The following is a 144,179-nucleotide window of genomic DNA, read 5'->3' as shown; positions in this document are numbered from 1 at the left end:
TCATTCTCATACATTATTGATAATTTATTTCATCTCTGGGGAAAATAGCCCAATGCCTGCAGGCCATTCGATTTTTAAAGAGTAAGAATGGGTAGGGAAAGGCTATCCAGAGTGTTAAATACTTCTGCTAACAGCCCGGATATGAATGGCTTTGCATGTTAAAATGTTTTTACTTATTTATTTAACCTTTTATTTAACTACGCAAGTCAGTTAAGAACAAATTCTTATTTAAAATGACGGCCTACCTAAAATGGCATGTTTTATGTATAAAAACTAATTTTCCATCTCAATAACCAGAGCAAGTTGAACAACCTCGAAAACCAAATGTGTCTTCAAAGTGAATGTCCACCAACTAACTTTGTCTTGTAAGAAGTGGTGTGGCAAATATAGTCGGACCCAGGATCTGCTTTGATGGCAAGACGTGAGTGGAGAGAGTGAGGTTCTGAGGACAGGTCCATTTTGAACTGGGCACACATCTCAATTTAACTGATGTGTCTGTGCAAGAGTTGAATCAAACACACAGGCTGCAGATGGCAGTAGAAACTCAATTTGTGTCATTGTCGCCCAGTTTGTTGTACTGAGATCCTAGAGCTAGGGCTAACTACAAATTAAGAGAAAGTATAATTCTGTATAAATGTCTGTGCCCTAACGGTCTTAATTACCTGACTTTCCTCATCTCTCATTCTGCATGACCCTTGATCTGAAAATGAATAAAACAATCTAAAGAAATTCATGATCAAGGTCAATTACCCATCCAGGAAGGGAGTAGAAGAGGGTAAATATACTATTCCAAAGTATTGAGACATAGCCAGGGAATGTATGAAATAGTGTGTCATAGTGTAATATGACACCCTTTAATCTTTATAGCATCATGAGTGGCATTTACAACAACAGTTCAGCCCAACTCAACAACGTTGAGTTGGGCTGAATATTATCCTTCTGAATGGTGAGTTGCATTAGAGAAGCCCTACTGTGTAATAACAACATTTACTGTTAAGGCACTATGCCAACTTTTAAGTATTTTAGTAAGTACATTCAAATATCTATTGTCTTCCAACGTGAAAGTGGGGAGTTTGAAAAGATTGGTTCCTTCAACATGTATTCTGAAAATAAGTGCCTCTGCCCTGTGTGAAAAAAATAAGCTTGAAATTTGCTGATTCACAAGTGAAATAGCTGTGTTCAGTTGTTGAGCTTAATTTTTTCACATGTGAGGACAATAACATGTTTTCACTTAACGTGAATTGCAGTTTCACATTTGAAAGTTGCGGTTTCACATTGTAAAAACATTCACATGTGAAAATCTAACTTTCGCATGTGGAATTGCAAGTTTTCACAAATTTTCACAATCACATTTGAAAATCCCACGTGATGTTTCACATTACAAAACTCCACATGTGAAAATCCAATTTGCAGTTTCACATGTTAAAAAACTCCACATGTGAAAATCTCACTTATACGGTGCATTCGGAAGCTATTCAGACCCCTTGACTTTTTCCACATTTTGTGACGTTACAGCCTTTTTCTAAAGGGGATTAAATAGTTTTTCCTCCATCATCAATCTTCACACAATAGTCCATAATGACAAGGCAAAAACATTTTTTTTGCAAAAATGTTGCACTTTTATTGAAAATAAAAAATGTAATACCACATTTACATAGGTATTCAGACCCTTTACTCGGTACTTTGTTGAAGCACATTTTGCAGCGAATACAGCTACCCAAGTCTTCTTGGGTATGACACTACACCTGTATTTGGGGAGTTTCTCCCATTCTTCTCTGCAGATCCTCTCAAGTTCTTTCAGGTTGGATGGGGAGCATCGCTGCACAGCTATTTTCAGGTTTCTCCATTGATGTTCGATCGGGTTCAAATCCGTGCTCTGGCTGGGCCACTCAAGGACATTCAGAGACTTGTCCCAAAGCCATTCCTGTGTTGTCTTCGCTGTGTGCTTAGGGTCGTTGTCCTGTTGGTAGGAGAAACATCCCCCCCAGTCTGAGGTCCTGAGAGCTCTGAAGCAGGTTGTCATCAAGGATCTCTCAGTACTTTGCTCTGTTTATCTTTCCCTCAACCCTGACTAGTCTCCCAGTAACTGCCGCTGAAAAACATCACCACAGCATGATGCCACCACCATGCTTCAACCTTGGGATGGTGCAAGGTTTCCTCCTGACAGGATGCTTGGCATTCAGGCCAAAGAGTTTCATCTTTGTTTCATCAGACCAGAGAATCTTGTTTTTCATGATCTGAGAATCCTTCAGGTGCCTTTTAGCAAACTCCAAGTGGGCTGTCATGTACCTTTTACTGAAGAATGGCTTCCATCTGTCCAATCTACCATAAAAGCCTGATTGGTGGAGTGCTGCAGAGATGGTTGTCCTTCTGGAAGGTTTTCCCATCTCTACAGAGGAACTCTGGAGTACGATTGCTCATCACATGTAAAAATAACATTTGCAGTTTCACATGTTCGAAAACAACACGTGAAACTTTTTTTTTACGTAATTAAAAACCATAGGATTTTTTCAGGTGATATTTTTGTAAGGGTGGTATCTGCATGCAAAACAAGAATGCAACATGATAGATAACTTCAATTGAACTTCCTGGTACTATTTCCATGCACACCAAAGAGACCACTGTGTAATATTTAGGTAATTAACATTTCACATTCTCAAGCAATTCTCAAGTACCTGGTAAATAGTGGACTGTAAAACACAGTATAAAAAACATGTTTGGTGTATTTCCTGTGGTCTCCTTAGATCATCCAGCTACAAAGTAAGTTGTCAATAAAAAGAAGCTGAATTGACATAACTGATCCCAGCCCTGTATGGTAGCTCCAACTCTAGGTCGGGATAGAGACTAATGAAACTTTTCTGACTAGCATGCCATTAAAAACCCGACTAGCCAAAATCGTAAACTGTTTGATGCCATCTCTCAGGATGACCGACACAATCAGGGAGACGTTTGTCAGTATGGGGAGCACTGGGGCGAAGTCACTGGAGACCAGAGATGGCTGGGTCTTTTTTTGGAGCAGGTTACATGAATGGACAAAGCCCCTTGAAAAATTACAGTAAGCATGTACTTTTCAATAAAGGTTGTAGAATATCAAATAATGTGTGCACTTTGCTTCAAGGAATCATACATGTTCTTCTTTGTGTTTGTTTGTTTTTGTATTCCTGCATATACTGTAGGCAGTGAAGCACAACGTTGAGACAAATGTATATGATGGCTGGCCAGGGGTGGTGGAGATGGGAGGCTGCATCCTGAGGAAGAGCAGAGAGAGGGGAATAAGATGGCTACACGGAAGAGTTCCTTTACAGAGCTGTCCTTATTATTCAATTTGTAAAACATTAGCTTTAGTCAAAAAGTCTTGGCGGCTACAAAAGGCGAAAAAAAACACGTGACATTTTTACCCGGACTCGGAGCAATAGTCGTGGAATAAGCCTCCAAGAAACAGCTACCTTCAGAAAAAGCTAGCACCATTTGCCAGGGGCAAGAGGACCCATCCCTTCCCGGGGCCAAACAACTGCCAACCGTCCTCAGAGAGAATAAAGTAGATGGCGCGTGTCAAACGTCTGATTTATGACCCTATGTCTGGATGTCGCGTACATGCCCAAATATGGGCATCCGATCAGGACATCCTGGCGGAAAGGTGTCACATGGTTATGCCAATATAAGTGCATCCTGTTCCTGTTGTCACGTGTTAGAGTGTGTGTTATTTTATGGCTATATTGCATCTATTCCTTTGAAGTTGTCATGATGATTGATGTGTAGGGACCTCGTTGAACTGGGGGGGATGTGTTTGAACATTTCAAAGAGAATGGCCCCACAGCCACCCTATTTTATTGCCCTTAGGGTTGTTGTCTATGAAGCAGGAATGTCCGGGGGGATTGTGTTGGTGGCAGACACATTATAAATAAGGCCCAGAAAAACACATGCGACCCCAGAACACTAGATTTTAAAAATAAAACCCAGAACATTAAACAGAAAAATATGTCTCGTAGGCCAATTCTCGGGGTGCTATGCGTCTCCTGTCCTGAACCTAATGATAAAAGCATCGAGGACATTTTGTATGTTGCCCCTGAATGTTTTAAAGGAGTTTTGGATACGAGTGATGGACATATGGCTTACATATTCCAACCTGAGGATTCAACTGTGAAGGTTTGCACAGACGGCGGTCCCAAACCCCTTTATCATGCAAGAGTTTTTCTCCTGCACTGCGTATGAGAGAATGGCTTAAGATAAGGCTAGCGCTCTGTCAAATTGAACAGGCCCTGAGTGGTACAACCCTGCCAGGCTATGCATTGGAAGCTTGTGTGCGGGCGCAGTGATTTGAAAGCTATAAGGATCTCTTCAATGGCGTATAGCCCCGACTCCAAAGTGACAATTTTAGCATATGAACCATTTGATAGTACCAATGCAACGAAGTCTGTCAGTTCATATGTATTTTCCAAAGCCTGCAAGGATGTAAACTTTTTATGCCAGTGTTTAGCTTTAGATGGATTGATTACCCTATAGGCCCTATAGCCTAATCTAGGTTTACTAACGTAACCCCTTTTATGTCAAGTAAGAAAATTAGCCATGTAAAACCTGTTATCTTGTCTGTAGAACAAATTGACTAGTTGGCAGACAAAGTGATCAGATACTGTGAATTTATATTTGGCCTATTTTTTTGTCTGTTGTTGTATTTATCATTGTCACATAGGCCTTCATCATTTATCACCATTTATAGCCTTTCGATTAAGACACATCTACAGACCTAACGAGAGGCTCAGTGTGTCAATTATCTCCATGCCGCCTAACAAGTCCCCAGGCCCAGACCGATTTCCCAGAGAGTTTTACGAAGCTTTTTGGCCCCAGATAAGCCGTATTTTCATTCCAATGGTGGATGAATTTTGCAAAAACGGAGCTCTCCCAGACTCAGCCCGAGTTACATTGTTGCTCAAAAAATACAAGAGCCCTCTATCCTGATCGTCCTTTCTGCCCATAAACTTGTTGGATTTTGACAAAAAAATGATTACCAGATTGAACACTTTTCTTCCCAAAATAATAAAAGGGGACCAAACTGGATTTATTAGAAACAAGTACTCTTCTGATAACATTCACTGTTTTTTTCCATATTATAGATCAAGTAAACGCACAGAAGATCCCTGTCCTGCTGGCTTCACTGGATGCTGAGAAGGCGTTCGACAGTATAGAGTAGAGATTTCTGTTCTCAGTCTTAGAAAAGTTCAATATGGGCCCAAACTGAATCCAGTAGTACGTTAGAATGCTTTCCCTGGGACACTTGCCCGATTTGTGGCAGCTGCTCCGAGTGGCCAAGTTCTCAGACATGGACTACACCCAGAACCTGGGACTGTATTTCAAATGCAGCTCTAGCAGATCCTGAGAAGGTCAAACTAAAGAGGTGAGAAGCAGAAAATACCATTATAAACAGTTATAAACTCCCACACACACTCACACACCTAGGCATGGTCCGTCCAGCCCTGTGATTTCCAGCTCCTGGTAGTAGCCAGGGGGATGACTGGAGACATAGCGACAGTGACAACCCTGGCTGGAGCTTCTGTCCCACGGTGTGCTTTCTCCCTGGGTTCCTGCACTGTCAGGTCCAATTAGCATAATCCCCCCCTACTGTCCTTAAGTCTGCTAAGAGTGGGGAGTCATCCAGCAACAGGTGACTACAGTACATACACTCCTCTCTCTCTCTCACACACACACACACACACACACACACACACACACACACACACACACACACACACACACACACACACACACACACACACACACACACACACACACACACACACACACACACACACACACACACACACACACACACACACACACTACCCAGCCGTCTCATTCTTACTCTCCCTCTCTTTATACAATCTAACTGATAGCATGACCTTGCAATAGTTGAGGTTTGATTTGTGGAGTTATGGATCCCTCCTCAACCAGCCAGGACAGCCAGTCTTGAAGAGCACCTTGTGAACTAGCCTTGTCTGGAGTACAGTACAGCACCCCTGTCTGTTGTTGTCAGCGTGCCAGAGGGAAGGCTGGGAGGCCCCTCTTCTCTACCATTCATCTGCTCCCTCCCTGGAGCAGGCAGGCAGGGTGGACAGAGCAGAGCAGAGCTGAGGGAGAGCCTGGAGCCTGACCCTGCCTGGAGGAGTAGAGGGACGTAGGTGAGGGAGTGGTGAGGGGGACCCAAAAGAGCCACATCTGGCCAGGCATACAGACCTCCAAATGCAGGAGCATGGGGGCATGTTATTCAAAGAAAGTAAGTCGGCTTCCTCTTCTAAGACGGGCTGGAGTTGCTGTTCAACACTTAATATGTCTTACTATACTGCCTCAATACATCTTGTTTTTGCAGACAATCTCTTTAATGGCTTAGAAGAGACAGAAATACCTGTGTCTGTTTGCTATAATACCATGTTCATTATAGTAACTGTGGACTTTACAGACTAACAAATTAATTGAATCACTTGGCTGAACATCACACAGAACATAAGCAACTTTTACTAGTCAGCCTTCAGCTGTTTGAATGGCAGGATTAGCAACCTTGACCTTTCCATTGTTTACCGTCACACATCCATGGTTCATGCTCTACAACATCCGCAGAGGACGACCCTGCCTCACACAGGAAGCGGCGCAGGTCCTAATCCAGGCACTTGTCATCTCCCGTCTGGATTACTGCAACTCGCTGTTGGCTGGGCTCCCTGCCTGTGCCATTAAACCCCTACAACTCATCCAGAACGCCGCAGCCCATCTGGTGTTCAACCTTCCCAAGTTCTCTCACGTCACCCCGCTCCTCCGCTCTCTCCACTGGCTTCCAGTTGAAGCTCGCATCCGCTACAAGACCATGGTGCTTGCCTACGGAGCTGTGAGGGGAACGGCACCTCAGTACCTCCACCCAAACAAGGGCACTGCGTCCATCCACCTCTGGCCTGCTCGCCTCCCTACCACTGAGGAAGTACAGTTCCCGCTCAGCCCAGTCAAAACTGTTCGCTGCTCTGGCCCCCCAATGGTGGAACAAACTCCCTCACGACGCCAGGACAGCAGAGTCAATCACCACCTTCCGGAGACGCCTGAAACCCCACCTCTTTAAGGAATACCTAGGATAGGATAAGTAATCCTTCTCACCCCCCCCTCCCCTTAAGATTTATATGCACTATTGTAAAGTGACTGTTCCACTGGATGTCATAAGGTGAATGCACCAATTTGTAAGTCGCTCTGGATAAGAGCGTCTGCTAAATGACTTAAATGTAATGTAAATGTAATCCATGCATGAATGTAACTGTGGATAATGCTGGGCATGAAGGCATGCATAGAGAATATAAATTCCACAAATACTCCAGAGGTTGCTGATTAACTAAGGAACTTCATTGTTGGCCATTGAGCAAGCGACCATGTCCAATAGAGTATGCATAGGGCTGCATTCACAAACATTTGAACTATGGGATGGGACGCGCCTGTTTGAGGGTGTGTATCAGGTTGTGTTTACCATGGAGCCAGTGGATGACAGCTGACAGCTGGGGTTCCCAGAGGGTTACTAGAGCATTATGGGATGCATGTGTCCTCTCATCACCCTAGGGGCCTGTGTCATATCTAAGGGGAATTTATGACCGAGTCAGATTAATAGGCGTATGTCTGACTGTAATTCACACAGTATCTATTTATGTGCTATGGTGAAGCCAGCCTGGAGTCAACATGTGTTCATGTGAAAGAACAGGGAAATGAAAAGTGCAAAAGTTAGGAAGTTTGTCATAAGAGAAACACATTACAATATAACCTATATCAGACACCTGCAGTCTGTTGCAGATTTTTCTGCATAGCTATGTTTACCATACCATTGTCACCAAGTAAGGAGAAAATACAAACAATAGTCATACAAATAGTCTTATACTGATGAAATACAACCATCATAGGACTAGAATATTTACTCCATAACGTTCACGGATCTCAACACAGTGTGACTGTATCTTCAGCTATCTCTTCCCATCTTTACAAATGAAATGACTCAACCTTGCCCAATATCACCAGCATTTTAACTGCATAGTCCCAATCCGAATTACCCCCATGGGTGTTTGGGTGTTATGGCCCAAATGCAGCAAGAATTTTTGTAAAACAACGTTAGAAGTGAGGCATTAAGAAATATACTCACTCTGTATTATGTGCCTCTTTACAGAAGCTAAGGGGGCATTATAATGAGGAAATTATGCTCTAATTCATTTCTAAAGCAATGTTCCTTATTATTAACGGGTTACATAACAGATTACACTTCAGTAGACAACCAGCTGTAACATGATTGGTTCAGTCTAACCCGTTTGTTTTGATCTCTCCCAATTCTTTCTCATTGGATGGCTAGGGATTTTTTGACATTATTTTGACAGGGAGTCAATGCTGAGACCAAGTTCTCTTTTCCAGATGAGGCCTGTATAGCAACACAATACACATCTAAATTCAATGAACACATTAAAGTAACATTCATATACACATTAAAATACATGTTATAATACACAGCAATACACAAAAGGCAGAACACCATCTTAACAAATTATGTTAGTTCCTCTAACAACCGTCTGAAATGTACCAATTCCTCCAATTTTAAAGTGTACTATAGATCATTCCACACGTAAGGTGCAAAAAAACTTAAAGCAGATATACCCAACTCACTGGTGATTGAAGGCTCTCTTACAGGGTATATAGTGCCTTCAGAAAGTATTAATATCACTTGACATATTCTACTTTTTGCTGTTACAGCCTTAATTCAAAATGTATTCACTTTATTTTTTTCTCACCCATCTAAACACAATACCCCATAATAACAAAGTGAAAACATGTTTTTAGAAATGTTAGCTAATTTATTGTTAAATTGGTTTTTGATCATTGCTAGACAACCATTTTCAAGTATTGCCATAGTTTTAGAAGTAGGTTTAAGTCAAAACTGTAACTCGGTCACTCAGGAACATTTTTGGAAAGCAACTACAGTTTAGATGTGGCCTTGGGTTTTAGGTTATTGTCTTGCTAAAAGGTGTATTCATCTCCCAATTTCTGGTGGAATGCAGACTGGACCAGGTTTTCCTCCAGGATTTTGCCTGTGCTTAGCTTCGTAACATTTATTTTTTATTCTGAAAAACTCCCCAATCCTTGATAATTACAAGCATACCCATAACATGATGCTGCCACCACTATGTTTGAAAATATGGAGACTGGTACTTAGTAATGTATTGGATTGGATTTGCCCCAAACATAAGATTTTGTATTCTGGACAAAAAGTGATTTGCTTTGCCACATTTTTTGCAGTATTACTTTAGTGTCTTGTTGCAAACAGGATGCATGTTTTAGAATATTTGTTATTCTGTACAGGCTTCCTTATTTTCACTCTGTCAATTAGGTTAGTATTGTGTAGTAACTACAATGTTGTTGATTCATCCTCAGTTTTCTCCTATCAGAGCCATTCAAATCTGTAACTGATTTCACCATTGTCCTCATGGTGAAATCCCTGAACAGTTTCCTTCCTCTCTGGCAACTAAGTTAGGAAGGACACCTGTATCTTTATAGTGACTGGGTGTAAATATACACCATACTGTCACGTTCTGACCATAGTTCTGTTATTTTATCTTTGTTTTAGTATGGTCAGGGCGTGAGTTGGGTGGGCAGTCTGTTTGTTTTTCTATGTTGGTTTTTGAGTTTGGCCTAGTATGGTTCTCAATCAGAGGCAGCTGTCAATTGTTGTCCCTAATTGAGAATCATACTTAGGTAGCCTGGGTTTCAGTTTTGGGTTGTGGGTGTTTGTCTTCGTGTCAGTGTTTGTCGCCATACTGGACTGTTTCGTTCATTTCACTTTTATTGTTTTTTATTTCGTAGTGTTCAGTTTATGTTTTAAAATAAACATTATGGATACTTACCACGCTGCGTTTTGGTCCTCCGATCCTTCTCGCTTCTCCTCCTCAGAAGAGGAGGACGAGGTTCGTTACACATACAAAGTGTAATTAATAACTTCACCATGCTCAAAGGGATATTCGATGTCTTATTTTTAAAATGTTACCCATCTACCAATAGGTGCCCTTCTTTGTGAGGCATTGAAAAACCTCCCTGGTCCTTGTGGTTGAATCTGTGTTTGAAATTCACAGCTTGACTGAGGAAACTTACAGATAATTGTATGTTGGGGGTACAGAGATGAGGTAGTCATAAAAAAATGTATGTTTGACACTATTATGCACAGAGTGAGTCCATGCAACTTATTTATGCTTGTCATAACAAAGGGGTTGAATACTTGTTGATTCAAGACATTTCAGCATTTACTTTTTAATTCATTTGTAAAACTTTAGAAAAACATAATTCCACTTTGACATTATGGGGTATTGTGTTTAGGCCATTTCATCACTTGTAAATTCAGACTGTAACCCAACAAAAGTCATGGGGTGTGAATACTTTCTGAAGGCACTGTAGATTGTTAAAACTGAATCAGGTTGACCTTACTAAACCCATATTAATCATAGAGGGGAAGAGATGCATGTAACACCAGGGTCTTTTATTTGACTGCAACCATGATGAGACAGAGCATGGATATGGCTCTCAGTTTCTTCACTGATAGTACTGCATTTTCCCTACTGCTATCTGGGACATCGAGTAGAGTTAAATCTGTCTTGTGCCAAAAATCCACTGAGGCAGATTAAGGCAATCAGAGAAAATCCCTGTCCACATTACCCAATGGACAGACTAAAAATACTGGCTACCTCTTTAGAAAGAATTTAACTGCAAAGTAACTGGCGTTATGGACTCAGGCATGCAGAGAAACTACAGTATTAGTGCTATATTTTTTTCACAGGTCTAAAGTTACCCTAAAGCTTGCCATTTGTATTGCACAGTAATGTACACTGCTGGTCCCATGTTTCATGACCTTAAATAAAAGATCCCCAAATTATTCCTATAAGCACAAAAAAACGTATTTCTCTCAAATTTTGAGCACAAAAGTGTTACCATGCTGGGGAATCTAAAATGTGCAGTTTTTTCCAACAACACAATGCCGCAGATGTCTCGGGTTTTGAGGGAGTGTGCAATTCGCATGCTGACTGCAGGAATGTCCACCAGAGCTGTCGCAGGAGAATATAATGTTTATTTCTCTACCATCTCTATCATAAGAATTTGGCAGCACATCAAAGCTGCCTTACAACCGCAGACCATGTGTATGGCGTCGTGTGGGCAATGTCAAAGTTGTGAACAGAGTGCCTCATGGTAATGGTGGGGTTATGGTACGGACAATAAACACATTTTATCGATGGCAATTTGAATTCACAGAGATACCGTGAAGAGATCCTGAGGCACATTGCCATGCCATTCATCCACCGCCATCACCTCATGTTTCAGTGTGATCATGCATGTCCCCATGTCGCAAGGATCTGTACACCATTCCTGGAAGCTGAAAATGTCCCAGTTATTCCATGGCCTGCATACTCACCAGACATTTCACCCATTAAGAATGTTTGGGATGCTCTGGATCAACATGTACGACAGCGTGTTCCAGGTCCTGCCAATATCCAGAAACTTCTCACAGCCATGGAAGAGGAGTGGGACAACATTCCATAGGCCACAATCAACAGCCTGATCAACTGTCGCGCTGCATGAGGCAATTGGTAGCCACAACAGATACTGACTGGTTTTCTGATCCACTTCACTACCTTTTTTTAAAGGTATCAGTGACCAACAGATGCAAATCTGTATTCCCAGTCATGTGAAATCCAAAGATTAGGGCCTAATTTATTTATTTCAATTGACTGATTTCCTTATATGAACTGGAACTCCGAAAAATCTTTGAAATTTTTGCATGTTGCATTTATATTTTTGTTCAGTGTATTTTATAGAACAGCTATAACGGATTTCTTCCATTGACGGAGAGGCAGACCAAAGCGCAGCGTGGTTGTTTTGATTCATGTTTTAATAAATCACTTCAAATGAACAAACTAACAAAAACAAGAAACGTCCAAACCATCTCAATCTGGTGCAAAACACTGAGACAGGAACAATCACCCACAAACACACAGTGAAACCCAGGATACCTAAGTATGATTCTCAATCAGAGACAACTAATGACACCTGCCTCTGATTGAGAACCATGCTAGGCCGAAACATAGAAATACCCCAAAACATAGAAAAACAAACATAGACTGCCCACCCAACTCACACCCTGACCATACTAAATGATGACAAAACAAAGGAAATAAAGGTCAGAACGTGACAACAGCACTGTAATAATTCTGCTGAGCAACCATTCATCTGTTACCTACAAACCAAAATATTTGTAGGTATTTCTTACATAATTGTTTAATTAGACTTTCAGACATAAGACCCGACCCATGCAGAAATTTGGAATGCTTTTTTATTAAACTGCCTGGCTCATTGATGGGGTTCTTTTAGTCACTATTGTCTGTGGCCACAGACAGTGTCTAAATGAGGGAAGGAAGAGAAAGATGGTGGAGGAAGGTGAGAGTTGATGGGTAGTAGCCTACAGGTCTGTCCTCAAAGTTCTGGGTCATGGCTAATTAGGTGCTAAGAGTGTTTAAAAAGGGAAAGCATTCTTAATCCCCAAACAGTTTACAGTCAATTAAACATCTATTCATTTAATTGAAATGTCAGGGAAACAACTTTGATTCAAGCAGTGTGTGTCCAGTGGGAATGCACAATGGAATTGGAGTACACTGGGACACTAAAGAAAACATTAACAACCTATTTTGAAATGTATTCAATACTCTTTTTGTTATTTTCTATAGGTACCATTTGATCAGTTGTGGAGCTTTGAGTAAGCAGTCGCAACATTCTCCTTGAGAGTTTTTGGGAGTAAATCAAGGCATTGTTGAGGTGAGGTACGGTAGGTGCGAAAGTATTCACCCCCTTGGCATTATTCCTATTTTGTTGCCTTACAACCTGGAATTAAAATTAAAATATTTTTTGGGGGGGTGTATCATTTGATTTACACAAGATGCCTACCACTTTGAAGATGCAAAATATTTTGTATTGTGGAACAAATAAGACAAAATAACAGAAAACCTGAGCGTGCATAAGACCCCCAGGTGTACAGCAATCTTTAAATCATACCACAGGTTCTCAATTGGATTGAGGTCTGGGATTTGACTAGGCCATTCTAAGACATTTAAATGTTTCCCCTTAAACCACTCAAGTGTTGCTTTTAGTAGTATGCTTGGGGTCACTGTCCTGCTGGAAGGCGAACCTCCATCCCATTCTCAAATATATGGAAGACTGAATCCGGTTTCCCTCAAGAATTTCCCTTTACTTAGCACCATCCATCACTCCTTTAATTCTGACCAGTTTCCCAGTCCCTGCCAATGAATAACATCTCGATGAAAAACATCTCCCACAGCATAATGCTGAACCACCATGCTTCACTGTGGGGATGTCTTTCTCGGGGTGATGAGAGGTGTTAGGTTTGCGCCAGTCATAGCCTTTTCCTTGAAGGCTGTTACGTTCCCCAGTTTATGTGTTGTAGTTTGTATGTTTGCATGTGTTTATTTCAGGAAATGGCTTCCTGAAATCCCTCAAGCAGCTGATTGGTCGACTCCAGGGCTAATTGGAGAGCTGACCCCGCCCCCTCGTCAAGACAGCTGTCTCCAATTACCCATTCAATCTGAAGCTATATAAAAGCCAGTGTTCTGTTCAGGAGAGAGAGATTTTGCTGGAGGTAGATTTGCTGGGAGGTCATTGCAGCGATTTTTCTGGGAGTTCATTGCTGAGAGTTGGTATGTTTTGCGAGTTTGTTGCTCAGATAGAGCTTATTTGATGTCCTTTGTTTCTTAGTTTGTTTGTGAAATTGTTTAATATTCTGTTTCATTTGTTCCCAGGGGGGAAGGAGAAGGCACCTAGGGAGTGCTTAGGCAAGAGGCCTGCAGGCATACATATACCCGTAGCATATTCGCTGTCTAGGCACACTGTAAGACCTGGGCGGACCACCCCCTGTATTTTGGTTAGGGCACCAGGTGGTGCTAAATTAGGTAAGTAGTGGGTAGGCAGGTAAGATGGGAGAGGGGGGGCTTTGAGATTTACTTTCTTTGCTTTGGTTCCGTCCAGCCCCTTTTCCCCATATTACCGTGTGAAGGAATAAAGTCCTTGTAAACGGTACCACATTCTGCCTGTTGTCATTCTTACTTGCATCTACAGTCCATACCTTTTTCTCTTCACGGAGAGTTTAGTTGTAGCAGGGTGTTGCGTTCCCTCTTCATAGAGGCGTGCGTAACAATGGCCAAAAACCTACAATTTAGTCTCATCTGACCAGAGTACATTCTTCCATATGTTTGGGAAGTCTCCCACATGCCTTTTGGCGAATATCAAATATTTGCTTATTTTTTACTTCAAGTAATGGCTTTTTTCTGGCCACTCTTCCATAAAACCCTGCTCTGTGGAGTGTACAGCTTAAATTGGTCCTATGGACAGATACTCCAATCTCCGCTGTGGAGCTTTGCAGCTCGTTCGGGGTTATCTTTGGTCTCTTTGTTGAATCTCTGATTAATTCCCTCCTTGTCACGTCTGCTCCCACTCTTCCCTCCCCCTGGCGCTTGAGGACGCCAGGTTGCCCTGCATCACACACTCCTGCCATCCATCACGCACTGCCTTCCCTCGTCACACACATCAGCGTTATTGGACTCACCTGGACTCACTTATCACCTGTTTATTTCCTCTCCTATATTTGTCAGTTCCCCAGCTCTGTTCCCCACTGTTGCATTGATTGTTTTTTTGTTTTCTGTATGCTGACGCTATTCCTGTCTCGTTATATGTCTGTTATTTATTAAATGTTACTCCCCATACCTGCTTCGTCTCTCCAGCGTCAATACATGTGACACTCCTTGCCTGGTCTGTGAGTTTTGGTGGGCGGCCCCCTCTTGGCAGGTTTGTTGTGGTGCCATATTCTTTACATTTTTGAATAAGGGATTTAATGGTGCTCTGTGGGATATTCAAAGTTTCTGATATTTTTTTATAACCCAACCCTGATCTACACTTCTCCACAACTTTGTCCCTGGCCTGTTTGGGGAGTTCCTTGGTCTTCATGGTGCTGCGTGCTTGGTGTTGCCCCTTGCTTAGTGGTGTTGCAGACTCTGGGGCCTTTCAGAACAGGTGTAAATATACTGAGATCTGAGATCATGTGACACTTCGATTGCACACAGGTGGACTTTATTTAACTAATTATGTAACTTCTGAAGGTAATTGGTTGCACCAGATCTTATTTAGGGGCTTCATAACAAAGGGAGTGAATACATATGCATGCACCACTTTTCCATAATATTTTTTGAAACAAATTCTTTTTTTCATTTCACTTCACCAATTGACTATTTTGTGTATGTCAATTACATGAAATACAAATAAAAATCAATTTAAATTACAGGTTGTAATGCAACAAAATAGGAAAAATTCCAAGTGGGATGAATACTTTTGCAAGGCACTGTAGGCATGAAGGTTTTTAAACAAATGTTCCCATTCATGGTTAAGGTTGTATATGTTGGCTCAATCAGAAATTACCTTTACAAGCTGCAATGCCTATAGCCCATGATAGGATAGAATCCTGGCATAATTTAGGAAAAATTTTTTGGGGAATAATGCGAAGGGGGATTAGTACTTTTACAAGACACTATCTGTAATGATATGGCTGTAGTGAGAGGGTGAGGGTAGGGTATCTTGGGTAGATGGCTACATTGAAATAGGAAACATCCATTAGCTATGTTTGTTGACGATTTGTGGGCCCCTATGCCAACCAGATATACTGCTTACTTATTAAACACACAGAGGTGGTAATGATAGGACTTCTGCCTAAAACCGACTGACAATAAACTTAATCTGTAATGTAATGGTTTACTGCAACGCCCTAATGTCCAAGATGCTCCAAAGACCAAGCTCTGGGCAGGACAAATTCCATGCCTGAAAACCAAGTCACATGTTTAAAACTGTGAGACAGAAGACTAGCACTTGCTATTTAAACTGAACACAGGTCAAAAAGGCCACTCAATATTAAGGTTAATTAAAGAGGAAGCCACATACTAACCTTTCCCTGACCCTCTGCAAATGCTTACTTATAGGCCCCTACCAGAGGGCAATGCATAATTCCTGTCATAGAGCAGAAATTGTTTAGGTTCCTTGTTTAGGTCCCAACTCTGAAGAATGACGCAGGGTGCTAATACTTATTCACAAATTGAGGGTTGGAACGTTGTGGTGATTTCCACATGGAGTGGAGAAATAACAACGAGTAGGGCATTGACAGCTATCAGTGTAGCTAGCTAGCATATCTAACAAGCTAATGCTATCCGTTTCTGTTTTTTTTACGACACCATTTTCAAAGGATTAGCTACCTGACTAGGCTATCACACATGGAAAAATACTATAGTGCATACTATGTTAGGAATATTATAGTTCACTGTAGTGTTTTGCAGACTGAAGTATGGTATACTGTAGTATTTACTATAGTTTTTTTGCACTGTGGTGTACTGTAGTATTTACTGTAGTGTTTTGTTATTATCTTTAATATATACGTGGGGGGCTTTCTCCTTGAGAAAACCTACTGGAGTTACAGACATATTCACAGATAAGACAAACCTGACCTCTCCCCTCTCTGGGCCCCAAGTAACTTCTTCCCACATAAGTAAGCATACTTATGAACATTGATAAAACATCTTATTTATCAATATTACCAAAATAATTCTGATTCTGCCACAACAGTAGGTAGGTAGGTATAAAGGAAGGACTGGGGTCTGTACATTCAGCACTTCAGCTGTCTTCCATAACCGTAGGGAACACTATATATGGCCTATACTTGGCATGTAGGTTTCTTACTTATGGGTGGCACATATTAGGATATGGGGGACAGGAATGGGTAGGGTATATGCTAATTAAATACTGTAGTATTTACTATATTTAAAAAATATGTTTTTGTGGACTGTAGTGTTTTTGTGGACATTTATGAAATATTTTGTGTGGATAATACTTTAGTATTTCCTATAGTGTTCTACAGTATACTACACAATTCTATACCAAGTACTACACATGATCGAGGGATAGCCTACTACAGTTTGTAGTATTGTATTCTACTTAAGTGATAATGCCCGAGAAGCGGGTGTTTGGAGGACATCTTGGCACGGATGTTGGTCAAACCGTGCAAATATATCCTCCAAACACCGGTTTCTCGGGCATTATCACAATGGGTTACCAACATATTCAAATAATGATTTCTATATTTACATTTTTTTAACATTTTGATTAATTTATTAATATTATTTAATATTATTTAATCCTTCCACAAGATATAGTCCTTAAACAAATCTAGGGTTGCTACCCAAGCCGGCTGGTCGTTTGTTCTATTGGTTCAGTTGCCAGAGACGCGACCCAGTTATTTAGTCTTTTTGTTCTGTATCTATGGACGTTCAGTCGTTCGTTCTAAATGTACCATTGCCATACTGGCTAGCAACGTTCTCATCCATTGCTTGCTAGCAAGCCAACGACAGCTAACTTACAGTCAGGTCAAATAGTGCAGCCAGAATATCAAAAGTAGCTGCATTGTTTAAGCTGTTTTCTAGTGACATTCATTTGGATACATCCATAACAATGTGCTAATGAGGCACCTGGCATAGAAAATGTGCTCTCTCGTCAGGACGCTGTTGTTCAGGGGAGCTAGCCAACAACACAGCTCACACAATCAATTCAAACTGAAGCTGAAAAGACAACAAACTAGCTGCACCGTTTAGTTTTACCTTCTTCAATTTACATTTTCACTTTGTATATATTCATAAAAATGAGGCCAGCTGTTCCATGATTTCGACTGGCTGAGAAACGTTGCCTGCCTGTCTGTCTCTACCCGACTCCTGACATGTTCCTTACTATGGGACAGCTGGAGATCGAATTTGAATATTGAAACAATGTTGCAAAGACAGAGAGCAAGGTTTATACAAATCCCTGCTGTGGAAAACTAAATGTTAGTCTAAAATAAATGTGTGATTGTAACGGTTTTCATGTGGTGAAGGAGAGTCGGACCAAACTGCAGCGTGTAGATTGTGATCCATGTTTAATAAACAACGTAGACACGAATAAACACAAACACTACAAAACAATAAACGTAACGAAAACCGAAACAGCCTATACTTTGTTTAAACTAACACAGAACAAGGACATCAGGACACTAAGGACAATCACCCACAACACAACCAAAGAATATGGCTGCCTAAATATGGTTCCCAATCAGAGACAACGATAAACACCTGCCTCTGATTGAGAACCACTTCAGACAGCCATAGACTTACCTAGAACACCCCACTAAGCTACAATCCCACTACATACATACCACATACAAAAACCCATGTCACACCCTGGCCTGACCGAATAAATGAAGATAAACACAAAATACTTCGACCAGGGCGTGACAGATCCCCCCCTAATGTGCGGACTCCCGAACGCACCTCAAAACAATAGGGAGGGTCCGGGTGGGCGTCTATCCATGGTGGCGGCTCCGACGCGGGACGTGGCCTCCACTCAAACACTGTCTTAGTCCCTTCTCCTCGCGTCCTTGGATAGTCCACCTTCGCCGCCGACCATGGCCTAGTAGTCCTCACCCAGAACCCCACTGGACTGAGGAGCAGATCGGGACTGAGGGGCAGCTCGGGACTGAGGTAGCTCGGGACTGAGGGGAAGCTCAGGAGTGAAAGGAAGCTCAGGAGTGAAAGGAAGCTCAGGAGTGAAAGTAAGCTCAGGAGTGAGAGGAAGCTCAGGAGTGAGAGGAAGCTCAGGAGTGAGAGGAAGCTCAGGCAGGTAGATAGATCTACCAGATCCTGGCTGGCTGGTGGTCTCAGCAGATTCTGGCTGACTGGCAGATCCTGGCTGACTGGCAGATCCTGGCTGACTGGCGGATCGGATCCTGGCCGACTGGCAGATCCTGGCCGTCTGGCAATTCTGGCAGATCTGGAAGAGTCTGGTTGACTGGCAGATCTGGAAGATTCTAGTTGACTGGCAGATCTGGAAGATTCTAGTTGACTGGCAGATCTGGAAGATTCTGGTTGACTGGCAGATGTGGAAGATTCTGGTTGACTGGCAGATCTGGAAGAGTCTGGTTGACTGGCAGATCTGGAAGAACTGGCTGCTCCATGCTGACTGGCGGCTCTGACTGCTCCACGCTGACTGGTGGCTCTGGCGGCTCCGTGCAGATTGGCAGCTCCTTGCAGACTGGCAGCTCCTTGCAGACTGGCAGCTCCTTGCAGACTGGCAGCTCTGGCTGCTTCATGCAGACTGACAGCTCCTTGCAGACTGACAGCTCCTTGCAGACTGGCAGCTCCTTGCAGACTGGCAGCTCCTTGCAAACTGGCAGCTCCTTGCAGACTGGCAGCTCCTTGCAGACTGACAGCTCTGGCTGCTTCATGCAGACTGACAGCTCTGACTGCTCCATACAGGCTGGCAGCACCTTGCAGACAGGCAGGTCCTTGCAGACTGGCAGCTCTGGCTGCTTCATGCAGACTGACATCTACTTACAGACTGACAGCTCCTTGCAGACTGGCAGCTCCTTGCAGACTGGCTGCTCCTTGCAGACTGGCAGCTCTGGCTGCTTCATGCAGACTGACAGCTCTGACTGCTCCATGCAAACTGACAGATCTGGCTGCTCCATGCAGACTGACAGCTCTGGCTGCTCCATGCTGACTGGCAGCTCTGACTGCTCCACGCTGACTGGCGGCTCTGGCGGCTCCGTGCAGATTGGCAGCTCCTTGCAGACTGGCAGCTCCTTGCAGACTGGCATCTCTGGCTGCTTCATGCAGACTGACATCTCCTTGCAGACTGACAGCTCCTTGCAGACTGGCAGCTCTGGCTGCTTCATGCAGACTGACATCTCCTTACAGACTGACAGCTCCTTGCAGACTGGCAGCTCCTTGCAGACTGGCAGCTCCTTGCAGACTGACAGCTCTGGCTGCTTCATGCAGACTGACAGCTCTGACTGCTCCATGCAGACTGACAGCTCTGGCTGCTCCATGCTGACTGGCGGCTCTGACTGCTCCACGCTGACTGGCGGCTCTGGCGGCTCCGTGCAGATTGGCAGATCCTTGCAGACTGGCAGCTCCTTGCAGACTGGCAGCTCCTTGCAGACTGGCAGCTCCTTGCAGACTGGCAGCTCTGGCTGCTTCATGCAGACTGACATCTCCTTACAGACTGACAGCTCCTTGCAGACTGACAGCTCCTTGCAGACTGGCAGCTCCTTGCAGACTGGCAGCTCCTTGCAGTCTGGAAGCTCCTTGCAAATTGGCAGCTCTGGCTGCTTCATGCAGACTGACAGCTCTGACTGCTCCATGCAGGCTGTCAGCACCTTGCAGACTGGCAGCTCCTTGCAGACTGGCAGGTCTTGCTGACATCTCCTTACAGACTGACAGCTCCTTGCAGACTGGCAGCTCCTTGCAGACTGGCAGATCCTTGCAGACTGGCAGCTCCTTGCAGACTGACAGCTCTGGCTGCTTCATGCAGACTGACAGCTCTGACTGCTCCATGCAGACTGACAGCTCTGGCTGCTCCATGCAGGCTGGCAGCACCTTGCAGACTGGAAGCTCCTTGCAGACTGACAGCTCTGGCTGCTTCATGCAGACTGACATCTCCTTACAGACTGACAGCTCCTTGCAGACTGGCAGCTCCTTGCAGAGAGACTGCAGCGTGAAGATTGCGATCCAAGTTTAATAAACAACGTAGACACGAATAAACACAAACACTACAAAACAATAAACGTAACGAAAACCGAATCAGCCTATACTTTTTGTAAACTAACACAGAACAAGGACATCAGGACACTAAGGACAATCACCCACAACACAACCAAAGAATATGGCTGCCTAAATATGAGAACCACTTCAGACAGCCATAGACTTACCTAGAACACCCCACTAAGCTACAATCCCACTACATACATAGCACATACAAAAACCCATGTCACACTTTGGCATGACCAAATAAATGAAGATAAACACAAAATACTTTGACCAGGGCGTGACAGTGATAATGTCTAGATTTATTTTATTGTGGATATAAAGTTTATACATTTCCTGGCTAGGCTGATGAGACAGTGGATTGCACAGTCAGATGGAACAGAGTAAATAGGAATTTTAAAGTCATAAATTTAGCCGGTGGTAACTTGTGGAATAGACACCGTCTGGAATGCAGTTTTAACCAATCAGCATTAAAGATTAGAACCAGCCACTGTATAAAGTATACTACAGTTTACTCTAGAGTTCTATAGTAAGTATTGTAGTATTTTGTATGTGGGATAGCTGGTTTTGGAGCAGGATTTGTCATATGCATTTAGGGAAAACATCGCCACAGATGGATGGGGAAACCAGCATCTATTGTTATCTCCAATGTTGTGTCATCTTACATATTGCGGATGCAAATATGCCATAGAAATAGAAGGTATAAGATGAAGCTCAGGTAATATGCATAGCCTAACTACTGAACGGTTTGGACTAGAGACATGTTTTTCTACGTTGTAATTGACACAGAGCAACCTTTGGTAGGCTGCTGGCAGGATATTCGGCTGCACTACGGCAATGCTACACTGGACTCGCTAAATGTACAGTAGCCCTTAGGGTGCTAAGCAACTAACAGGTCCAGAACAAATGTTAAGTCAGCCAGTGCTCATACCATGATTCTCACAGCGAGGGGAAATGAAATGATAGGCTCAATGACTTTGCTCATGATGCACGCCGCAAATTACATGTAGTAACAACACTGTGAGCTCATCGGACATGAAATGAAACACCAATACAAATGTAACAACAGCAAAACAAAACAGAAAACAAGTTTGTGGAATCTTCTTTCGCGGATGCCTTTCCATTATAGGATACACACTTGTGGATTCTAGCTGAACCAATCAAAGGACTGGGCATCGTCTTTCAACAACAACAAAAATGAAGTGAATTCCGCTCCTGTCTGTGTTTAAAGGTTCCTTACGTATCAACAGGTGCTTGGGGAGGATCCTTCACCCTTTGTGATACAGCAGGGGGGGAAGACACATGAGAAAGCATGTGTGTTCAAATCTCTTTAGGGCATCTACAGGACGCAGCCCCCTTGATGGTTTGCACATAGTGTTGAGCAGGGGCACAACTTTCACTGGGTTTCACAACTTTCACTGGATACTAAATGGATTGCCACATATTTACATACAGATTAATACAAATTGTCCTGAGACCACGTTGCAGACACAGCTTGCCCTGGCAGTATCCGTAATACTTCATTAAACAGGAGGAATTCAGGATCAGTCTCAGTGAGTACAGAGACGTCTGTGAATAATGGGTTTAAATATGCCCAAAACAGCAGTTTGTGTCCTGTGAATTTCTATATAAGGCCATGTGGAAAATAAAATTATACATTAGTATACACTTGCCAAAAGTGAATGAGGAGCGATATGGATGTCTGGATCTGTTGTTATTATTAAGGTTCACTGAATGTTTAAAAGGGAGGATTGACCATTGCTCTCTGGGCAATGACATTTAGGATGACGCCTTTGATGCATTTTGAGCTGTAACAATCCCAGGGCCTCCAATCCACCAATCGCCAGTCACTCCCTCAACCATGAAGCCAGTGTAATGCTGTATTTAAACAAAAAAGATACACTCCAAGCAGGAGAGAACACTTATCACAGGGCGAGAAAACAGAGAGAACCATAATGTTGCTTCATTCCCATATCTGAGAAGAACTCGGCTGGACGGAATGTGCTGTAGCTGTGTCTTTCTATTACATATTTTAAAGCTCCTATAGCTTCACGTAACCTACGCTCCTATGATTACATACTTCTTCAATAAACTATCATGACTATTATTGTTATCAAGAAAACGGACACCATCCATGTTGTGTAATAAACTAAATTGTACTCTATAATATGTTATGGAAACAGTACTGCAATTATGACAGTGCTGCTGATTAAAAAATATTTCACATGTAAACATTACAATGGAGGTTTGTCCTTGAGAACATTTCAGTCATTCTAGAATTCAAAAAATGCACCAACAGCAGCAGAGAGAGAGGTTTACACAATAATGTCTGTATCATGGCAATAATGATAGGATATCAAAACAAAACTCCAATCCTAAATCCACTTGAGCCCAACCCTGCTGGACAGCCAATCAATACCAAGCTGGCAAAGCAGAAAACCCAGACAACAGGCCTGGTGTCTCACCTGTGTGCACACATTTGGATCCCAGGCCATGCCAGGCTGACGCTGGTGTCAGTGCAGCCTATGATGGAACTACAACCTGCCCTATGTCGTCCGTCCTTGTGTGACATGCTGTCAGACATCTGTCCCTGTTGCTGGCATGTGACCTACAGTCGCCCAGCTGCAGATCCATATGACCAGATGGTGTTTGTGTTTACCTGCATGCTCCTGTCCTCATTCAACTCTTCTGGCTCCACCATATAGGACATTATTTTATTTCTATTTTATTTCACCTTTATTTAACCAGGTAGGCCAGTTGAGAACAAGTTCTCATTTACAACTGCGACCTGGCAGTTATACTTAAAATACTATACCATCCAACAGTTAAAATCCCTCAGATATCGGTTTATTCACCAAAGCTGCAACATGGACCTGAAATGGTACTGTAGCTGTAATGAGAGTAGAGGGCCTCACTTGGACTAGCTCTGAAGGTGCTGCTATCACAATCAGTTGTGGAAGATATATACTGAAAGTACAAAACATTAAGAACACCTTCCTACTATTAAGCTAGCCCTCAGAACAGCCTATATTTGTCAGGGAATGGACTCTACAAGGTGTTCCACAGGGATGCTGGCCCCTGTTGACTCCAATGCTTCCCACAGTTGTGTCAATTTGGCTGGATGACCTCTGGGTGGTGGACCATTCTTGATACACACAGGAAACTGTTGAGCGTGAAAAACCCAGCATCATTGCAGTTCTTGACACAAACCGGTGTGCCTGGTACCTACAACCAAACCCCGTTCAAAGGAACTTAAATCTTTTGTCTTACCCACTCACCCACTGAAAGGCACATATACACAGTCCATGTCTCAATTGGGATCATATCTTTCACCTGGATTCACTTGGTCAGTCTGTCATGGAAAGAGGTGTTCTTAATGTTTTGTACACTCAGTGTACAGTAGATGTGTTTCTCCACTAGGGGGCAGAATCAGTAGTCTCAACAGAGTTCAATCTGATAATGCATAAATCTGAATTTGTATGACCATTGCATGTTGTGTAGAGTTGCTGTTGTTATTGATGTTGTTGCTGTTGTTGTTGCTATGTGTGTGCGCACATACATGTGTGCGTTAATGTGGGTGTATGTTACAGCTCAGTTAAGGAAAGTGAACACTTTGCAGTTTAAAATTGTCTTTAAAAATGTTGTTCTGCCTGAGTACATTAGTTTTCCTTCCTTTGATGACTTGTGGTGTAGAATCGCCTTACTGGGACCCCAGATAGGGGGCGGTGAGAGTAACACTAATGTACTGCCCCTGAGCACTGATCTAGGATCAGGTTCATGGAGTGGTTTTTATATTTGTTTACTTTCAGTAAACAAAAAAACTGTCTATTCAGGATCCTGACTTACCAAGGAACTAGCTCAACTTCTCCAAGTCCTCAAGGGAGTCGACAGTGGGTTAACAGCAACACTGACTGTGTCACTACCCATTATCAAGGGGCAATGCTGAATCAACATTACAGGTTTTAAATATGCACACTCTCTTGGGTAGTTCCCTCTGTCTCTTCCAATGAACTAGTCCTGAATACCTCTGACAATCTCTCTGTTTTTACTGCTCTTTCATCGTATCTAGAAAGCAATGCGTTGAGGAACTCCATATGACTCAGGAGGATCATGTAGGGTACTGTACTGAGGCAATGTGTCAGCCACAAGACTTGATTGTGTAAGATATAGATATTTATATACATGTTTTAAATGGCCAATGATGACACTGCGTCCTTTCAATGTTGAAATATGTAGTAATACTATTCAAAGGGTATAATGCAAACATAATTATAACGTTGTGTAATTATCATGATATACTCACATTGTGGGTGTGGACGTGTTTAACAAAAACACAACAAACAAACATTTCACCAACTAGGGATATTTTGTTAGTCCCAACAAGGTCAAATGCTATTTCTAGGGGGTTTAGGGTTAAGGTTCGATTTAGTGTTAGGGTTAGAATTAGGTTTAGGGTTAGGAGCTAGGGTTAGTTTAAGGGTTAGGGTTAGGGTTAGGGTTAGGTTTAGGTTTAGATTTTCGGGTTAAGGTTAGGGTTAAGGGTAAGGGAAAATAGGATTTCAAATGGAACTGAATTGTGTGTCCCCACAGGTTAGTTATACAAGACTGTGTGCGTGTGTGTAACTGAATGCATAACACTGATCTCTAATGGGGCGGCAGCGTAGCCTAGTGGTTAGAGTGTTGGAAGGTTGTGAGTTCAAACCCCCGAGCTGACAAGGTACAAATCTGTCGTTCTGCCCCTGAACAGGCAGTTAACCCACTGTTCCCAGGCCGTCATTGAAAGTAAGAATGTGTTCTTAACTGACTTGCCTGGTAAAATAAATAAAATAAAAAATGGGCCAGGTAACCAGTCCTGCTCCTGGCGATATCAACCAGGCAATATCAAGGTTAGGGTTAGGGTTAAGGTGGTTGGAAGGTGCTATGGTTGTGTACTTCCTAGCAACCCTGCTCTCCCGTCCGGAGCCTCTGCTACCAGCCTGTGTCGTCTGGGTAACCTGAGCACCCTAAGGTGTGAAACCAGAGCACCAGATCACCGGACCAGGGTCCAAATCGATTTGACAAAAAAAGTCCAACCTCTTTGTCTCAAACTTCATTATGGGGTAGAGGCATAGAGGCACTTTCTCAGGATGCTTAATAAAACCTGAGAAAAATCAAACAGGACTCTGAATGGAAAGGTCAAATGACCACTGGTGGTAAGGAGACACTGGGCCAGGGCAATACACAACATAATATTCTGAACCCAGGTCAGCCAGCCTGTAGGCATATAGTAGGATGCTTTATAAACACCGTGTTTCCCGCTATCTATTGCTGTTCACTGGACCCTATGATTACTTGGCTACATAGCTGATGCCTGCTGGACTGTTCATTAATCACGGTACTCCATTTTGTTTATTTTGTTTATCTGTCGGCCCCAGCCTCAAACTCAGGCCACGTGTGTAGTTAACTGACCCTCTCTGTCCATTCATCGACATTTTACCTGTTGTTGTCTTAAGCTGATTAGTTGCTGTCTTACCCGTTGTTGACTAAGCTGGCTCTCCAAATCAACACCTGTGATTACTTTATGCCTCGCTTTATGTCTCTCTCTAATGTCAATATGCCTTGTGTACTGTTGTTTAGGGTAGTTATCATTGTTTTATTTTACTGCAGTGTCCCTAGTCCCACTCAACATGCCTCAGATAGCTCTTTTTTCCCACCTCCCACACATGCGGTGACCTCACCTAGTATAACTAGTGCCTCCAGAGATGCAACCTCTCTTATCATCACTCAATGCCTGGGTTTTCTTCCACTGTACCCGCACCCTACCATACCCTTGTCTGTACATTATGCCCTGAATCTATCCTACCACACTCAGAAATCTTCTCCTTCTATTCTCTGTCCCCAACGCACTAGACAACTAGTTTTGATAGCCTTCATCCTACTCTTTCTCTGTTCCTCGGGTGATGTAGAGGTTAATCCAGGCCCTGAGTGTCCCCAGGTGCTCTCTTTTGTTGACTTCTGTAACTGTAAAAGCCTTAGTTTCATTGCATGTTAACATCAGAAGCCTCCTCCCTAAGTTTGTTTTACTCACTGCTTTGTTCTACTCACTCCGCCAACCATGATGTCCTTGCCGTGTCTGAATCCTGGCTTAGGAAGGCTACCAAAAATTCTGAGATTTCCAACATTTTCCGTCAAGATAGAACTGCCAAAGGGGGGTGAGTTGCAATCTACTGCAGAGATAGCCTGCAAAGTTCTGTCATACTTTCCAGGGCTATGCCCAAACAGTGCTTCTAATTTTTTTTATGAATCTCTGCAGAAATAAGTCTCTCACTGTTGCCGCCTGATATAGACCCCCCTCAGCTCCAAGCTGTGCCCTGGACACCATATGTGAATTGATTGCCCCCCACCTATCTTCAGAGTTCGTTTTGTTAGGTGACCTAAACTGGGATATGATTAACACCCCGGCCGTCTTACAATCTAAGCTAGATGCCCTCAATCTCAAAAAAATGATCAAGGAACCCACCAGGTACAACCCCAAATCCGTAAGCATGGGCACCCTCATAGATATTTTCCTGACCAACATGCCCTCCAAATACACCTCTCCTATTTTCATTCAGGATCTCAGCAATCACTGCCTCATTGCCTGCATCCGTAATGGGTCCGCGGTCACCCCTCATCACTGTCAAATGCTCCTTAAAACACTTCTGCGAGCAGGTCTTTCTAATCGACCTGGCCCAAGTATCCTGGAAGGATATTGACCTCATCCCATCAGTAGAGGATGCCTGGATGTTCTTTAAAAGTAATTTTCTCAACATGTTAAGTAAGCTTGCCCCTTGCAAAAAACGTAGAACTAAGAACAGATATAGCTCTTGGTTCACTCCAGACCCTTGACCAGCACAAAAACATCCTGTGGCATACTGCACTAGCATCGAATAGTCCCTGCGATATGTAACTTTTCAGGGAAGTCAGGAACCAATACACACAGTCAGTTAGGAAAGCAAAGGCTATTTTTTCAAACAGAAATTAGCATCCTGTACTCCAAAGGTTTTTGGGACACTGTAAAGAACACAGAGAATAAGAGCACCTCCTCCCAGCACTGAGGCTAGGTAGCACTGTCACTACCGATAAATCGAGAATTTCTCCGCACCCCCCACAGCTACTTGCCCAAGCCTCCCCAGCTTCCCCTCTCCCAAATGCAGACAACAGATGTTTTGTAAGAGCTGCAAATCCTGGACCCATACAAATGTATTTACCTTTATTTAACTAGGCAAGTCAGTTAAGAACAAATTCTTATTTTCAATGACGGCCTAGTGGTTTAACTGCATGTTCAGGGGCAGAATGACAGATTTGTACCTTGTCAGCTCAAGGGGTTTGAACTTGCAACCTTCCGGTTACTAGTCCAACGCTCTGACCACTAGGCTACACTGCCGCCCCGCTGGGCTTGACAATCTGGACCCTCTCTTTCTAAAATTATCCGCCGCCAATGTTGCATCCCCTATTACTAGTCTGTTCAACCTCTCTTTCATATCGTCCGATATTCCTAAAGATTGGAAAGCTGTCGCGGTCATCCCCCTCTTCAAAGGGGGAGACACTCTAGACCCAAACTGCTACATACCTATATCTATCCTACTCTGTCATTCTAAGTCAAGATAAACAGAACACTGACCATCTCGAATCCCACCGTACCTTCTCCACTATACAATCTGGTTTCAGAGCTGGTCATGGGTGCACCTCAGCCACGCTCAAGGTCCTAAACAATAGCATAACCACCATTGATAAGAGACATTACTGTGCAGCCGTATTCATTGACCTGGCCAAGGCTTTCGACTCTGTCAATCACTGTATTCTTATCGGCAGACTCAACAGCCTTGGTTTCTCAAATGACTGCCTCGCCTTGTTCACCAACTACTTATCAGATGGAGTTCAGTGTGTCAAATCGGAGGGCCTGTTGTCCGGACCTCTGGCAGTCTCTATAGGGGTACCACAGGGTTCAATTCTCGGGCCGACTCTTTTCTCTGTATATACCAATGATGTCGATCTTGCTGCGGGTGATTCCTTGATCCACCTCTATGCAGACGATACCATTCTGTATGCATCTGGCCCTTCTTTGGACACTGTGTTAACAAACCTCCAAACGAGCTTCAATGCCATACAACACTCCTTCCTTGGCCTCCAACTGCTCTTAAACGCTAGTAAAACTAAATACATGCTTTTCAACCAATCGCTGCCCGCACCCGCCCGCCCGACGAGCATCACTTCTCTGGACGGTTCTGGCTTAGAATATGTGGACAACTACAAATACCTTGATGTCTGGCTAGACTGTAAACTCTCCTTCCAGACTCACATTAAGCATCTCCAATCCAAGCCTCCTTCACTCACACTGCCAACATACTTTTGTAAAACTGACTATCCTACCGATCCTCGACTTGTCATTTACAAAATAGCCTCCAACACTCTACTCAGCAAACTGGATGCACTCTATCACAGTGCCGTTCATTTTGTCACCAAAGCCCCATATACCACCCACCACTGCGACCTGTATGCTCTCGTCGGCTGGCCCTCGCTACATATTTGTCGCCAGACCCACCGGCTCCAGGTCATCTATAAGTCTTTGCTCGGTAAAGCTCCGCCATATCTCAGCTCACCGGTCTCCATAATGACACCCACCCGTAGCACGCACTCCAGTAGGTATATCTCACTGGTCATCCTCAAAGCCAACACTTCATTTGGCCGCCTTTCCTTCCAGTTCTCTGCTGCCAATGACTGAAACGAATTGCAAAAATCGCTGAAGTTGGAGACTTATATCTCCCTCACTAACTTTAAGCATCAACTATATGAGCAGCTTACCGATCGCTGCAGCTGTACACAGCCCATCTGTAAATAGCCCATCCATCTACCTACCTCATCCCCATATTGTTTTCATTTACTTTTTTGCTATTTTGCACACCAGTATTTATACTTGCACATCATCATCTGCACATCTATCACTCCAGTTTTAAATGGCTAATTTGTAATTACTTCGCTACTATGGCCTATTTATTGCCTTACCTCCTTACGCCATTTGCACACACCGTATATAGATTTGTATATAGATTTTTCTATTGTGTTATTGACTGTACTTTTGTTTATCCCATGTATAACTCTGTTTTGTTGTTTTTTGTTGCACTGCTTTGCTTTATCTGGCCAGGTCGCAGTTGTAAATTAGAACTTGTTCTCAACTGGCCTACCTGGTTAAATAAAGGTGATTTTTTTTTTTTAGTAGGGACTATGTCCAGTGCTTACAAAAGGGATTTGGCCCAGGAATCCTCTACTGTAACTGGGATTTCTGGAAAACGTGGTAATTTTGGGAAAGGTACCAGAATTTTGCAACCCTAGGACTGAGACAGACCTGTTATAGGACAGGTTGAGCCTGCTTGGATTTGATTGTCCACTTATAGAGGCAAGGCATGAACCTCGATACACTCCTGGGGCAGAAAAATTAAGAGGATAAAGTTATGGACACTCATAAGCACTGGAGATCAATACAGAGCTTACTGTTCGTTATTCGAACAGTATGAGTTGACTCATCATTGACAGAGGGGCTTATACAGTGTGTGGCTGTAACTATAGAGGGATTTTATTCTACACTAAGCTCATTTAAAACTCGACTCTATTGTTATTGGCACAGGCTTTTCTTCTTATACCTTCTTAGAGAGCCCCCTGGTAATTGTAATACTGCTTAGAGCAACTCTGTTGTACTTCAAAGCAATGAGAGAAAGCATTAATATAAAGAGCAATGTATTGCAAAAAAGTGAATATTTTTTATTATAACTATTCAATTTTACAAAAATGTATTCCATTTACCATGAAAAAAAACTTGAGACATTATCATGACTGAAGCCTTTACTTTGTTCACGTCACAACAAAAATGTGTATCATAGTACTTGATACAATCAACAGATATTATGTATTTTCCATGTGAGAACATGTATTATTTATAATTTGTCATATTCACAGAACATTTTAGAGTTGGGAGTATATGAGGAACACCCTGTCCCAATACAGTGACAACGGCAGATTTAGGAGAAACCTCAAAACCTACATCCCCCAACTCTCCATTTCCATGCAAGACACGGAATTCACCCCATACCCCACCAGTGGATTAACAGAAATATACCCACCCCAGTAATGCCAGGATGTGGGTTGGTGGGGGGACTCAAGACAGTAAGGGCCTTGTCACCACACCAAGCCTGAGAAGGCCTCACCTAGCAACCGTAGACGGCAACACAATAACCTTTCACACAGCCGACAGGACGTCCAAAAGGCCCTTTTGAACGGAGCTCAGCTCACCCCTGTGAAGAGGCTGTGCTGCAATGCTTCATTATGGACAAGCAGGCCTCTGGAGCCCTGCCAGAGGGAGGGAGGGAGGGAGGGGGGAGGGAGGAGGGGGGAGGGAGGGAGGGAGGGAGGGAGGGAGGGAGGGAGGGAGGGAGGGAGGGAGGGAGGGAGGGAGGGGGAGGGAGGGAGGGAGGGAGGGAGGGAGGGAGGGAGGGAGGGAGGTGGGGAGGAGAAAGATGAAGCAGTTACAGAATGGAGTAGAGGTATGGGGAAGAACAGGGATAAAAGGTGAGGAGGATGAAGGAGAAAGATGAAGAGAGGAATGGATAGGAGTAAAATGAGTAAGAGGAGTAGAAGTGAGAGGGATGGAGGAGGATGGGAGGGGAGAGAGGGACAAGACACCAATGGAGGAGTGTTTCAGTTCTGTTGTCACTGTGCCAGTGGCCTTCAACTGTTTATAGTCCCCAGACCGGTAATGTCCATTTAAAATCAATGAGGAGAGACACTAATGACGTCACAAGCATGGTGGGCGGATATGATCAAAATGTATCGATGTATCGTCTGAACTGATCTCTGCCCCCCTCCCCCCTCTCTCTGCAGAAGGCGTACAACATCAACCAACAGCAGCAGCGTGTGAAAACCGGAAAGCACCAGAATGGTACAGGTACGCCTGGCCTTCTAAGTGTGATGAAACAATAACAGGCCTGGGAAGTAAAGCCACGCACCTCGGAGTTACCATCCTGTGTTATCAGCCTTTCCATGTACATAGAAGAGTAATGGACCTGGCCCTCCACTCACCTGTCTTCCACACACTTGGCACATTTGACTGTTTTACTGGTCTGGTTACAGTGTTTGTGTTATGCATGAAAACATGTTTTTAAAGGGTCCAAATCATCCAGCAAGAACCTTAAGGGTCTTATAAGAGTCTTACAATTCAGGACCTGTGCTAACATGATAAACTCTGATTGCGTCGATTTTGTGGAATAAAATGGACTATGTGGTACTCGACAGAGACTTAAGAGTCCAACTTTAAGTCAACATGTCTTGAAGAGTTTTCTTCAGAGTGCTAAAGAGAGCTTTAAAAAAAATCCCAATCCCATGTCTCACTTTGTTGAAAAACTAAGGATATGTTTAATGAAAAGCAATATTTATAACTGTAACAAATAAGTCAGTGAACAACTTGTCACCCAGTTATCTTTTCCATAGTGGTAAGTAAACCCTCTCTTTGTCAGGAGAAAAATATCACAGTGATACTGATAACCCTATGGGTGATGGCAGGCTAGCTCATCATCTCTATGTAGCCTAGCTAATGCTGTATACATTATACATCCCCTTAAAGCAGAGGCATTGGAAAATGTGTGTGGAGATGAACAGCCCTGTGTGCTCTTCCACAGTACAGCCAGCCTGTCTACTGTACTACACTCTGCTGAGTATGAAAGCACCCAGATGATTTATGGTTAATATGAACATTGGGCCAGAGAGCTTAAACTCTCTGCTAATCCTACGAGCTATAGACCATTGAGGATCAGAGAGAGGGGAGAGATGGAGAGAGACAGTGGGGGATAAGGAACTAGAGAGAGGGGGTAGTGAAAGAGAAAGAGAGAAAATAGTGAGAAATAATTTAAAAGAGAGAGAGTAGGGGAGAGGGAAATGGATCATGAGTGGATAGAGGAAAAGTGAGAGAAGATTAAAAAATGTGTAAGAGAGAGCATGAGAAAGAGAGCGTGAGAGGGGGAGAGAGAATATCTAACAGCATGTTAGAGAGGGAAGGGAGAGGCAAAAGAGAGAGTAATAATATTAGAGGGAGAGCGAGAGAGCACAGAGTGGAGGGAAGGAGAGCGAGAGAGCACAGAGTGGAGGGAAGGAGAGCGGGAGGGGCGGGACAGTGGAATGCCCAGGGTCATGTGACTGTTTACTCTAGCCTGGGCACAGAAGTTTAAAGGAGTGCTGCACCAGCCCTGCCTCTGACGGGCTTCTACACAGAGACATTTAGGTTTCAGAGACAGGACACACAGAGACACCCGGACAGAGAGAGAGAGACAGACACAGAGAGAGGCATGGCACAGAGAGTCACCCACAGCCACAGCCTGTTCCCTCCTGGCCAGTCTGGGAGGCCCAGGGACGTGATGGTCAAGTCAGGTAAGACCCATGCAGAGACTCCACTCTGTCACTATGGCAGAACAGCAGAGCTGACACAGAGGAATCAGCAAAAGACAGATTTTGCAGGACAGTGTTTTATATGTTATAGACTTTATTTAGGGGAAAGGGACATTGTGCAAGTACAGAGAAGGTAGTGAGATCTGTACAGCATGTTGATAATACAACATGGTTTCGCAAGGACAGTGGGATGTATTATTGAGGTTAGCTGGTGGGAACTTTGTAGATACTGTATAGATGTTGTTGTCGGTTTCTATTTATGAGGGAGAACGTGTTTCAGACAAATCTAAGAGGGTTCATTGGCAGTGCCTGGAACAGACAAACAGAGCGAAATATACTCGAAGTTGTGACGCAAAAAGCATGAGATCAGTTTCACAGAAAATCAGTTGTGGACAGTTAGCTTATATCTATGACTGATGCAATGGCACAGCAGGACAGATTGTCATGTTAACCGACAGCATAGCAATTATAATCACCTAATCACCTAATTTGATTATTTTCTAATCCATAATCCTTGAATAAAGTGTTTTTTTTAATGTAAAAAATCTACTTTATTTAACCAGGTAGGCCAGTTTAGAACAAGATTAAGCAAACCAGTGCGACAAAAACAACAGCACAGAGTTACACATAAACAAACGTACAGTCAATAACTCTATGTACAGTGTGTGCAAGTGTAGACGATTAGGGAGGTAAGGCAACAAAAGGTCATTGAGGCAAAATAATTACAATTTAGCATTAACACTGGAGTGATAGATGTGCAGATGATGATGTGCAAGTAGAGATACTGGGGTGCAACAGAGAAAAAAATAAATGACAATATGGGGATGAGGTAGTTGGGTGGGCTATTTACAGATGGGCTGCGTAAAGGTGCAATGATCGGTAAGCTGCTCTGACAGCTGATGCTTAGTTAGTGAGGGAGAGTCTCTAGTTTCAGTGATTTTTGCAGCAGAGAACTGGAAGGAAAGGTGGCCAAATGAGGAATTGGCTTTGGGGATGATGTTTATTTCAGATAGATTCATTTGGATAATGTCCGAGCAGAATTTTCATGTTTGTACCCTTGAGAGTCTTGGGACATTAACATGTGCTCTGTGCAGAAAAGCCTCACATCCTCTGTCTGTCAATTGGACAGTGCTGGCCTCCTAAGTGCACTTTAAACTGATCAATGGTTGTTCTGTTGTCATATATTGCTCAAACTGTATGAGACTTCCACCTTTCGCAACCTATTTTTCTGTGATTTCCCTTGCAGTATCTGGATGTGTTGTTTATTTAAGTAGAATAAAACTGGGTTCACCTCTGTGGTGTAATGGCAGAGTTGTGATCAAGTCAAATAAACTGTACTGCCTGGCGGGCATGTTATCAGAGGGTGTGTGACCGACTGCCCTGCATGAGTATGGCAACAGTAACATACTCTACTTAAACATACACACCATGTACCTTATTCAAGCAGAATGTGTCTACCGTTTTATCTGTATCACTAATTTATCTAGTGACCCTGAGTGAATAATTTGCTTAATTCAACTCTACAGTCACAATTCTAAGTAGCGTACTATATGATTCTGACGGCCTGTCTGGTTAGGCATAACATCCGTCATCCTTGGCTGCTGCTGATACGAGGTTAGACCCCTGCCTTTTTTAATGATAATGACTTCATGGAGCCTCAGTCTGAATTTCATGGTGTGTCATCAATCTGTATTCACAGTGTATTCTGGGAAAACAACTCTCCCACCCTGCCCCGTGGGAGCCTGCGTTGCCACGACGACAACCAGTGTTCTGTTTGTATACAATCTGAGAACTCTTTCGTCTGATTTTTCCTCCCAAGATGTGTAGCGTCAGAACTAATAAATTCCCTACCCAAGCCATTTGCATGCACTTCCTAGAATACCAGGGAAGTAAATCTCACTGAAAAACATTAGAATGTGCCTTGGTTGAAAGTCATAAGGAAATAATTGATTGACAGGCCAACATATTTCACCTTTATTTCCTAAAGATATGTATAACCAAACAATGTGTAGCCTGCTTTCACTACAATAACCACTTACTCAGGATAACATAACTTAGTGGCAATAAAAAGCATTTAAAAGAACAAACAGCGACTCAAACTACATTGCGATAAAATGGTTTGCTGTAGAATGTGGGAGGATGGGGACTGAAAGGGCTCATGTTTCTCTAGCAACTGTAGCCTGAGCCTGCTCTCCTGCCACAGACACCAAGAGGAAAGTAGTATTTCCCATGCTCTTCGAGGGTTTTCAGAGAACCCTCTAAACGCATTGTCCCAATGCAACTGGATGATGGACTCAGGGCACAGAGGTACAATTAACTTACCCAGGGTGCATTGAGATGACATCTAGCTTGGTCTAAATGTCAAATCAATACAACCACAGTCAGGATTATATGATTGAAGAACTACTGAATTCACCCACGTGTCCGTCTCCCACGTGACACTCTGCATCTCGCTCTTGATCTATTGAGAGTCGTGTCTATTTTACACACACACACACACACACACACACACACACACACACACACACACACACACACACACACACACACACACACACACACACACACACACACACACACACACACACACACACACACACACACACACACACACACACACACACACACACACACACACACACAATACATACACAGTACACCCATAGAGAGCACATTCCTCTCACTGTATGAGTGGTTGTGTAGAGATGTGTAGAGATCCAGCAGAGAATTGGAGTACAGTAAGCTTCTTTAGAAATCGCTACTGCTTTAGAAACAGCCAGAGGTGGGACCAAGTCATTATAACTCGAGTCACAAGGTCTGAGTCTCAAGTTGAGTCCCAGGTAGTGAAGGTAGGAAACAACACCTCCACTTTGCTGAATCTCAACACAGGAGCCCCACAATGGTGCGTGCCCTGCCCCCTCCTGTACTCCCTGTTCACCCATGACTGCGTGGCCATGCATGCCTCCAACTCAATTATCAAGTTTGCAGACGACACATTGTCGTGATCAGGCCTACCACTGTTGGGTCATTGGCAAACTTAATGATGGTGTCGGAGTTGTGTTTGGCCATGCAGTCATGGGTGAACAGGGAGTACACGAGGTGACTGATCACACACCCCTGAGGGGCCCCCATGTTAAGGATCAGCATGGCAGATGTATTGTTACCTACCCTTACCACCTGGCAGTGGCCCGTCAGGAAGTCCAGGATCCAGTTGCAGAGGGAGGTGTTTAGTCCCGGGGTCCTTAGCTTAGTTATGAGTTTTGAGGGAATAATGGTGTTGAACGCTGACCTGTAGACAATGAAGAGCATTATCACATAGGTGTTCCTTTTGTCCAGGTGGAAAAGGTTCATGTGGAGTGCAATAGAGATTGCGTCATCTGTGGATCTGTTTTGGTTGTATGCAAATTGGAGTGGGTCTAGGGTTTGGGGATAATGGTGTTGATGCGAGCCATGACCAGCCTTTCAAAGCACTTCATGACTACATACGTTAGTGCTACGGATCGATAGTCATTTAGGCAGGCTACCTTGGTGTCCTTTGGCTCAGGGACTATGGTGGTCTGCTTGAAACATGTTGGTATTAAAGACTCATTCGGGGACAGGTTGAAAATGTCAGTGAAGACACTTGCCAGTTGGTCAGCACATGCTCAGAGTACACGTCCTGGTAATCTACCTAGCACTGTGGCTTTGTGAATGTTGACCTGTTTAAAGGTCTTACTCACATTGGCTACAGAGAACATAATCACACAGTCGTCTGGAACAGCTGGTGCTCTCATGCATGTTTCAGCGTTGCATGACTCGAAGCACGCATAAATGTCCTTTAGCTTGTCTGGTAGGCTCGTGCCACTAGGCAGCTCACTGTGCATCCCCTTTGTAGTCCGTAAAAGTTTGCAACCCCTGCCACATTCGATGAGCGTCGGAGCCGGTGTAGTAGGATTCAATCTTAGTCCTGTATTGACGTTTTGCCTGTTTGATGGTTCGTTGGAGGGATTCCTTATAAGCGTCCAGGTTAGAGTCTCGCACCTTGAAAGCGGCAGCTCTACCCTTTAGCTCAGTGTGGATGTTGCTTGTTATCCATGGCTTCTGGTTGGGGTATGTACGTATGGTCACTGTGGGGACGGCGTCATCAATGCATTTATTGATGAAGCCTGTGACTGATGTGGTGTACTCCTAAATGTCATCGGAAAAATCTGTGCTTGCAAAACAGTCCTGTAGCTTAGCATCTGCGTCATCTGACCACTTACGTATTGAGCGAGACACTGGTACTTCCTGCTTTAGTGTTTGCTAGTAAGCAGGAATCAGGAGGATAGTGTCATGTTTTGTCATTGATTATCATGTCTTGTCCCTGTGCTTCCCCTTCTATTCGTTTCCCTCTGCTGGTCTTATTAGGTTCTTTCCCTCTTTCTATCCCTCTCTCTCCCCCTCCCTCTCTCACTCTCTCGCTCTCTCTTCTCTCTATCGTTCCGTTCCTGCTCCCAGCTGTTCCTATTCCCCTAATCAATCATTTAGTCTTCCCACACCTGTTCCCGATCCTTTTCCCTGATTAGAGTCCCTATTTCTCTCCTTGTTTTCCGTTCCTGCCCTGTCGGATCCTTGTCTATATTCACCGTGCTGTGTCTATGTTTTGCCCTGTCGTGTAGTGTTTCCCTCAGATGCTGAGTGGTGAGCAGGTGTCTGAGTCTGCTAGGTTCAAGTGCCTTCCCGAGGCAACCTGCAGTTCTTGATCAAGTCTCCAGTCTGTTCTCGTCTTTACGAGTAGTATTATGCCTTTTGTTTTGTTAAGTATCTTTACTGGATTAAAAACTCTGTTTTCGCCAAGTCGCTTTTGGGTCCTCATTCACCTGCATAACAGATAGAGTGATGGTAAAAAATAATTGGCAAATGGAGGGCAAGGGAGAGCTTTGTACGTGTCTCTGTGTGTGGAGTTAAGGTGGACTAGAGTTTCTTTTCCTCTGGTTGCACAAAAATATAGATGAAAACAATCTTGGTAAATAGTATGGTCTACAGCTTATCATGAGATACTCATGTGAACAAAACCTCAAGACTTCATTAATATTTGATATTGTGCACAAGCTGTTATTGACAAATAGACACAGACGCCACCCTTCGTCTTACCGGAGGCAGCTGTTCTATCTTGCCAATGCATGGAAAATCCTACCACACTGTCGTCGTTCAGCGACGACTCTGTGAAAAATAAGATATTACAGTTTTTAATGTCCTGTTGGTAGGATAGTCTTGATCGGAGCTCATCCAGTTTATTATCCAATGATTGCACGTTGGATAATAGGACTGATGGTAGAGGCGGGTTACACACTCACCGTCGGATTCTTACAAGGCCTCCCGACCTACGACCCCTATATCTCTGTCTCTTCTTCATGGGGATTTGGGTCTTGTCCGGTGTCTGAAGTAAATCCTTTGCGTCTGACTCGTTAAAGAAATAATCTTTGTACCAGTATGAGGTGAGTAATTAGATATCCAGAATCTCTTTTTGGTCATATGAGACAGTGGCAGAAACATTATGTACAAAATGAGTTACGAATAACGCGAAGAGACACAAACAATAGCACAATTGGTTAGGTGTAACGTCGGACCGAAATGCAGCGTGGTGGTTACTCATGATCTTTAATGAAGGATCGCGATACATGAAATAACTATTACAAAATACAAAACAACAAACGGAACGAGAAATCTAATTACAGCCTATCTGGTGAACACTACACAGAGACAGGAACAATCACCCACGAAATACACAGTGAAACCCAGGCTACCTAAATACGGTTCCCCATCAGAGACAACAAGAATCACCTGACTCTGATTGAGAACCGCCTCAGGCAGCCAAGCCTATACTAGACACACCCCTAATCAACCACAATCCCAATGGCTACAAAAACCCCAATAAGACAATACAATAACCCCATGTCACACCCTGGCCTGAACAAATAGTTAAAGAAAACACAAAATACTAAGACCAAGGCGTGACATTAGGAGCCCATAAAACGGCAGCCATCTCCTCTGGTGCCATTATATCAATTACAACCAATAAACTGGTTCTACAATGTAAAAGGTCATTTAAAGATCCTTTGTTACATTGGTACGTTCATCTTAATCAGACTTAATGATTATTAATGATACTTCATACGTACATGGAACAATCATTTTCTCTTAGTCAACATTCTGACTGCAAAGCGTGGAGTGCAGGCCACATAGCCTATTTCTATACCCACAGAGGTGCACGCGCTCCTATTACGCACAAACATGAATGACAAGCGACATAGGACACAGACACACGGAACTCCGATATTACCCGGAAAATATGAACAAAGGAAACCATACATTGAGTTAAATAAACATAACTTCTACATGAGTCTTGTGAACGTTCATGTGCACAATAAACGTTATGCCCACTCAGTGGGTAAGAAATGGTTGGCTAAATTCAAATGTATTGTTGGTCTATCAAACATGAAACATAAATGTCTACGTGTTGCACTGCAAGGCACAGGGATGGAATGTTGAAACGCTATAAATTATTGTAGTATTAGATGGAATATAGATTTATCACATAGGGCCAATGCAAACGTGTGAAAGCAAGAACACACATTTCAACAAGAGAAAAATAGCACTCCCCATTGGCGCGAGTTTGGAGTGCGCAAGTGAAGAGCCATGCCTATGATGCGTCTTCTCCACAGTAATAATTCATTTTAAACAAATTCCAAATGCAAACTTCATAAGTACAAAAAAAAATTATAATACCAGTAGGCCTATATTAGTAATTGTTGCCACATTGCTGATGAGGTTGTAAACTAAAAAGTTAATTTTCTTGAATACCAAACCGTTTTTGGAGCTGCAAATGTATTTATTACGGGACTAGCCAATCTGTTGCAGGTTTTTTGCAAGGGTGATGCTGCGGCTTCTGTCTCTGGCTGGATGCAGAGTAATCCAACTAGACTCTGTGCCACAAAATGAGTGACAAAACATTACAAAACCTGGCCAGATAAGTTCAAGTCATCAGTCTCAAGTCAATGTTGAGTACTGAGTCTTGAGGCTCTGAGTCCAAGTAAAGTCTAATGTTATTTTATTTTTCATTTGTGACTTTTGTGACTCTGGAAACCGTTCCCTCCATTTACCACCAAGGCTCACTATAGAAGGCATCTGTGATTACAGCGAGTTTGCATTGCTAGACCAGCACTCATAAAAAACAATGACTCTGGTTTTCTCTCTCTGTATGTCTCTATTTTTATTAATTTCCATGTATACCTCCCTCCTTTCCTGTGTTGCTCACTTACTTTCTATGAATTTGTTTATCCCATCTCTCTCCCTACTGTACTTCCCTCTCACTCAGCTCTTTGTGTACTGCTCTCTTTCTTTTGTTTACTATATCTCTCATATTCTCTTTCTCTCTATTGCTTTTTCTCTTTCTATTACTTTCTATCTTTCCCTCTCGGTGAATTGCATTTTACTTGTGCTCTCCCTCTCATCTCTGTAGACTGACAGGCCCACACTGTTCAGTGACTAATAATGCCTTTATAATCCTCAGACAAACTGGACCGCCTAAGTCATATACTTCTGCTGTTGTTCCTTACAAGTTCCTGCAGGTTACTGCACTGTACACATGCATCGGTTGTCTTCGTCGTCTGACGATGAGTATGAAATATCAGACCAACGTGCAGCGTGGTATCTGTTCATGATGTTTATTACTGAACACTGAAATACAAAATAACAATGTGAAAAAACGAAACAGCTCTGTCAGGTGCAAAACACACTAAACAGAAAATAATCACCCACAAAACACAGGTGGGAAAAGGCTACCGAAGTATGATTCTCAATCAGAGACAACGAACGACACCTGCCTCTGATTGAGAACCATACTATGCCAAACACGTATAAAATATAACATAGAAAAAAGAACATAGACAACCCAATCACCCAACATCAGTGACCGACCTCGCTAATGTTCAAACATCTAGTGGAAAGCCTTCCCAGAAGAGTGGAGGCTGATATAGCAGCAAAGGGGGTCCAACTAAATATTAATGCCTATGATTTTGGAATGAGATGTTCGACAAGCAGGTGATCACATACTTTTGGTAATTGAGTGTATCTGTGTAACAATGGAACCAACATTCTATGAATGATTCTATAACTTCCATTGAGAGCACTGGAGAGTGACTAAATCCCATGCACTTCCCATGTCACTTAGGTTTGAGTTTTAGTCACCCCACCTTTATGAAGTCATTAAAAATAAAATAAAAAGTCAAAGCTCTGTGAACCTGGCATTCCCTCTGGGGTTTGCTTGTGTGTACAGTCGTGACCAAAAGGTTTGAGAATGACACAAATATTAATTTCCACAAAGTTGGCTGTTTCAGTGTCTTTAGATATTTTTGTCAGATGTTACTATGGAATACTGAAGTATAATTACAAGCATTTCATAAGATTCAAAGGCTTTTATTGACAATTACATGAAGTTGATGCAAAGAGTCAATATTTGCAGTGTTGACCATTTTTTTTCAAGACCTCTGCAATCTGCCCTGGCATGCTGTAAATTAACTTCTGTGGCAACCCATTCTTGGATAATCAATGCTTGGAGTTTGTCAGAATTGGTGGGTTTTTGTTTGTCCACCCGCCTTGAGGATTGACCACAAGTTCTCAATGGGATTAACTTTTTATGGCTTCAGGGGCAGTATTGAGTAGGTTGGATGAAAGGTGCCCATATTAAACGGCCTGCTTCTCAGTCATAGTTGCTAATATTTGCATATTATTATTAGTATTGGATAGAAAACACTCTGAAGTTTCTAAAACTGTTTGAATTATGTCTGTGAGTATAACAGAACTCATATAGCAGGCATGAGGTGTCAGATTTTCAACCAAGGTCTCATTGAAATTACAGCGAGATATGGATGAGTTTTCATTTCCTACGCCTTCCACTAGATGTCAGTAGTCAATAGAACTTTGTCTGATGACTCTAATGTGAAGGGGGGTCAATTGACACAGGAAATAGTCACCACAGCCATGACAGGACCAAGCTTTCACCAGGTGCGTTCACATGGGAAGGATTTGCATTCAACCGCTCATCTGAAGTAATTCTAATTCTCCTGTTGGAACGTTATTCAAAATATATGGAAACAACATTCTGAAGATTGATTCAGTACATTGTTTGACATGTTTCTACTGACTGTTACGGAACTTTTGGACATTTTGTCACGTTATAGTGGACGCGCTTTGTGACTTTGGAATTGTTTACCAAACGCGCTAACTAAAGTAGCTAATTGTACATAAATAACGGACATTTTCGAACAAATCAAGCATTTATTGTGGACCTGGGATTTCTAGGACTGCATTCTGATGAAGTTCATCAAACGTAATGAAAGATTTATCATGTATTTTCTGGTTTCTGTTGTCTCCAACATGGAGGCTAATTTGGCTACTGTTCTGAGCGCTGTCTCAGATTATTGCATGTGTTGCTTTTTCCGTAAACTTTTTTTGAAATCTGACACAGCGGTTGCATTAATGGTGATGATAAAACAAGTTATACACATGGAATTATAGATATACCTATAATTCCATGTGTATAACTTGTTTTATCATCACCATTTATGATGAGTATTTCTGTTGAAACGATGTGGCTATGCAAAATCACTTGATGTTTTTGGAACTAGTGAATCTAACGCGCCAATGTAAACTCAGATGTTTTGATATAAATATGAACTTTATCAAACAACACATGCATGTATTGTGTAACATGACGTCCTATGAGTGTCATCTGATGAAGATAAATCAAGGTTCATGATTAATTTTATCTTTATTTATGCTTTTTGTGAATTCTATAGTTTGCTGGGAAATGGCTGTGCTTATTGTGGTTGGGTGGAAACCTAACATAATCATTTGTAGTGCTTTCGCAGAAAAGCCTATTTGAAATCGGACACCTGGGTTGGATTAACAACGAGAATAGCTTTAATTAAAATGATATAAGACACGTATGTTTTAGGAATTGTAATTACGAGATTTCTGTGGTTTGAATTTGGCGCCCTCTATTTTCACTGGTAGTTGTCATATCGATCCCAATATCGGGATTGCAGCCATAACAAGTGAAGGTCTGGGGGGTTTCCTGGCCATGGACCCAAAATAGCGATGTTTTGTTCCCTGAGTCATTTAGTTATCACTTTTGCCTTATGGAAAGGTGCTCCATCATGCTGGAAAAGGCATTGTTCATCACCAAACTATTCCTGGAGGGTTGGGAGAAGTTGCTCTCTGGGGATGTGTTGGTACCATTCTTTATTCATGGCTGTGTTCTTAGGTAAAATTGTGACTGAGCCCACTGCCTTGGCTGAGAAGCAACCCCAAACATGAATGGTCTCAGGATGCCTTACTGTTGGCATGACACAGGACTGATGGTAGCGCTCACCTTGTCTTCTCCGGACAAGCTTTTTCCTGATGCCCCAAACAATCGGAAAGGGGATTCATCAGAGAAAATGACTTTACCGCAGTCCTCAGCAGTCCAATCCCTGTACCTTTTGCAGAATATCAGTCTGTCCCTGATGTTTTTCCTTGAGAGAAGTGGCTTCTTTGCTGCCCTTCTTGACACCAGGCCATCCTCCAAAGTCTTTGCCTCACTGTGCGTGCAGATGCACTCACACCTGCCTGCTGCCATTCCTGAGCAAGCTCTGTACTAGTGGTGCCCCGATCCTGCAGCTGAATCAACTTTAGGAGACGGTCCTGGCGCTTGCTGGACTTTCTTGAGCTCCCTGAAGCCTTCTTCACAACAATTGAACCGCTCTCCTTGAAGTTCTTGATGATCCGATAAATGGTTGATTTACGTGCAATCTTACTGGCAGCAATATCCTTGATTGTGAAGCCCTTTTTACGAAAAGCAATGATGACGGCACGTGTTTCCTTGCAGGCAACCATGGTTGACAGAGGAAGAACAATGATTCCAAGTACCGCCCTCCTTTTGAAGCTTCCAGTCTGTTATTCGAACTCAATCAACATGACAGACTGATCTCCAGCCTTGTCCTCGACAACACTCACACCTGTGTTAACGAGAGAATCACTGACATGATGTCAGCGGGTCCTTTTGTGGCAGGGCTGAATTGCAATGGAAATATATTCCGGAGGGATTCAGTTCATTTGCAAGGCAAATAGGGACTTTGAAATTAATTGCAATTCATCTGATCACTCTTCATAACATTCTGGAGAATATGCAAATTGCCACCATACAAACTGAGGCAGCAGACTTTGTGAAAATTAATATTTGTGTCATTCCCAAAACTTTTGGCCGCGACTGTTTGTTTAACAGTTAGCGAAGAGGGTGTAAACTAGCATTTCGGCATCTCAACCCACAGCTCCAAAGAGCCCAAACAGAGCCAAGTGCCTTGCGGATCACCTGCCGTTGCTCAGCTGTTGCTAATGTGTGCCAATCAGCAGGAATATTTTCCCATCTCCTGTTCTGTGGATGCAGCGGCTATTGCCGCTTTATGGGAATGTGGAACCTATGGCCACCTTCCTGTTTCCCTCGCTCAAGCCTCAATTGCTAGTATGTGATTACCCTGTTTCCCTTCGCAATCACTAACGCTGGTATCTTTCTCTGTTTATTCATCCTGTCCCACCCTCTCTTCTACTCTCTGTCCTACAGCATCGGCCTATGCGAACCTGCAGTGGGAGCAGCAGCCCAGGCAGGATGGGAGCCACCCACCTCAGGACTACCCTCACAGGGACCAGCCCCCAGTGGCTGGCTACATCCCCCAGCCCAATTACATGGAGGTAGATCATGATCTCATCAAGCCCAAAAAGCTCCTTAATCCAATAAAAGCCTCCAAAAGCCACCAGGACCTCCAACGAGAGCTGCTAATGAGCCAGAAAAGGTACAACTCCTACCCAACAGAGTCCCATACAAAATATTGTATGAGACAGCTGATTGAGGTTATTATCCAGCAATCTAGCTATCAGTGTTTTCCAGCTCTTCTGTGTCTACATCTGTGTGTACACACAGGTCAACCTGACAAGGCATTCAGCATCCTTAGCCAAGCCCTCTGTAATGTTTTGCATCACTAATACTAATTTTGGATGAGATGTATTTTCCTACAGTAATGCCCCATTACAGATCCATATGATGACATTAAAGACACATACCCATATCAAGTCATTACAAAAATAAAGAGATCAGGATTACTCATAATCACTATATGTACCTAAACATGTACGGATTTACATAAAAGGAGAAGTACATTCTAAAACATAGACATCATTAGTCACGAAAGGTCAGATGACAACTGATCTTAATATTACAATGGTGTAATCCCACTTCTCAATTATATAAGCCAAAGGTACTTTATTGTAACAACATAACAAACAGAAAGGATTGGATTTAAAAAAGGGTCATAATGATTGAAACAAAGTGTTACAGCATAGGCAACATTCCCATTTCCCCTTTCTCCCTCTCCTGACTAGAACCCCATAAACTGCCCCTCCAAAATGATTTCTGAAAGGGGTCTTGGAGATCCACTCACAACATATGCTGGTAACTACACTTAAAAGTTCCCCCCAAAAATTGTTCCCAGGTGGCAGGATATTTTCAACATGCCAGGTTGGGTACACTCTTATAAAAATGGGTTCCAAAGGGGTTATTCAGAAAACCCTTTTTGTTTCAAGGTAGAAGCCGTTTTGCTACCTATAAACGAAAATGGTTTTTCAAAGGGTTCTCCTATGGGGACAGTTGAATAACCCTTTAAGGTTCTAGATAGTACCTTTTTTTCTAAAAGAGTTTGGGGGAGATGGGTGTTAATCTCCCCCACCCACTATTTAAAGGGTCTCAAATAGGAATTCTAAATGACTACAGAGAATCAGCTGTGTTTGGATCTTGGGATGAAAAAAATGAAACGATTTTTGCTTGAAAAACAAAAAAAGCGACAATAGTTCTGTTTGTTCATCTTGAGATGCCGTAGCCAGTATACACTTCCTCAGAATAGTCAGAATGAATTAAAAAATAACTAAAGAAATCTGTCAATAATTTAGACGTTATTGCAGAGGAGATCATAGTTGCGCAATTTTACATTAAGATGTTTGTTGCAGTAATTCTCTAGTGAAATTTGCATAAAAGGAGTTGTCTATCATTGTATGACAACAAACACTTCATTGAAGAATCCCTAATGTTGACCGATGACCGACGAAGGGGCAAGGACAATTTTTGTGTGCACGAACAGCCCAAAAAAACCTTGCCAAAGACCAAAACGGACAAAAACGTCTTAAAATGTTGTCATAATATGCACGAACTTGCCTTAAGGCATATAAAATAGCGACAAACCAAACAGAGCAGTATTTTCTCTCCATTGAAACCTGTCGTCTGTCTCTCTCTTTCTCTCAACATTCAGATCTTTTTAATTAGCAGGCAAATTAGAAGCCAGTTGTTGCTAGGTGACAACCCCTCAAGACACTGTCCCAATCACTGAGTTGTTTGGAACTGGGCAAATCCCCATGGCTCAAGCACTCCAACCATCCTTTCGGGGACAGTGGGAACTCAAGCCTTTAACTTCTTATGGCTGCAGGGGCAGTATTGAGTAGCTTGGATGAAAGGTGTCCAGAGGTACCCAGAGTAAACGGCCTGCTCCTCAGTCCCAGTTACTAATATATGCATATTATTATTGGTAGTGGATAGAAAACACTCTGGCGTTTCTAAAACTGTTTGAATGATGTCTGTGAGTATACCAGAACTCATATTGCAGGCAAAAACCTGAGAAGAAATCCAAACAGGAAGTGGGAAATCTGAGGTCGGTCGATTTTCAACCCAGCCCCTGTTGAATACACAGTGGGATATTGGTTATGTTGCACTTCCTAAGGCTTCCACTAGATGTCAACTGTCTTTAGAAACTTGAATGAGGCTTCTACTGTGATATGGAGCCGGATGGGAGCTGTTTGAGTCAGTGGTCTGGCAGAGAGCCAGGTCCTGGTCACACGCATTTCACATGATAGCAGGTGATGTGCATTCCATTGCATTTCTACAGACAATGGGATTCTCCAGTTGGAACATTATTGAAGATTTATGATAACAATACCCTAAAGATTGACTCTATACTAAGTTTGACAAGTTTCTTCAACCTGTAATATAACTTTTGAAGCTTTCGTCCGACGTTCGGCTGGACCTGCACAACCTTTTGGATTTGTGTACTAAACACGCTAACAAAAGTAGCTACTTGGACATAAATGATGGGCATTATCGAACAAAACAAACATTTATTGTGGAACTAGGATTCCTGGGAGTGCATTCTGATGAAGACCATCAAACGTAAGGGAATATTTCTAATGTTATTTCTGATTTCTATTGACTCCAACATGGTGGATCATTTTTTTTCTGAGCACCGTCTCAGATTATTGCATGGTTTGCTTTTCCGTAAAGTTTCTTTGAAATCTGACACAGCGGTTGCATTGAGAGGTATATCTATATTTCCATGTCTAACAATTGTATTTATCGACATTTATAATGAGTATTTCTGTAAAATGATGTGGCTCTCTGCAATATCACCGGATGTTTTTGGAACTAGTGAACGTAATGCACCAATGTATACTGAGATTTGTTTTATATAAATATGAACTTAATCAAACAAAACATACATGTATTGTGTAACATTAAGTCCTATGAGTGTCATCTGATGAAGATCATCAAAGGTTATTGATTAATTTTATCTCTATTTGTACTTTTTGTGACTCCTCTCTTTGGCTGGAAAAATGGCTGAATTTTTCTGTGAGTTGGTGGTGACCTAACATAATCGTTTGTGGTGCTTTCGCTGTAAAGACTTTTTGAAATCGGACACTGTGATTACCTTTAAAACGGTATAAGATACATGAATGTTTGAGGAATTTTAATTATGAAAGTCCTGTTGTTTTCAATTTGGCGCCCTGCACTTTCACTGGCTGTTGTCATATCAATCCCGTTAACGGGATTGCAGCCCTAAGTTTTTAAGAGAGCGTGCAAGAGGGCCTTTTATGCCCCTCCAGCCCTGCTGTTTTCTAGTGTTCCTCTTGTTTGTTTCATTATGCAGTTGGATTTGTATTTATAGTCATGGTATTCAGTGATCATAAACATGAATCCAAACCTTTTCCAACATGCAAGAAGAATACAATTATATAATATAATACAAATATAATATATAATGGCCTGGAAACCCCATTCCCAGGAAGATAGAATGCAGTACATAACAGTGACATACCTCCCCTATCTGCTCTTCTCTTTCTGTAATCAATCTACAGTATGTTAATTAATTTTCATGGTGTATCTGAACTTGATTACACTGTAGGTAGTCTGTTAATCAAGCAGGTGCTAAATAGGTTAGAATAACAACATCATCATACAGGAGAGCCAGACCAATCGTTTATAGCCCACTAGTCTAGTAATACATAATTCACTCGAAAGGAAATCTGTTAAAAAAGGACATGCATGTCTCACCTGCAGCCTCTATTCTAGTAATATGACCATTATTAAATATGTCCACTGTCCAGTGTTGATATGACAGAGAGAGGAAAAACCAGTACACTAAACATGGAGTGTTCTTAGAGTGAGAAATTGGAAGAATATAAAAACATAGAAATGAATTGATAAATGTAGCAGGAATAACATACAGTATTCCATATATGTGCTTGGGGCTATGTAAGGTTATCTTTCACTGAGCCTGCTTTGGTGCTTCTGTCAATGTTCATCTAGAACAAACAGACACCACATCGAGGGACCCATTTGGCCGTGATCAGCAGATTATTATATTTCCCTTGAGATGCACACAAATGCATTAGCGTCTGCTTTTCTACAGGCAGGCAGGCAGGCAGATACTCAGAGGTAAGCTGGCATGGCACCATACTTTCAATTAAGCATTTATCTGCAGGGCTTGGGTTGGCACTGCTACTGGTGCTAAGAGGGGTATGGCTGTGAGAGTCAAAGCCCAGAAGAGGCAATCTGTGTTGGGCACCATGACAGAGAGAGCCCTAACAACGCTGGGAGATAAGCCACACCACAGAGGTGGGGGTGCAGGAATTAGGTCATCAAACTGAACAGTCTCTCTTTCTAACTGATTGGTCTCCACTCTCTTTTCTCTGATTGCTTTTTCTCTCCTCCTCTCATTCGCTCTCTCGCTGTAGATAAGGCTTTTTATATCATTGAGTGGCATTGATGGCTGGGAGATCTGAGGGGGCGGATAGAAGAGAAAAGAGGGACTAAAAAGCATTGACAACAACACACAGAGAGAAAAAACATGTTTGGGTTCAAATGTCACTCCAGTTCACAATGCTGCGTAGCTAGGAAGGAAACAGGAGCCTATCTATGGATTTCTAAGCAGTGAGGAGGTATAGAGGAGTCAGTGGTCCCAGGGTCATGAGTATAGACAACAGAAACCAGAAAGTAATATAGTGGGCTCAGATATCAGCCCTTTTAATGTGCTATGCTTGTCCTGTGGTTGGCCAGCGAACTATACCTTCCATAGATTTCTTGGGGAAAATAGATTGTAGTCAATACTAGTAGTGTGTTCATTTCATAAACAGGCTGCTGCTTTACACAGCAGTCTAGTAGTGTGTGCATGAGAGTGTGCATGTGCGTGTGTGCGTTTAGACACTACTGCACTGTTGGAGCTAGCATTTCGCTACGCCCGCAATAACATCTGCTAAATATGTGTATGTGACCAATAAAATGTGATTTGATTTTTATTTGTTTTGTGTGCAGAGAAGCGGGTGAATGCTGATGAACACAGAATCACTCTATTTTAATCACCTCCATGTTTGTTTGTGTACACCTCTCTGACTTATTCGATGAGCACAGACAAAATTAATGAAAACACTAATCACACCTCCCATAGCAGCCCTCCCTCTATCTGCCACGTAATACAAACCTGTGACTGCACCTCCCTAAGGAAGAAGAAGGCACTACATTGATTTAATTAGCCGTCTCACAGAGGAGAGCTGAGAGGAGGATTGCCAAGAGTCCCACTGTTTTGATTTACATCTGGTTGAGTTGTCAACTAACATGAGTTAAAAGTGAAACCAACCAAAATGTCACCATGTCATTGGATTTAGGTTCAAAGCTAAATCCACCTAAAAGTTGGATTTAGGTGGATTTTTGCAAATTCAATACGTTTTTCACATTGATTCAACGTAATCACGTATTTTGGGGTGAAATGACGTGGACACAACATGGATTCAACCAGTTTTTGCCCAGTGGAGAGTTCAATACCTATCTTATCCTGAGTGTAATAGCTTGTCACTCTGAAGTTAGCTGATGTGAGATATTGAGGGTAGAGATTGAATGTATTCTTTATCAGTTTTAGAGGCCACGTGCAGTGATTGAGTAAATTCAAAGCATATTAACAATTGAGAAGGATGTTTTTTTGCCATCCTGATAGAATAAAGGTCCCACAAAGACTCCTGTTGGCTTTTTCTATCTAATTTGAAAAGAGGCTGCCAATCTAAATGGATTGGCATCACCATAGAGATTCAGAGACACACACAAAAACACAGCTCGTGGATCACCTGTCCCTAGTCCCTAGGAAATTTTGATTTAGGCTACTTCTACACAATTGTTGTTTCCTAAACTGCAACTTAATCCTTTCACATTTGGTTGTATCAATGGGTGAGGACAGGATATCAGATGACAGAACGAAATCAGAACTTAGCATTTGGCATGATAAGAGTGACCTCTGCTGGAGACAAGATGAAAACATTGAAGTTAAATTCAAATGCATATGACCTTAGTAAATACCTTCTGTCCCGCCGGCTCATAGGGGTGGCGTTGTTGGTGTGGAGTCTAAGCCGGAGCTGCAGCGAGTGTTAGAGGCCAGGAAGAGGGAAAAAGTGATAAAGCAGAGGAAGGAAGAAGATGAGGCCAGAAAGAAGATCTCTCCTCTGGAACAAGAGCTCCTCAAGAGGAAGGATAAGCTAGAAGTGGTAGGAATCATCAATCGGTCAATACAATTATATTGCTATAGAACATTTTACAAAGGCATCAGTCACAAATTGATTGAATAAACTCCCTTTTGTTTCTGATACAGTTGGAGAAGGAGCAGGAAAAACAAGAGGAGACAGTGAAAGCCCCAGAGTTTGTCAAGGTCAAGGAGAACTTGAGACGCACGTCCTTTCACAGTAATGGAGAGAAAGAGGTGTAGAGACCAACCGGTCCAGGTATACAATTTAGTTGGAATCTGCTGGAGTTTGCACGCATGTGTGTGTTATACGTGTGAATGGACAAAGAACTGCTGTGATGTGCTCCTCTGACTGCACAACTCAGACAACAGCAAGGAACTTCTACCTGTTACAAGGACTGGTCGACAAGCCATGACACAATGCCTTCACTATCCTCCTCAGAGCAGAGACACAGAGAGCGACAGAGAAGGACGGTTGACTCTGCATTGGGCTACTGTTACAGTCAGTAACATAGGCCAAACTATAGCTGTGACATCTCAATCCAGAGTAACTGGCATGAGTGTGAGGGTCAAAGAGGGGAGCAGCTATTCACTAGTGGATATAGTGTTCCGTATTGCAACGACTCTAGAAATAAAGCCAAAGTGGGTGTTCTTCTACAGTGTCACAGCAGTGGCTTCTTTTCATTTTAAGCTGTGTATATCCAAGAGTCATTCTCTAGGATACAGTATAAAAAGCACACTGTACCTGCACATACAATCAATAATAGTGTTAACAGGAAACAATCCAATTAACTTAATGGCACATTCAAAATCTTCTCATGCAATTTAAGGTCACGCATCTCAATGTGAATTCTCTCACGGAGAAAGTTCCTATCCCTAACAGTGCCTTCCTAGTTGCATGTCATCATCCAAAAGTTCAAAACAAGAAAAGCTATCATTATGAAACTGTATACTATCAATCATTTAATGCCACCTGGGCATCATATAGAGTACTGTATGTAGGTGAATGTGAGTGTTGGTGTGATTTTGAAGAGACACGAGGCACAGATATTTATATTACCTCCAACCCCATCTCACCTTTTTTTTCGGGAACATTTACATGTTTTGGAAAGTGATATTTATGTTTTGTGCTAAAGGTGTGAAACAATTCTCACATTTGTAATTCTATCACAGCTATTTTTAAATAGTATTATGTAGCGATACACAATTAAATGCAATCAGTTGAATAATTTTATTTAAAAAACGGCACTTTAGAAAATTAAATGATGTATCTGAATATGTATTTGATCAAATATGTATCAGTCATTTTTTAAATAATGTCTTCTTAAAATCCAATGATTAAGTTTGAATTTGTTTTTAACCTGATTGCGTGTATTTGTATTTTTGTGTTTTTTTACACCACATATTGTTCTCTGCCTTTACTGACTCCTGAACCACTTACAATGTTTAATGGTATAAAACTGTACATTATATAAACATGAAGACATTACTTCTCGTTTATTTTTCAGTCTCTTCATTGCATAAAAGTATGACTCTATTAATGTATGATTATTTCAACAGCTTTAATAAAAGCAATATGATTGTTATGAATAACAATAAAAGATTGAATTACTACATATCTGAGAAGGGAGGTACAAAGGGCTTAAGTAAGATTGCTTTTCTTTCTAAGAAAATAAATAAAGGACAAACACTGCATTGATAGTAGCACTGTGACCATTCATTTGGATGGAGAATGTCTAGACTCATTGGTAGTTTATTGAATGCTGTTGAAGAAGAGAGTAATATTTGGTGAGCTACATTAGAGAGACAAACACACCACTGATCCAGCCTTCTACCATCATGGCTGAAAGTTCTAGAAAACAAAGTTCCATCAGTAAGTTCGCAACAGTGTATCGAGTTTAGTGTCCTTATTGGGTCAATTTAGGCAGAGCCAGGAAGCTGTCTCTTGTGCCAAACAACCAGAACACAGGGCACTCACTACAGTGTCACTTCCCATGAAATGTTACAAACCAGAAAGTAAGATGCTGAGCAACATCGTCAAGGCTGGAATTCTGGACCGGTGACACCTGAACAGGTAAACAAGCCAAAGCCTGGGAGAGAGTGAGTGGCAACTCTGCTAAGCCTTCATTAAGATAGGAAGATTGTGGCAGTACAGAGTACATTGTCACTGAAATTCTAAAGATGTGTCTGTCTGTGACATTTTTGTATCGGTTTGAGCCCTCAATGTAATATCCCAACTTTGACCAAACATGCAAATTCTCCAAGGTATCCAATGGAATGGTTTCATGAGAGTAGGATTTTTGCCCTGAGAGAATAGTGAAATGCACGAGAGAATGATTCAGAATCAGTCCCTGACCTAAGAATACTTGATGGCTATGAGTAATACAGACAGAATATCTCGTTTGAAAATTATTTTTATGGTGATTTTTAAAATTATGCTAATTATATTTCCGCGGGGGTGAGGACATCGACTCTAGGCGTTTTGCTAAGCATTGCGGGACACCATTAGACATAGTCCCCTGTGCCCTCACTAAATTCTTTGGCCCCATAATTATGGGGGTAGAGTAATGCGACACTCTGCATCACAAGAAGACTCTTTGTCCTCAAACCACTATCACCCTCCTGTGTGCTTAATCCTAAAGAATCTTCAGGATCCGATTTGTAGTGCTCCGCTACACAAGAGCCAAATTGTTTCAATGTTGCCTTGGTGAACCTGAACTGAAGGGTAGAGCGAATGGAACACCTATAATGAAAGTGCCCACATTCAGTCCTGACTCCTGAGTAAGAGCTGAGTAATAGAATTTGCTATTCTTAACAAAGTGACTAAATACAGCAGTGGAAGTATCCTATTTTAGATTATACTATAGAAACTGATAACTACCGATAAGTTCAGACAGATAAGCAATTTCTACTTTTTAAATAGAACACAAAAGAAATATGTTACTTACAACTAGTCTGTGTCATAACTGTTGTAGAGATGAGGGATTTATGTGATACACACCATGTTACATTTATATCTGCTCTTCAGTTTGATTAGTGCAGTGATGTGTGATTGTTTATATATTTGTCCTTATTGAACAAGCTCATTTGACCTGAAATTAAGCTGCTCGTGGCGCATCCATAAGTAAATGCTTAGAAATAGAGCACCCTCTTTGGCCTTGTTCCACCTGTCTAGATTCTACACAGACACACACATACACATGCTCACACACACACACACGATGAACGATGTTGTTGAGGTGCTTGGTGCACGACGCCCCCCCCCCCCCCCCCCCCGGGCGTGGTGTTTTCTCAGGTAACATACAAAGAGCGAGGGCTTTTAGGGGCATTGTACTTTGCTTGTTGAGAGGCAATGAGGCTGTGTATGGATATTGCTGTGCCACTGCTGGCTATGGTGCACATGACCTACATCTGTGAAGCAGGTAAGAATCCATATATTATCTGTATTATAAGTATCTTTAATACTGGAACTGGAAACAGCTCAGTTGCAGGTGTTTCAAGAACAAATAATGGAATTTGTCATTTAATTGCCACATGAGGGTTTCAAAGCACCTTATAATGGCTATACAAGTAAGTTATTTGTAACATCTGTCTCTCTGTAAGACTCAGAGCTGGTGATCAATATCAAAGTGATGGTGTTGCAAGGACAAAAGATAAAAAAATATGAGTCAATATAAAAATTGACTCATATTTGATTTGATATTATTTGACTTGGTTCTATCACTATTTTCACCATTGTCATCCGGTACAACATTTGACGTTGATATTTGAGTTACTTAGGACATTATTCCTACGGACATTAAGTACTGTGTGTTGGTGCAAATATTCCTCTGTGGGTTTTTTATTGTTTTTGTAGCTCTGCTGAGGAAATCCACAGCGGCTGACTTCCTAAGACCAGTAAGAGAGAAGCGTGCTGCAGAGTGTTTCCCTGCAGGCTGCAGTATGGAGGACAGTGATGCTGAGGAGCTACTGGAGGCCAACTCACACTACGTGAGTTCAGGCTGGCAGACACACTGGAGTATAGACAGTAAATATGGGTCACCCAATAGTATAGTCTTACTCAAATTCACGCTACAGTGTTCCTCCTTTTAGGATGGCTCAATCAAAGCTAGAACTGATTAAATCTGTTTCAGCTAACTGGGTCTCTACTGAAATGTTTTATTTTATCAATATATGGGCCACAGACTGAGAAACACGGCTCTGTAAGTTGATCCTCCAGGGCAGTGGGGCATCTACCACTACTGCACTCTAACATACAAGAGAAGAAAGACAAGTCAGGACATTGACCCTGACATCTGTTTCATTTGCACCAACTTTAAATATCACATTTCTAGTATGAGAACTGTTACTCGACCTGAACTTGAACAACTCTGACTAACTCACCAACAGACAGAAATAATATGCAGTACTTTATATTTTGTAAAACCATAAAGCCATCTATGTGTAACGCAATTTGTGAGGATTACATAACTTTCTGAATTCGCAGAAGGTCAGTCCGAAGATGCTGTTGAATGGTGGCACTGGGGCAGGGGTGAACTCGGTAAGTTCCAAATTTCCACGTTTTTTTTATGGAAAACAAGGTGCACACAGTCCATAATATTTAGTTTTCTGGTTCTTGTTTTCAGAGTCCTGGTAGTGAGGCTACGGTGGAGGAAGGCTCAGGGATGTAGCCCTGGGATGTACTGTAGCATCATCAGGCCAACGCCAGGAGAGCTGCAGCAGACAGACAGGAGATGCATGGGTCTTATCTATAACGAATAACAAAATGCAAGGCCAAATATTCCACTTTATTAATCATTATCTTTTGGGATGGGTGGAATTATAAAAACTTTAAATAATGGAAATATAGAATTCCAAGGTCTTTGTGAAAGATGGATTTATTATAATATTGTTATTGTCTCTGCTTTGTCAAACCATTTGTTTTATGATTTGGGAGTCTACTAAGATTTGTTTCACAGTACTTCTTGATTTTTAACAAAGAACGGCTAACACTTGTTATATTAGTTAAAGAATCATGTAATTGCCTACCTTCATATTGGTGCTTCGTAAGAATGGTGGTCAGTACCTCATTTATTTTGCAAGTTATCTTTGTAGAATCATAGATCTTAAACTGCATAAGTACAGCTCTTTATAAGTCATGAATTGTCCAAAGGAAATATTACCCACTTTGACAGTTAAGAATGGTAAAACTTGAACTATGAGAAGTAATTGAAGTTGATATACTAAATTATATTATGTGGAGCAATGGAAAATATTTGTATAATATTTTGACAATGTACTTTTTGAAGATTTGCAAACAAAATGCTTTTACCATTTACAACTAATTTTACAATATTTCATTGTAATGTGCCTACTCCCAAGTCGAAAATTATAGGGAATTATCCCTGATCTGTATCACCTGTATTTAAATATCCAACTTACTGATTTAGAAATATATAGGCAGGCCTACTTTAGAAATGTCTGTGTAAATATCTCAATAAATGCATATTTTAATCAATTGATGTTCGATAACTTTTGTATATGTGGTGTCCATGACATTACCAACATAGATTGGGGAAATGAAAATATGTGCTATTAAGTGTGAGGCAATATTATTTCACATGAAGAGATCAATGGAAACAGCTATGTAAGCCTGTGAAGAGGTAACATAAACAGATATCTGCCATATAGAATGAACCATCTGTACACCTGGGAAGACAAAAGGGTATTTTTGACAAATGTGTAAATCTGAACTGTCTGTGTATATCAAGACTCTGCTTCCCTCCTCAGGTAAAATATGAAACCTCAGGCAAAAAATGAAACCATGCTTAGAAACATGACTCAGAAAGGAACATCACATATTACTGATTAGATAGAATAACTATCCAAAACAATACATGCATGTAATCTTCATTCCATGCATGTAAGAGATCACTCGTTCACAGTGGAAATTCCTTTTCCTACCAGGAGAGAGAAACTGCATGTGAATCTAATTCTATCTGCACCTGTCCATTGTCCTCCCCAGCTCTAGCAACTCAGTGAAAGCATGTTGACAAGGGGTGGCTGGGCTGGTCCATACAAGGCTATCAGGGAGAACTACAGTATGGACACCAGACACCGTGTTCTGACACTGTTCCTACCTGTCCCTGGTGAGATGTTGTTAGGAGAAGCCAGGCAGGGAAGTATGGAGGTCTGTCAGCTATACCGTGGGAGAAGAAACGCTCCAGCGAGTCGGAAAATTGATCATGTCGAGAGCTGGGCTTGGGAAAGGAATGGGAGAGGGGGTGTAAGAATGGAGGTCTGAGAAAAACGGAACACCAGAAAAACCAACAGGACAGACAAAGGGTACTTTGATTTTCTAGAATGTAAACTGCTGGAGCTACTGTTAGCCCTCTGCTTTAGTGAGTTAGTGTATTCATCCTTGTAAATAAGAATTTGTTCTTAACTGACTTCCCTAGTTAAATAAAGGTTAAATAAAAATAAAAATCCCATAAGTTAGATAGTAATAAGGACCGGAGCACATAAAACGACGTTGTACATTTGTTTTTTAAGTAATCTTATTGTCATGCAGGATCTTTTCATGCTCAATGTCATAAAGCAAAAGTAAATTTTATTTTGATATGGCTCCAGAAAAACCAATGGATCAATGTGACTGAGTGGGTTCAAACCAAGGTCTCCTTTGCACCACAAACATTGGGCTCGTTTGAGTGGTAATGCTGAATCAACCGACTGCAGACGAGAGTCGAAGAGTAATGTCGGGGAGGTGCATTTGCAACAGGAAAAATGCATCATGGCAGTTTGCAGTTGTTTATAAAAGTGTTTTCTTTTTCATGTTGAAACCCCCATATTACACACTCACAAACTGTTAATATATGTGTGTGTATTGTACTTTGAATTCAATTGGTGAGCGAGCTTCACATATCACATTCAGTTGTACATTGAAGTCTACACAAAGCTGGTTCCCGTTTCCGTCAAGTCTTTGGTCAAGCTCGCGTGAGTAAAACAAAAACACCCTATATAGAGCCTTCCACAATGCAGGCGCTGGCTGCAGGAGGAAGTTAATGATGAGCAACAGCAGAAAACTGCAGTCAACTGCAGACAAGTTTACGTTGTTGTCATGTAGACGACACAAGATGGACAATAGTTTTGGAAGGTGGTGACCGACTTTGTGTCAGACTGCTGAGCAAAAGTCTAGGGCCAAGATTCAATCAGATCACGCGCTGTCGGCGGTGGAACTGCATTGGATTTCTGTTAATGTGACTCCGTGCAGCAAATGGCAATGTCTGCTTTAGGTGTAATGCCGGGAGCCACTTGTGGATTTGACAGCTCTAATGCAGTTCCACCTCTGACACCACCAAAACAACTGCTATTCGGATGTTGGCTAAAGCGGATCTGATAGAATCTAGCCCTAGCCCTAACTGTGGGTGTGTTCAAGTGGTAAGCCTAACAAAGCTGACTGTAGACGAAGGTCAGTGAGTGAAGTCGGGGGGTGTTGCATCTGTGATCAACATAGCTGCTATTGTTTACATACATGTTTATTTTTCTTCTAAATAAACTTTTCTATACTCACATATCACACACTCACAAACTGAAAACATAACGTGTAAACAATTAATTGGTCAGATCTCTCTCAAATGTCACTTTCATTTGTAGCTTTAGAATCGCAGCGAAGTTGGATCATGTTTCAGTCACGTCTTTGGCCAAGTTCGGGTGGGTCAAACAAAAACACCCTAATCATTGGTTGACAAACAATGCCTCCCACAATTCAGGTGATGGCTGCATGGTGCAGGTGGTGAAAAGCAACTAAAGCGACTTTAAGGTGAATTCAACAAAAACAGCATGATTTTTGTAAAGTTCACGCAGTCGACATATAGTCAAAAGTCAGACAATACGTTTACCCATAATGCAACACACTTTGAAAGGCAGTGATCAACATCTTGACAAAAGTGATCCACTCCAAAGTGCCCTGTCTGAAAACCATACAACATGCTTGGTTGCCAGTAGCTAGGTTTCCATCCAATTGGAAATATTCTCAAATATATTCTAAAATAATATGCGCTTCTTCCACCAGAGATGTGTTTCACCCCAAAAAATTGCAGACCAGACAATATATCATCGCTTAGATCCAAACTTACTTTGATATGATGGTTATTGTCAAATAAATGTTTAGTTGTCACATGCGCCAAATACAACAGGTATAGATAGACCTTATTGTGAAATACTTACTCAGCCCTTAACCAACAATACAGAAATGTAAGTAAGAAATATTTGCTAAATACACCAAAGGAAAAATAGTAACATAATTAAATAACAATAACGAGGCTATATACACTGCTCAAAAAAATAATGGGAACACTAAAATAACACATCCTAGATCTGAACGAATGAAATATTCTTATGAAATACTTTTTTCTTTACATAGTTGAATGTGCTGACAACAAAATAACACAAAAATTATCAATGGAAATCAAATGTATCAACCCATGGAGGTCTGGATTTGGAGTCACACTCAAAATGAAAGTGGAAAACCACACACAAGGCTGATCCAACTTTGATGTAATGTCCTTAAAACAAGTCAAAATGAGGCTCAGTAGTGTGTGTGTGGCCTCCACGTGCCTGTATGACCTCCCTACAACGCCTGGGCATGCTCCTGATGAGGTGGCGGATGGTCTCCTGAGGGATCTCCTCCCAGACCTGGACTAAAGCATTCGCCAACTCCTGGCAGCCCAATATACCATTTTGTTTTTATATGCCAGCTGATTCATGATTTTGACTGGCTGAGAAAAGCTGCCTGCCTCTCTCTTGTCACGACTCCCGACCCCTACACGTTGGAGATCGAATTTGAATATTGAAACAATGCTGCAAATGTTGGAAGAGAGCAAGGTTTATACAAATCTCCGCTGTTGAAAATTAAATGTTAGTCTAAAAGAAATGTGAAATAATGTCTACATGCTTTTTATAGTGGAGATCAAGTTTGTAACTTCCCTGCCTGTGATGATGAGACAGTGGATTGCGCAGACAGATGGAACAGGATAAATAGGCATTTTAATGTCATCGATTTAGCCGGTGGTAAACTTGTGGAATGGACACTGGCTGGAATACACTTTTAACCAATCAGCATTCAGAATTAGACCCACCTGTTGTATAAGTACGCTCTAGATAACAAGTAAACAGCCTAACCAGCTGTGCTAGGGTAAGTAAAATGGTCAGAGAGCATCCTGCCGGGCTATATTACCGCCAGGTATGGCAACTGCACCACGCTCAAGCGCAGGGCTTTCCAGAGGGTTGTGGTGTCTGCACAACGCATCACAGGGGGCAAACTACCTACCCTCCAGGACACCTACAGCACCCAATGTCACAGGAAAGCCAAAAAGATCATCAAGGACAACAACCACCCGAGCCACTGCCTGTTCACCCTGCTGACATTCAGAAGGCGCGGTCAGTACAGGTGCATCAAAGCTGGGACCGAGAGACTGAAAAACAGCTTCTATCTCAAGGCCATCAGACTGTTAAACAGCCATCACCAGCACAGAGAGGCTGCTGCCTCTGTACAGACTTGAAATTATTGGCCACTTTAATAAATGGAAAACTAGTAACTTTAATAATGCCACTTTAATAATGTTTACATATCTTGCATTATTCATCTCATATGTATATACTGTATTCTAATCTATCTTTTGCATCTTAGCACATGCCGCTCTAACATTGCTCATCTATATATTTATATTTATATATTCTTATTCCATTCCTTTACTTAGATTTGTGTGTATTAGGTATTTCTTGTGGAATTGTTAGATATTACTTGTTAGATATTGCTGTACTGTCGGAACGAGAAGCACAAGCATTTCACTACACTCGCAAAAACATTTGCTAACCATCTGTATGTGACCAATAAAACTTTCTTTTATTTGAGGTGTTCTCTCATTTGTGTCTAGAAGTAGTTAGCAAGCGAGACAACTTTAGCCAGTTAGCTTGGGTGCTTGACTACCTTTGTGAAAGACGCTCGGATCAACCCTACTCCTCAGCCAGCATGTCCCATGTCAATAGTGTAGAATTCGCTCTGAAATTACAAACAGACCATCTGACAAAGGTCTGAATTTATTTACGACCCAGAGTGCCCTGTGACACACTGGAATCAATTTCTGAACGCACCCTTGGTTATCAATTAAATGTATTTGGCATCAATCAAATGGGAGGGCAGGCAAGCTCCCATTAAGATGTTAAAATGTAGGTTGGGACAAACATGCATTGGCAGGCAAGCTGCAGAAGGACAAGCAGGCAGGCCATTATTCCCCATCATTTGTTGCAACCTTGTCTAAGAGCATTTTATAATATTCTCGACGTTTATCGGAGACACTCCATTTTGTCATGTTTGTCATTTATTATCATGTCTTGTCCCTGTGCTCCCCATTCTGTTCGTTTCCCTCTGCTGGTCTTATTTGGTTCTTTCCCTCCTTCTATCCCTCTCTCTCGCCCTCCCTCTCTCACTCTCTCGCTCTCTCTTCTCTCTATCGTTCCGTTCCTGCTCCCAGCTGTTCCTATTCCCCTAATCATCATTTAGTCTTCCCACACCTGTTCCCGATCCTTTCCCCTGATTAGAGTCCCTATTTATTCCTTTGTGTTCCGTTCCTGTCCCGTCGGTTCCTTGTTTAGTATTCACCATGCTGTGATTGCTTTCGCCCTGTCCTGTCGTGTTTTTGCTGTGATTGTGTATCGCCCTGTCCTGTCGTGTTTTTGCCTTCATCAGATGCTGCGTATGAGCAGGTGTCTCTGTCAAGGACGGCCTGCGCCCCCGGAAGCAACCTGCAGTCTGTACTTCTCTTGTTATTCCCTCTACAGACTGAGGAGAGGATTTCTGTTATTCCCTGTTTGGACTTAAATAAACTCTGTTTCTGTTAAGTCGCCAGGGTCCTCCTATCACCTGCATGACAGAAGGAACCGGGAGGAATGGACCCAGCGACTTCAGGACGAATTCGTTACACTGACATACTAGCCAAGATCCAAGGAGCCATGAAAATCAAAAAGAAATAGTCTCAGACACGAGCAGGAATTGTCTGCTGCTCGCCATGCCGTGGAGAACCTGGCCGCTCAGGTTTCCGACCTCTCTGGACAGTTCCAGAGTCACGTCTCGTGCCACCTGTTACTTCCTGGCCTGCCGAGCCTCCAGAACCTAGGGTTAATAACCCACCTTGCTACTCCGGGCAGCCCACTGAGTGCCGCTCCTTTCTCACGCAGTGTGAGATTGTGTTCTCTCTCCAACCCAACACATACTCTAGAGAGAGAGCTCGGGGTTTTACGTCATTTAACTTACTGGCCGGGCTCGAGAATGGGGCACAGCTATCTGGGAGGCAAGGGCTGATTGCTCTAACAAGTTCCAGAACTTTAAAGAGGAGATGATTGGTTTTTGACCGTTCAGTTTTTGGTAGGGAGGCTTCTAGGGCCCTCTTCCTTATGCCAAGGTGAACGGTCCATAACGGATTATTCTATTGAGTTTCGCACTCTTGCTGCCTCTAGTGAGTGGAACGAGCCGGCGCTGCTCGCTCGTTTTCTGGAGGGACTCCACGCAGTGGTTAAGGATGAGATTCTCTCCCGGGAGGTTCCTTCAGATGTGGACTCTTTGATTGCTCTCGCCATCCGCATAGAACGACGGGTAGATCTTCGTCACCGGGCTCGTGGAAGAGAGCTCGCATCAACGGTGTTTCCCTGCTCCGCATCGCAACCATCTCCCTCCTCTGGCTTTGAGACTGAGCCCATGCAGCTGGGAGGGATTCGCATCTCGACTAAGGAGAGGGAACGGAGGATCAAACCGCCTGTCATCTCTATTGCGGAGTTGCTGGACATTTTGTTAATTCATGTCCAGTAAGAGGCCAGAGGCCATCAGTAAGCGGAGGGCTACTGGTGAGCGCTACTACTCAGGTCTCTTCATCTAGATCTTGTACTACTATGTCGGTCCATCTACGCTGGACCGGTTGGGTGCTACATGCAGTGCCTTGATTGACTCTGGGGCTGAGGGTTGTTTCATGGACGAAGCATGGGTTCGGCACGAACATAACATTCCTTTCAGACCGTCTAGACAAGCCTACGCCCATGTTTGCCTTAGATGGTAGTCATCTTCCCAGTATCAAATTTGAGACACTACCTTTAACTCTCACAGTATCTGGTAACCACAGTGAGACTATTTCTTTTTTGATTTTCCGTTCACCGTTTACACCTGTTGTTTTGGGTCATCCCTGGCTAGTATGTCATAATCCTTCTATTAATTGGTCTAGTAATTCTATCCTATCCTGGAACGTTTCTTGTCATGTGAAGTGTTTAATGTCTGCCATCCCTCCCGTTTCTTCTGTCCCTACTTCTCAGGAGGAACCTGGCATTTGACAGGAGTGCCGGAGGAATATCATGATCTGCGCACGGTCTTCAGTCGGTCCCGAGCCAACTCCCTTCCTCCTCACCGGTCGTATGATTGTAGTATTGATCTCCTTCCGGGGACCACTCCTCCTCGAGGTAGACTATACTCTAATCTGTCGGCTCGGGAACGTGGGAAGGCTCTGAGGATTATTTGTCTGTGTCTCTTGACGCCGGTACCATAGTGCCTTCTTCTTCTCCGGAGAGGGGAGGGGTTCTTTTTGTTAAGAAGAAGGACGGAACTCTAAGACCAGCAGTGGATTATCGATGGGCTGAATGACATAACGGTTAAGAATGATCAAACATGACACCCTTATGTCATCAGCCTCGAGATTCTGCAGGGAGCCAGGTGCTTTACTAAGTTGGACCTTCAAACGCTTACCATCTTGTGCGCATCAGAGAGGGGGACGAGTTGGAAATCATGTTTAACAGTCCGTTAGGGCATTTTGAGTACCGGGTTCTGCAAAAACACCCTAATCATTGGTCTGACAAACAATGCGCCAGCTGTTTTTCAGGCATTAGTTAATGATGTTCTGAGAGACATGCTGAACATTTTTGTTTTTGTCTATCTTGACGATATCCTGATTTTTTCTCCGTCACTCGAGATTCATGTTCAGCACGTTACGTGTTCTACAGCGCCTTTTAGAGAATTGTCTCTGACGTAAAGGCTGAGAAGTGCTCTTTTCATGTCCCTCCGTTATTTTTCGGTTCCGTTATTTCCGCTGAAGGCATTCAGATGGATTCCGCTAAGGTCCAAGCTGTCAGTGATTTCTTCCACCAGAGGTCACGTGTCAAAAAAGTTGCAGCGCTTTTTAGGTTTCGCTAATTTCTATCGGCGTTTCATTGATATGATGGTTTTGTCAAGTTGTTTGCCCCTCTCACAGCTCTTACTTCTGTCAAGATAGTGTTTTGTGGTCCGGTTCCGCCCAGGGAGCTTTTGATCTTCAAAAGAAATTTACGTCCGCTCCTATCCTCGTTACTCCTGACGTCACTAGACAATTCATTGTCGAGGTTGATACACTTCAGAGGTAGGCGTGGGAGCCATTCTATCCCAGCTTCCAGTCTGACGATAAGGTTCATCCTTGCGCTTATTTTTCTCATCGCCTGAATCGCCATCTGAGCGCAACTATGATGTGGGTAATCGTGAACTGCTCGCCATCCGCTTAGTCCCTAGGCGAATGGCACACAGTGGTTGGAGGGGGCGACCGTTCCTTTGTCGTTTGGACAGACCATAAGAACCTTGAGTACATCCGTTCTGCCAAACGACTTAATGCCCCTCAAGCTCGTTGGGCGTTGTTTTTCGCGGATGGTTTCGAGTTTGTGATTTCTTCCCGTCCGGGTAGCAAGAACACCAAGCCTGATGCCTTATCCATTCTGTTTAGTTCTTCTTTGGCTTCTACTGATCCCGAGGGGATTCTTCCTTATGGGCGTGTTGTCGGGTTAACAGTCTGGGGAATTGAAAGACAGGTTAAGCAAGCACTCACGCACAATGTTGGAAGCTTGTCCTAGTAAGGTTTTCGTTCCTGTTTCCACTGAAAATCTGGCTGTTCTTCAGTGGGCTCACTCTGCCAAGTTAGCTGGTCATCCCGGTGTTCGAGGCACTCTTGCGTCTATTCGCCAGCGCTTTTGGTGGCCGACTCAGGAGCGTGACACGCGCATTTCGTGCTGCTTGTTCGGACTGCGCGCAGACTAAGTCGGGTAACTCTCCTCCTGCCGGTCACTTTTCAGACCTCCATTCCTTCTCAACCATGGTCTCACATCGCCTTAGACTTCATTACCGGTCTGCCTTTGTCTGCGGGGAAGACTGTGAGAGCCGTAAAATGGGATTAAGAGTCCAAGGTATTTGCGGCCAGAGAGTGTGGCTTTCCACTGCAACCTTCCTCTTACGACAGAGGGTTCGTAAGTTGACATCCGGGGTTCATTGGTCCGTTCCGTGTCTCCCAGGCGTCAATCCTGTCACGAAAGCAAAAAGATCTCAAGGACAACTTCCCGAGCCATCTGCCTGTTCCATCCTGTCTTCCATGTCTCCTGTGTTAAGCCCTTTCTTCACACCCCGAGAGTTCGTCTTCCTTCCCTCCCGTCCTGTTGTCAGCGCACCTATTTACAAGGTACATAAGATCATGGACATGCGTTCTGGGGACGGGGTCTCCAATACTTAGTGGATTGGGAGGGTTACGGTCCTGAGGAGAGGATCTGGGTTCCACGTGCTGGACCGTTCACTCATCGATGATTTCCTCCGTTGCCGCCAGGATTCCTCCTCGAGTGCGCCAGGAGGCGCTCTAACAGTGGGGGTACTGTCATGTTTGTCATTTATTATCATGTCTTGTCCCTGTGCTCCCCATTCTGTTGTATTTCCCTCTGCTGGTCTTATTTGGTTCTTTCCTCCTTCTATCCCTCTCTCTCCCCTCCCTCTCTCACTCTCTCGCTCTCTCTTCTCTCTATCGTATTCCTGACTCCCAGCTGTTCTTTTATTGAGGTGTTAATCATCATTTAGTCTTCCCACACCTGTTCCCGATCCTTTCCCTGATTAGAGTCCCTATTTATTCCTTTGTGTTCCGTTCCTGTCCCGTCGGTTCCTTGTTTAGTATTCACCATGCTGTGATTGCGTTTCGCCCTGTCCTGTCGTGTTTTTGCTGTGATTGTGTATCGCCCTGTCCTGTCGTGTTTTTTGCCTTCATCAGATGCTGTATTTGAGCATCAATCAACGGCCTGGGAGGGACCTGCAGTCTGTGGCCGCTTCTCTTGTTATTCCCCTACAGACTAGAGGATTTCTGTTATTCCCTGTTTGGACTTAAATAAACTCTGTTTCTGTTAAGTCGCTTTTGGGTCCTCTATCACCTGCATGACACATTTAGTATAATTCAGTGCATTCGGAAAATCATCAGACCCCTTTATTTTTCTTCCACATTTTGTCTGCTAAAGCCTTCTTCTCAAATTGATTAAATGTTCAATCTACATACAATACTTCATAATGATGAAGCAAAAACAGATTTATATAAATTCTTGCAAATTTATGAACATTTTTAAATGGAAATATCACATTTACGTACTGTAAGTACTCATACACTTTACTCAGTACTTTGTTGAAGCACCTTTGGCAGCGATTACAGCCTCAGGTCTAGTTGGGTAGGACGCTACAAGCTTGGCACGCCTGTATTTGGGGAGTTTCTCCCAATCTCCTATGCAGATCCTCTCAAGCTCTGTCAGGTTGAATGGGGAGTGTTGCTGCACAGCTATTTTCTGGTCTCTCCAGAGATGTTCGATCGGGTTCAAATCCAGACTCTGGCTGGGTCACTCAAGGACATTCAGAGACTTGTCCCCGAAGCCACTCCTGCGTTGTCTTGGCTGTTTGCTTAGAGCCGTTGTCATGTTGGAAGGTGAACCTTTGCCCCAGTCTGAGGTTTTTGAGTTCTCTGGAGCAGGTTTTCATGAAGGATCTCTCTGTACTTAGCTCCCTTCATTTGTATGAACAGAACAAAATTCAACAACTGAGGCATAAACTGAACAAGTTCCACAGACATGTGACTAACAGAAATGAAATAATGTGTCCATGAACAAAGGGGGGATCAAAATCAAAAGTTACAGTTAGTATCTGGTGTGGCCACAAGCTGCATTAAGTACTGCAGTGCATCTCCTCCTCATGGGCTGCACAGATCTGACAGTTCTTGCTGTGAGATGTTAATCCACTCTTCCAACAAGGCACCTGCAAGTTCCCGGACATTTCTGCGGAGAATGGTCCTAGCCTTCACCCTCCGATCCAATAGGTCCCAGACGTGCTCAATGGGATTGGGATCTGGGCTCTTCGCTGGCCATGGCAGAACACTGATATTCCTGCCTTGCAGAAAATCATGCACAGAACGAGCAGTATGGCTGGTGGCATTGTCATGCTGGAGGGTCATGTCAGGATGAGCCTACAGGAAGGGTGCCACATGAGGGAGGAGGATGTCTACCCTGTAACGCACAGCGTTGAGATTGCCTGCAATGACAACAAGCTCAGTCCGATGATGCTGTGACACACAGCCCCAAACCATGACAGACCCTCCACCTCCAAATCGATCCCTCTCCAGAGTGCAGGCCTCGGTGTAACGCTCATTCCTTCGACGATAAATGTGAATCAGACCATCATCCCTGGTGAGACAAAACCGCAACACAAATGGTTCCTTAACAGCTTCAAACCCCCAAGCCATAAGACTGCTGAACAATTAATCAAATGGCCACCAAACTATTTACATTGGCACCGTCCCCCGCATTTATTTTTTTACACTGCTTCTAAATAACCTTGACTTACCTGTACCCCCGCACATTGACTCGGTACCGGTACCCCCTGTATATAGCCTTGTTATTGTTATTTTATTGAGTTACTATTTATTCTTTTTAACTTAAGTTTATTTGCTAAATATTTGCTTAACTCTTTCTTGAATTGCACTGTTTAAGGGCTTGTAAGTAAACATTTCACAGTACACATGTTGTATTCGGTGCATGTGATTAATAAAGTTCGATTTGATTTGATTGGTAGAGTTTTGTAGAGATGGTTGTCATTCTAGGAGGTTCTCCCATCTCCACAGAGGAACTCTGGAGGTTAATTAGTGAACATCGGGTCTTGGTCACCTCCCTGACCAAAGCCCTTCTCCCCTGATTGCTCAGTTTGGCCGGGCGGCTTGATCTAGGAAGAGTCTTGGTGGTTACAAACTTCTTCCATTTAAGAATGATGGAGGTCACTGTGGTCTTGGGGACATTCAATGCTGCAGACATTTTTTGGTTGCCTTCTCCAGATCTGTGCCTTGACACAACCCTGTCTAGGAGCGCTACAAACAATTCCTTCCACCTCATGGCATGGTTTTTGCTCTGACATGCACTGTCAACTGTGGGACCTTATTGAAACAGATGTGTGCCTTTTTCATTTTTAATAAATGTGTGAATACTTCTATAACCTGTTTTCACTTTGTCATTATGAACGATTGTGTGTAGAGTTATGAGGAAAATAATTGAAAAAGTCAAGGAATCTGAATATTTTCCAAATGCACTGTATGTTATATATGTATAGTATGTATTAATTTGTGGACGTCCATCACCCATTTTGCATGATATGTTACAAATTAAAATGCATTTTATATGTTACGAATTCTAGCTAGGTGACTATCGGTAGTCTAGGGATTAGGGTTTAAGGTTAGGATTAAGTTAAGGAGTTAGGTTAGGGTTAGGGGCAGGGTTAGCTAAAAGTCATAGGCGAAGGGTTAGCTAACATGCTAAGAAGTTGCAAAGTAGCTAAATGCTAAAGTTGTCCGTGATTAGATTCAAACTCGCAACCTTTGGGTTGCTAGACATTCACATTATACGCCCACACTCCTTTCATTTTTTCCTTAAGTAACCATCTATTTTATGTAACCAAATTTAACATATCATACCAAATGGAGTGCTTCGGATTTACTTACAGAATAATATTAAATATTTGCCTGCCACATTATCAAGCAGATTTTTTATTTTTTTACCTAGGCAGGTCAGTTATGAACAAATTCTTATTTTCAATGATGGTCAAGGAACAGTGGTTTAACTGCCTTGTTCGGGGGTAGAATGACAGATTTTTACCTTGTCAGCTCAGGTATTCAATCTTGCAACCTTTGGGTTACTATTCCAACACTCTAACCACTAGGCTACCTGCCACACTGATTCCTGTAACATATGATGTGGTTAGCTGATATGTAAAATACTTATCCATGCATTGTAAGGTCTGGTATGCGTCAGCAATTCCTGGGTTGCAGAGGAACATGCCCATGAAGAGTTACTAGAACAAGGACTGGAACGAGGAGCTCCAACCTCTCTCTTTGCAAGTTACAGGCAAGTCTATGGGTCAAATGTCCCTTTCCCTTGCGAAATTCGAATGACCAGTGATGGAAAAACCTATGCCCAGGAACTATTGCTGCTCCTTAGCTATCGGTGGTCATAGTATAAAGGCAAATCTACGGTACCATTTATGTTTACGTAGTCTGCCCATGAGAGATTACTAAAGAACCAGGCAAACCTGCCCACATTGGCCCCATGTAGGCTGCCCACATAAGGATAATGTGCCTTTGCTTATCGGCTCCACATGTTCTCTGTGTGAGCAGCCCATCTCTGGTGAGAGTGGCCCTCACTTTTCCTAAATAAGACCATCTTTTCCCAGCAAACATGCCCTCATTGGCACGATGTGGGCCAAATACAGACTAAAATAATTCCACTCCGGTATGTACTGTAGGCAGCCCACATTGGGCAAATGCTCCTTTTCTATTTTGTTTATGTATTTTTTGTACGTTTTACACCCCTTTCTATCCCCAATTTCGTGATTACGATCTTGTCTCATCGCTGCAACTCCACAACAGGCTCAGGAGAGGCAAAGGTCGAGTCATGACCCACCAAAAACATGACCCACCAAACCCGCTTCTTAACACCCACTCGCTTAACCCGGAAGCCAGTCACACTAATGTGTCGGAGGAAACAATGTTCAACTGATGACCAAAGTCAGCCTGCAGGCGCTTGGCTCACCGCAAGGAATCGCTAAAGGGCGATGAGCCAAGTAAAGTCCGCTTAGCCAAAACCTTCCCTAACCCGAACGATGCTGGACCAATTGTGCGCCGCCCTATGGGACTCCCAGTCACGGCCGGTAATGACACAGCGAGGGATCAAACCACAGGCTGTAGTGACGCCGCAACACTGCTTTTTAATAGGACATTACATTTACATTTACATTTACATTACATACATCAATCTCCTTTGCATTAGCGTAGCCTCTTCTGTAGCCTGTCAACTATGTGTCTGTTTATCCCTGTTCTCTCCTCTCTGCACAGACCATACAAACGCTCCACACCGCGTGGCCGCGGCCACCCTACTCTGGTGGTCCCAGCGCGCACGACCCACGTGGAGTTCCAGGTCTCCGGTAGCCTCTGGAACTGCCAATCTGCGGTCAACAAGGCAGAGTTCATCTCAGCCTATGCCTCCCTCCAGTCCCTCGACTTCTTGGCACTGACGGAAACATGGATCACCACAGACAACACTGCTACTCCTACTGCTCTCTCTTCATCCGCCCACGTGTTCTCGCACACCCCGAGAGCGTCTGGTCAGCGGGGTGGTGGCACCGGGATCCTCATCTCTCCCAAGTGGTCATTCTCTCTTTCTCCCCTTACCCATCTGTCTATCGCCTCCTTTGAATTCCATGCTGTCACAGTTACTAGCCCTTTCAAGCTTAACATCCTTATCATTTATCGCCCTCCAGGTTCCCTCAGAGAGTTCATCAATGAGCTTGATGCCTTGATAAGCTCCTTTCTTGAGGACGGCTCACCTCTCACAGTTCTGGGCGACTTCAACCTCCCCACGTCTACCTTTGACTCTTTCCTCTCTGCCTCCTTCTTTCCACTCCTCTCCTCTTTTGACCTCACCCTCTCACCTTCCCCCCCCCTACTCACAAGGCAGGCAATACGCTTGACCTCATCTTTACTAGATGCTGTTCTTCCACTAACCTCATTGCAACTCCCCTCCAAGTCTCCGACCACTACCTTGTATCCTTTTCCCTCTCGCTCTCATCCAACACCTCCCACACTGCCCCTACTCGGATGGTATCGCGCCGTCCCAACCTTCGCTCTCTCTCCCCCGCTACTCTCTCCTCTTCCATCCTATCATCTCTTCCCTCCGCTCAAACCTTCTCCCACCTATCTCCTGATTCTGCCTCCTCAACCCTCCTCTCCTCCCTCTCTGCATCCCTTGACTCTCTATGTCCCCTATCCTCCAGGCCGGCTCGGTCCTCCCTCCCGCTCCGTGGCTCGATGACTCATTGCGAGCTCAGAGAACAGGGCTCCGGGCAGCCGAGCGGAAATGGAGGAAAACTCGCCTCCCTGCGGACCTGGCATCCTTTCACTCCCTCCTCTCTACATTTTCCTCCTCTGTCTCTGCTGCTAAAGCCACTTTCTACCACGCTAAATTCCAAGCATCTGCCTCTAACCCTAGGAAGCTCTTTGCCACCTTCTCCTCCCTCCTGAATCCTCCTCCCCCTCCCCCTCCTCCCTCTCTGCAGATGACTTCGTCAACCATTTTGAAAATAAGGTCGACGACATCCGATCCTCATTTGCTAAGTCAAACGACACCGCTGGTTCTGCTCACACTGCCCTACCCTGTGCTCTGACCTCTTTCTCCCTCTCTCTCCAGATGAAATCTCGCGTCTTGTGACGGCCGGCCGCCCAACAACCTGCCCGCTTGACCCTATCCCCTCCTCTCTTCTCCAGACCATTTCCGGAGACCTTCTCCCTTACCTCACCTCGCTCATCAACTCATCCCTGACCGCTGGCTACGTCCCTTCCGTCTTCAAGAGAGCGAGAGTTGCACCCCTTCTGAAAAAACCTACACTCGATCCCTCCGATGTCAACAATTACAGACCAGTATCCCTTCTTTCTTTTCTCTCCAAAACTCTTGAACGTGCCGTCCTTGGCCAGCTCTCCCGCTATCTCTCTCTGAATGACCTTCTTGATCCAAATCAGTCAGGTTTCAAGACTAGTCATTCAACTGAGACTGCTCTCCTCTGTATCACGGAGGCGCTCCGCACTGCTAAAGCTAACTCTCTCTCCTCTGCTCTCATCCTTCTAGATCTATCGGCTGCCTTCGATACTGTGAACCATCAGATCCTCCTCTCCACCCTCTCCGAGTTGGGCATCTCCGGCGCGGCCCACGCTTGGATTGCGTCCTACCTGACAGGTCGCTCCTACCAGGTGGCGTGGCGAGAATCTGTCTCCTCACCACGCGCTCTCACCACTGGTGTCCCCCAGGGCTCTGTTCTTGGCCCTCTCCTATTCTCGCTATACACCAAGTCACTTGGCTCTGTCATAACCTCACATGGTCTCTCTTATCATTGCTATGCAGACGACACACAATTAATCTTCTCCTTTCCCCTTCTGATGACCAGGTGGCGAATCGCATCTCTGCATGTCTGGCAGACATATCAGTGTGGATGACGGATCACCACCTCAAACTGAACCTCGGCAAGACGGAGCTGCTCTTCCTCCCGGGAAGGACTGCCCGTTCCATGATCTCGCCATCACGGTTGACAACTCCATTGTGTCCTCCTCCCAGAGCGCCAAGAACCTTGGCGTGATCCTGGACAACACCCTGTCGTTCTCAACCAACATCAAGGCGGTGGCCCGTTCCTGTAGGTTCATGCTCTACAACATCCGCAGAGTACGACCCTGCCTCACACAGGAAGCGGCGCAGGTCCTAATCCAGGCACTTGTCATCTCCCGTCTGGATTACTGCAACTCGCTGTTGGCTGGGCTCCCTGCCTGTGCCATTAAACCCCTTCAACTCATCCAGAACGCCGCAGCCCGTCTGGTGTTCAACCTTCCCAAGTTCTCTCACGTCACCCCGCTCCTCCGTTCTCTCCACTGGCTTCCAGTTGAAGCTCGCATCCACTACAAGACCATGGTGCTTGCCTACGGAGCTGTGAGGGGAACGGCACCTCAGTACCTCCAGGCTCTGATCAGGCCCTACACCCAAACAAGGGCACTGCGTTCATCCACCTCTGGCCTGCTCGCCTCCCTACCACTGAGGAAGTACAGCTCCCGCTCAGCCCAGTCAAAACTGTTCGCTGCCCTGGCCCCCAATGGTGGAACAAACTCCCTCACGACGCCAGGACAGCGGAGTCAATCACCACCTTCCGGAGACACCTGAAACCCCACCTCTTTAAGGAATACCTAGGATAGGATAAGTAATCCCTCTCACCCCCCCTTAAGTTTTAGATGCACTATTGTAAAGTGACTGTTCCACTGGATGTCATAAGGTGAATGCACCAATTTGTAAGTCGCTCTGGATAAGAGCGTCTGCTAAATGACTTAAATGTAATGTAATGTAATAGGAATTAGTATATTTATAATTGAATTATTACAATTGAATTAAATGCATAAATTGCATCATTTTCAAGCCTAAAAGGTCATTAGGGAATAAATTACATTGTAGCAGAATGCCAACCAAGCTGATACTGTCATACATATAGAGAAACTGTTATGTTTCTCATATTTCATATGCACTTATTAGAGTCTTTTTATCAGTGTACAATACTTTTTTTAAACTTCTGCATCACACAACATAACATTTAAACTGGAATGACAATCTCAGTAATGGCTGCACAAAAAGTGTGCAAACCACGCCCCCAAATATTTGTATGAGCCCCCACCTCTAGCTTGGCATGACATGGTGTGGGCTATAGCCTGTGTTGGACTCGTGCAGGCAAGCCCGTGCTGGGCTCGGTGTGGGCTGGCCTGTGCTGGGTTGGTGTGGGCTAGCCCATTTTGGGCTTGGAGTGGGCTTGGCGTGGGCTGGCCCGTGTTGGGCTGGTGTGGGCTAGCTATTGTTAGGCTGGTGTGGACTTGATGTGAGCTCGCCCGTGTTGGGCTTGGTGTCGGCAAGCCTGTATTGGACTAGCCTGTGTAGGGTTGGTGTAGGCTAGCCCGTGTTGGGCAGGTGTGGGCTAGCCCAGTGGTTCCCAACCTTATTGGGGTACTGTACTCCTAAAGCACTTTGACTTACCTGAAGTACCCCCTCGTGTGTGTGACCGGCGTGATTCATAGATCACGTGTAAATTTGACAAAAATGAGGTTAATCACTTTCACTGTGTCATTCAAAACACAATGTAACTCAGGACATTCTCTTGCTAGCCAATGCCTCTCCGTGAATGATACAGTGGGATTTATCTTCTTTATGTGGGCAATAAATAATTTCACTCTTCCAGCGCAGTGGCGGTTCTAGCTGGTATGGCTCCCTGGGCGAATCCCCCCTTCATCCCCCCAACAACAAAAAAAGCACCATTCTGCACTACCTGTCATTTTTATTCAGAAATTTGTAACAACACAAATACATAACCATAACATTTAAAACTATATAAATGTAAAAATACAAAAATAACTCATAAATATCAAAAAGAAGTAACAAAGACAAATAGTTGTTGTAGTATATAACTACAAATAAAAAAGGGAATCCAATTATTACAATGTTGCTAACAAAAAACACAAATAAAACTAAATTGCACAAATCCTATATCACACAAATAGAAGAACACACTTATAAAGAAGATAACCTGATTATTACACCATTGCACTTCAAACAAGAAAACACACAAACTAAATTGCACAACTAATTGCATTACTAATTGCATTAGTACTGTACAAAGTTAGAAGTGCAGTATTTGATAGATTCCCCCCCTACCTCGGGCTTCCAGTGGGGAGTCCAGAGGTCAATCTACTCCACCCCCTCTCCATCTAGTACTTCTGAGTGGGAGACCTTCCTAGACAGTAGCCTGCCTAGCTCACAAACTAGAATCAGGGCGCCCACTCAGACAAGGTAAATTGACACACGGTCCCACACGGTGACATGACATCATTGACTTGCCGTGTAAATGAGCGATAGAAAACCGATTGCGCAAATGTCACCATTCGGAATATATATATATATATATTTATATTTATTTATTTATTTATTTTTGTGCGGGCGCCACATGTCGCCAACGCAAGATGCCTGCCCATGTCGCCTATGCGCCCATGTCGCCTCCGCTGTCATGAATATTACCGAAGGTGACTCCCCTTCTTGTTCGGGTGGCGCTCGGCGGTCGTCGTCGCCGGTCTACTAGCTATCGCCGATCCGTTGTTCTGTGTTCGTTTAGTTTTGTCTAATTGGTAGCACCTGTTTCTAGTTTGGTTGTTAGGATAGGGTTATATATAGTCTGTTTAGCCCGCTTCTGTTTCGTGCGGGCTTGTTCATCTGTTTTGTTGTTTGAGTGTATTTTGTTGGCATTTGGGTTGCACGCTGTCCGTTTATATTTCTGTTCATTTGTGTTTCCACTTTTGTACATGTTATGTTTCCGGGACATTAAAGCGTGTTGTTTTTCCCACATCTTTTGCTCTCTGCGCCTGACTCCACACCTCTTCACTCATTACCGTAACAGAAGCCCGCACCACGATATGGAGTCAGCAGTAGCAGCGACCACTCCTCTTCCCACTATGGAGGAGAGAGTCCATCATCACACATCCATCCTCCATCGCCTAGGATCAGCGATGGATCAGATGATGGAGAGGATGGATCGTTGGGAGAGGAATGGTTTCCCTACTACCCCACCGACCCTCCCACCAGCAACTCTACCATCTCCCCCATCTGGATCCGGTTCCAGCGCTCTGCACATGACGCCTCCGAGGAAGTATGATGGACCAGCGACAGGGTGCCAGGGATTCCTGCTACAATTAGACCTCTACCTGGCCACCGTTCAAACGGCCCCCTCGGAGGAGGAGAGAGTAGGGGTCCTCATCACCTGCCTGACCGGTAGAGCCCTGGAGTGGGCTAATGCGGTCTGGAACGGGCCCGACTCGGCAAAAGACAACTACCCGGAGTTCATCCGCCGTTTCAGGGCCGTGTTCGATCACCCTCCAGAGGGTCGTGCGGCGGGTGAGAGATTGTTCCATCTGAGACAGGGGATGAGGAGCACGCAGGACTTCGCGCTGGAGTTCCGGACCTTGGCTGCGGGAGCAGGGTGGAACGACAGGGCCCTGATAGACCATTACAGGTGTAGCCTGAGAGAGGACGTCCGTAGGGAGCTGGCCTGTCGGGATACTACACTTGGCCTGGATGGACTGATAGACCTGTCGATCCGGTTGGACCATCTGCTAGCTGCTCGTGGACGTTCTGAAAGGGTCCTGTCAGTTCTACCTCCTGATCCTCCTGCCCCTATCCCGATGGAGCTAGGAGGTACCGCGTCAAGGGAGATCGGAGGAGGAAGCTCCTCCTGTACCAGTTGTGGCCGGAGAGGGCACACGTCTGGTCGGTGCTGGAGGAATTCATCTGGGAATCATGAGGGCAGGCAGAACACTCATCGGTCACCCCAGGTGAGTAAGCACCACACTCTCCCAGAGTTTCCTGTTGGTCACATGTTCCTTTTAATTTGTTTCCTAAATTATTCTCCTTCTCTCCAGCATAAGGCACTGGTAGATTCATCCGCAGCTGGAAACTTTATAGATCGCGGACTCGCTCAGAGGTTGAGGATTCCGTTAGTAAAAGTAAACCCCCCTTTTCCCGTGCACTCTTTAGATAGTCGACCATTAGGGTCAGGGCTGGTGAAGAATGCCACAATTTCGTTGGAGATGATTACGCAGGGGAATCACAAGGAGCAAATTAGTTTGTTCCTTATCGATTCACCTGCGGTTCCAGTTGTTCTGGGGATTCCCTGGCTAGCTATTCATAATCCTATGATTTCGTGGAAACAGTGAACTCTACAGGGGTGGTCTGATGAGTGTTCAGGCAGGTGTGTAGGGGTTTCCATCGGTGCTACAACGGTGGAGAGTCCAGACCAGGTTTCCACCGTGCGCATTCCAGCTGAGTATGACGATTTGGCTATCGTTTTCAGTAATAAGAAAGCGACCCAATTACCACCCCATAGGCAGGGGGATTGCGTGATAAGTCTCCAGGTTAACGCTGCACTCCCCAGGAGTCATGTGTATCCTTTGTCCCAGGAGGAGAAGGTGGCTATGGAAAATTATATCACCGAGGCTCTGGGACAGGGGTACATTCAGCCCTCCATGTCACCTGTCTCTTCGAGTTTCTTTTTTGTGAAGAAAAAAGATGGTGGTTTGCGTCCGTGTATTGATTATAGAGGTCTAAATTGCATCACAGTGGGTTTTAGTTACCCACTACCTCTCATTGCTACGGTAGTGGAATCATTTCACGGAGCGCAGTTCTTCACTAAACTGGATCTCAGGAGTGCTTATAATTTGGTGCGTATTCGGGAGGGAGATGAGTGGAAAACTGCATTCAGCACTACGTCGGGCCATTATAAGTACCTCGTCATGCCATACGGTTTAAAGAATGCTCCAGCTATATTTCAATCCTTCGTGGATGAAATACTCAGAGACCTGCACGGACAGGGTGTAGTGGTTTATATTGACGATATTTTGATCTACTCCGCTACACGCTCTGCGCATGTATCTCTTGTGCGCAAGGTTCTTAGACGACTGCTGGAGCATGACCTGTATGTGAAGGCAGAGAAATGTGAGTTTTCCAAACAATCAGTTTCCTTCCTGGGTTATCGCATTTCCAGCTCTGGTTTGGTAATGGAGGGTGACCGCTTTAAGGCCGTGCGTAATTGGCCGACTCTGACCACGGTAAAGGAGGTGCAGCGGTTCTTGGGATTTGCCAATTACTACCGGAGGTTTATCCGGGGTTTTGGTCAGGTAGCTGCCCCTATAACCTCACTGCTGAAGGGGGGGGGCCGGTGCGTTTACAGTGGTCAGCAGAGGCGAACGGAGCTTTTCATAAGTTGAAGGCGATGTTTACTAAGGCGCCGGTGTTGGCACATCCGGACCCTTCTTTGGCGTTTATAGTAGAGGTGGACGCATCCGAGGCTGGGGTTGGAGCGGTGCTCTCACAGCGTTCGGGTGTGCCACCGAAGCTCCGCCCCTGTGCCTTTTTTTCTAAGAAACTCGGGCCAGCGGAGCGGAATTATGATGTGGGGGATAGGGAGTTGTTGGCTATGGTTAAGGCCCTGAAGGTGTGGAGACACTGGCTTGAGGGGGCTAAGAACCCTTTCCTTATCTGGACTGACCATCGTAACCTGGAGTATATCCGATCAGCTAGGAGACTGAATCCTCGTCAGGCAAGGTGGGCCATGTTTTTCACCAGATTTCGTTTCACTATCTCATATAGACCAGGTTCCCTCAACACTAAGGCTGACGCGCTGTCAAGACTCTATGACACTGAGGACAGGTCCATCGATCCTACTCCCATCATTCCGGCAGCTAAGTTGGTGGCACCGGTAGTATGGGATGTGGACGCGGACATCGAGCGGGCGCTAAGGGAGGAACCTACGCCTCCACAGTGTCCGGAGGGTCGTAGGTACGTGCCGCTGGCTGTTCGTGATCAATTGATTCGATGGGCTCATTGTCTACCCTCGTCGGGTCACCCAGGTATTTATAGGACAGTGAGAGGTCTTGAGAGGAAGTACTGGTGGCACACTTTGAGGAGGGATGTGCGATTCTATGTTTCCTCCTGTTCGGTGTGCTCCCAGAGTAAGGCTCCTAGACACCTGCCAAGAGGTAAATTACAACCTCTTCCCGTTCCACAAAGGCCGTGGACCCATCTTTCGGTGGATTTTCTTACTGACCTCCCCCCTCTCAGGGTAACACTACTATCCTGGTCGTTGTGGATCGGTTCTCTAAGTCCTGCCGTCTTATCTCATCCCACTCCCTACGGCCCTACAGACTGCGGAAGCTCTTTTCACCCATGTCTTCCGGCACTACGGGGTGCCCGAGGATATAGTTTCTGATCGGGGCCCCCAATTTATCTCCCGTGTTTGGAGGGCATTTATGGAACGTCTGGGGGTCTCGGTCAGCCTTACCTCAGGGTATCACCCGGAGAGTAATGGTCAGGTGGAGAGAGTTAACCAGGAGGTGGGTAGGTTTCTGCGGTCGTATTGCCAGGACCGGCCAGGCGAGTGGGCGAGATATATTCCCTGGGCATAAATAGCCCAGAATTCACTAAGCCACTCTTCTACCAACATGTCACCATTTGAGTGCGTGTTGGGGTACCAACCGGTCCTGGCACCGTGGCATCAGAGCCAGACTGAGGCTCCTGCGGTGGAGGAGTGGGTACAGCGCTCTAAGGAGACCTGGAGGGCATTCCAAGAGTCATTACGCCAAGCGAGTATAAGGCAGAAGAAGAGCGCTGACCGTCACCGGAGTGAGGCCCCCGTGTTTGCACCTGGGGACAGGGTCTGGCTCTCGACCCGAAACCTGCCTCTCCGCTTGCCCTGCCGGAAGATGGGTCCGCAGTGTATAGGGCCATTTAAAGTCCTGAGGAGAATAAATGAGGTTTGTTATCGATTATTACTTCCTTCGTATTATCGTATTAACCCCTCATTTCATGTGTCTCTTCTCAGGCCGGTGGTAGCTGGTCCCATGCAGGAAAATGAGGTACCGGAGGTTCCTCCGCCCCCTCTGGACATCGAGGGGTCCCCGGCGTACAAGATACGAGCTATTCTGGACTCGAGACGCCGGGTGAGAGGCTTGCAGTACCTCGTCGACTGGGAGGGGTACGGTCCGGAGGAGAGGTGCTGGGTTCCAGTGAGGGATATTCTAGACCCATCCATGTTGAGTGAATTCCATTGCCTTCGTCCAGATCGCCCAGCGCCTCGGCCTCCGGGTCGTCCCCGAGGCCGGCGTCGGCGCGCTGCGGGAGTTGCGCGTCAGGAGGGGGGTACTGTCACGAATAACATCCGCCACTGCGAGTCCCAGGCATTGATGCAGCGTGAACCGTGCGCACATGAACACAGGATTTCCCAATTCAGATTGTGCTGTGAGAAAAAGGTGTCAATAACATGAAACACATCCTCACCCCTAGTTCTCCCTGTTAGCCTCTTGCAGAACAGAATGTGCTCATTAATTTCCTAAATGTTTATGTATGGCACAAACGCAATCAAATTTCCTTCCCCAATGACATCAGTCGATTTGTCCAACTGCAGAGAAGATGGACCGGAATTTATATTTTTTCAGCACTTGATCAACAATATCAATGCCCATGTCCTCGATCATACAGCACATTATGTTATTTGACAATGGTACCGTCTTCAGTGCATCAACTGCTGTCTTATCAATCATAGTTTCTGCAGGATAACAGCAGCAGGCACACTAGCGCACAGAGCAAATGATCACGTGCACTCGGCGCAAGCAGAGGATCAACCATTGACCCAAAGCTCGGGCGCGCAGTAGCAGAAACTCTAGTTACAAAATAGGCCTATAAATATAAAATAACTAGAGATCTCACACCAGTGACTTCAGTAAATGTTTTCCTGCCTATTGAGATTTAAATAACTTTAACATATATTTTGTTGGTAATATTTTTCCCAATATTTTTTTTCTTCACATTTAAAAAAAAATCTTCCCACTTACTCACGGGGACTGTCCGTGTACCCCCAGTTGGGAAACACAGGGCTAGCCTATATGTTGGGTTTAGGCTGACCCATGTCTGGCTGATGTGGGATTGATATGGGTTAGCCTGTGTTGAGCTTGTTGTCGGCTAGGGGTGGGGCTGGTGTGGGGCTGGTGTGGGTTTAGTGTGGGATACCCGTGCCCACCGAAAAACAACATATGGGTCATGTTTGCTGGGTAATCTCGTTCCTGGATGAGTTTACTAAAGAGAAGACAACTGGGGGCTCTTCTGCTGGGAAGGACATTCCCATGACAGAGGTGCAATGCAGGGAAACAGACATGATGTTACATGTCAATGTATGAGCCTACTGTTCTGCCTGGGGCTTTTGAGCCGAAGACACTTGGGAAATATACAGTATTCTTGACCTCTGACACTTAGCAGAAAATCATATATTTTTTAGTTACCGGACTGATTAGAAAGTTATCTGGTGGTCTTGCTCTTAGGTGAAGCCTAATTTGTGACTGCACCCTCAACTTGTTATCACACGTGGAGGGGGCGGGCTCCAGTTCATCATATCTCAGAAGCCATGACCCCATAAGACATAGTTTGTGTCTGTGATAAGGTTGCTGTTGTGAGGGGCTGAAAACGAATTTCTTTTAGTACATTTTACAAGGCTTATTGTGATCGAAGAAATACAGAAGTACAGAAATAAACCAAATATTATGTGATGTTGGAAATGTATGGAAGTAGACCATGGTCTGTAATTTTGGAGGATTTTTTTTTTTTACATTCGATAGGCTCTCAATTTTAAGCAATGGCACTGTTGATAACCCCAATCAATCAATCACATGTATCAGTAGATGTCAAAAAGGGCCGATACAGAAACCCAAACAGCAAGCAATGCAGCTGTAGAAGCACGCTTACCCCATGCATGTATAATTGCGAGAGGTTAAGTATTATAAAGTGTTAGGTAATAGACAAGGTGTTCTCTTGGCCTGTCAGAATAGCCTACTTTAGTGCGTGTCAGATGTCAAGCGCACAGAGAGCCTCTACTCACAGGATCCAGGGAAGCTGCGCATAATTTTAGATCAGCACTCACAGTGTAGCCTGGCGTGCAGGAGGGGATGGGGGAAGAGGGTTTAGCATAAGTAACTGCTATTGTATTTGAATGCAACAACTTACTTTATGTCACTTTCCTGCTGTTATTTATAAAGAGAGCCTACTTGTATGATACCTGTCACATATTGGTGCTGCCTGCATGCGCTGACAAGCCCATGGAATACAGTCGTGCCTGACAGTTTGATGAGAAGTCAGTGGTCCTGGTCCTGTAACTCTCACCATCCCGCACACCCTTCACTGCCCGGAATTTGTGTTTCATAGTGGCTGCAATCGAAACCCGCAGTTGACAGATATGGGTGCTATTTTTGCGTTGATTCTGGCGACCTGTCTGAGCGGGGTTTGGGGATGTCAGTTGGCCCACGACTGGAGACCCCAGACTGAGGCGTGCCGTGCGGAGCTCGCGGAGATCATCGTGTTCGCCAAGGTGCTTGCGCTGCACAAGGACTCGTACAGTGTGTATAACTACCTGCCTTGGCAATATGACACGGACCTCTTCTTCTCCGCAGAGATCGAGCTGCAATGCGACCAGGCGTGGGGCAGCATGCTGGAGGTCCCCACTGGCTCCCGGTTCAATGTCACCGGGTTGGGTTACTTCCCCTGTTACTCCTACAGTGTCGTGGAGAACAGCTCTTACTATTTCTTTCTGAGGTAAGAGACGGTGAAGTGCTGGTGTTGATGGAGGAGCGTTTATCACTTTCAAGCAAGTTTAAATACTGAAATAGCACAAGTACAATAATATAACCCTTACATTTCCAGCGGTGTTAACCTTTTTACAGTTTAATGGGACACTTTTGTCTGATGAATAGACACTAGGTGGAATAGAGTTGAGTGCTGGGTCTGCCCTTGGGATTGTCTTTGGATATGTTTTAGACTTTGGACGAACCAAGTGGCAAGCAAACACAGCAGGAAGAATAAACCAAACCGTGGGTGTATGTGTGCGCGCAATATTATAGTGTGTCATGTTGTGTAGCTAGATTCCACACACCGTTTTCTCGTGTGAGATAAATATCAACAGATTGAAAAGATGATCAGATTCGGGTCGTTTAGAAGTAACCTCTGTATTTTATTTGTTAGATCATTTATAAACAGCAGGTGTAGATTAACAGTGAAATGCTTACTTACAGGCCCTTCCCAACAATGCAGAGAGACAAATCTAGAGAATATTATAACAAAGGGAATAAATACACAATGAGTAACAATAACTTGGCCATATACACGGGGTACCAGTACCGAATCAATCAATGTGACGGAGTATGAGATAATTGAGTTTGATACCGTGCCTTCAGAAAGTATTGACAACCCTTGACTTTCTCCACATTTTGATGTTACAACCCGAATTCATAATTGATTAAATTTTGATAAATATGTCACTGGCTTACACACGATACCTCATAATGTTAAAGTGAAATTAATAGAAAATTAAAAGCTTAAATGTTTTGAGACGGTGAGTTCGCCTCTCCCGAGTCCGTATGGGAGTTGAAGCGATGGGACAAGACTGCAATTACAAATAGGATATCACGACATTTGGGGGGGGGGGAGCCCCACACCCACCGCCCTTTGTTATGGCAAGCCTAAATCATTTCAGGAGTAAATAATTGCTTAATAAGTTGCATAGTATCACTCTGTGTGCAATGATAGTGTTTAACATGATTTTTAAATTGATTACCGCATCTCTGTACTCCACACATGCAAATATCTTTAAGGTCCCTCAGTCGAGCATTAGATTTCCAACACATATTCAACCACTAAGACCAAGGAGGTTTTCCAATGCCTCACAAATAAGTGCACTTATTGGTAGATTGGTACAAAAAAAATCAAAAGCAGGAATTGAATATGCCCTCCATAATTATTGAGACAGTGAAGCACTTATTCTTCTTTTGGCTCTGTACTCCAGCACTTTGGATTTTACATTATACAGTGACTATGAGGTTAAAGTGCAGACTGTCAGCTTATGTATATTCACTTATGTATATTAAAGTAGTCAAAAGTTTAGTATTTGATCCCACATTCCTAGCACACAATGATTACATCAAGTCTGTGACTATAAACTTGTTGGATGCATTTGCTGTTTGTTTTGGTTGTGTTACAGATTATTTCTACGTTAATGTGGATGCTACCATGATTACGGATAGTCCTGAATGATTCCTAAAAAGTGATGAGTTATAAAGTTACAGATGCACAAATCATGCCCCCTCGAATTCTAACCCCTCCTGTTATTGTAATGGTGAGAGGTTAGCATGTCTTGGGGGTATGATATTTTTTGTTGCGTCTGTAACTTTCTCACTCATCATTATTCATGATTCATTCAGGACTATCCACAATCATGCTAGCATCCACATTGATGTAGAAGTGTTTAGAAACATATTCTATTATTATTTATGATAAGAGTGACTCCAAAATTACACATGTGGAGTACATTTTCTATTTCACTGTCCCAATAATTAGGGCGGGCACTGTATCATTGAGCAAGTTATTAATTACACTTTGGATGTTGTATCAATACACCCAGTCACTACAAAGATACAGGCATCCTATCAGCAGAGTTATTATATATCTTACTGAAACCTGTCTGGATGTTGACACTATGCACATAGTACTTGGTGGAGTCTCCATACAGCGGCAAGATCATATGGCTGCTTCGGGGAAGTCGAAAGGAGGTGGAGTGTGTTTATTATAACAACTGGTGTTCATAACAACTGGTGTTCTGCTTCAAGTGTGAAGGAAATCTCAAGCTTTTTCCCACCTGATATAGAATACCTCTGTCATGCCTGCTCCCGCTCTCCCTCTCCGGCGCTGGAGGGGCCAGGCTGTACTTCATTTCGCACACCTGTCACCATTATTACGCGCAGCAGTGCTCATTGGACTCACCTTGACTCCTTTCCTTTGTTAATTTCCCCGTCTATAACTGTTTGTTCCCTGTGTCCGCATTAATGTCATTATGTGTTCTTGTCCAGACGCTGTCCTGTCCTGTTCCGTTCCATGTCCGTTGATAATTAAATGTTCACTCCCTGTACCTGCTTCTCGTCTCTACCAACGTCAATCCTCACAACCTCATGGTCATCTGCAGACCCTTTAATCTATCAAGAGAGTTCTTATTTGAAATGATCCTGGCTGTCTACGTAACTTCACAAGCCAACACCACTCTGGCAGTCAACAAACTGTATGAGGCCATAAACAAACAAGAAACAGCTTGCCCAGAGGCAGCTTTTCTGGTGGGAGGAGACTTTAATGCGGGGAGACATAAAACCGTCCTTCGTCACTTCTACCTACAAGTCTCCATCTCCACTAGGGACACTAGATGTCTTGACCACTTTTATTCTACCCACAGAAATGCATACAAGGCCCTCCCTTGTCCTCCCTTTGGCAAATCTGACCCGGACTCCATTCTCCTTAACCTGTTTACAAAACAAAACTCAAGCAGTAAGTATCAGTGATGCGCTTAATACAGATGAAGCAGACGCGAGGCGACAAAACCGTTTTGCTAGTACAGACCGGGATATGTTCCAGGATTCATCCGATATCATTGAGGCCTTTACCACATCAGTCACGGGCTTCATCAATAAATGTATAGACGATGTCATCCCTGCAGTGACTATAAAAACGTTTCCAAACCAAAAACCCTGGATTACAGGCAATATCCGCACTGGGCTAAAAGCTAGAGCTACCACTTACAAGGAATGGGACACGGACATGGACATTTACATTTACATTTAAGTCATTTAGCAGACGCTCTTATCCAGAGCGACTTACAAATTGGTGCATTCACCTTATGACATCCAGTGGAACAGTCACTTGGACTCGTACAAGAAAGCTCGCTCTGACTTCCGACAAGACATCAAACATGCAAATGGACAATATAGGATGAAGGTGGAATCCTGTTACACCAGCTCCAACGCTTGTCATCTGTGGCAGGGCTTGCAGACGATAACGGATTACAAATGGAAACCGAGCCATGCAGAACTCCCAAATGAGCTAAATGCCTTTTTATGCTCACTTCAAGGAATATAACTTGAAAGTCCCTGTTTTTTCAGATCTCACTCTCCATGGCTGATGTGAGCAAAATGTTTTAACAGGTTAACACTTACTAGGCCATCAGACCAGATGGAAAACCAGGGTGCATTCTCAAAGCATGCCCAAACAAATTGGCAAGTCTTCAAACATTTTCAATCTCTCCTTGTCCCAGTCTCTAATCCCAACATGTTTCAAGCTGACCACCATTGTACCTGTTCCTAAGAGCTCCAAGGTAACCTGCCTAAATGACTATCGCCGTGTAGTACACATCGGAAATTATGAATTGCTTTGAAAGGCTGCTCACGACACACATCAACACCATTATCCCAGACACCCTAGACCCACTCCCATTCGCATACTGCCCCAAAAGATCCAATGTTGACAAAATCTCAATTGCACTTCACACTGCCCTCTCCCACCTGGATAGCAGGGTGAGAATGCTGTTCATAGATTACATACAGCTCAGCCTTCAACACATTCCTTTGCAACTGTATCCTGGACTTCCTGATGGGCCGCCTTCAGGTGGTAAGGGTAGACAACATCTCCACCATGCTGACCCTCAACACATAGGGCCCTCAGGGGTGTGCTTAGTCTCCTCCCGTACTTCCTATTTACCCAAAACTGCGTGGCCACGCACGACTCAAACACCATCATCAAGTTTGCTGATGGTAGGCCTGATCACCAACGGCGATGAGTCAGCTTACAGGGAGGAAGTACGAGACTTAGCAGTGTGACACAAGGACAACAACCTCTCCCTCAATGAGCTGATCGTGGACTATAGGAGAAAGAGGGGAGAGCACGCCCCCATTCACATTGAGGGAGCTGTTGTGGAGTGGGTTGAGAGCTTCAAGTTCCTTGGCATCCACATCACTAAGGACAAAATTAACATGGTCAACACACACCTGCACAGTCTTGAAGAGGGTTTGGCATGGGCCCTCGCAAAGCTCTACAGAGAATGGTGCGGACACACCAGTACATGACTGGGGCCGAGCTCCCTGCCATCCAGGTCCTCTTTATCAGGCGGTATCAGAGGAAGGCCAGAAAAATTGCCAAAGACTCCAGTCACCCAAGCTATAGACTTTATAGACTTTTCACTCTGCTACCATCCAGCAAACGGTAATGGAGCATTGGCTCTCAGACCAACAGGCCCCGAGACAGCTTCTACCCCCATGCCATAAGACGAAATAGGAAATTAATGGTACCCGACTATCTACACTGACTCTGTCTTGCACTGACCCTACGCACACTCACTAGACTACACATTTCGCTACACTCGCATTAACATCTGCTAACCATGTGTATGTGACAAATCAAATTTGATTTGATTGATTTGATACAAACCATATACACACTCACTCACACACACTACATTGCCACTCCCAGACAAAACCCACACACATTTACATATATCACGTATGCACTCACACACACACACACACGCATACTGACACAACACAAACATACACAGCTCACAGACACACTTTTACGCACATCATTTGCTGCTGCTACTCTGTTCTTTAATTTACTCTTATTATTATTATCTATCCTGATGCCTAGTCACTTTACCCTGCCTTCATGTACATATCTACCTCAAATACCTCGTACCTCTGCACATTGATCTGATTCTGGTACTCCCTGAATATAGCTCCATTCTTGTATATTTTATTTATTTTATTTCTTGTGTGTTACTATTTTTAAACTCTACAATGTAGAGATGGGTTCACAAGCAAGCATTTCCAGGTAAGGTCTACACTAGTTGTATTCGGCGCATGTGACAAATAACATTTTATTTGATTCGATTTTTGTTATGCGTATGCTCGTCATCGGACTAGGGCGTTTTTTTAGGATAAAAAGCAAAGGAATAGAGCAAAGCAGAGGCAAAATCCTAGTTGACAACCTGGTTCAGTCTGTTTTCCAACAGACGATGGGAGACAAATTCACCTTTCAGTAGGACAATAACCTAGAACACAAGTCCAAATATACACTGAAGTTGCTTACTTACCAAGACGACATTGAATGTTACTGAGGCCTAGTTAGAGTTCTGACTTAAATCGTTTTGAAAATCCATGGCAAGACTTGAAAATGTCTGTCTAGCAGTGATCAATAACCAACTTGACTGAGCTTGATGCATTTTTTAAAAAGAATAATGTGCAAATATTGTACAATCCAGATGTGAAAACCTCTTGGAGACTTACCCAGAAAGACTCACAGCTGTAATCGCTGCCAAAAGTGAATGTAACATGTATTGACTCAGGAGTGTGAATAGTTGCGTAAATTATTTATTCTGTATTAAAAATTTTATAAATGTGAAAAATGTTTTCAATTTATCATTAAGTTGTATTGTGTATAGATGGGTGAGAAAAAATTATTTCATCCATTTTGAATTCAGGCTGTAAAACAACAGAATGTGGAATAAGTCAAGGGGTCTGAATACTTTCTGAAGGCACTGCATCTCCCTTGGTGTTAGAGGGGAACAACACAGCAGTCATAGAAAAAAGTGACATGGCTTTCTAGCTTGTGTAATTAGAGGCTGACAGTTCCCAACCGCTTAAGGGAGACCCTCAAAGCTAGGAGTTTAAGCTGATGGTGTTATCTCCACACCAACTACAGGCTGGCTGGGAAGTCTTTTGTTTCCCAAACATGGAACAACCCTGCTGAATAACACCAGCCTTCTGTTCTGGGAGATTAACTTGTGCCGACACGTTTAACTGATGTCTCAAGTATTCCTGTGTTCCTTTCATTCTCAGCACCTAGAACAGATAAGTGCATAGTCATTCAAAGAGTCTTTCAAAGGCATTCCAGTGTGGCGTGTTCAGCTATCCCGCATGGAGGTTCACCGCCAAGTACAATAGTGACCGTGTGTTTAGATAGTCAGAGGGAAAGAGTGTGTGTGTGTGTGTGTGTAGATGAGTTGGATGGCCAGCTGCATTTTCAATCATTTTTTGAAGATCCCAGGTTCATAGGCCCCCTGCTGCCAGTCCATATACTCAAACACACGCACACACTCCCACATGAACACACAGACATTAACACAGACTACATGCACGCACGTTTTAAACGCACGCAGGAAATTGTGTGTTCCGTTTGAGAGGACAGGTTGATGGTGTCATGATGTAGCCCTTCTCCATTATTGGGAAATCCTAAAGGCATTACACACACACACTGCTGATCTGAAAGGGTCCTCAACTACAAGCCGTGGGGATTAACCCTGCAATCAGCCAGCTACTATGGGAGGAAACAACCTAATAAGGGTTACAGTGAGACACAGACATATTTAGGGTGCAATGAAAACTAGAATAAAACAGCCCGAGACATTGACATTTAGTGTGCTGCGTTAAACTGTCACTAAAAGTTCCTTAAAAAGCCTATATAAGAATACTGTATACCTCCTCTGATGCATCTCTGAACTACAGTTGTAGGAAATACACATTTGTAGTGTATTCAAGGTTTAAAAAGGCTTCTAAAGTTTGTCATTTCCACTTTAAAAGGTCAGACTTTATGTGCCCTAATGAAAAATGTATCATCAAAAATCTATTATATACAGTATAATCCACATAATAATTCACATTTCCTGTTGCTTCAGGATAATTTCCCTGCTGTAGCAAACGGGCTCAAATAAGATCCTACATCTGTGCCTTCCTTCATTAGGATGCTGGGATGGAGGGGGATGTGTCTGCCTGAGCCTCTAGTGCTGCTCTGCAGCTTCTCAGCTAATCTCAGACCTCCGTTTTAAACTTTTAACAGAGGAGTCTCCAGTTCCAGTAAGCATTGTTCTCGTCATTCTGCAAACATGGTTCTCTCAGGCTTTGAATCAGCAAGCCAGTGCTGAAAAGTTTCCATCAGAGTCTCCAGTGAGCTCCCATTTCCTGTTAAAGCCCCCCAAATGACACAGACTGAAACAGCCTCCCCTAATCAATTGTGACTATGAGTGCCCAGGACAGGACTAAAGGATAGTTTAGCATAGGAAGAAATGAGATAAGGAATCTCCCACTGGACCCAAACTGTAGACTGGTTGGTCTGCCTGTCTGTGCCAAATGTAGCAGTCTCACTCCCATAACATTGTTGCTGGTCTGCTGTTTAACAAAGTGAAGGGACAGATTAATATTCTTGGAGTAGAATGTGTGTGAAAAGGCTTTACAGTTAATATCATGGTTAGGACTTAATAGTTCATCTCTTGCTTTCATCTAACCAGATTAAGTGAAGGGGTCATGACAGCCATTCGTTCTGAACTCACAAGTGTGTCTTCACAAGTTACTGTAGGTCAATAAATCTCAATGCAGTGGTGGTACTCTGACTAGCTTTATGCCTCAAGACACTCAGCTGCCTGCCCCTAGGGAGGGCTACTATACTGCTCAAAAAATAAAGGGAACACTTAAACAACACAATGTAACTCCAAGTCAATCACACTTCTGTGAAATCAAACTGTCCACTTAGGAAGCAACACTGATTGACAATACATTTCACATGCTGTTGTGCAAATGGAATAGACACCAGGTGGAAATTATAGGCAATTAGCAAGACACCCCCAATAAAGGAGTGGTTCTGCAGGTGGTGACCACAGACCACTTCTTAGTTCCTATCCTTCCTGGCTGATGTTTTGGTCACTTTTGAATGCTGGCTGTGCTTTTACTCTAGTGGTAGCATGAGACGGAGTCTACAACCCATACAAGTGGCTCAGGTAGTGCAGCTCATCCAGGATGGCACATCAATGCGAGCTGTGGCAAGAAGGTTTGCTGTGTCTGTCAGCGTAGTGTCCAGAGCATGGAGGCGCTACCAGGAGACAGGCCAGTACATCAGGAGATGTGGAGGAGGCCGTAGGAGGGCAACACCCCAGCAGCAGGACCGCTACCTCCGCCTTTGTGCAAGGAGGAGCAGGAGGAGTACTGCCAGAGCCCTGCAAAATGACCTCCAGCAGGCCACAAATGTGCATGTGTCTGCTCAAATGGTCAGAAACAGACTTCATGAGGGTGGAATGAGGGCCCGACATCCACAGGTGGGGGTTGTGCTTACGTTTGGCATTTACCAGAGAACACCAAGATTGGCAAATTCGCCCCTGGCGCCCTGTGCTCTTCACAGATGAAAGCAGGTTCAAACTCAGCACATGTGACAGACATGACAGTCTGGAGACGCCGTGGAGAACGTTCTGCTGCCTGCAACATCCTCCAGCATGACCGGTTTGGCAGTGGGTCAGTCATAGTGTGGGGTGGCATTTCTTTGGGGGGCCGCACAGCCCTCCATGTGCTCGCCAGAGGTAGCCTGACTGCCATTAGGTACCGAGATGAGATCCTCAGACCCCTTGTGAGACCATATGCTGGTGCAGTTGGCCCTGGGTTCCTCCTAATGCAATACAACGCTAGACCTCATGTGGCTGGAGTGTGTCAGCAGTTCCTGCAAGAGGAAGGCATTGATGCTATGAACTGGCCCGCCCGTTCCCCAGACCTGAATCCAATTGAGCACATCTGGGACATCATGTCTCGCTCCATCCACCAACACCACGTTGCACCACAGACTGTCCAGGAGTTGGCGGATGCTTTAGTCCAGGTCTGGAAGGAGATCCCTCAGTAGACCATCCGCCACCTCATCAGGAGCATGCCCAGGCATTGTAGGAAGGTCATACAGGCACGTGGAGGGCACACACACTACTGAGCCTTATTTTGACTTGTTTTAAGGACATTACATCAAAGTTGGATCAGCCCGTAGTGTGCTTTTCCACGTTAATTTTGAGTGTGACTCCAAATCCAGACCTCCATGGGTTGATAAATATGATTGCCATTGATCATTTTTGTGTGATTTTGTTGTCAGCACATTCAACTATGTAAAGAAAAAAAGTATTTCATAAGAATATTTCATTCATTCAGATCTAGGATGTGTTATTTTAGTGTTCCCTTTATTTTTTTGAGCAGTGTATAATCTGGAAGAAGTTCCTTCTCTATTTTCTAATTACTAGAATGACTGATCTGAGAAGATAGAATAGGTGAAAGCATTGTCTGAGAGCAATAAACACTTGATCTTGTCTACTGCAAGGCTTTTGTCACAGTGCTATAATATCTCCATTGTGTTCAGTTCACTTATGTAAGTACAACTTGGTAACAGGCCCGGTCCTGGCTGATATGCCGCCCTCCCCCCAACCCAGCAAAGTAAAATAGTAGCCTAGTAGCCTGCAATGCACATTTATGAATACCATACATGTGCAAGTTATCGTTTGTTAAACAGGCTGTTGCATTTACTTTATAGTCCTGATACCTGACAAAGACTAATCCTTTTTGCTATTCAAGCTCTGAATTTCAACTACTGTACCATAGGAATCTTAAAGTCAATTGAAATACATTTGCCAAAATTATATAATTACTCCTCTCTTTACAGAAATAAATGCAATCATTTCAAAATAGTTCACCAGAGAGCATGACTTAGCTGCAGAGCATCATTAGCTTCTTAAAAAGAATTGCTGTGGTTTATTTCAAATCACAAGAACGTAGGCCTATGCTTTGTTGGGAAACCAGCAATTTGGGCAGCATGCATGGCAATAGCCCTCGGTGATTATTGAGTTGGGACTGTCAGGGAAAAGCATTTAAAATGCACGTATGTGTGAAGATAATGTCATGAGTGTATTGTGAAATCTCTCTCCAGAATGCACTCAGCACTCCATCCAATTCCTGCACATTTAATTCCCTCTTGGCACAGACGTTCACCATATATTCCACGTTGGTTCAACGTTCATTCAACCAGTGTGTGTGCAGTGGGTTATTTCATGTGTGAATTGTTTGCCCTTTGATTGTTTATTTTAATAAATTCCCCATTACATATGTAACCGGGGGTAAATTTACCGTTAATCCCTAATAATTTGGTTACATTCATTTATGTTCATTTTCAGAGTGGAAAAGGTGTTTGCAGAATTCACATTAACCTGCTACAAAAGCTGGCACTTTCATCGTTGCAACGAAGTGCCAACTCCTGTTTACCTAGGTAGCATGTAGTATTATTTAGCTAGGTCTTTCAAAATCTCACGGTTCTCTTTTTCCTTTGCACAGTGCTGATGTTCAATAACTGTTGTTCATTCAATGTCAAATCTATCCGTGAGCTGACAAATTTCTTAAGAGCTATTGTATCTGGCTTTGGATGTGAGATACTGATTACTCATGCTTGAGTGCTATTGGCAAGTTATTTAAGTCACAGTAACCAACTCAGTAGAGTTGGTTCCTAGCAGTGCAGCCACAGAGCCAGTCTTTCCATTGATACCACTCAAATTGAAAATATATTTGTATTTTCTGTCCTTTCCTTTGATGTAGGTCCCTAAACTCAGCCTAGGGAAAGGTATCCCCGAGTATTTTATATGCTAATAGATAGATGGTAACTACATAATATTTACATGCCGGTGATGCTGTCACCGTTACGGTGCAACCAGCTGTCTGCGTTGCTGAATGCTTGCTGATACGTTTTGCTATTTGCTACCAGAGCCATAGCTATATTTGTAGTAGACAAGTACCATCCTTCATTTATTTTTGCCCTTGAAAATACACAATAAACTCTTATGAGAACAGGCATGTTGTTTTGGGTTAGCAGACGAAGCCCCCAAATGCTAGCTACCGAACTTGCAAATCCGTGTCAGTTATCATTGTCTTTGTCCGACTTGAAATTAGTTGGCAAGCTAGCTAACACATTAGCTAGCCAGTTCGAGTTGAAATATTATTGAAAGCAAGCTGGCTATATCCTATGATTCGTCAGCAAGCTCGTGTCCAAGTGCTTGCCCTCTATTAACCCTAAATGCCAATTGGCTACAGTTAGCTGCTGTTAGAAAGGTAGCTAGCTAATGTGAGCTATGCACATCTCCCTCTTATATGCTACATCACATGTTAGCTTGATTTATTTAGCTATTTACAGTATCTTTCCCCTTTCATCTGTGATATCATAGCTTGCCTGGCTCGCTAGCATTAACAAATATTATACAACGGGTGGGTCTAATCCTGGATGCTGATTGGTTAAAACCCGATTCCAGCCAGTGTCTATTCCAAAAGATACCACCGGCTAAGGCTATGACGTTGAAATGCCTATTCACTATTCTGCAGTATTAGCCAAACCAGGCAATTTATAAACTTGATCTCCACTGTAAAATCATCTAGACAAACTCCCTCACGACGCCAGGACAGCGGAGTCAATCACCACCTTCCGGAGACACCTGAAACCCCACCTCTTTAAGGAATACCTAGGATAGGATAAGTATTCCCTCTCCCCCCCCCCCCTTTAAGATTTAGATGCACTATTGTAAAGTGACTGTTCCACTGGATCTCATAAGGTGAATGCACCAATTTGTAAGTCGCTCTGGATAAGAGCGTCTGCTAAATGACTTAAATGTAATGTAAATGTAATGTAAATGTAATCTCCCATTTCTTTCAGACTAGCATTTCATTTTCAACTGCGGAGATTTGTATTAAGCTTTCTTGACAGGCAGCAGAAGTAAACATGTCTGATATAATCCATTCCTGGCCATCTGGCAATATTGTTGAAATGCATTGGAAGTTTACACCAACTTTATGAAAGTCCATTTTATTACATGTTTTCCTTTTTATTACAAATACAAATTACAAATATCCGGCACAAATATTTGTTACACAGATTTTCAGCAATCAACAATTTACATCACTACATCAAACATGTCTACCACAAAACAAAATGTATAGTTAAAACAAGAAGAGACCTTAATAAATAAAAAAAAACAATTGTGCAATTGTCTTTACACAAAAAATCTTATTATAACCATTCTAGGACCATTTTTGTTATTAACTAGGGATTCAAATCAATCAGAAATATTATAGCTAGTATAGCTATAATATTATATAGCTAGTATAGCTTTCTGGAAATTTCGTTTATGTTTAATGTATTTGGTAACAATATTACAATTGTAACATACAAAATCGTTCATGTCAACAACATTGGTAGTGTTCAAAAATCTAAATATGTACTCTGCAAGGTTTTCTCCAAAAGTCCATCATAGATTTACATTCTTAGACAAAATGCATCAGATTTCCACCTTTTTTTGCAGAAAACACATATATATCATCAACATCAAGAAATGTGGACACTGTGGAATTATATGGATGTATAGTATCTTATGCATTAACCCTGCTTTTTTCCAGACAATGTCAGGAATTAACATGTTCCAAACAAAATGTACCTCTAGGCATATATGTGTTCCTTGAATGGAAAGTGTCTTTATGTATTTGTTACAACAAGATTTCTCAAGTAAGCCCACGCCTTACAGGCTAAGTTCTGGATAAGCTCTGTGATCATCACCAAAGCTAAGATTAGTTTTCCGTAGCATAGTCAGACCACTAGGAATGGCTTTGATCACAGAAATAAACTCTCTGAAAGGTATTGGAAACTCATTCAATGTAATAAATTGTTCATATGAAAGAATATTACCCCTGTTGTCGAATACATCAAGAACTAAGTTAATATTTATTTCATGCCAGCTAGGGTAGAACAATGACTTACTCCTTACAGTTATTTCTGAATTATTCCACAAATGAGCATTATGCAGGGAAAATTGTGTAGGAAACATATTTTCCAGGACATTAAAGCTTGTTTGGGAAACCTACCTAATTTAGTAGGTGATCTTTCAGGAAAATAATTACATTTCAGTCAAAATGTAAGACCTCGCAACTTATTAAATACATTGTTTGGAATGAAATACCAAATGGATTCTGTATTGACGGAATATCTTTTCAACCAATTGACCTTGAACGTGTTTTTTTTGTCAACAAAATCCAACACTACCAGACCTTCAAATCTCTTATCTCAGAGGATAGACTTTTTAGTTTGTAAGACTTTTACAAATAAGAAATGCCTTGTCAATATCATTACAGGTAGAGGGATTTACAGATAAAGACAATGAGATGGTACACAAAGTGAGACAGTCCCTCTGCTTTGGACAGAAGCACTCTTCCAAGTGTAGATAGATCCCTCTGTAGCCAATTTTTAAATATGTACTTTGTTTTCTTAATTTTAGGAGAAAAATTCATATGTGTTCCCAAATATTTAGCGCAGTCCTTTACAGGAATATTGTATATTTATTTATCATTAGAGTCATATACTGCAAACATAAGATTTCACATTTATAAACATTCAGTTTGAATCCAGACGCAATAGAGAATGCAGTGATGGCATTAAGGGAATGGGCGACCTGGTCTTTGTCTCTTAAAAGAATATTTGTTTTGTTAGCCAGCTGGTAAATTTTTATATCTCAGTCAAACATTGATAAGCCATGCAAATTTGCATACCAAAATGAATAAGAAAGGTGAAGACAGACATCCACATTGATATTGACTCTTTTGGATATATTAAGTTTTAGTATGACAGAACTCTTTAGATCTTTGTAAAACATGTGAATAACTTTGATCACAATTTACCGAAACCGAAAGATAAATTAATGTTCAACTGTGTCAAAGGCTTTACAGAAGTCTAAACATAAAATAACAGCATCTGAGTCAATTGCATCTGAATAATCTATAAGGTCCAAGACTAAACTAATGTTGAAACTTAACCTCTAGTGACTCCCCATCCCGCATGAGGGAGCGTAATCATCGACTGACACTAATTAGCATAGCGCAACGGACATAAATATTCCTAGAAAATATTCCTATTCATGAAAATCACAAGTGAAATATATTGAGACACAGCTTAGCCTTTTGTTAATCACCCTGTCATCTCAGATTTTCAAAATATGCTTTACAGCCAAAGCTAGACAAGCATTTGTGTAAGTTTATCGATAGCCTAGCATAGCATTTTGTCCAGCTAGCAACAGGTAACTTGGTCACGGAAATCAGAAAAGCAATCAAATTAAATCGTTTACCTTTGATGAGCTTCAGATGTTTTTACTCACGAGACTCCCAGTCTCCCAGTTTTTTCCGCCAGTTGAATTTTGCTTGGGGTCTGAGGTAAAGAGGTTGCAAGTATCTCCTCCTGGTCCATTTCCTTTTTTGCTTGCTTGAGCTTGCACCATTTTGTGTGTCCATGCTGCTCTAGCTGTCATCGTTGCTATCTAGCATGCCTGCTATCTTCTGTGAGACTTAGGTATATCGTCTTCTGTTGTCTTTCTGTCGTGTTCTGCCCATTCAACTTGAGGAAAACAAACTCTAAACTAAACTTGCCATATATAGCTAAAACCAGTAAAAGTTAGTTTAATGCTACATTGATAGCAAATATTGGACGAGCGAAATGTGCGTGCATTGCACTCATATGCAGACTTGACGATTAATGTACACATGGCAGCTGGGGGCAGATAAAACATGTTGTCTCTGGGCAATTGGGTGTCGTTGGCAAAAGTGGGTATGTAAGTAATCCATACTAGAGGTCTTCACGGATCCACCTTTACCCAAATACCCAAGACCCGAAATGGGACCCAAGAGGGTCCGGATCTGATATGATTGTCATGGGTCTCGGGTATTTATAATTTTAACTGACTTGTCCGGAAGCGTCCATACAGGTCCAAACGCGTCTGCTGCAGTGGAGAGAAAGAAATTGTATAATTTATGCCGCTGCTCTTGCTTTTCACAAGAGTGGAGCATGGCACTTGTAGCTTGTTGGCCAATCATAAGTCATCAAAGCAGCAATAGGCAGTCATAGATGATGAAACACAGAGAGATGAAAGATAGATAAATTGTTATTAGAATTCTTTGGTACGTTTTGGGGAGAAGGCTGGCTTCCCTTGGCATCCAAGAATACACACCACTGAGGCTACAACAACCAAGAGCCAACAGGTAGGCAGGCTGCTACTTAATATTCTGAATTAAGTGATTGGTAAATGTAGGATGATAAAGCTCATGCACTGCAGTCTCAGTTGGCAAACTTAACTAGATGTTCCCAGTTTGATGCAGTCCAAGACAGGTACTACGTAATCATATTGGTGCTAAATAACCTAGTGGTGGCAGCTATTAGTCTACTGTAGCACAAGTCGGCTTGGTTGGTTGCGGTCTCTCGTATCTCCCTCCCTCCTCCCCGTGTCACTCGCTCACAGTACGGCCCCTCCCCCGCCTGCTAGAGCGGCACCTCTCTCATTCTCTGGCTTTAACAGCTCTGGTTAATAAAGTAGCTTAAAAAATGACTTTTCTGCTGCTCTCCTAGCTCAGACCTGGTCTGGATCTGACCAGGTCTATATGGAATGGGTCTAGTTGGCCTCGGGTACGTTCGTAACGGGATCCGTGAAGACCTGTAATCCATACCCAACCCTCCAGTAAATTGTGACGAACTCAGTTACAAAACTCAGTTTGACAAGACTGACTTTATGACCAAAATTATGCTATTTACACTTTGTAATGAATTTTGACAGTAGAATTAATGTTGCTGACTCATATCGATGCCACATAGGCCATTTTAAAACCAGATAAGATGGTTCAGGGGCAGTTGACCTTTCATATAAGGAATCTGATTTATAGCATTTACTTTGACTTAAGCATGACAGTTTAGTACTTGTTCCACCACTGTACTTAAGTACAGTTGACCCCCGGTCAACAGCACTGCACCCCCAACAGCAACTCGCCCAAGCCTTCCCCATTTCTCCTTCTCCCAAATCCATTCTGCTGATGTTCTGAAAGAGCTGAAAAATCTGGACCCCTACAAATTAGCCGGGCTAGACAATCTGGACCCTTTCTTTCTCAAATTATCTGTCAAAATTGTTGCCACCCCTATTACTAGCCTGTTCAACCTCTCTTTCATGTCGTCTGAGATTCCCAAAGATTGGAAAGCAGCTGCGGTCATCCCCCTCTTCAAAGGGGGGGACACTCTTGACCCAAACTGCTATAGACCTATATCTATCCTACCATGCCTTTCTAAGGTCTTCGAAAGCCAAGTCAACAAACAGATTACCGACCATTTCGAATCTAACCATACCTTCTCTGCTATGCAATCTGGTTTCAGAGCTGGTCATGGGTGCACCTCAGCCACGCTCAAGGTCCTAAACGATATCTTAACCGCCATCGATAAGAAACATTACTGTGCAGCCGTATTCATTGATCTGGCCAAGGCTTTCGATTCTGTCAACCACCACATCCTCATCGGCAGACTCGACAGCCTTGGTTTCTCAAATGATTGCCTCGCCTGGTTCACCAACTACTTCTCTGATAGAGTTCAGTGTGTCAAATCGGAGGGTCTGCTGTCCGGACCTCTGGCAGTCTCTATGGGGGTGCCACAGGGTTCAATTCTTGGACCGACTCTCTTCTCTGTATACATCAATGAGGTCGCTCTTGCTGCTGGTGAGTCCCTGATCCACCTCTACGCAGACGACACCATTCTGTATACTTCCGGCCCTTCTTTGGACACTGTGTTAACAACCCTCCAGGCAAGCTTCAATGCCATACAACTCTCCTTCCGTGGCCTCCAATTGCTCTTAAATACAAGTAAAACTAAATCCATGCTCTTCAACCGATCGCTACCTGCACCTACCCGCCTGTCCAACATCACTACTCTGGACGGCTCTGACTTAGAATACGTGGACAACTACAAATACTTAGGTGTCTGGTTAGACTGTAAACTCTCCTTCCAGACCCATATCAAACATCTCCAATCCAAAGTTAAATCTAGAATTGGCTTCCTATTTCGCAACAAAGCATCCTTCACTCATGCTGCCAAACATACCCTTGTAAAACTGACCATCCTACCAATCCTCGACTTTGGCGATGTCATTTACAAAATAGCCTCCAATACCCTACTCAACAAATTGGATGCAGTCTATCACAGTGCAATCCGTTTTGTCACCAAAGCCCCATATACTACCCACCATTGCGACCTGTACGCTCTCGTTGGCTGGCCCTCGCTTCATACTCGTCGCCAAACCCACTGGCTCCATGTCATCTACAAGACCATGTTAGGTAAAGTCCCCCCTTATCTCAGCTCGCTGGTCACCATAGCATCTCCCACCTGTAGCACACGCTCCAGCAGGTATATCTCTCTGGTCACCCCCAAAACCAATTCTTTCTTTGGCCGCCTCTCCTTCCAGTTCTCTGCTGCCAGTGACTGGAACGAACTGCAAAAATCTCTGAAACTGGAAACACTTATCTCCCTCACTAGCTTTAAGCACCAACTGTCAGAGCATCTTACATATTACTGCACCTGTACATAGCCCACCTATAATTTAGCCCAAACAACTACCTCTTTCCAACTGTATTTTATTTATTTATTTATTTTGGTCCTTTGCACCCCATTATTTTTATGTCTACTTTGCACATTCTTCCATTGCAAAACTACCATTCCAGTGTTTTACTTGCTATATTGTATTTACTTTGCCACCATGGCCTTTTTTGCCTTTACCTCCCTTCTTACCTCATTTGCTCACATTGTATATAGACTAGTTTATACTGTATTATTGACTGTATGTTTGTTTTACTCCATGTGTAACTCTGTGTCGTTGTATCTGTCGAACTGCTTTGCTTTATCTTGGCCAGGTCGCAATTGTAAATGAGAACTTGTTCTCAACTTGCCTACCTGGTTAAATAAAGGTGAAATAAATCAAATAAAAAAGTACATTTAAAACCAGATACTTTTTGACTTTACTCAAGGTCATTTTCACTTGAGACATTTTCTATTACGTTTACACAGATCAGATAGACAAGTGTGATACCTCAGATTCAAGGGTGTTTATTTAAAACAATAAAGAAAAATTAAAGAAATAGGTTTCCTCCTGGTTACCGCATTCTGTGCTCCAGGGAATGCTGTCTCCTCTGGGGTAGATCACCGAGCCCCTCGGATCTAGCAGACCTTGAGTACGTCTATCCGGTAGCAACCTCTCACAATCTCCATCCCTCCCGTGTGCTGCCCTCATGGCAGCTGTATAGAGTACGGTGGTGGGGTCATCCTTAAGTCCCCTCCAAAGGCTCCCAGACTCGTCCTGCATCCCCTTCAGCAGGGCCTCCATATTCTGGTACGTCTCCACGGCTCCCAAGAGGTCCTCCAAGGTCTGGGGCGTGCATTGGCTCGCAGCCCACTTCATGTTGCGAGGTAGTACCTGTAAGAACTGATCCATGACCACTTTTTCGGTAATGGGGAGGGTGGTTACGTCGATTAGGAGCAATGCCCTGGTGATGCGCAGTAGGTCCCTCATCTGGGCTCGGGGGGAAAGCGTCGGCCACGAACCTCCAGTCGTGGACCAGTTGGGCCTGAGTGGCTGAGTACCTCCCTCTTGAGATCATCGTAGTTAGCCACCTGTTCGCTTGTTGGGCCCTAACGAACTGAGCTATCAACTAGTCCATGCTAATACCGCGTAAACGTCAACCTTGATCCGACCACGTTGTCAAATGCCTCGTTCTCCACCACTTGTGGCAGATCAGTGGGTTTGACTTACTCACCAGCCTCAATCCGCCCCAATTAGTCCTGGCCAGACCTGTCGAGACCTGGCACATCCAGCAGAGGGAGCCACCACCGCTTGATCTAGACTCTCCCCCTGGTGGCTGACCCGCTGTACGCCACATAATGTATCGTAACGTTTATTCAAGTATGGCAATTGAGTACTTTTTTCACCACTGTGTGACTGCATCATGAACCAACCAGCTTGTTCCATTTTGGTAGGGCAAAACTCACCAGTCAAACCATCAAAGAAAAGCTAAGAAATAGGAGAAAGGCTGCATTAATTAAACCAACATGCTTTTGACTAAACAAGTTTATGACGAGAGGACAAGCTTTCCTATGAAGGAACAGGGTTTTATGTGAAGGGATGAGAGAGAGAGGGAGGTGAGCTGTTTAAAGTTGGGGAATTTGAGAGGGGATGTGAAAAGGGGTCTGAGGCTTTGAAACAAAGGATAATCCCTATAACTGCTGTCCCATTGACTCTACTGTATGTAGTTGATACCTTATGCTGAGGGTGTAATGTAGATGATAAGTTGGTTTGGCAGAACTGCGACAATATAGCTAGCTAATACAGAAAGCGCATCTAGGATATTACTTAGATAAGCCAACATTTTTTTATACAACCATTGCCTGGGAAACTGTTTGGGAATGTACACAAGTGGTTGGGGCTTAATTATGTTTCTGCTAAGTGCCATGGAATTTGTAGAAGCTGAGTAGAAATTTAAACCAGTGGAAACATTGGCCTGTATTTACTAGTGCTGGTTGACATTACTGTGCCCTCTGTGAGTATTTGATTGGTTTATACATCAGCGTGTAATCCAATAGGAACCAAATGTCCGGAGACTTAGGCTACATGCTAGACTTGAGAAGTAGGGGAAACACTGGCCATTTGCAACAGAGCAAAGAGTGAGAGAGGAATGGATGGAGGAAGGGTGAGAGAGATCAGGCAAGGGGTGGAGGAAGGGAGAAAAAATAGGGACAAAACGTACTGTTCATGAATGATGTGGTATAAAACAATCCACAAAGCCATGCTTGTCAGGATGGGAAGTATCCATGTCTCAGGAGCATGGAATTCATTAAAACCAGTGCATCAGTTATTGTTTTGAGGGAGATATTGGTTCCAGCGTTCTTCAAAATATATAGTTAAATTCATTTCAAAGCTATTGAAATGAGTACACACAAGACATTCTCAGTGGTCTTGTGTATTGCGAGTGTGTTATTGTGTCTGTGCAAAATAGTTAGTTAGAACCATATGCATTGTTAGGGGGGCCAACACAGTCAAACACAGTGTTATTCCTGCCGGATCCTCTCTCACCAGCCACATACAGTGCCTTCGGAAAATATTCAGACACCTTGAATTTTTCCACATTTTGTTACATTGCAGCATTTTCTAAAATGTATTAGATAGTTTTTATCCCTCATCAATCTACACACTATACCCCACAATGACAAAGCGAAAACAGGTTTAGACATTTTTTGCTAATTTATTAAAAATAATAAACAGAAAAATTACATTTACATAGGTATTCAGACCCTTTACTCTGTACTTTTTGAAGCACCTTTGGGAGCGATTACAGCCTCCATTCTTCTTGGGTATGATGCTACAAGCTTGGCACACCTGTATTTGGGGTGTTTATACCATTCTTCTCTGCAGATCCTCTCAAGCTCTGTCAGGTTGGATGGGAAGCGTTGCTGCATAGCTATTTTCGGGTCTCTCCAGATATGATTGATCGGGTTCAAGTCCGGGCTCTGGCTGGACCACTCAAGGACATTCAGAAACGTATCCCGAAGCCTCTCCTGTTTTGTCTTGGCTGTGGCCTTAGGGTTGTTGTCCTGTTGGAAGGTGAACCTTTGCCCCAGTCTGAGGACCTGAGCACTCTGGAGCAGGTTTTCATCAAGGATCTCTCTGTACATTGCTGTGTTCATCTTGGCCTCAATCCTGACTAGTCTCCCAGTTCCTGCCACTGAAAAACATCCCCACAGCATGATGCTGCCACCACCACGCTTCACCGTAGGGATGGTGCCAAGTTTCCTCCAGGCATGATGCTTGGTATTCAGGCCAAAGAGTTAAATCTTGGTTTCATCCGACCAAAGAATCTTGTTTCTCATGGTCTGAGAGTCTTTCGGTGCCTTTTGGCAAACTCCAAGTGGGCTGTCAAGTGCCCTTTACTGAGGAGCGGCTTCCATCTGGCCACTCTACCATAAAGGGCTGATTGGTAGCGTGCTGCAGAGATGGTTGTCGTTCTGGAAGGTTCTCCCATGGAAGCTGTTGATTGGAGAAGATACTGTAACATTTACTTTACGTAATATACTTTTCTGTGCTGACCTGTGCTGTCATTATTTGTACCTAACAGAATGCATGAGAAAAGTTCTCTCTGAAGAACACTGGTTCAAGCATCTGTCAGATGTTGATTGCTTGAATCATTTGAATAACACAGCTGTTTAACTCCTGATAATCACATTAAAAAACTATCTGTTTGGACAAACACACAATTTCCTTCCAGCTTTATAATTCAAAATGATGTCATACCAGCCCATTGAACATTTTCCTGCATTAGGAAACAATACATGGAACAACTCACTTGTCCTTCCTTCACCGCAATGTAGGCTTGATTATTACTTATAATAAACTCTGCAGGCCATTATGTGATCTATTCTCTGTAAATGAGTAGCACAAACATAAATCCGAACTTTTCCTCAGGCTTGCCCTTGGAAAGCAACCAAAGCTCACAGTAAAGAAAGGAGCAGTCCCTTTAACGAGGCAGACCAAATAAGTGTGTTATTTCTCCTCCTTTTATGCCGGGTAACCATGGCCATCTTGAGAGATGTGATAACAGACTTCCTTCATTTGATGGGAGGTGTGTGTGTGTGTGTGTGTGTGTGTGTGTGTGTGTGTGTGTGTGTGTGTGTGTGTGTGTGTGTGTGTGTGTGTGTGTGTGTGTGTGTGTGTGTGTGTGTGTGTGTGTGTGTGTGTGTGTGTGTGTGTGTGTGTGTGTGTGTGTGTGTGTGTGTGTGTGTGTACAGATGTCTGCTTGGAGAGGTTATGAGTGACATGGTTTAAACACCACAATTAATAAAAACAACAGAACGAAAGAAGGGAGCATGTGAGACAGAGAGAGAGTATACCACTTAGTTTAGATGAGTTTGGATGTGAACTTTCAATGTTTCACCTGGCGGTAAATGTAATTGTGCTGCCAAATGCATTTGTAATGCTTAAGTGTTTTTGTGTAGCTGCTGAAGAATTGTCATAATATTTTACTGCAGGTGCTCTAACTGTTATGCTACAGGTATTCCCCTGTCACAAGATTGGAGGTTTTATTAGACAGCTGTGGCCCAAAGCATAGTTGAGATAAACAGATACCAAAGCCACATACTGAGGAGGATAAAATAAACGTTATGTTAACCCTGTCTGACACCCCAACAGCAGCAGCATCACAAAATCTGCCACACTTCAGCCTCAAAGCCTTACAGTAGTAGTAGTGTGTGTGTGTGTGTGTGGAATTCAAATGCAATGCATCTTGATCCCCTGTCTCTCTGTGTTCCTCAGGATGGATGAGAACTACAACATCATCCCCCATGGGGTTAACTTCCAAGATCCAATCTTCCCAGACACACCAGAGAACCACCGCATGTTCGCCAGCCTCTTCCAGTTCTCCAATTGCACGGCCGGAATCACAGTCCACACCTACACCCCAGAGTGGGAGGCTTTGGAAGACAGCCGGGTACGAATTAATCTTATCTATCGCTCTTGTTTTTGTGTGCCTTTGTTACAAAAGTCTTAACAGCATCGCTTAAACAGCAGCTCCTAAACCACCAAAGACCAAGACCGGCAAAGAAAAACAACCTAGGTTGGAAGAATCTCATCAAAACACATGCAGGAAACCTTTGACAGACACACTATAGACAGCTGATCTCATTGCCATTCCCCATGGCTAAGGTAGCATGCAGCGTTGCATATTGTAGCAAGTCTTCCATGATCACCTGCACTTGATAGACAGGAAGTTTTTAGTAAAAGATAGCGCTGCATAGTATTATGTTTAACTTAATTAACCTTCCCTTAAAACTTCTTGGGCTGATATAACAACAGCCAGTGAAATTGCACGGCACCAAATTCAAAACAACACAAATCTCATAATTAAAATTCTTCAGATATACAAGTATTTCACACCATTTTAAAGATACACTTCTTGTTAATCCCACCACAGTGTCCGATTTCAAATAGGCTTTACGGCGAAAGCACCACAAACAATTATGTTAGGTCAGAGCCAAGTCACAGAAAAACAGCCATTTTTTCCAGCCAAAGAGAGGAGTCACAAAAATCAGAAATAGAGATAGAATTAATCATTAACATTTGATGATCTTCATCAGATAACACTCATAGGACTCCATATTACACAATACATGTATGTTTTGTTCGATAAAGTTCATATTTATATGAAAAAAATCTCAGTATACATTGCCCTTGTTTTGTTCACTAGTTCCAAAAACATCCAGTGATTTTGCAGAGAGCCACATCAATTTACATAAATACTCATCATAAATGTTGATGAAAATACATGGAACTTTTGGTACACTCCTCCTTAATGCAAACGCTGTGTCAAATTTCAAAAAAGCTTTACGGAAAAATCAAACCATCTGAGCACTGCGCTCAGAGCCTAAACAAGCCAAAAAGATATCCTCCATATTGTGCAGTCAACAGAAGTCAGATATAACATTAAAAATATTCACTTACCTTTGATGATCTTCATCAGAATGCACTCCCAGGAATTCCAGTTCCACAATAAATGTTTGTTTTGTTCGATAATGTCCATCATTTATGTCCAAATATCTCCTTTGGTTAGCGTGTTTGGTAAACAAATCCAAACTCACAAAGCGCGTTCACTAGGAGCAGACGAAATGTCAAAAAGTTCTGTTTACAGTCCGTAGAAACATATCAAACGATGTATATATAATCTTTAGGATGTTTTTAACATAAATCTTCAATAATGTTCCATCCAATTTGTAAGTCGCTCTGGATAAGAGTGTCTGCTAAATGACTTAAATGTAATGTTAAATGTAACCAGAGTATTCCTTTGTCTGTAGAAAAGCAATGGAACAGAGCTCGCTCTCACGTGAATGAGCGTCACGAGCTCAAGGCATTCTGGCAGACCTCTGACTCATTCCCCTCTCATTTGCCCCCACCTCACAGTAGAAGCATCAAACAAGGTTCTAAAGACCTGTGACATCTAGTGGAAGCTTTAGGAAGTGCAACGTGACCAATATCCCACTGTATCTTCAATAGGGAATGAGTTGAAAAACAACAAACCTCAAATTTCCCACTAACTGGTTGGATTGTTTCTCAGGTGTTTGCCTGCCATATGAGTTATGTTATACTCACAGACATCATTCAAACAGTTTAAGAAACTTCAGAGTGTGTTCTATCGAAATATACCGATAATATGCATATATTAGCAACTGGGACCGAGTAGCAGGCAGTTTACTCTGGGCACCTCTGGGCATCTTATTCATCCAAGCTACTCAATACTGACCCCAGCCATTTTAAACCCCAATTAGGGAACAGTGCCTATAATGAAACAGAATGCAATAGGAGCAGTGGTGTTTTGAACCCCACATTTTTAGCCCCAAAAATATGAATGATACTTGAGTTAATAAAGCCGCCATACAAACATACAAACATGGTCTTATTTTTGCTTTCTTGAGTAAAGCAGCTCCAAAATGCAGGTGTTTCAGCCTATCTCAGTGCTTTCTGTGGTGGTGGGGCAGCCAGCGGAAAATGCGGAGTGTAAGGATTGGTAATATTCTCTAGTTGCGCCGTGATTGGCTTAGTGTTCTGTCACACATGGGGACACTACATCACGGGCAAATCTAAGGGTAGAGTTACAAAATTCAAGCCCCTTGGGAGCTGCCATAGAGTTACATTATAATAGCCCATCCAAGAAGGCTCAAGGTCATTGGCCACAGATAGAATGATGTCAAATCACGTTATATCTACAGTAGCTTTGATTGGACATACTTTCAAAATCTTAGCCAGAAGTCAAAGGGTAGGTAACACATTCGACACGCTGATCCTCAAGCACCGCCAGGCACAGCTCCAACACCATTATTAAGTTTGCCGATGTGTTAGTGTAATTTAATTATGCCAATGTGCTTTCATAAATTGAAAACCCTTAATCTATTTTATGAGAATTTATAAGATTCTTGTTTGCATAAAATAGACGCAGACCAGTCTTTCAATAATAGGTAACATCATTTCTTCTCGGAGCACGCTGCCATTTAACCACGAACAACAGTTTATATACAGATAATTTTTTTATTTTTTTATTTTTTTCACCTTTATTTAACCAGGTAGGCTAGTTGAGAACAGGTTCTCATTTGCAACTGCGACCTGGCCAAGATAAAGCATAGCAGTGTGAACAGACAACACAGAGTTACACATGGAGTAAACAATTAACAAGTCAATAACACAGTAGAGAAAAAAGGGGAGTCTATATACAATGTGTGCAAAAGGCATGAGGAGGTAGGCGAATAATTACAATATTGCAGATTAACACTGGAGTGATAAATGATCAGATGATCATGTACAGGTAGAGATATTGGTGTGCAAAAGAGCAGAAAAGTAAATAAATAAAAACTGTGGGGATGAGGTAGGTGAAAATGGGTGGGCTATTTACCAATAGATTATGTACAGCTGCAGCGATCGGTTAGCTGCTCAGATAGCTGATGTTTGAAGTTGGTGAGGGAGATAAAAGTCTCCAACTTCAGCGATTTTTGCAATTCGTTCCAGTCACAGGCAGCAGAGTACTGGAAGGAAAGGCGGCCGAATGAGGTGTTGGCTTTAGGGATGATCAATGAGATACACCTGCTGGAGCGCGTGCTACAGATGGGTGTTGCCATCGTGACCAGTGAGCTGAGATAAGGCGGAGCTTTGCCTAGCATGGCCTTGTAGATGACCTGGAGCCAGTGGGTCTGGCGACGGATATGTAGCGAGGGCCAGCCGACTAGAGCATACAAGTCGCAGTGGTGGGTAGTATAAGGTGCTTTAGTGACAAAACGGATGGCACTGTGATAAACTGCATCCAGTTTGCTGAGAAGAGTGTTGGAAGCAATTTTGTAGATGACATCGCCGAAGTCGAAGATCGGTAGGATAGTCAGTTTTACTAGGGTAAGCTTGGCAGCGTGAGTGAAGGAGGCTTTGTTGCGGAATAGAAAGCCGACTCTTGATTTGATTTTCGATTGGAGATGTTTGATATGGGTCTGGAAGGAGAGTTTGCAGTCTAGCCAGACACCTAGGTACTTATAGGTGTCCACATATTCAAGGTCGGAACCATCCAGTGTGGTGATGCTAGTCGGGCATGCGGGTGCAGGCAGTGATCGGTTGAAAAGCATGCATTTGGTTTTACTAGCGTTTAAGAGCAGTTGGAGGCCACGGAAGGAGTGTTGTATGGCATTGAAGCTCGATTGGAGGTTAAATAGCACAGTGTCCAATGACGGGCCGAAAGTGTATAGAATGGTGTCGTCTGCGTAGAGGTGGATCAGGGAATCGCCCGCAGCAAGAGCAACATCATTGATATACACAGAGAAAAGAGTCGGCCTGAGAATTGAACCCTGTGGCACCCCCATAGAGACTGCCAGAGGACCGGACAACATGCCCTCCGATTTGACACACTGAACTCTGTCTGCAAAGTAATTGGTGAACCAGGCAAGACAGTCATCCGAAAAACCGAGGCTACTGAGTCTGCCGATAAGAATATGGTGATTGACAGAGTCGAAAGCCTTGGCAAGGTCGATGAAGACGGCTGCACAGTACTGTCTTTTATCGATGGCGGTTATGATGTCGTTTAGTACCTTGAGTGTGGCTGAGGTGCACCCGTGACCGGCTCGGAAACCAGATTGCATAGCAGAGAAGGTACGGTGGGATTCGAGATGGTCAGTGACCTGTTTGTTGACTTGGCTTTCGAAGAACTTAGATAGGCAGGGCAGAATGGATATAGGTCTGTAACAGTTTGGGTCCAGGGTGTCTCCCCCTCTGAAGAGGGGGATGACTGCGGCAGCTTTCCAGTCCTTGGGGATCTCAGATGATATGAAAGAGAGGTTGAACAGGCTGGTAATAGGGGTTGCGACAATGGCGGCGGATACTTTCAGAAATAGATGGTCCAGATTGTCAAGCCCAGCTGATTTATACGGGTCCAGGTTTTGCAGCTCTTTCAGAACATCTGCTATCTGGATTTGGGTAAAGGAGAACATAGAGAGGCTTGGGCGAGGAGCTGCGGGGGGGCCGGAGCTTTTGGCCGAGGTAGGAGTAGCCATCATGACGTCATTTCATTGCTTTAACAGAATCCCCTCCTCTCGACCGGGACAAAGTGAGGTGAAAAGTTCATTCTAATTTACTAACACACTCCCAGATAACTTTTGACCCCTCAACATTATCAATCACCACTGAGCTGACATTTCTAATTAATAGAAAACTTAGGAATGCACTCACTGTCTTATCTAAAAACCCCAGAGCTACGTTTCTGTAGGGTCAACCATAGGCTAACGACCTTATTTGTTTACACAGTCCCCAACCCATTCGTTTCTTCCAAGTTGGAATGGTGTTCATTAACTTTAATTACTCCTTGTCCGTGTCACACAATCCCTTCTTATGAACTCAAATTGTTAATCAGATATAATAAAACAGAGTATGTTTACTTAGTTACAATTCTATTTAAAATGGGGATATTGTTTATTCATTTATTCATAATAATCCCACCACGATGACACAACAGTTTGATTTGATTTGAGCATCATGAATCAAGTCAAAAATCTACAGGCAAATCCTTTTTAATCCTTGTCATATGAAGCAAAATAATTATAGATAAAAAGTATCGGTGCTCATCGGGCATTGGACATAAACATTATACCGCAAGTTGGAAATCGCATTTTCAACAATGAGTGGTTTGGAAGGAATCAGTGGATAACAGTAAGCATTGCAAAGCAATCACTAGCCTGTTATTCTTTGGAGTGGGTACGCGGTCCCAATTCTCAGTTTAAGGTTCGCTTTTCCAAGCTTAAAATTATAAACATTCAACATTGGCCATGATGTCAATCCAGCATGATTTCTGTCGCACTCGTAACAAGTGTTAACTCAGAACTGTGAAATCTGACTTCAGTGAGTTCAAGACAACTGGGAACTCAGGAAAAAACTAGCTCTGACTGGGAAAATGCATTTTGAACGGTCAACTTCCAAATTGGAATTGTAAATTAGGAACTCGGGCCTCATTCTAGAGCTACTCCCGGAAGATCACTGACATCATCATGATTCAACCCTGTTTTTTTCCGAGTTCCAATATGTTTTGAAAGCACCATAATCCAGAGAATGTCACACTTTGATGATAAAGTTTGACTAAATTTGCCAACAGAGGACTGCCGCGCCTCCTTCCTGGTCAAGTGAGTACAGCACAACATAAATGTCTTGAATGCTGCTGCATAAATGATGTAATATGCCAGGGAGATATGTATACTGTAGCTAAGAAAGTAATACTAAGTGTATGTTGTGTAGTAAGCTGTTAGTAGCCCATGTGCCTCACCCTAATAATATGGTCTATTTTCCCCTCTGAATTTTTCCTACCGTTCTGACTTGTTGGTGCACATGTAGCCTATAACCCGTTTTAGAGAAACATAATCATCAAATATTGTAAGTGCTTTCATTGTTGGCTTATATGCCCCCTTTATTTATCATATGGTTCTGACTTGATGTACAGGGAGAACACTGTAAGAATGTTCTGAACAAACAGTTATATTGACTAAATCTGTCCTAGCTTGCTCATTAATGTCTTAATCGAAATTACAGATTGCCTCTTATCCGCTTGTCATCCCCTTATGCCATAGTTTGTACATCTCAATTGTCAATAGAAACCATATTTGTTTAAGCATGTCAGCCATATCAGATATGTTGTTTTAAAAAGACAGTACATTTTTTTTATCTGATTTCCCACTAGCTGATCATTGTCTGCAGCCAGCTCTGTGCGTAGTGTAATGAGACAAACAGGGAGAAGTGGTCAAGTCGATTATCCACGCTTATAAACACAGGGTTGCTACAGTTATTGTTATTTGTGGTGGTAATCATTATTTTTGAGTACATTTTATGAGGGGGGTGTGTAAATTGTTTTTACAGTACAAGGGGCTGGCCATGTGAAAATATTTTTTACATCCCAAATAGTGACTTTGTAGTCAGGGCTAACCACAATATTCAAAGGTCCACTGAGGAGAGTCTTGTAAGTGTAATTTGTTCTTTGTGGCTGGGAGACCAGAATTCTTTAGGTGGTGGATAGAGGCCTTACTCTGATGGTCCAGACAGTCAGACTCCCCTTGGTTAGAGCTCGCTGTGCTTCTCTCTCTAAGTGTCAATGCAGAATCAAATAAAATAAAATAAAATGTTATTTGTCACATACACATGGTTAGCAGATGTTAATGCGAGTGTAGCGAAATGCTTGTGCTTCTAGTTCCGACAATGCAGTAATAACCAACAAGTAATCTAGTACACAGTACACAGTGTAAGGGGTTAAAGAATATGTACATAACGATATATGAATGAGTGATGGTACAGAGCAGCATAGGCAAGATACAGTAGATGGTGTTGAGTACAGTATATACTGTACATATGAGATGAGTATGTAAACAAAGTGGCATAGTTAAAGTGGCTAGTGATACATGTATTACATAAGGATGCAGTCGATGATATAGAGTACAGTATATACGTATGCATATGAGATGAATAATGTAGGGTATGTAACATTATATTAGGTAGCATTGTTTAAAGTGGCTAGTGATATATTTTACATCATTTCCCATCAATTCCCATTATTAAAGTGGCTGGAGTTGAATCAGTGTCAGTGTGTTGGCAGCAGCCACTCAATGTTAGTGGTGGCTGTTTAACAGTCTGATGGCCTTGAGATAGAAGCTGTTTTTCAGTCTCTCGGTCCCAGCTTTGATGCACCTGTACTGACCTCGCCTTCTGGATGATAGCGGGGTGAACAGGCAGTGGCTCGGGTGGTTGTTGTCCTTGATGATCTTTATGGCCTTCCTGTAACATCGGGATGTGTAGGTGTCCTGGAGGGCAGGTAGTTTGCCCCCGGTGATGCGTTGTGCAGACCTCACTACCCTCTGGAGAGCCTTACGGTTGTGGGTGGAGCAGTTGCCGTACCAGGCGGTGATACAGCCCGCCAGGATGCTCTTGATTGTGCATCTGTAGAAGTTTGTGAGTGCTGTTGGTGACAAGCCAAAAGCGCCTTCTTCACGATGCTGTCTGTGTGAGTGGACCAATTCAGTTTGTCTGTAATGTGTATGCCGAGGAACTTAAAACTTACTACCCTCTCCACTACTGTTCCATCGATGTGGATAGGGTGGTGTTCCCTCTGCTGTTTCCTGAAGTCCACAATCAAATCCTTAGTTTTGTTGACGTTGAGTGTGACACCACACTCCGAGGGCCCTCACCTCCTCCCTGTAGGCCGTCTCGTCGTTGTTGGTAATCATGCCTACCACTGTTGTGTCGTCTGCAAACTTGATTATTGAGTTGGAGGCGTGCGTGGCCACGCAGTTGTGGGTGAACAGGGAGTACAGGGGAGGGCTCAGAACGCAAAATAGAGGATGTTGACTGGAGAGTAGGATGTGGGACGCGGCTGAGAGACAAGGAGAGGCATACAGGTTTTTTATCCATCTATGGAGTTTTCTACAATGAGCAAAGAACAGAAATGTATTAGACTGTACTTCTTGTAATGGCTATTTGACCAAGAAGGAGAGGGATGGAGTGCTGCATCAGATGAACTGGCCTCCACAATCACCCAACCTCAACCCAATTGAGATGGTTTGGGATGAGTTGGACCGCAGAGTGAAGCAAAAGCAATCAACAAGTGCTCATCATATGTGGGAACTCCTTCAAGACTATTGGAAAGGCATTCCTCATGAAGCTGGTTGAGAGAATCCCAAGAGTGTGCAAAGCTGTCATCAAAGCAAAGGGTGGCTACTTAGAAGAATCTCAAACATAAAATATATTTAGATTTGTTTAACACTTATTTGGTTACTACATGATTCTATGTGTTATTTAATCGTTTTGATGTCTTCAGTATTATTCTACAATGTAGAAAATAGTCCAAATTAAGAAAAACTCTTGAATGAGTAGGTGTGTCCAAACTTTTGACTGCTACTGTAGGTAAAACATTTTAGTAAAACTTTAATTGGGTAGTTCATCTGTAGATGCTCTACAGGTTAACCCTAACCCTTATTCTAAACCTAATCCTAACCGTAACCTTTGCTTGTTTGTTGATATTAGGACCATCTTTAGAGCATTTACAGATGGACTATCTGGACTGTTCAAATTAAGTGTGACCAAATTATTAGATCAGTTTCAAAGCCCTGTCCCGCGGTCCTGACTTGAATTAGGTTGAGGGAAAAGTGTGCCTCATACGCATTGTAAGATACTGAATGCTAGTAAACATGCTGATGACTATGAAGGCTACACATTTCTCCATAACCTATCCATGGTTCACCTCAGAGTTTCAGTGTCAAGATCAACGCCAGTGATTGCATCATAGAGTCCTGTACGGTCCCTTTATAGAAGCAAAAAATCTGCCATTTCAACGTCTTTAGACGCCATTCATTGAATTCAAGATTTACATCAGTCTTCTCTGTTTCCAATCATGTGCTGACTGCACATAAAAGCATTCTTTCACAGTGAAGGAATAAGAATTGGCTTATGTTTCCATTAATGACCACATCTCAGCTCAAATCTGTAATCAGAGGCAAAGCCAAGGAAATGCACAATGTTTTTCTTATGATTACACTCGTATTACAAAATAACTGAAAGGAATGGCTAGGCCCACAGGCTGGACTGTATGACAGCACAACGCAATCATATACTGTCATCATGCCACACAGGCATGACCGTTACTGCTGTGTAAGAATGACATTCTAGGGATTTCACATGTAAAACGAATGATAATTACCCAACACACATGCTGTTATGATTATAGTCGTCAATTTACTGCGCTAGACTGAAAATATCATGCCCATGGAGGTATCTTCAACTGGGACCCACAGCTGTTTTCCCTCAAAAACCTTTAAGATGTCCCTCTGATAACATGGGCAAATGGCTGGAAATAAATGTATTAATGAAGAGATGAGTGTCAAAATAGCATGTTATGTCAATGATTCAATGGAACCTGGGTACCTACCGTTATGGCCACAGTGATACATCATTCATCTGCCACTTGTGATTAGTATTTTTTGGTTTGGTTGCGTAAACACTGAGAAAGCACTGAGCTGCAGTAGGCTGAAACACCTGCATTTTGGAGCTGCCTTAATCAAGAAAGCAAAACATAACATATAACATCTGAAATGGCATAGCAGTTCAGACGTCTTTTGTCCTCGTCTTGTCGTGTCCTGTATATATATATATATAACTTTTTTTCACATACATTTTATTTTTATTTTCCATCAACTCATCTTCAAAACACTCTCCTGCAACCTGCCTCACCAATTTATATTTATAAATAAGTATTATTTACCTCAAATCTGCAATCCTCCAAGAAGCTAGCCAGAAACTCCAAGAAGTTAGTCAGAAACTAACCAGAAGCTAGCCAGGAGCTAGCCAGAAGCTAATCAGAAGCTAGTTAGCTTCTTTACTGGCAAATCGTTAGTATTCAGCTAACCACGGTTTGTGGTCATCAGCTATCCTTTAGCTCGAAAATCTATCGCCAGTTTTGTACGACGCAGCGTGGCTCGGAACGGAACATACCGGACCAATTTTTCTCTCCATGTCCTTGGATTTCAAATGCTCTCTGGACATTCATTCCCGGATCTCACAGCTAGCTAGCTGCTATCCGTGTGTCTATCTGCTCTCGTCGATTCCAGAGCAAACATAAATTACTCCGGAGCTAGCCAGCTCCGTCAATCACTCCTGAGCTCCGTCAATCACTCCTGGGCTGCAGTCACCTATCCGGACCCGTTTTATTGCCTACACGGAGCCCCACCGGGCCTTCACAACTGGATTGCCGACGTTATCTACCCGTTATCTACTCTTCTGTCGCGACATTACCTGAACGCCCATCTGCGGCCTGCTAACCGTTAGCTGTCTTACCGGCTGCTCTCAGAATAGACAATCGGACAATTTATTTATTTTTATTATTATTATGTTTCTTCTTGGGTCTCTATAACTATATCTATTGTTTTTATTTATTTTTTTGTTGTGTGATTTGGACTAATCCCCTCTACCACACGGAACCCCACTAATCTACTGACGGAACGCCAGAGGTGGCTAACAACAGACCTCCATCCTATGCTAGCTTGCTACCGATGTCCTGGCCAGCTGTCTAAATCGCCGTGACCCCCAAACCAACCACTCCACTCACTGGACCCTTTTGATCACTCGACTAAGGATGCATCTCCTTAATGTCAATATGTCTTGTCCATTGCTGTTCTGGTTAGTGTTTATTGGCTTATTTCACTGTAGAGCCTCTAGTCCTGCTCACTATACCTTATCCAATTTATTAGTTCCACCACCCACACATGCAATGACATCTCCTGGTTTCAATGATGTTTCTAGAGACAATATCTTTCTCTTCATCACTCAATACCTAGGTTTACCTCCACTGTATTCACATCCTACCATACCTTTGTCTGTACATTATACCTTGATGCTATTTTATCGCCCCCAGAAACCTCCTTTTACTCTCTGTTCCAGACGTTCTAGACGACCAATTCTTATTGCTTTTAGCCGTACCCTTATTCTTCTCCTCCTATGTTCCTCTGGCGATGTAGAGGTGAATCCAGGCCCTGCAGTGCCTAGCTCCACTCCTATTCCCCAGGCGCTCTCTTTTGATGACTTCTGTAACCGTAATAGCCTTGGTTTCATGCATGTTAACATTAGAAGCCTCCTCCCTAAGTTTGTTCTATTCACTGCTTTAGCACACTCTGCCAACCCAGATGTTATAGCTGTATCTGAATCCTGGCTTAGGAAGACCACCAAAAATTCTGAAATTTTAATTCCAAATTATAACATTTTCAGACAAGACAGAACTGCCAAAGGGGGCGGTGTTGCAATCTACTACAAAGATAGCCTGCAGAGTTCTGTCCTACTATCCAGGTCTGTACCCAAACAATTTGAACTTCTACTTTTAAAAATCCACCTTTCTAAAAACAAGTCTCTCACCGTTGCCGCCTGCTATAGACCACCCTCTGCCCCCAGCTGTGCTCTGGACACCATATGTGAACTGATTGCCCCCCATCTATCTTCAGAGCTCGTGCTGCTAGGCGACCTAAACTGGAACATGCTTAACACCCCAGCCATCCTACAATCTAAACTTGATGCCCTCAATCTCACACAAATTATCAATGAACCTACCAGGTACCCCCCCAAAGCCTTAAACATGGGCACCCTCATAGATATCATCCTAACCAACTTCCCCTCTAAATACACCTCTGCTGTCTTCAACCAAGATCTCAGCGATCACTGCCTCATTGCCTGCATCCGTAATGGGTCAGCGGTCAAACGACCTCCACTCATCACTGTAAAACGCTCCCTGAAACACTTCAGCGAGCAGGCCTTTCTAATCGACCTGGCCGGGGTATCCTGGAAGGATATTGATCTCATCCCATCAGTAGAGGATGCCTGGATATTTTTTTTAAATGCCTTCCTAACCATTTTAAATAAACATGCCCCATTCAAGAAATTTAGAACCAGGAACAGATATAGCCCTTGGTTCTCCCCAGACCTGACTGCCCTTAACCAACACAAAAACATCCTATAGCGTTCTGCATTAGCATCGAACAGCCCCCGTGATATGCAGCTGTTTAGGGAAGCTAGAAACCGTTATACACAGGCAGTTAGAAAACATTTACATTACATTTAAGTCATTTAGCAGACGCTCTTATCCAAAGCCAAGGCTAGCTTTTTCAAGCAGAAATTTGCTTCCTGCAACACTAACTCAAAAAGTTCTGTGACACTGTAAAGTCCATGGAGAATAAGAACACCTCCTCCCAGCTGCCCACTGCACTGATAGGAAACACTGTCACCACTGATAAATCCACCATAATTGAGAATATCAATAAGCATTTTTCTACGGCTGGCCATGCTTTCCACCTGGCTACTCCTACCCCGGTCAACAGCACTGCACCCCCAACAGCAACTCACCCAAGCCTTCCCCATTTCTCCTTCTCCCAAATCCATTCAGCTGATGTTCTGAAAGAGCTGAAAAATCTGGACCCTTTCTTTCTAAAATTATCTGCCGAAATTGTTGCCACCCCTATTACTAGCCTGTTCAACCTCTCTTTCGTGTCGTCTGAGATTCCCAAAGATTGGAAAGCAGCTGCGGTCATCCGCCTCTTCAAAGGGGGAGACACTCTTGACCCAAACTGCTACAGACCTATCCTACCATGCCTTTCTAAGGTCTTTGAAAGCCAAGTCAACAAACAGATTACCGACCATTTTGAATCTCACCATACCTTCTCTGCTATGCAATCTGGTTTCAGAGCTGGTCATGGGTGCACCTCAGTCACGCTCCAGGTCCTAAACGATATCTTAACCACCATCGATAAGAAACATTACTGCGCAGCCGTATTCATTGATCTGGCCAAGGCGTTCGACTCTTTCAACCACCACATCCTCATCGACAGACTCGACAGCCTTGGTTTCTCAAATGATTCCCTCGCCTGGTTTACCAACTACTTCTCTGATAGAGTTCAGTGTGTCAAATCGGAGGGTCTGCTGTCCGGACCTCTGGCAGTCTCTATGGGGGTGCCACAGGGTTCAATTCTTGGACCGACTCTCTTCGCTGTATACATCAATGAGGTCGCTCTTGCTGCTGGTGAGTCCCTGATCCACCTCTACGCAGACGACACCATTCTGTATACTTCCGGCCCTTCTTTGGACACTGTGTTAACAACCCTCCAGGCAAGCTTCAATGCCATACAACTCTCCTTCCGTGGCCTCCAATTGTTCTTAAATACAAGTAAAACTAAATGCATGCTCTTCAACCGATCGCTACCTGCACCTACCCGCCTGTCCAACATCACTACTCTGGACGGCTCTGACTTAGAATACGTGGACAACTACAAATACTTAGGTGTCTGGTTAGACTGTACACTCTCCTTCCAGACCCATATCAAACATCTCCAATCCAAAGTTAAATCTAGAATTGGCTTCCTATTTCTTAACAAAGCATCCTTCACTCATGCTGCCAAACATACCCTTGTAAAACTGACCATCCTACCAATCCTCGACTTTGGCGATGTCATTTACAAAATAGCCTCCAATACCCTACTCAACAAATTGGATGCAGTCTATCACAGTGCAATCCATTTTGTCACCAAAGCCCCATATACTACCCACCATTGCGACCTGTACGCTCTCGTTGGCTGGCCCTCGCTTCATACTCGTCGCCAAACCCACTAGCTCCATGTCATCTACAAGACCCTGCTAGGTAAAGTCCCCCCTTATCTCAGCTCGCTGGTCACCATAGCATCTCCCACCTGTAGCACACGCTCCAGCAGGTATATCTCTCTAGTCACCCCCAAAACCAATTCTTTCTTTGGCCGCCTCTCCTTCCAGTTCTCTGCTGCCAATGACTGGAACGAACTACAAAAATCTCTGAAACTGGAAACACTTATCTCCCTCACTAGCTTTAAGGACCAACTGTCAGAGCAGCTCACAGATTACTGCACCTGTACATAGCCCACCTATAATTTAGCCCAAACAACTACCTCTTTCCCAACTGTATTTTATTTATTTATTTATTTTGCTCCTTTGCACCCCATTATTTTTATTTCTACTTTGCACATTCTTCCATTGCAAAACTACCATTCCAGTGTTTTACTTGCTATATTGTATTTACTTTGCGACCATGGCCTTTTGCCTTTACCTCCCTTCTCACCTCATTTGCTCACATTGTATATAGACTTGTTTATACTGTATTATTGACTGTATGTTTGTTTTACTCCATGTGTAACTCTGTGTCGTTGTATCTGTCGGACTGCTTTACTTTATCTTGGCCAGGTCGCAATTGTAAATGAGAACTTGTTCTCAACTTGCCTACCTGGTTAAATAAAGGTGAAATAAAATTACATTAAAAAACAGTTGAATGTATCAACATTTTTCTAACTGGGTTGGCTGCCAGGTCAAAAATATGATTAGGATAGCATTCAAAGATGTCTATGACTATTATGTAGCTGTGGTGCAGGTGTGGATCATACATTGGAGAAAGAGGCACAGATCACAGTCCAGATTTTTCAACTCCAGACATTTTCAAGGGCAATTAAATAGGTATGTGTCCACAATGGAGCTTGTTCTGGAAAACCATAGCATTTACAATAACAATGACAGAAAGATGTGGAAATGGGGACTTTACTGTGGGTACCTCTGGTCAGAATGAAACACAAGCTCCATCTCTCCTTCCAAATGTTTTGGTTACCTGGAATTTGCTGTTAAGAGTTACCTGCTGAGTGGCCTGGCTGGTCTAGCAGTAATGACGCATCCTCCAGCACATACTGTATATACTATATACTGTATACAGTGTCGGCATAGGTTCTAATCTGGCCTACTGCTATTTGACAAAACCTCATTGTTTTTTCCCTATTTACTCAGTGATTGATAGAGCTATTGATACCATATCTTATGACAAACAACTTACAGTGCCTTCAGAAAGTATTCATACCCCTTGATTTTTTCCCACATTTTGTTACATTACAGCCTTATTCTAAAATTGATTAAATAAAAAATGGTCCTCATCAATCTATACACAATACCCCATAATGACAAAACAAAAACAGTTTTTTATACATTTTTGCAAATGTATTAAAAATAAAACCTTAAATATCATATTTAAATAAGTATTCAGACCATTTACTCAGTACTTTGTTGAAGCACCTTAGGCATCGATTACAGCTTCGAGTCTTCTTGGGTATGACGCTACAAGCTTGGCACACCTGTATTTGGGGAGTTTATATCCTGTTATTGCGAGGAGTTCCCCTTGGGGAACCCCCTCCCATTCAGCTGAAAAGGTGGCGCGGGGAATTCAAAAAGATTATTTCAAAATATTTAACTTTCACACATTAACAAGTCCAATACAGCAAATGAAAGATAAACATCTTGTTAATCTACCCATGTTATGCGGGTGAATGAGGACCCAAAAGCGACTTGGCGAAAACAGAGTTTTTAATCCAGTAAGAAACTTTTACAAAACAAAAAGCATAATACTACTCGTAAAGACGAGAACAGACTGGAGACTTGATCGAGAACTGCAGGTTGCCTCGGGAAGGCACTTGAACCTAGCAGACTCAGACACCTGCTCACCACGCAGCATCTGAGGGAAACACGACACGACAGGGCAAAACATAGACACAGCACGGTGAATTATAGATAAGGATCCGACGGGGCAGGAACGGAAAACAAGGAGAGAAATAGGGACTCTAATCAGGGAAAAGGATCGGGAACAGGTGTGGGAAGACTAAATGATTGATTAGGGGAATAGGAACAGCTGGGAGCAGGAACGGAACGATAGAGAGAAGAGAGAGCGAGAGAGTGAGAGAGGGAGGGGGAGAGAGAGGGATAGAAAGAGGGAAAGAACCTAATAAGACCAGCAGAGGGAAACGAATAGAAGGGGAAGCACAGGGACAAGACATGATAATTAATGACAAAACATGACAGTACCCCCCACTCACCGAGCGCCTCCTGGCGCACTCGAGGAGGAACCCTGGCGGCAACGGAGGAAATCATCAATAAGCGAACGGTCCAGCACGTCCCGAGACGGAACCCAACTCCTCTCCTCAGGACCGTAACCCTCCCAATCCACTAAGTATTGGTGACCCCGTCCCCGAGAACGCATGTCCATGATCTTACGTACCTTGTAAATAGGTGCGCTCTCGACAAGGACGGGAGGGGGAGGGAAGACGAACGGGGTGCGAAGAAAGGGCTTGACACAGGAGACATGGAAGACAGGATGGACGCGACGAAGATGTCGCGGAAGAAGCAGTCGCACAGCGACAGGATTGACGACCTGGGAGACACGGAACGGACCAATGAACCGCGGAGTCAACTTACGAGAAGCTGTCGTAAGAGGAAGGTTGCGAGTGGAAAGCCACACTCTCTGGCCGCAACAATACCTTGGACTCTTAATCCTGCGTTTATTGGCGGCTCTCACAGTCTGTGCCCTGTAGCGGCAAAGTGCAGACCTCACCCTCCTCCAGGTGCGCTCACAACGTTGGACAAACGCTTGAGCGGAGGGAACGCTGGACTCGGCAAGCTGGGATGAGAACAGAGGAGGCTGGTAACCCAGACTACTCTGAAACGGAGATAACCCGGTAGCAGACGAAGGAAGCGAGTTGTGAGCGTATTCTGCCCAGGGGAGCTGTTCTGCCCAAGACGCAGGGTTTCTGAAAGAAAGGCTGCGTAGTATGCGACCAATCGTCTGATTGGCCCTCTCTGCTTGACCGTTAGACTGGGGATGAAACCCGGAAGAGAGACTGACGGACGCACCAATCAAACGACAGAACTCCCTCCAAAACTGTGACGTGAATTGCGGGCCTCTGTCTGAAACGGCGTCTAACGGGAGGCCGTGAATTCTGAACACGTTCTCGATAATGATTTGTGCCATCTCCTTAGCGGAAGGAAGTTTAGCGAGGGGAATGAAATGTGCCGCCTTAGAGAACCTATCGACAACCGTAAGAATCACAGTCTTCCCCGCAGACAAAGGCAGACCGGTAATGAAGTCTAGGGTGATGTGAGACCATGGTCGAGAAGGAATGGGGAGCGGTCTGAGACGACCGGCAGGAGGAGAGTTACCCGACTTAGTCTGCGCGCAGTCCGAACAAGCAGCCACGAAACGGCGCGTGTCACGCTCCTGAGTCGGCCACCAAAAGCGCTGGCGAATAGACGCAAGAGTGCCTCGAACACAGGGATGACCAGCTAACTTGGCAGAGTGAGCCCACTGAAGAACAGCCAGACGAGTGGAAACAGGAACGAAAAGGAGGTTACTAGGACAAGCGCGCGGCGACGCAGTGTGCGTGAGTGCTTGCTTAACCTGTCTTTCAATTCCCCAGACTGTCAACCCGACAACACGCCCATAAGGAAGAATCCCCTCGGGATCAGTAGAAGCCACAGAAGAACTAAACAGACGGGATAAGGCATCAGGCTTGGTGTTCTTGCTACCCGGACGGTATGAAATCACAAACTCGAAACGAGCGAAAAACAACGCCCAACGAGCTTGACGGGCATTAAGTCGTTTGGCAGAACGGATGTACTCAAGGTTCTTATGGTCTGTCCAAACGACAAAAGGAACGGTCGCCCCCTCCAACCACTGTCGCCATTCGCCTAGGGCTAAGCGGATGGCGAGCAGTTCACGGTTACCCACATCATAGTTGCGCTCAGATGGCGACAGGCGATGAGAAAAATAAGCGCAAGGATGAACCTTATCGTCAGACTGGAAGCGCTGGGATAGAATGGCTCCCACGCCTACCTCTGAAGCGTCAACCTCGACAATGAATTGTCTAGTGACGTCAGGAGTAACGAGGATAGGAGCGGACGTAAAACGTTCTTTTAGAAGATCAAAAGCTCCCTGGGCGGAACCGGACCACTTAAAACACGTCTTGACAGAAGTAAGAGCTGTGAGAGGGGCAGCAACTTGACCGAAATTACGAATGAAACGCCGATAGAAATTAGCGAAACCTAAAAAGCGCTGCAACTCGACACGTGACCTTGGAACGGGCCAATCACTGACAGCTTGGACCTTAGCGGAATCCATCTGAATGCCTTCAGCGGAAATAACGGAACCGAGAAAAGTAACGGAGGAGACATGAAAAGAGCACTTCTCAGCCTTTACGTAGAGACAATTCTCTAAAAGGCGCTGTAGAACACGTCGAACGTGCTGAACATGAATCTCGAGTGACGGTGAAAAAATCAGGATATCGTCAAGATAGACAAAAACAAAGATGTTCAGCATGTCTCTCAGAACATCATTAACTAATGCCTGAAAAACAGCTGGCGCATTGGCGAGACCAAACGGCAGAACCCGGTACTCAAAATGCCCTAACGGAGTGTTAAACGCCGTTTTCCACTCGTCCCCCTCTCTGATGCGCACGAGATGGTAAGCGTTACGAAGGTCCAACTTAGTAAAGCACCTGGCTCCCTGCAGAATCTCGAAGGCTGATGACATAAGGGGAAGCGGATAACGATTCTTAACCGTTATGTCATTCAGCCTCGATAATCCACGCAGGGGCGCAGAGTACCGTCCTTCTTCTTAACAAAAAAGAACCCCGCCCCGGCCGGAGAGGAAGAAGGCACTATGGTACCGGCGTCAAGAGACACAGATAAATAATCCTCGAGAGCCTTACGTTCGGGAGCCGACAGAGAGTATAGTCTACCCCGAGGAGGAGTGGTCCCCGGAAGGAGATCAATACTACAATCATACGACCGGTGAGGAGGAAGGGAGTTGGCTCGGGACCGACTGAAGACCGTGCGCAGATCATGATATTCCTCCGGCACTCCTGTCAAATCGCCAGGTTCCTCCTGAGAAGTGGGGACAGAAGAAATGGGAGGGATGGCAGACATTAAGCACTTCACATGACAAGATACGTTCCAGGATAGGATAGAATTACAAGACCAATTAATAGAAGGATTATGACATACTAGCCAGGGATGACCCAAAACAACAGGTGTAAAAGGTGAACGAAAAATCAAAAAAGAAATAGTCTCACTGTGGTTACCAGATACTGTGAGAGTTAAAGGTAGTGTCTCAAATCTGATACTGGGAAGATGACTACCATCTAAGGCAAACATGGGCGTAGGCTTGTCTAACTGTCTGAAAGGAATGTTATGTTTCCGAACCCATGCTTCGTCCATGAAACAACCCTCAGCCCCAGAGTCAATCAAGGCACTGCATGTAGCACCCGAACCGGTCCAGCGTAGATGGACCGACATAGTAGTACAGGATCTAGATGAAGAGACCTGAGTAGTAGCGCTCACCAGTAGCCCTCCGCTTACTGATGGGCTCTGGCCTCTTACTGGACATGAATTAACAAAATGTCCATCAAATCCGCAATAGAGGCACAGGCGGTTGGTGATCCTCCGTTCCCTCTCCTTAGTCGAGATGCGAATCCCTCCCAGCTGCATGGGCTCAGTCTCAGAGCCAGAGGAGGGAGATGGTTGCGATGCGGAGCAGGGAAACACCGTTGATGCGAGCTCTCTTCCACGAGCCTGGTGACGAAGATCTACCCGTCGTTCTATGCGGATGGCGAGAGCAATCAAAGAGTCCACACTGGAAGGAACCTCCCGAGAGAGAATCTCATCTTTGACCACTGTGTGGAGTCCCTCCAGAAAACGAGCGAGCAGCGCCGGCTCGTTCCAGTCACTAGAGGCAGCAAGAGTACGAAACTCTATAGAGTAATCCGTTATGGATCGATCACCTTGGCATAGGGAAGCCAGGGCCCTAGAAGCCTCCCCACCAAAAACTGAACGGTCAAAAACCCGAATCATCTCCTCTTTAAAGTTCTGGTAATTGTTAGAACAATCAGCCCTTGCCTCCCAGATAGCTGTGACCCACTCTCGGGCCCGGCCAGTAAGGAGTGAAATGACGTAAGCAACCCGAGCTCTCTCACTAGAGTATGTGTTGGGTTGGAGAGAGAACACAATATCACACTGGGTGAGAAAGGAGCGGCACTCCGTGGGCTGCCCGGAGTAGCAAGGTGGGTTATTAACCCTAGGTTCCGGAGGCTCGGCAGGCCAGGAAGTAACAGGTGGCACGAGACGAAGACTCTGGAACTGTCCAGAGAGGTCGGAAACCTGAGCGGCCAGGTTCTCCACGGCATGGCGAGCAGCAGACAATTCCTGCTCGTGTCTGCCGAGCATGGCTCCTTGGATCTTGACGGCAGTGTTACGAGCCTCTGTAGTCGCTGGGTCCATTCCTTGGTCGGATACTTCTGTTATGCGGGTGAATGAGGACCCAAAAGCGACTTGGCGAAAACAGAGTTTTTAATCCAGTAAGAAACTTTTACAAAACAAAAAGCATAATACTACTCGTAAAGACGAGAACAGACTGGAGACTTGATCGAGAACTGCAGGTTGCCTCGGGAAGGCACTTGAACCTAGCAGACTCAGACACCTGCTCACCACGCAGCATCTGAGGGAAACACGACACGACAGGGCAAAACATAGACACAGCACGGTGAATTATAGATAAGGATCCGACGGGGCAGGAACGGAAAACAAGGAGAGAAATAGGGACTCTAATCAGGGAAAAGGATCGGGAACAGGTGTGGGAAGACTAAATGATTGATTAGGGGAATAGGAACAGCTGGGAGCAGGAACGGAACGATAGAGAGAAGAGAGAGCGAGAGAGTGAGAGAGGGAGGGGGAGAGAGAGGGATAGAAAGAGGGAAAGAACCTAATAAGACCAGCAGAGGGAAACGAATAGAAGGGGAAGCACAGGGACAAGACATGATAATTAATGACAAAACATGACAACCCATGATGTCTGATATATTTTAAAGGTTTTTCCAGCGAAAACACAACATATATTTATGTTAGACCACCACCAAATCAAAAGAAAAACACAGCCTTTTTTCCCAGCCAAAGAGTCACAAAAGCAGAATTAGAGATAAAATGAATCACTAACCTTTTGATAATCTTCATCAGATGACACTCATATGACATGTTACACAATACATTTATGTTTTGTTCGATAATATGCATATTTATATCCACAAATCTCGGTTTACATTGACGCCCTGTTCAGAAATGCCTCCAAAATATCCGGAGGAATTATAGAAAGCTACGCCAGATAACAGAAATACTCATCAGAAACTTTGACTAAAGATACATGTTCTACATATAATTAAAGATACACTGGTTCTTAATGCAACCTCTGTGTCAGATTTTTTTTAAACGTTACGAAAAAAGCCTACCATGCAATAATCTGAGATGATGCTCAGACGTAAACATATTTCTCCGCCATGTTGGAGTCAACAGAAATACGAAATTACATCATAAATATTTCCTTACCTTTGATGATCTTTCATCAGAATGCAGTGTAAGGAGTCCTAGTTCCACAATAAATCATTGTTTTGTTCCATAGTGTCCAATACTAGTGTCCAATTAGCTGCATTTGCTAGCACTTTCAGCTCACGTGCCCAAAAGCTGACGCTGGTCCAGGAGAACTTGGACGAAAACCTGCAAAAAGATATATTCCAGGTCGAATAAACTGGTCAAACTAAGTAGAGAATCAATCTTCCGGATGTTATTTTCATATATATCCAATAACGTTCCAACCGGAGCACACATTTTCATCTGCAGCCAAATGGAACGATGGTGACATCCACAGACAAATGCGCCACAGGGAAATTGTATTCTGCCAGGACAGTGACTATTTCCCCTCCCATTCGGTCAAAGTTCACACCAGAGGCTCCATTCCACGTTCTACTGAATAAGGACATCTAGTGGAAGGTGTAGAAAGTGCTAACAGATCCATATCTTATTTGGAAGGGAAGAGGCGATGACTTAAAATTAGACACGCATTCAGAATTTCACTTCCTGTTTGGAAGATTACCTGCCCTATGAGTTCTGTTATACTCACAGACATAATTCAAACAGTTTTAGAAACTTCAGAGTGTTTTCCATCCAATAGTAATCTAGGACAGAGTAGGATGCAGTTCACTATGGGCACGCAATTCATTCAAAGTGAAAATACTGCCCCCTATCCCCAACAAGATTTCATGCTTCTCTGCAGATCCTCTCAAGCACTGTCAGGTTAGATGGGGAGCTTCGCTGCACAACTATTTTCAGGTCTCTCCAGAAATGTTCAATCAGGTTCAAGTCGGAGCTCTTTTACGCCCTCTTCCAAATGGTAGCTATAAATGCAGAGGTTGCGCACAGTGCAGCAATATGATGAAGTGTGAAAGTTTCTGCCACCCACGTAGAGGAAAAAAATTCCAAATAAATGACATTGTTATGTGCTCCACCACCCATGTTATCTACATGTTATCTACATGATTATATGTCCATGTAGGCTGTGTTATGTAGGTAAAACCTCTTGTTCTCTGAAACAGAGAATTAGTGAACATCAGGAGAAACGACAGGGATTTTCCAGTCGCAGTACATTTTAATGATCAAAAACATGACATTTCTACCATTTAGATTCTGTGGCACAGAGAAGATATCAGACAGGGGAGGGGATATAAATAATACTCTGAGCGACAGAGAATGTTTTGGGATTTTCACTCTCCAGACATTATTTCCTGAAGGTCTTAATGATGAAATGCCCATGCATGTTATTTTGTAAATGTGAACATAAATTAATGCCACCACTTCAGATGACTCTGACGTTTTTCTTGCGCTGTACCCAATGATTTACGAAAACTTGCTTGCTGGGTCGATGTCCTCATTGTGGTTTTACAGATGTGTTTAACACGTTTTATGTTCACACTTTATTTGAATATTTATGAAATGCGCATTGTTATATTTGGTAACACTTACTTATTTTCCCTCGACTCCAACCACATTCGATGTATTGAACGGATGTGGGTGGAGCTATGTCTACATAAAGGTGCTAATTTAAAAAAACTCACAAAAGCTTTGACGAAGTCCGATACATAAAGCTTAATTAATAAAGAGCAGTGATACTATCAAGAGCAGTGTGCTGGTTTCTTGTTTTTTTCTCATCTTATTCAACTGTTACCATGTACCTGCAAAAAAGCGAGCTCAAATGTGCAAGTGTCTTTTGAATTTTACAATTCCTGGCTAAAAAGTATCCAAAAGAACCAGGGAATCTCTTTAAATACAAGTAGACTTCACTGTTGGTCTTAGAAGATTTAACACTATCAACAAACGTGATAGGTTACTCTCCTCAGTGCTACCACTGTTACCTGATGACACCTGTCATCATTCTGAACAAATGACCTTGTGTTTATCGTTAATCATTACAGTTGTGCGTCGTCTGTCTTGAATGAAGGGAATATTCTTCAGTTGGATAGTATGTTTCCCTACAACTTAGCTGTAGAAGTTTCTCACTCGTTCTCTTGGAGATGTACTTTATCTCATACCAACCTGATATTTTTTAAACTAAAGTAAAAACACAGTACATTAGCAGATATCTTTCATTCTGAATCTCAGTGTATTCGCTTTCAAAGGATTAGGTCTAATTCGTGACATATGGGGTGAAAATTATTAGAATCTGTCTCAGACTTTCCATCACTGAAGTGGAACAGTTTCTAGATTTTGGGTTTTCAATCTCTATTGTTTGGCACAGAATAAATAATGGCTTGACATGGCCATTTAAGCATATCCCCCCTACAAGGCAAGCATTTGTTTTCTGAAATATGTTTCAAAGAAAGGAGATGAATATCTTTGCCTTCTGAAGTAAATTATAGATTTCCAAACATTAAGACGATCTAAAGATTCATACGATCTAAAGATTCAGGACTGAATTAGTGTAACAACTTGGTTGGGGTTTGTGCAATGGATCATCAAAGGTCTAAAACAATGATGGGAGCAGCATGCTAAACAACAGCCTTAGACTTTATTCTCTGAACTCACACATCATCTGAATCAATTATGATCAACTTCAATCTGGTAAACTACAGGACTGACTTCCTGCTTCCTGTTTCTTCCAGCTGCTGTGCTCGACGGTGCAGAAGGCCCTCTTTGAGGAGGAGGAGCGTGTGAAGACTCTCTCCCAAAAGGTGCGTTCTCTGGAGAAGGCCAACAGCCATCTGCGTGACAAGGTGAAGAACATGAAGCGCCTGATACGCCAGGCCAAACGAGACACCAAGGACCAGAAGACCCTTCCAATGAAACAGCTGCACAACCTCGAGACCCCCCACCCACACCAGGACACCACACAGGACCAGAAAAGACCCGCCCTCAAAAAGATCCTCACCAAGACGCTAAAAATCTGAGCCCAAACCCGCCCCTACCACCACCACCTGTTGCACTGCAGACATGGACAGGCTCAAAAGGATATAAGAACTGTATAGAATGTGACATCAGGAGAAGGAGAAGTAGGCTATAGACAGGTATTGTATGTAATAGTGTATCATGTCAAAAGCTATGGAGATAGAGGAATTGCATACCCTTAATGTGATGCAGACTAGGCACACCTCTGTTATAAGAATGTGCATTCAGCAAATCAGAAATGTTTTGTATGCTGAAAAAAACAACGATGCAGTGAAACAACGATGGAGGTTTCTTAATATTTTTACCTTCAATAATATAATACTATAGAATAGCCTTCGTAATTTCTAAATATAAATCAAGTTATTTCATACACATATACACTGTATGGATCTATAAGGAATGCCTACACTACAATGCGATAAGCATTTATTGTCATTGCAATCACATTGTGTTACTCTGTTCTTACCACAGGAAGAGTAGCAGGACAATTTAAGGAAACCCAGCTAGCAATGAGGAATCGGTCCAGAAACGGCCCTCTTCCGGGGGGCTGAACTGATCGAATCAGCTGCCCAGAATCGGCCCAAGTACATCGGGCCGTTTCTGTCTACCGGAATTCAGCTGACTTTGACGGCATCTTACCAGAATCCCCCCAGAAGAGGCCTGATGCAAATGTAAATAAATGTATAAAAAATTAACCAATTTCGTAATTTTAAATATTACTATTATACATTTTATACATACAAATTATACCCATTCACAAAAAAACACCATACACCTGGTGACCATGTCAGGGATGTCGCTACAGCACGATGGGACAAGGACATCCCAGCCGGCCCTCCCCTAGCTCGGACAACGCTGGGCCAATTGTGCATCGCCTCATGGGTCTCTCGGGCATGGCCGGCACAGCCGGCACGGGTCTCAAATCTGTAGCAATGCAGTGCGATGTAGTGTCTTAGACTGCTGCGTCACTCGGGAGGCTCCATCCATAAAGTTTTTAATGCTTATCAATTGCCTTGCACAAAGTATCAAAATACTAAACTACTACACAGGACTCTTTTTTTTATCACAGAAACAATGAGAAAATATGGGGAAAAAATTATAATGAAATGTTAATTATATAAAGCAGCCCGTGTAATCATCTGCCAGAGAGTAGCCCCAATCGGCCTGAGCCCCAAGTAATACATTTGGGCCAGATAACTCTCACCGGAATAGGCCCGAGCTCATTCTCCGCATCCTAACCATAAGTAATACTGCCAAAGGCTGCCCAGACTCAGGCCACATGATGTCGGCCACATGACTCTCAGCCGAGTGCCTCGACTCTCAGCCGGAATCGGCCCAGATTCACTGCGCTAGCTGGGAAACATTTTCTTGGATCAAATGTGATTTCCGCACACAGGCTGAGACGGCACTCTTGCTTCATTACAACTCACTGGTTATAGAACAGTGAGAACAAAACAGACGGGGGTTCGCTTCGATTGTTGACAACATGTAAGCTGTATTTAGTCTCCAAATGTTTATTGAAAACATAAATACATTTGTACAATGAGGACTTCTCTCAAACACATCGTTACACTTTTTGGTTAGCAAGCTAGTGAATTTTAGCCATTTTGGTATTGACATGAAATCAATGAAAACACCTCAAAATAAGATATGGTATCAAGAACGAGATAAAACTAGCTGAAACGAGCCAGCTACGAATCGCAAAATGACATCTTCTTGTCATTTCTTCTAGCTATCTGATCATTCAGAATCATAACAAAGCAAGGCCACATTGATGCACACTCTTCATTTCTGTGACGTTGTCAGCCAACCCGTCTATACAACTGCTTTGTTACAAACATGTATGCTGGGGGATATGGTAATCACAAAGTCTCATCCCACCGGGCCTTCCTGACCTCCTATCTCATCCAAACCTTGCTCCCATATCCCCCCTTTCCTAGGTCCCCTCATCTCAGTACCATAGAGTAGAGATCAGTGCTGCCTCTGTGAGGGTATAATATTGAAAAAATTAATAACATTCTGATAAATAAGATGGAGTGTTTGAGCTATGTTGGCAGGTCAAAGTCTCGCCCTGTAATTTTACACACCTCTCACACCCCAAACATGCCAAAGCAAAATACTGTGCCTTCCCCAGAGTGGAGTTCGATGCCAGTCTCCATGCCAGGTGAGATGCTGCTGACACCTTTTGGAGAACTAGTGGGAAAGTCAAGGAAAGGCCTACAGGTGTGCTGGCAAAACCATGCCAAAGACCTCACACTGCTGCCCTGAGGATGCGAAACCCAAAACAGTCATACTAGTTAAGAACATCTGCTAAATGACTTGAGTGTTACATGTAAAAGGTTACATTCTGTCCTTAACAACTGATGCTGGATCACCTCCACAGAGTACAGGAAGATTGATTTAGTGACAACACAGACGATAGACAACACAGATGCTAAACTCTTAATACTGTATCTATGGCTCTGATAAGCTCTCCCGACCCTTCCCTTCTCTCCCCAGTCCCAACTATAACCATTACACACTAAACAACAAATTCTGTTGAAATCTAGATGTTTCTCATTTTGCCAGTTATATGGTTATTATTAATCAATAATAACTTTATCCCAAGGGCTTCCGGGTTAATTTGTTATTTTTTTAAGATCCCATCTTTTTGTGGGTGGTTTTATACATTTCTATTGAGTGAAAAATGTGTTTTTATATTTGAAACAGGGTGCTGAGCACTCAATAAATACAACCACTAGCCAATGAGGTGTAATGTGGTACAGTAAAATATTTTTCTGTGTCAGAACTGAGAGGAGTCCCTAGTCTCCTATTATGTGTTGTACTTGGCTTTTATGTTTGTCCTCTTCAAACAATACTCATTTGGTTGCCTTTAACCTTAGTATATTCATGTATGACAGCAAATAATGAAAAAAATAAACTTTTTTTTTTACATTTGTATCGCCATCTTGCAGTTTCTCAATAGCATGAGCTTGTAGTTTTATTATTAGCGAAAATGTTATGATTGACTTCCAGGCATCCATATCTACTGTAGCATCGCAAAGATCAACTTTGATCATTCCCTAAATCTTATCCTTGCCACATACAGTATCTCCTTAAAGACCAGTACTGATTAGTAACAAACAGATCACTGTATCCCGATGGAACAAGATTGTCATAATCGAGCAAAGAAATTAAATTCAATGCCTGTAGGACGTTATTATTTGGCACCCTTCAGACACATTGAGGCTCTTACGATATGATAGGTGTTTGTTAGGTCAAGCCCACACTTCTCGCAAACACAATATATACAAAAGTATGTGGGCACCACTTAAAATTTGTGGATTCGTCTATTTCAGCCACAACCTATGCTGACTGATGTATAAACCCGAGCACACCGCCATGCAATCTCCATAGACAAACATTGGCAGTAGAATGGCCTTACTGAAGAACTGTCATAGGATGCCACCTTTCCAAAAAAGTACGTTTGTCAAATTTATGCCCTGCTAGAGCTGCCTCAGTCAACTGTAAGTGCTTTAAGTGCTGTTATTGTGAAGTGGAAACATCGAGGAGCAACAACAGCTCAACCACAAAGTGGTAGGCCACACAAGCTCACAGAATGGGACCACCGAATACTGAAGCGCCTGTTCTCGGTTGCAATACTCACTACCGAGTTCCAAACTGCCTCTGGAAGCAACTTCAGCACAAGAACTGTTCGTCGGGAGCTTCATGAAATGGGTTTCCATGGCCGAGCAGCCACACAAAACCCTAAGATCACCATGCGCAATGCCAAGGGTCGGCTGGAGTGGTGTAATGCTCGCCGCCATTGGACTCTGGAGCAGTGGAAACCCATTCACTGGAGTGAGGAATCAGGCTGGACCATTTGGCAGTCCGATAGACAAATCTGGGTTTGGTGGATGCTGGGAGTATGCTACCTGCCCCAATGCATATTGCCAACTGTAAAGTTAGCCGTCTTTCATGGTTTGCATTTCGCTACACCCGCAATAACGTCTGCTAAAGATGTGTATGTGACCAATAAAATGTTATTTGATTTGATGAGGGATGAAGCTTTTTTTCTTCAAAGTAGCTACCCTTTGCATTAATGACAGCTTTGTACACTCTTGGCATTCTCTCAACCAGCTTCATGAGGAATGCTTTTCCAACAGTCTTGAAGGAGTTCCCACCTATGCTGAGCACTTGTTGGCTGCTTTCCTTCACTCTGCTGTCCAATTCATCCCAAACATGTCACGCCCTGACCATAGAGAGCCTTTTTATTCTCTATTTTGGTTAGGTCTGGGTGTGACTAGAGGGGGTGTTCCTATCTAGGTTGTTTTGTTTCTATGTTGGCCTGGTATGGTTCCCAATCAGATGCAGCTGTTTATCGTTGTCTCTGATTGGGGATCATATTTAGGCAGCTATTTCCCCACTGTGTTTTGTGGGATCTTGTTTATGTGTAGTTGCCTGTGAGCACTCCATAGCTTCACATATACTTTTCTTTATTGTTTTTTTGTGCGGTTCACTTCTAACAAAATATTTCGAACGGATTTCACGCTGACCTTTGGTCCGAATGTTCTTACGACAAAACCATCTCAAATGGGTTGAGGTCGGGTGATTATGGAGGCCAGGTAATCTGACGCAGCAATCCTTCACTCTCCTTCCTGAATGTTTTTAATGATATTCCCACGAAGTGCAAACCAGATGGCTGCAGAATGCTGTGGTTGCCATGTTGCTTAATTGTGCCTTGAATTGTAAATAAATCACTGACAGTGTCACCAGCAAAGCACCACCACACCATCACACCTCCTCCTCCATGCTTCATGGTGAATATCGCAGGTGCGGAGATCATCCATTCACCTACTCTGCGTCTCACAAAGACACGGCGGTTGGAACCAAAAATCTCAAATTTGGACTCATCAGACTGAAGGTCAGATTTCCACTGGTCTAAAGTCCATTGCTTGTGTTTCTTAGCCCAAACAAGTATTTCCTCCTTATTGTAGTGGTTTCTTTGCAGCAATTCGACCATGAGGGCCTGATTTACGCAGTCTCTTCTGAACAGTTGACGTTGAGAAGTGTCTGCAACTTAAATTCTGTGAAGCATTTATTTGGGCTGCAATTTCTGAGGCTAGTAACTCTAATAAACGTATCCTCTGCAGCAGAGGTAACTCTAGGTCTTCCTTTCCTGTGGTGGTCCTCATGAGAGACAGTTTCATCGTAGTACTTGATGGTTTTTGCGACTGCACTTGAAGAAACTTTCAAAGTTCTCTACATGTTCTAGATTGACCGACCTTCATGTCTTGAAGTAATGATGGACTGTCGTTTCTCGTTGGTTATTTGAGATATTTTTGCCATAATATGGACTTTGTCTTTTACCAAATAGGGCAATCTTCTGTATGAACCTCTATGGGATCGGTGTCCCTAACCTGGGACGCTTGTTGCTAAAGTGCACTAATGTGACTAGAATGATGTTATAAGTAACAGCCAACTTTCCAGGACATATAAATGTCTTATATGGGCAAAAAGCTAAAATCTAACGGCACTGTCCAATTTACAGTAGCTAGTACAGTAAAAAAAAATGCCATACTATTGTTTGAGTAGAGTGCACAGCAACAAACGCTTTTATCACGCCAACTGGTTTGATACATTCACCTCTGAAGGTGTCATGCCCTGGCCATGGAAAGGCTTTTTATTCTCTATTTTGGTTAGGTCAGAGTGTGACTAGGGTGGGCATTCTAGTTTCTTTATTTCTATGTTTTCTGTTTCTATGTTTTGGCCGGGTATGGTTCTCAATCAGGGACAGCTGTCTATCGTTGTCTCTGATTGGGATTCATACTTAGGCAGCCTGTTTTGCCACCTTAGTTGTGGGTAGTTGTCTTTGTTCATGGCCTGTAAAGCCAAAGTAAGCTTCACGGTTTATTCCTTGTTTTGTTGGCGACATTTATAAATAAAAGGAAATGTACGCTCACCATGCTGCACCTTGGTTCGGTCACTTCCACCCTGATGACGATCGTGACAGAAGGTAAATAATGTACTTACAGTACATTCAGTAATCTTGCTCTGATTTGTCATCCTGAGAGTCCCAGAAATAAAAGGTAGTATAGTTTTGGGTTCTACAGTTGAACCCCTGCTGTCTCTGGTTGTCTTTTTGTGACCTAGATGAAGATAAGATCAAACTTTATGACCAATTTATGCAGAAATCCAGCTATTTCCAAAGGGTTTATATACTTTTTCTTGCCACTGTATACAGGTCAGAGAGTCTAGCTAGCTACATTTTCAGATAGCATACATTTCTAATTTTGTCAAAGTAATTTTCATTACAAATTAAAGCGTACTGTTAGCTAGCTAACATTAGCTGGCTGGCTCATTAGCTAACTTTACGTGTATGATCTGTGTAGTAATGTTATTTGTCTCTTAGAAATCCATTTGCATTGCTAGTTATAGCATAATATTAGCCAGCTAACATTAAACCTAGTTGGTTAGCTTTAGCTACAGTGCCTTGCAAAAGTATTCATCCCACTTGGGGTTTTTCCTATTTTGTTGCATTACAAACTGTAATTTAAATATATTTTTATTTGGATTTCATGTAATGGACATACACAAAATAGTCCAAATTGGTGAAGTGAAATGAAAAAAATAACTTGTTTAAAAATAATAATAATAATGGAAAAGTGGTGAGTGCATATGCATTCACCCCCTTTGCTATGAACCTTCAGAAGTAATTAGTTAAATAAAGTCCACCTGTGTGCAAACTAAGTGTCACATAATCTCAGTATATATACACCTGGTCTGAAAGGCCACAGAGTCCTCAACACCACTAAGCAAGGGGCACCACCAAGCAAGAGGCACCATGAAGACCAAGGAGCTCTCCAAACAGGTCAGGGACAATGTTGTGGAGAAGTACAGTTCAGGGTTGTTGTTTTTTTAAATATCAGAAACTTTGAACATCCCATGGAGCACCATTAAATCAATTATTAAAAAATTAAAAGAATATGGCACCACAACAAACCTGCCAAGAGCGGGCCGCCCACCAAAACTCATGGACCAAGCAAGGAGGGCATTAATCAGAGAGGCAACAAAGAGACCAAAGATAACCCTGAAGGAGCTGCAAAGATAAGCAAACATGTTTGGTGGTTGCCAAAAGGCATGTGGGAGACTCCCCAAACATATGGAAGAATGTACTCTGGTCAGATGTGACAAAAAGTGAGCTTTTTGGCCATCAAGGAAAACGCTATGTCTGGCGTAAACCCAACACCTCTCATCACCCCGAGAACACCATCCCATGATTTTCATCGGCAGGGACTGGGAAACTTATCAGAATTGAAGGAATGATGGATGGCGCTAAATACAGGGAAATTCTTGAGGGAAACATGTTTCAGTCTTCCAGAATTTTGAGACTGAGATGGAGGTTCACCTTCCAGCAGGACAATGACCCTAAGCATACTGCTAAAGCAACACTCGAATGGTTTAAGGGGAAACATTTAAATGTCTTGGAAGGGCCTAGTCAAAGCTCAGACCTCAATCCAATTGAGAATCTGTTGTATGACTTAAAGATTGTTGTACACCAGATGAACCCATCCAACTTGAGGGAGCTGGAGCAGTTTTGCCTTGAAGAATGGGCAAAAATCCCAGTGGCTAGAAATGCCAAGCTTATAGAGACATACCCCCAAGAGACTTGCAGCTGTAATTGCTGCAAAACGTGGCTCTACAAAGTGTTGACTTTGGGGGGTTGAATAGTTACACACACTCAAGTTTCTTTTTTTTTTGTCTTATTTCTTGTTTGTTTCAAAATAAAAATATTTTGCATCTTCAAAGTGGTAGGCGTGTTGTGTAAATAAAATGACACAAACCCCCAAAAAATCAAAATTAATTCCAGGTTGTAAGGCATTAAAATAGGAAAATGCCATGTGGGGTGAATACTTTTGCAAGCCACTGTCCCTGCATATTCATACATGGTAGTAACGATATGAGTTGGGATTATCGTTCCTTGTTTAATTAGCTAGCTAGCTAGCATCATGTCTACACAAAAGACTCTATGAAAGTAAACGTTCCGTTTACACCTTCTGTATCCTGTTCATGTGACAAATAAACGCTGTTTACCAAAGTTAAATTAGGATATAACGTTAGGCCAACGTAGAATTCCCTGCATTTATTTTGTCAAACTCATAACCGTAAAACATTTCTGCAATTAGCTTGCCATTCACTTGTAAATAATGATCGTGTTGTGAGTTTATTTTCCTGTAATAATGAACCACGTAACAACGTTTTCTGACGTTAAGATGTTGTCAGCTATGATATGGTCATTATTTAACTTAACCTTAGCTAGCTAGCTAGCTAACAAGCTAGAAACTAACCAAAACATTGTTTAGAAAGTTGATTTTAGTTGCCTGGTTTGCTAGATTGACATATACCGAATAGATTTTTAAACCAATGGGTTTATTGGTCTTACAATAGACCAATTATGCTATTTTGGACCACCAGGATGCTGATTGTATGCAGCCTTTTTTGTGTTTATACTTTTTCATAAAGACAATGGCAAGTCTTTTAACTTCTTGGATATAGGGGGCGCTCTTTTAATTTATGGATAAAAAAACGTTCCTGTTTTAAACAAGATATTTTGTCACGAAAAGATGCTCGACTATGCATATAATTGACAGCTTTGGAAAGAAAACACTCTGACGTTTCCAAATCTGCATAGATATTATCTGTGAGTGCCACAGAACTGATGCTACAGGCGAAACCAAGATGAAATTTCAAACAGGAAATGCCCCAGATTTTGAATACGCTTTGTTCCAATGTCTCCTTATATGGCTGTGAATGCGTAAGGAATGAGCCTACACTTTCTGTCCTTTCCCCAAGGTGTCTGCAGCATTGTGACGTATTTGTAGGCATATCATTGGAAGATTGACCATAAGAGACTACATTTACCAGGTGCTCCGGTTGGTGTCCTCCGTTGCAATTATTGCGTAATCTCCAGCTGCGTGTATTTTACCATTTGCTTCAGAGGAGAAACCAAACTGCTACGAATGACTTATCATCGAATAGATATGTGAAAAACACGTTGAGGATTGATTCTAAACAACGTTTGCCATGTTTCTGTCGATATTATGGAGTTAATTTGGAAAAAGGTTTGGCGTTGTAATGACTGAATTTTCGGGGGGTTTTCTTAGCCAAACGTGATGAACAAAACAGAACGATTTCTCCTACACAAATGATATTTTTGGAAAAACTGAACATTTGCTATCTAACTGAGAGTCTCCTCATTGAAAACATCTGAAGTTCTTCAAAGGTAAATTATTTAATTTGAATGCTTTTCTTGTTTTTGTGAAAATGTTGCCTGCTGAATGCTAGGCTTAATGCTATGCTAGCTATCAATACTCTTACACAAATGCTTGTGTAGCTATGGTTGAAAAGCATATTTTGAAAATCTGAGATGACAGTGTTGTTAACAAAAGGCTGAGCTTGTGAGCCAATATATTTATTTCATTTCATTTGTGATTTTCATGAATAGTTAACGTTGCGTTATGGTAATGAGCTTGAGGCTATAATTACGCTCCCGGATACGGGATTGCTCGACGCAACAGGTTAATGAATGTCCACGTAACATGCTCCATAACACTAATAAGAACAGAATATAAACAAACATGGGTACGAGGACCCGTCGCGCACCTATACAATAAACACAACACTGACAATAAACAATCTCTGACAAAGACATGAGGGGAAACAGAGGATTAAATACACAACAGGTAATGAATGGGATTGAAAACAGGTGTATGGGAAGACACAAAACCAATGGAAAATGAAAAATGGATCAATGATGGCTAGAAGACCGGTGACGTTGACCGCCGAGCACCGCCCGAACAAGGAGAGGCAACGACTTCGGTAGAAGTCCTTTGTAGGCATGTTGGGCGAGTTGGAACAGGTGTATTTCTGAATCAAACACACCAAATAAATATAAAGAAGGATTTTATCGAACAAAACTTCCAATGCTTACTTACAGGCTCTAACCAATGATGCGGGGAAAAAAAGAAGGAAAAAAAACGTGTGTGTAAGTAAAGAAATAAAACAGTAAACAATACATTTAAAAAGGAGTAGCAAGGCTACATACAGACAGACACCTGTTAGTCAGACTTGTTGAGGTAGTATGTACATGTACAGTAGGTATCGTTAAAGTGACTATGCATATATGATGAACAGAGAGTAGCAGAAGCGTAAAAAGAGGGGTTGGGGGGTGGTGGGACACAATGCAGATAGCCCGGTTAGCCAATGTGCACACGATGCAAATAGTCCGGGTAACCATTTGATTACCTGTTGAGGAGTCTTATGGCTTGGGGGTAAAAAAAACTGTTGAGAATCGTTTTTGTCCAAAACTTGGCACTCCGGTACCGCTTGCCATGCGGTAGTAGAGAGAACAGTCTATGACTGGGGTGGCTGGGGTCTTTGACAATTTTTAGGGCCTTCCTCTGACACCGCCTGGTGTAGAGGTTCTGGATGGCAGGCAGCTTTGCCCCAGTGATGTACTGGGCCGTACGCACTACCCTCTATAGTGCCTTGCGGTCGGAGGCCAAGCAATTGCCATACCAGGCAGTGATGCAACCGGTCAGGATGCTCTCGATGTTGCAGCTGTAGAACCTTTTTAGGATCTCAGGACCCATGACAAATCTTTTTAGTTTCCTGAGGGGGAATAGGCTTTGTCGTGCCCACTTCACGACTGTCTTGGTGTGTTTGGACCAATCTAGTTTGTTGTTGATGTGGACACCAAGGAATTTGAAGCTCTCAACCTGCTCCACTACAGCCCCGTCGATGAGAATGGGGATGTGCTCCTTTTCCTGTAGTCCACAATCATCTCCTTAGTCTTGGTTACATTGAGGGATAGGTTGTTAATCTGGCACCACCCGGCCAGGTCTCTGACCTCCTCCCTAAAGGCTGTTTCGGCGTTGTCGGTGATCAGGCCTACCACTGTTGTGTAGTCAGCAAACTTAATGATGGTGTTGGAGTCGTGCCTGGCCATGCAGTCGTGGGTGAACAGGGAGTACAGGAGGGGACTGAGCACGCATCCCTGGGGAGCTCCAGTGTTGAGGATCAGCATGGCAGATGTGTTGTTACCTACCCTCACCACCTGGGGGCAGCCTGTCAGGAAGTAACAGGGACCCTTGTGATTGCAACCAGATGAAGATCTTCAAAGAAAAGGGATTTATTTTAGCGCAATTTCTGACTTCCACGATGCATCTGCTTGGTTGGAAAATGTTTTTAATGCTTTTGTATGAGGGGGGCTGCTCTCAGATAATCGCATGGTGTGCTTTCGCCCTAAAGCCTTTTTTGAAATCTGACAACGCGGCTGGATTAACAAGAAGTTAATATTTTAAATTATGTATGACACCTGTATTGTCATGAAAGTTTAATATTACGATTTCTGTCATCTGAATTTGGCGCTCTGCAATTTCACCAGATGTTGTCAAGGTGTGTCGCTTGATGCACGCCTAGCCCAAATTAAGATCAAATTCTTATTTTCAATGGCAGCCTAGGAACAGTGTGTTAACTGCCTTGTTCAGGGGCAGAATGATATATTTTTACCTTGTCAGCTCAGGGATTCAATCTTGAAACCTTTCCGTTCCTAGTCCAACACTCTAACCACTAGGCTACCTGCCGCCCCACAATTGCCCAACACCAGTGCCTGACCTCGCTAATGCTCTTGTGGCTGAATGGAAACGTCCTCTCAGCAAAGTTTCAGCATCTAGTGGAAAGCCTTCCCAGAAGATTGGAGGCTGTTGTGGCAGCAAAGGGGGGGACCAACTCAATATTATTTCCCATGATTTTGGAATGAGATGTTCGATAACCAGGTGTCCACATACTTTTGGTCATGTAGTGTATGTGGTTGGAAGGAGAGACAAAACAAATATTGCTGAAAAATATAAACGCAACATGTCAAGTTTTGGTCTCATGTTTCATGGACTGAAATAAAAGATCCCAGAAATGTTCCATACACACAAAAAGCTTTTTCTCTCAAAATGTTTGCACAAAGTTGTTTACATCCATGTTAGTTAGCATTTCTCTTTTGTCAATATATTCCATCCACCTGACAGGTGTGGCATATCAAGAAGTTGATTAAAAAGCATGATCATTACACAGGTGCACCTTGTGCTGGGGACAATAAAAGATCACTCTAAATGTGCAGTTTTGTCACATATCACAATGCCACGGATGTGTCAAGTTTTTAGGGAGTATGCACTTGGCATGCTGACTGCAGAAAGGTCCACCAGAGCTGTTGCTAGAGACTTGAATGTTAATTTCTCTACCATGGGATTTAGAATTCCAAGGGGTACAATATTGACACCAAAGGTTACTAAACGATTACATACATATTGTCATGGAATGTTTGGTGCCAACAAGGATAGTTTGCCAAACTCTTTTTATCTATGGATCTGGTATTTCAACATCGATGTATACAGCCAAATGTTAGAGCTACCACCATGGAGAACTTAGTTGCAAAGAGAGCATACAGAACTTTCCAGACAAGACTCAAATCAAAAACAGACAAGATTTTTTCCTCTGTTCTGCTGTGTGACAGCTTGTGATCGATTCCTTCTGGCATTTATGGGGTCTTCAATGTGATACAAAGTGAATAAATCATGATCTCTTTTGCATGAATACAAAGCAGGATTCTAAATAGTCAGCCCAGATAAGAACCTTTTCCTCGAAAGATCCTTTTGTACGGAGTTAAGTATAGCCACGGAGGAAGGATCATTTCCGATCTGGAATAATCTTGGCAGACCATTTTCTATAAAAACTTTCAACACAATTTCCAGGAGAGAACTGAACCCAATCTCTTCCATATGGGGCCGTTTCATAAAAGCGAGGGAACAGGGAAGTAAAACTCAGAAATGACAACATTGAAAACACATTTTGCAGTGTGTTAACCTATTCCAGTGGTGGAAAGGGAGACATATCACAGATAATAAGATTGTGGGCGACTTTTACGAGCCCTTTCTCTCTGTTTGGGGCCTCTGGCGGGCCTCGGTTGACCTCTGAAGGGGAGACAGTTACAGAATATAACTCTCTCCATTTCTCCCCTCCACTCTCTCAAAGCACTACATCAGACAGTTTTGCCTGCAGGAATATGTCATAGCCCTGTGGAAGTGGGCCAATGATGATACATGTACATACGCTGCCTTTTCAACATAAAACCCCAGCAAGCTGCTGCAAAACAGATGTCAGACAATATGGTCACATTTGTGGAGGTCCTCCCTGGCGCATTCAGCCTAATTATAGACCTGGTTAATTTATCTTTTATTTATGTGGTTTGGGATTTTGTTGTTTTTACAGTGGGGCAATAAGTATTTAGTCAGCCACCAATTGTACAAGTTCTCCCACTTAAAAAGATGAGAGAGGCCTGTAATTTTCATCATAGGTACACTTCAACTATGACAGACAAAATGAGAAGAAAAAAAATCCAGAATCACATTGTAGGATTTTTTAAATGAATTTATTTGCAAATTATGGTGGACAATAAGTATTTGGTCACCTACAAACAAGCAAGATTTCTGGCTCTCACAGACCTGTAACTTCTTCTTTAAGAGGCTACTCTGTCCTCCATTCGTTACCTGTATTAATGGCACCTGTTTGAACTTGTTATTAGTATAAAAGACACCTACCTGTCCACAACTTCAAACCGTCACACTCCAAACTCCACTATGGCCAAGAACAAAGAGCTGTCAAAGAACACCAGAAACAAAATTGTAGACCTGCATCATGCTGGGAAGATTGAATCTGCAATAGGTAAGCAGCTTGGTTTGAAGAAATCAACTGTGGGAGCAATTATTAGGAAATGGAAGACATACAAGACCACTGATAATCTCCCTCGATCTGTGGCTCCACGCAAGATCTCACCCCATGGGGTCAAAATGATCACAAGAACGGTGAGAAAAAAATCCCAGAACCACACGGGGGGACCTAGGGAATGACCTTCAGAGAGCTGGCACCAAAGTAACAAAGCCTACCATCAGTAACACACTACGCCGCCAGGGACTCAAATCCTGCAGTTCCAGACGTGTCCCCCTGCTTAAGCCAGTACATGTCCAGGCCTGTCTGAAGTTTGCAAGAAAGCATTTGGATGATCCAGAAGAAGATTGGGAGAATGTCATATGGTCAGATGAAACCAAAATATAACTTTTTGGTAACTCAACTCGTCGTGTTTGGAGGACAAAGAATACTGAGTTGCATCCAAAGAACACCATACCTACTGTGAAGCATGGGGCTGTTTTTCTGCAAAGGGACCAGGACGACTGATCCATGTAAAGGAAAGAATGAATGGGGCCATGTATCGTGATATTTTGAGTGAAAAACTCCTTCCATCAGCAAGGGCATTGAAGATGAAACGTGGCTGGGTCTTTCAGCATGACAATGATCCCAAACACACCGCCCAGGCAACGAAGCAGTGGCTTCATAAGAAGCATTTCAAGGTCCTGGAGTGGCCTAGGGCCAGTCTCCAGATCTCAACCCCATAGAAAATCTTTGGAGGGAGTTGAAAGTTCCGTTTTGCCCAGCAACAGCCCCAAAACATCACTGCTCTAGAGGAGATCTGCATGGAGGAATGGGCCAAAATACCAGCAACAGTGTGTGAAAACCTTGTGAAGACTTACAGAAAACGTTTGACCTCTGTCATTGCCAACAAAGGGTATATAACAAAGTACTGAGAAACTTTTGTGATTGACCAAATACTTATTTTCTACCATAATTTGCAAATAAATTCATAAAAATCCTACAATGTGATTTTCTGGATTTGTTTTCATCTCATTTTGTCTGTCATAGTTGAAGTGATGAATTACAGGCCTCTCATCTTTTTATGTGGGAGAACTTGCACAATATGTCTCTTCGTGAACTTTTTATACAATTTAAATGTTGGAGTATTCTGATTACTGGTATAATACACGGTAAGGGGATTTCTGTCAGTCTTCTCTTGGAAATGTAGCATTAATTATCTATGTCAAATAGCTAGGTTGGGTTTCAATCCAATCTCAGGTTATTGGCATGAAGGTTTTTAAAGAAATGTTCCCATTCATGCTAAACGCTGTATATGTTCGGAAATGATCTGCAATGCCTATAGCCCATGATCGGATGATCATGATCGGATTGAATCCTGGCATAATTTCATGCAATATACAATTCCATACACATACAGTTTGTGAGAATCTCATTAGGTTCTCAAACCATCTTTGTATCACTTCCATGTATATTTTTGTATTTCTCTCTCTCCTGTTTCCTACTGTCATCTGTCTCAGGTCTCTTGTGTTATTAAACAGTTGAGAAAAACAAATGATTGAAGAAAATGAGATGGCACCCTGTTCCCTATAAAGTGCACCATTTTCGACCAAAGCACTACGGGTCCCCGTATGATACATGTTTCATTGTGTAATGGTTGAACCTGTGATATATCACCTCCTGAAGATATTATATGAAACGCTTTGGCAACAGTGCAGTTTGGCAGTGTCAGTTGTCACAGTA

The 144,179-nt window shown here is 43.3% G+C and overlaps 2 protein-coding genes across 2 annotated transcripts; both read left to right on the top strand.

The window, feature by feature from the left end:
- The first annotated feature begins 32,943 nt into the window (after positions 1 to 32,943).
- On the top strand, positions 32,944 to 52,725 carry LOC124031416 (protein FAM107B-like). Its single transcript, XM_046342629.1, has 4 exons — positions 32,944 to 33,143; positions 44,782 to 45,010; positions 50,900 to 51,062; positions 51,167 to 52,725. The coding sequence occupies exons 1-4, from the start codon at positions 33,062 to 33,064 to the stop codon at positions 51,278 to 51,280; spliced, it is 588 nt and encodes a 195-aa protein (XP_046198585.1). The 5' UTR covers positions 32,944 to 33,061; the 3' UTR covers positions 51,281 to 52,725.
- A 28,679-nt stretch (positions 52,726 to 81,404) lies between these two features.
- LOC124031415 (coiled-coil domain-containing protein 3-like) lies at positions 81,405 to 131,636 on the top strand. Its single transcript, XM_046342628.1, has 3 exons — positions 81,405 to 82,099; positions 104,340 to 104,514; positions 128,420 to 131,636. Exons 1-3 carry the CDS (start codon positions 81,744 to 81,746, stop codon positions 128,702 to 128,704), a joined length of 816 nt encoding a protein of 271 aa, XP_046198584.1. The 5' UTR covers positions 81,405 to 81,743; the 3' UTR covers positions 128,705 to 131,636.
- Positions 131,637 to 144,179: the final 12,543 nt, after the last annotated feature.

This window comes from Oncorhynchus gorbuscha, linkage group LG03 (genome assembly GCF_021184085.1).
Source record: "Oncorhynchus gorbuscha isolate QuinsamMale2020 ecotype Even-year linkage group LG03, OgorEven_v1.0, whole genome shotgun sequence".
Classification (NCBI taxonomy): Eukaryota; Metazoa; Chordata; class Actinopteri; order Salmoniformes; family Salmonidae; genus Oncorhynchus; species Oncorhynchus gorbuscha.
Note: the sequence above shows the minus strand (reverse complement) of the source record. Positions and strands in the feature narration are given on the sequence as shown.

Bases quoted from the DNA above. Each gene is read 5' to 3' on its own strand.
- LOC124031415 (XM_046342628.1), top strand. From the start codon at position 81,744: ATGGGTGCTATTTTTGCGTTGATTCTGGCGACCTGTCTGAGCGGGGTT. The intron at 82,100-104,339 runs GTAAGAGACGGT...TGTGTTCCTCAG, and splicing joins TCTTACTATTTCTTTCTGAG to GATGGATGAGAACTACAACA. The intron at 104,515-128,419 runs GTACGAATTAAT...TGTTTCTTCCAG, and splicing joins AGGCTTTGGAAGACAGCCGG to CTGCTGTGCTCGACGGTGCA.
- LOC124031416 (XM_046342629.1), top strand. From the start codon at position 33,062: ATGGCACAGAGAGTCACCCACAGCCACAGCCTGTTCCCTCCTGGCCAG. The intron at 33,144-44,781 runs GTAAGACCCATG...TCTGTCCTACAG, and splicing joins GGACGTGATGGTCAAGTCAG to CATCGGCCTATGCGAACCTG. The intron at 45,011-50,899 runs GTACAACTCCTA...GCCGGCTCATAG, and splicing joins CTGCTAATGAGCCAGAAAAG to GGGTGGCGTTGTTGGTGTGG.